The 138,274-nt window shown below is 48.0% G+C and overlaps 6 protein-coding genes, 3 long non-coding RNA genes and 2 pseudogenes across 57 annotated transcripts in view; 8 read left to right on the top strand and 3 right to left on the bottom strand.

Moving 5' to 3' along the window:
• Positions 1 to 29,690: 29,690 nt before the first annotated feature.
• On the bottom strand, positions 29,691 to 34,615 carry LOC149916699 (uncharacterized). Of its 2 annotated transcripts, XR_016469019.1 has the most exons (3): positions 33,676 to 34,442; positions 31,271 to 32,148; positions 29,691 to 30,902 (listed from the first exon to the last, which is right to left on the bottom strand). It is a non-coding gene; the product is annotated as an uncharacterized LOC149916699 (long non-coding RNA). The 2 variants fall into 2 exon arrangements; XR_016469018.1 differs by having other exon boundaries at positions 31,271 to 34,615.
• A 323-nt stretch (positions 34,616 to 34,938) lies between these two features.
• LOC149916698 (coiled-coil domain-containing protein 81-like) lies at positions 34,939 to 45,375 on the top strand. Of its 14 annotated transcripts, none has more exons than XM_090145796.1 (13): positions 34,939 to 35,573; positions 36,041 to 37,804; positions 38,653 to 38,781; positions 40,531 to 40,754; positions 40,896 to 41,400; positions 41,484 to 41,949; positions 42,463 to 42,524; positions 43,079 to 43,232; positions 43,484 to 43,740; positions 44,075 to 44,145; positions 44,497 to 44,576; positions 44,699 to 44,809; positions 45,175 to 45,375. In XM_090145796.1, exons 6-13 carry the CDS (start codon positions 41,871 to 41,873, stop codon positions 45,360 to 45,362), a joined length of 1,002 nt encoding a protein of 333 aa, XP_090001922.1. In that variant the 5' UTR covers positions 34,939 to 35,573; positions 36,041 to 37,804; positions 38,653 to 38,781; positions 40,531 to 40,754; positions 40,896 to 41,400; positions 41,484 to 41,870; the 3' UTR covers positions 45,363 to 45,375. The 14 variants fall into 14 exon arrangements, with proteins under 14 accessions (XP_090001922.1, XP_090001925.1, XP_090001926.1 ...); XM_090145799.1 differs by having other exon boundaries at positions 34,942 to 35,573; positions 36,203 to 37,804; XM_090145800.1 differs by having other exon boundaries at positions 34,945 to 35,573; positions 36,407 to 37,804.
• Positions 45,376 to 45,885: 510 nt separating this feature from the next.
• LOC149916697 (uncharacterized) lies at positions 45,886 to 47,565 on the top strand. The gene is made up of 4 exons (XM_090145829.1): positions 45,886 to 46,009; positions 46,329 to 46,471; positions 46,676 to 46,801; positions 46,911 to 47,565. The coding sequence occupies exons 1-4, from the start codon at positions 45,923 to 45,925 to the stop codon at positions 47,029 to 47,031; spliced, it is 477 nt and encodes a 158-aa protein (XP_090001955.1). The 5' UTR covers positions 45,886 to 45,922; the 3' UTR covers positions 47,032 to 47,565.
• A 7,337-nt stretch (positions 47,566 to 54,902) lies between these two features.
• LOC149916696 (uncharacterized) lies at positions 54,903 to 61,358 on the top strand. 20 transcript variants are annotated; one of them, XM_090145823.1, is made up of 8 exons: positions 54,903 to 55,607; positions 56,233 to 56,316; positions 56,413 to 56,494; positions 56,610 to 56,704; positions 58,996 to 59,537; positions 60,014 to 60,214; positions 60,341 to 60,446; positions 61,090 to 61,358. In XM_090145823.1, the coding sequence occupies exons 1-4, from the start codon at positions 55,176 to 55,178 to the stop codon at positions 56,654 to 56,656; spliced, it is 645 nt and encodes a 214-aa protein (XP_090001949.1). In that variant the 5' UTR covers positions 54,903 to 55,175; the 3' UTR covers positions 56,657 to 56,704; positions 58,996 to 59,537; positions 60,014 to 60,214; positions 60,341 to 60,446; positions 61,090 to 61,358. The 20 variants fall into 20 exon arrangements, with proteins under 20 accessions (XP_090001949.1, XP_090001944.1, XP_090001946.1 ...); XM_090145818.1 differs by having other exon boundaries at positions 56,607 to 56,704; XM_090145820.1 differs by having other exon boundaries at positions 56,607 to 56,704; positions 58,282 to 59,537.
• Positions 61,359 to 61,929: 571 nt separating this feature from the next.
• On the bottom strand, positions 61,930 to 66,764 carry LOC149916695 (uncharacterized; annotated as a pseudogene).
• Positions 66,765 to 68,808: 2,044 nt separating this feature from the next.
• On the bottom strand, positions 68,809 to 73,733 carry LOC149916694 (uncharacterized). Of its 3 annotated transcripts, none has more exons than XR_016469017.1 (7): positions 73,566 to 73,733; positions 71,705 to 71,864; positions 71,193 to 71,330; positions 70,864 to 71,060; positions 70,431 to 70,554; positions 70,230 to 70,323; positions 68,809 to 69,950 (listed from the first exon to the last, which is right to left on the bottom strand). It is a non-coding gene; the product is annotated as an uncharacterized LOC149916694 (long non-coding RNA). The 3 variants fall into 3 exon arrangements; XR_016469015.1 differs by having other exon boundaries at positions 68,810 to 69,950; positions 73,353 to 73,733; XR_016469016.1 differs by having other exon boundaries at positions 68,810 to 69,950; positions 70,864 to 71,054; positions 73,353 to 73,733.
• Positions 73,734 to 75,906: 2,173 nt separating this feature from the next.
• LOC116238490 (coiled-coil domain-containing protein 138) lies at positions 75,907 to 93,071 on the top strand. 6 transcript variants are annotated; one of them, XR_016469014.1, is made up of 16 exons: positions 75,907 to 75,995; positions 77,913 to 77,980; positions 78,427 to 78,528; positions 78,762 to 79,620; positions 80,359 to 80,822; positions 81,786 to 81,958; positions 82,431 to 82,490; positions 82,716 to 82,814; positions 83,531 to 83,590; positions 83,803 to 83,901; positions 84,248 to 84,322; positions 84,402 to 84,512; positions 85,269 to 85,409; positions 86,219 to 86,335; positions 90,057 to 90,128; positions 90,875 to 93,071. XR_016469014.1 is itself a non-coding variant. In XM_090145791.1 (15 exons), the coding sequence occupies exons 6-15, from the start codon at positions 81,830 to 81,832 to the stop codon at positions 90,069 to 90,071; spliced, it is 906 nt and encodes a 301-aa protein (XP_090001917.1). In that variant the 5' UTR covers positions 75,907 to 75,995; positions 77,913 to 77,980; positions 78,427 to 78,528; positions 78,762 to 79,620; positions 80,359 to 80,822; positions 81,786 to 81,829; the 3' UTR covers positions 90,072 to 93,071. The 6 variants fall into 6 exon arrangements, 4 of the variants coding, with proteins under 4 accessions (XP_090001917.1, XP_090001915.1, XP_090001916.1 ...); XR_016469013.1 differs by having other exon boundaries at positions 90,057 to 90,136; XM_090145791.1 differs by having other exon boundaries at positions 90,057 to 93,071.
• LOC149916693 (uncharacterized) lies at positions 93,065 to 97,627 on the top strand. The gene is made up of 3 exons (XM_090145788.1): positions 93,065 to 95,350; positions 95,906 to 96,328; positions 96,562 to 97,627. Exons 1-3 carry the CDS (start codon positions 95,014 to 95,016, stop codon positions 96,921 to 96,923), a joined length of 1,122 nt encoding a protein of 373 aa, XP_090001914.1. The 5' UTR covers positions 93,065 to 95,013; the 3' UTR covers positions 96,924 to 97,627.
• A 2,126-nt stretch (positions 97,628 to 99,753) lies between these two features.
• On the top strand, positions 99,754 to 111,833 carry LOC149916692 (ranBP2-like and GRIP domain-containing protein 3; annotated as a pseudogene).
• A 35-nt stretch (positions 111,834 to 111,868) lies between these two features.
• LOC149916691 (uncharacterized) lies at positions 111,869 to 119,437 on the top strand. Of its 2 annotated transcripts, none has more exons than XM_090145785.1 (6): positions 111,869 to 112,527; positions 112,701 to 112,798; positions 113,315 to 114,551; positions 115,889 to 116,062; positions 117,831 to 118,008; positions 118,435 to 119,437. In XM_090145785.1, exons 1-5 carry the CDS (start codon positions 112,404 to 112,406, stop codon positions 117,986 to 117,988), a joined length of 1,791 nt encoding a protein of 596 aa, XP_090001911.1. In that variant the 5' UTR covers positions 111,869 to 112,403; the 3' UTR covers positions 117,989 to 118,008; positions 118,435 to 119,437. The 2 variants fall into 2 exon arrangements, with proteins under 2 accessions (XP_090001911.1, XP_090001913.1); XM_090145787.1 differs by having other exon boundaries at positions 111,874 to 111,961.
• A 17,943-nt stretch (positions 119,438 to 137,380) lies between these two features.
• LOC149916690 (uncharacterized) overlaps positions 137,381 to 138,274 on the top strand; it is a 7,050-nt gene continuing 6,156 nt past the window's right edge. For 5 of the 8 annotated variants that reach the window (XR_016469009.1, XR_016469010.1, XR_016469005.1 and 2 more), the window contains exon 1: positions 138,026 to 138,274. This exon is cut by the window's right edge and continues 472 nt beyond it. This is a non-coding gene — a long non-coding RNA (uncharacterized LOC149916690). The other 3 variants (XR_016469011.1, XR_016469012.1, XR_016469008.1) reach the window with 2 other exon arrangements.

The raw sequence follows: 138,274 nt of genomic DNA, 5'->3' as shown, positions 1-138,274 counted from the left end.
GGTATCTTGTCACAGAACAACCCTTTTGGACATCTTTATAAATGTTTTAGTAACTGAGCAATGGATCAGTGATGCAAAATACTTTCTTATCTAGCAGCAGCTCTTATCTGAATTTACTGTATCTATTGTGGAGAAAGCACGAGGTTCCAGTGCTACAGTGTTTGTGTTGTGAGCACTACAAAACTTTTTAAAACCACTGTTCATTTGCTCAGTATCAAAGAAAACATTTTAACCAAACTTAAGTGCTAACTAGTCACTCGGAGGTCTTCACTACCTAAAATTTTCCTTCATAACAGAATCTTTACAGTGTATGAGATAGAAATAATAAAATAATTTTCTTATTCTTTCCCTTAGGCATTTCCTGGAAACACAAACTCTGATAGTGTGGTCCGACATGATTTGCAACACCCAGTCATTGCTCACTATGTACGTATAGTTCCTTTAGATTGGAATGGAGAAGGCCAAATTGGGTTAAGAATTGAGGTCTACGGCTGCTCCTACTGTAAGTTTTTCCATTATATTCCTTAAAAAAAAAAAAAAAAATCTAAATAGAAACTGTCTTTGAATTTCAGATTAAATCTGAATCTCAAGTGCTTTTTGCTAAAATGCATGAAGATATTCCAGGATTACTAATTGTAATAACTGGAGCTTAATTTAATATTTACTGTATCCTTTATTCTGAGTTTCTAGTTAGCTCTTCTATAGGAAATACAGCATTAGAATTAGTAAGAGTGCTTTGAAATCACTACTTTTGATCTTCAAAATTGTTTTTGCAGAAGACTTGAATAGACCAGTTGAGGAAAAGATAGCATTCAGATACATTTCATGCTGGGTCTTGAGAGGGAAACAAGACATAATTCATTGCCTGATGACAAAGATAAAAATAAAACAAGTAAAAATTCAATTGAAGAAGCTCATCTTGTCTAAATATGACATGTTTTTCAGAGATTTTTCCTTTAATATTTGAGTATAACTTTAGAATCTCTTCTAAAAAAAAAAAAAACGAGATGAGCAATGGTGCAAGTGGTTAAGAGCACAACAGATCAAGTTTTAAGAAAAGCAAGTGTAGTTTCTAAATACCATTCCTTGAATTTGATCCTGTGGGTGCTTATGTGAAGTCCACATGCCTGCAAACTGTAAATGTCTGATGTCCTATTTCTATGCAAATTTAGTACAGTATTCTTGTAGGTGTTTTAGGGGAAATAAATACTTGAGATTTATCTTAAAAAAAAAAAAAAATGTTAGAACAAGTTAAGAAGCACCTATCTTGAAGACTCTTCCATTGACATCAAGTGATTTAAGGCCTATTGAAACACTTTGTCATGGTAACTAGCAATTATGTTAACTAACTAGCAAAAATATCTTGTGATTTCTGTTGCTTTGACTTGGCTATGTGCTTTCATTAAACACTATTGAGAATCACATTCTGGTATTATTTTTCCTATTTCCATGCAAAGAATTAAAGCCTCATTTTAAAATTTAGATTAAACTTAGATAATTTTTTAACAGCTGAAATAACTTAGCTGAAAAATCAAATCAAACTTGCTGCGGTGTTGGTAGGGCTGTGCTGGGGGAATTCATGGGTGTTGGATACGTTTGTAAGAAAACACATTGTATTTGTTATCTGAGGAACTGTAGGTTATCCTACAACAAGTTGGTTCTTGTTCAAAAAGGTAGTGATCATCTGAAGTATTAGGTAGCACTGTGTACAAGGCTCTTAATGAACCAAATTTGCCATCACTCTACTAAAATATTTTATATGCTGTTTTAAGTGTAGCCAACACTATAACATGGTTGATTTCACATCATGATTACATTTTTTTACATTTAAGTATATCTACTTTGAATACAAATACAAGTATATGGAGACAGAAACCAACTTTTTTTTTTTTTTTTTTTAATCCAACACTTTTTTAAACAACAACAAAAAAAAGAAAATATTTTTAAGTTGTAGGGTTTTTTTTGTTTGTTTGTTTGTTTGTTTTTAGCCAAAAATATTTACAAGCAAAAGGTTTTAGGTTTTTGTTTTGTTTCCTTTTTTTTTTTTTAATTAAATTGATATCTAATGCACTGTAAGCACGTTACAAGATGAATTTGGAGTCTGAAACTAAATGTGAGGAAAAGCATAGTTGGCTAACGAAATGAAAAGTTGTCTGCTTGAAAGACTGCATATTTCTGGAGAAAAATAAAACACATCTATCAAGGAAATAATGAATCAACTAAAAAAATACTGATAAAATTTGTCTTCACAGACAACTGAAGTAAGAAACCTAACCTTTTGTTTTCCTCGAAGAGAAGCATTGAACTGCTAGTATTATAAGTTATTTCAGTATTTTGTTAATGACATTAATAATAATGTTTTACATTTATATGTCTATAGGAACTTTATTTTTCTTTCTCCTCCCAAACAAACAAAACAAACAAAACAAACAAAACGAAGAAACAAAAAAAACCTCTCCTAAAATACTGTGTAGATTTTAGAAGCAGGAATCAGGCTGTCCTTGAGTCAGTATGCTGAAACCAGTAGACAGCAGCAGCGCAGTAGAGAAGAAAAGTTCACTGTCTTATGACTTCTTGGAAAAACAGAATAATGTTTGAGAGTTCCAAACTTGTTTTCAAATGCATTATTTGGAGCAACTTATGTAAAGTTACATTGTTCCATAGATATGGAATTCAGCAGGAGCAAAGCTTTTAGCCCTATAATTAGTATTGTATATTGAAGCATTGTCATTAACCAGTGAGATTTGCAGATTAATCCTGCTGTCAGTGAAGAAACTGACTGTATAGATAAGTAGCAATTTTTTAAGCCTGATTAAAACATGGGCATCTAATCCAATTTGTGAAAATTTTTGAAACATTACCTAAAGCAAAAGGTTGCTTAATACCTTACAATCATATATTTTTCTTCAAGTTTGTAGGTTTATATTGAATGCAGTCTTTTATTTAGAGAATATTTGAGAACATATTTCAGATGTAGAACTTGCACATTTTCTCATAGTAAAGGTTTAATTGGAAAGTCATAAACTTAGTGCTTAAGAAAAATATTTCATTGCACAATACAGCAATCTGGTTATTAGTCTCAGAGTATTAAGAACTCTCATTAAACCACATATTGAAATACGTGGTCATTAATTGCCATATTGATTTGTTCTTATTTTTCTTGAGTATGCTGATAAAATACACATTATTTTTTGTGTGTCAGAAATGGAAACCACATTCTTCCTTACACAGCAATGTGAATTAAAAAAAAGGTTCAACTTTAAAAGAGAATTAGAGATGACATCTATTCCCTAGAGAAGTTTGTAAAATTACAAAATATTTCCTTTCAAGGTGCTCTTATTCATTTAATTATTTGCTTGCCTTCTTGCTTTGAGATTTTTCTATGTTTGAAACTGCAGATGAGATCTGTGACGTTACTTTCTAATAGATCTCTTGGAAGTCACAAAAATAAATTAATTAATTAATTAATTAATTAAAGTCTCCCTCTACAGTAAGATTGAAAATGAGCAAGCCATAGGAAAAATTTATCAAAAAGCAAGTCATAGGAAAGAAAGTAATGTTACAGAAGGCAAAGTATCCACTGAATTCATTAATGCAAAGCTGATGGAATATTTATATTCAAGCTCTTTTTGAGACAGAGAGTAAAGAGACATGATAGATAGATGTCTCTCGTCATGTTCCCATTTATGAATTTTTTAGACAATCAGCAAATTCATGGCATCTGGAGGCTATGACAACTACAATATATATTGTATTTTATCACTGATTTTTGAAGTTCATAATAAGCTCCTGCAGAATCATTGCCATACGAATAGTTCCTTCAATCACAATACTGCAGCAGATTAATGCATACAAAACAAACAAACAAACAAACAAACAAACAAACAACAAAAAAAAAAACCAGTAGCATTCCTATTGAACAGTCTTTGACAGCACTTTTTAAGATAATCTTATGAGGACTTCTGGGTGCTGAAATCTTATGGCATGAGTGGAATGGAGTCACTGATACCTTTGCTCATGGACTAGTTCTATCTTGCTATGTCAAATGTTACTGTTAGAGTATTCTGATGTATGACTGATTTCTTTTTAAGGAAGGAGAGAAAAGAAGAAAAATAAACAAGTCAGACCTTATCATTTTATGAAGAAATGAACATTTTTTTATGGAGATTATTTACTCCTTAGATAGTACAGTGAACAAAATCTTGGTCATGTGAATATTTACAAGAGAAAAAAAAATTAGACTTGGAGATGCTGTTAAGGCTTAAGCCATAAGTATTTGAAAGGAATATTTACAATAACTGTTTTGAAAATATTGAAGTGCTAAAAATTAGAGCTTGAACAGATTTTGACAAGTTAATCCTATTTGCCTGTAGTGACTTTAAGTGAAACCATTGTTCCTCTTCACTATTAATTCCACATTCATCAGCTGTATTCATCATTAGAAAAATTTCTGTGATACTTGTAATTTCCTTTGCCATTGTCATGCTATTGCTACCAACTATTCATATCTCCATCACTCTCTCCTATGGTTGCCATATGTACTTCACAGAAACTCCATTCTCTCCAAAACTATATATTACATCAAAATATCACAGGGAATATTTAAAGTAGATAAGAAAGCCACTATTTAACTTGTGTGGAACCTAACCAATTTTCTTTTGTCCAGTGCCACTAGATAGATATACTGGACATTTTGTTTCATCAGCCTATGCTCACAAACAAACAAACCTTCACGATCAAAAAACTGATGAAGTGTCTTGATGGCCACTGGAACTCCCTATGCTGAATGAACTATATGTCCATCTGTATGTAAACATATGAATACATATTTATTCTTTTACACTTTTTTTTTCCACCTAAATTGTGAAGATACTTATGTGGTCTCATAATCCATGTAAATGGTTCTTTGCCAACCTCTCATAATATTTTATTACTCATAATAATAATGTTCACTAAACTGTCTTAATGAAAAGATGGACTTCTATGACCATAGAAGTGATGGAACTGCATAAAAATATTAAATGATAGATAGGAAGAAACATTTTGAAGCATATGTTTTGTCTAATCATGTTCTCATATTTGTAGCAACTGTATTAAATCATTGTAATTAAAATTGTTTTTCATTTTGGAGAAAAAAAGAATCACAGATTTGAGAAAATTATCAGCAGTCACTGTAAACTTAGTAGCTTTGTTTGTGACAGTGAATAGAACACTTAAGAGTTATCCGAAGCATCCAACCCTCTTTTTCTCTGTTTCTCTTTAGATATTATTATTCTGGATATTTCTACAATTTCTATGTAATTGATCTTCAGCCAGCATAGTCACAGTTCAACATCTGCAAGCATAGCTTGGTATTTACTTTTTCTGATATTACAGGTGCATGTCTCAGTACTTGTATTAAAACAATGGAGAGTGAGGGAAATGAACTGTGAAAACATTTGAAGATCTCTTTGAAAACATGCTCTGTTTGAAAGCTTAATTCTTTTCTAATGTACTCTCTAGCATGTTTTTTTTTTTTCTTTTTTTTTTTCTTATTTGTTTTTACATAGAGGGGACTTCTTATCTTGAAGATCATAAAAATTGGTGATTTTCCTCATTTGCTCCATGGTACTCCTCAAACAGTAGAGTTTTGCAGATTTAGGATCAAAAATAACTTTTTTTTTTTTTTTTTTTATAAGTATTTAAAGTGTGGGTTGTTTACCTACTCCCCAGGAAGAAATAGTTGTGATTGTTTCTTTGCAAGTGTTTGTTATTCTGGTATGAAAGTAAGTGAGAACAGACTTCAGCTAATTTCTTATCTCTAGTGGTTAACAGTAATAGGTATGGGTCTATTTTGGTTCTGGCTGTGTCCAGCACAGGGCACCCCAGACACACACAGCAGCCCAGCAGGCCCTGTCATCAACTCGGCACCTAAGAATGGTACAATTTTTAAATGAAATATTAAAATTTAACATATATTTTTCATTCTTTTAACATATATTTAGTCTGATACCAAAAAATGTTTTATTTTTGTATCAACTTCTTGAAACCACAGCAAATTGAGCAGTCCATTATTTTTAAATGTCTAGCTGTAGTGAAGTTACTGGTGGATATTCTCAGGCACCACAGGTTTGTGATCTGCAACAGCAATGTGTATCCCATACAAGTACCTTTGTTATGCATCAGTGGATGCATAATCAAAGTCAGATTTAAAAAAAATCTATTTTACATGCATACATATCCCACCAAAATGTTCAGTTGCATACTCAAACATTTTTCAATTACACTTGAACACTTTTTTAAATCATTCAGCATTTCCTTTAGAAGAGTATGTATTGCTAGTTCATTTTTAAAAGATTTTTTAAGGTTTTTTGATGGAATACTGTATAATCAATGAATGTACAGATGTTATAACAGAATCACTGAATGGCCAGGGTTGGAAGGGACCTCAAGGATTGTGGATCGCCAACCTCCCTGCACATGCAGGGCCACCAACCTCCCCATTTAATGCTAGACCAGGCTACCCAGGGCCCCATCCAATCTGGCCTTGAACACATTCAGAGATGGGGCATCCACAACCCCTCTAGGCAGCTGTTCCAACACCTCACCACTCTCTCTGTAAAGAACTTCCCCCTGACATCCAACTTAAATCTTCCCTCCCTCAACTTCAAACCATTTCCCCTCGTCCTGCCATTATCTACCCTTTCAAAGAGTTGACTCCCCTCCTCTTTGTAGACTCTCTTTAGGTACCGGAATGCTGCTAAGAGGTCACCCTGCAGCCTTCTTTTCTCCAGGCTGAACAAGCCCAACTCCCTCAGCCTGTCCTCACAGGGGACGTGTTCCATCCCTCTGATCATCTTTGTGGCCCTCCTTCAGAAAAATTGATTTAGAAATACTAAATTTTTTTTTATGGGACACTTGGACTTTGTTTATCTTTTAGAAAGTCACAATAAATTAAATAAGATTTAAATACATTCCCTTAAATATTTTCTTTGCTCTGAAAGTAATGCTTCCCATTTATCAAATTGTATCATCATAATCTTATATAATATAGTTTCCATTTAAATAGAATAAGTTCTAAGCTACAGAAGATTATTTTTCAATGTAGTCACCATGACTATCTATGCATTTTTGGTGGTGATTGAAGAAGGGCTTGTATGCTGCGTGTATTGTTTAAAAAAAAAAAAAAAAAAAGCCTGGAGCAGCAGATTTGATCCACTATTACTGTCACCACTGCTGAAACACACCACCTAACACACTATGCTAACACTGACTGTTAAATCTCTGTGAATGTTCATCAAGTATTGAAGAATGTCAATGGATGCTGTTTTTTCCACATGGAGGAATTCAGTTATATCTTTGTTTCATGTGCACTTCTGTGTCAGATATAATTTTCACAGACTGCCACTATGCTGCCATCATGGCAACAAAATCTAGTGGGATATTGGTGGGAACGTTCAATCTCTACTGTTATACTACTGATGTCTACCTCTGATATCATGGGCCAACAAAATAAAATAGAAGGCATTGCTTTCAGAGCAGCCTTTGCATGAGAAATCTATAAATCTTTCCTTTTCACATAAGTGCTTATGTAACTTCTAGATTAGAACCTCAAACTTTTAGAAGAATGTATGTAATTAGCAAGTTCTGAAAATAAATATTTTTTTTTACATTATTAATTGTTTTCAGCATTTATTTTTCCGAACAGAACTTCATATTTCTGTATTGGTTGCTGGAAAAAGAATTATTGCTTAATTCCTTGCATGGTAACATCTCTATTTTTCTTTTTCAGAAACTTGAAGTAGTGGATTTTTAATTCTTTCAATATAAACATGTTCTTACTTCCTTTCTTCCTTCGTTTTCTCTCTCCTTGTTTTCTTTATTTCTCATGGTACATAGTTGCCCTTTTGGTTCTAAGTATATTGAACAACTTGAGAGAATAACTTTATAAAACTATAGCTATAAGAAAGTTCTTTGTTACCTAAAAGATCGCATCCCTGGATGTGTTTAAAAACCATTTGGATGTGCTGCTCAGATACATGATTTAGCAGAGGCTTGTTAGGGTAGTAAGGTTAGGTCGTTGGACTCAATGATCTTGAATGTCTTTTCCAACCTGAGTGATTCTATGATTCTATTTGTTTAGCCACAGCTGGCATTTATGTAGCATGCTTTTATTTACGGATGCTCTTGCTTAGTGATGCATGTATAAGTGTGTCTGTCCCCCCATCACTTTACCCCTGTGTACATTCTCTTCAGGTAGAGAGAAAAGCGGTGATTCTGTTTCCTATGAAGACTAAATTGCAAACAATCATACAGACTGTTACTGAACTAAAGAAAACTGAGTTAGTTGTGTTGTTTTTGGTGACATCAGTGTTGCCATGGTACCAGAGGATCTCAACGCACCCCTTTTGCTTGGGTACTTCTTATATTTTTTTCTATGCCTTGTATAGATGCAGAAAATTGTACCATTGAACTGTCCACTGGACTAATGGGGTAAGTGGGACAGCTGTCCCTTCACCGCTGCTTCATAGCTTCTCTTCTTTGACTCGTTTTCTGAGGAAAGCCTCTGAACGGAATACAACTTGCAAGCATTGGTTGTTGGTTCTGTAGGTTAGATTCAGTGAAGCTTACTTATATCTGGTTAATCTGGGGAGGATTGAGATCCTCTGTATCTCTGTCACCTGTTCCACGTTTGAGCACCCTCACAGTGAGAGCCTTTTCATTCTACTAAGTGTCACCCTGGGTAGGGACACATTTCACTAGATGAGGTAAAAGGAGCAGTCCTTGAGAGCAGCCCTGCAGAGAAGAACCTGGGCGTCCTGATGGATGATAAACTTAACATGAGCCAGCAGTGCTCTTGCAGCTCAGAAAGCAAATGGTATACAGGGCTCCATCAGAAAAGGGGTGGTCAGCAGGGACAGGGAGGTGATTGTCCCTCTCCACTCTGCTCTTGTGGGGACCCATCTGGAGTACTGTGTCCAGATCTGGAGCCTCCAGTACAAGAAAGACAGAACTGATGGAGAGGGTCCAGAGGACGACCACAGAGATGATCATGGGACTGGAGCACCTTCCCTACCAAGATAGTCTGAGGGAGCTGGGCTTCTTCAGTCTGGAGAAAAGAAGGCTGCAGGGTGACCTCACTGCAGCCTTTCAGTACCTAAAGGGAGCCTACAAACTGGAGGGGAGTCATTTCTTTGAAAGAGTAGACAACAGCAGGACAAGGGAAAATGGGTTTAAGTTGAGAGAGGGAAGATTTAGGTTGGATGTCAGGGGGAAGTTCTTTACAGAGAGAGTGGTGAGGTGCTGGAACAGCTGCCAAGAGAGGTTGTGGATGCCCCATCCCTGGAGGTGTTCAAGGCCAGATTGGATGGGGCCCTGGGCAGCCTGGTCTAGCATTAAATGTGGAGGTTGGTGGCTGTGCACATGGCAGGGGGGTTGGAGATTCATGATCCTTGAGGTCTCTTCCAACCCTGGCCACCTGTGATTCTGCAATTTTTCTGGGAGGCAATTAAAGTTAACGTAAATACAGTTTTGCAGCTTACTGCTGTGCTTTCTGGAAACTTTTGCCTGTGTAGCTGTGCTCATCAGAGGTCATATTTCACTGCAGTCTGGCTGACATAAATAAGCCAGAAAGGTAGGTAGTATATATCTCAAGTGAAGCAGCAAATGACAAATTCACCAAGAAGTTTAAAAAATCGCTGCACTGCCCAATAACTCAGTGTATTCTTCTATGTTTTAAATACATGAGAAGACAATGCATTCCTGGAGCATGCCTGAAAATCAGTAAAGATGTGCAAGTTGACAACACATTCTAGCAAATCACACTGCCATGGCTTAATACAGTATTTTCCTACAAATGATCTTTACTGCTTTTTTGCTGAAGGTTATTGATCCTTCTGAGAATTTTCACCAGCTTCAGTGGGTCCAGTGCTTCATAGTATAGCTTAAAAAAAAACAAACAGGACCTTCTCCCTGCCTATCTTCAAGCTCTGTTTCCTTGTAGGAAGGTTACTGAACCTCATGTGGCCTGTAGCTTCCCATACAGTAATCTTTTTTTGCTGCAGATTTTTAAGAGTGATCCTTATTCCCCTAGCATTAAAAACAGCATCTTTCTTTCACACAGCCACTTGATTGTGTTCTTAAAATGAGATAATGACAATTTCCACTCTTGAAGATATTCAAAGCTCTGGATACTTGAAGCTCTGGATGTACTTATGGGCAACCTGCTCTAGCTGATTCTGCTTGAGCTGGGGGATGGACGAGATGACCTCTAGAAGTCCTTCCAATCTCAACAATTTTGCAAGTTTCTGAAGATGAAATTATAGCTGAGGCAAATACAGTTCTCCCAGTCCCCTACCAATCCTTTCCAACAAGTTTCTAATAATAATATATTGTTGATCTTCATTTTGATTTTACTTTCATGTTATCTCACACAAAGTGGGGGGACATAGGACAGGAAGTAAAAAAGAACAACATAAAAGGAATGATGAATATTTTCACAAAATTAAATTATGTGGCCTGCCATATCTGAAGAAAAAGAAGGATATAAGTTCTTTTGAAAATTGCGGTTTAACTTGTCACGTAGCTAAACATCACACAGCCATTCACTCTCTCCAGACTCCCCCTTTCCATCCCAGATGGAATGAGGGAGAGAATTGGGGAAAAAAAAAAACAAACAAAAAACCAGGAATTGCAGGTTGAGATAAAAACTATACACTAAGAAAGAATAGGAAAATGGGAAGAAATGCAACTATAAATATATAAATGCATACATTATACAGCCACAGTGCAATTACTCTCTACCTACTGACCAATCCACAGCAATAAATACAACTCCCTGCTGACCTGTGGCCTGCCAGCAATGCAAGTTCTTACCCCATACCAACCAATGCCCAGCAACCCTCAAGGGGTGTCTGTCCCATGTCCTGGCCTTCATCAATACTAGAGCACTTCTCCACCAGTCCAAGTCAATCTACATCCCCATCCCCCTTCAAACTTAGTTTACAGGTCTTTGGATGAGCCCTGCTAATTCCTGTTCCAGAACCCTTTTGCTACTGTGAAATAAACCTTTTCCATGTATTACTGTCAGGTCTGGTGTCTTATAAAACCAGCCATGATCAAAGAACTCAAAGCCCTGCCTATAGCATCAGTCTTGTAGCCAGGCATTTATGGACTGGATCCTTCTATTCCATCCCATGTCATCACCTGAAAACGAAGGGAGGGAAGAGAAAATAACTTGTGCCCCAGACCCTTTCACCAACTGTCCCAAGGCCTTGAAGACTTTCTTCATTCCCCTCAGACTATGGGATGCAGTTTCCTCCCCATCTGTGGAAGATCAGCAGAGGGTAGTAGTCATGACCTTCTGCATGTCATATTTTATAGAATAACCCTTGGCCTAATTCTGGCCACCTGTCCTGGCTCCACCCTCCCCTTGCAGTCATGCGTATAGTGGTGACTTCTTTTTCCCACTAAGTGGCCTGTCCTGGCTTGGCCATGGACATGCTCCCATGACTAAGCAAAAGCCAAGACATCTTTATTTCAGCTGAAACCAGAACAAGTGTTAAAAAGGACACAAAAGCATACCAAAAAAAAAAAAAAAAAAAAAAATTACCTAAATTTAAATTTAGAAAAAGTTTGGCTTTCTTGAGTTCCAAGGTGATATAGTCTCCTTGTTGTCCTTCTCCATGGAAAATTACACCTTCACTTTCAGAGGTCTTAAATTTCAGAGAGATGACATCTTTCAATGTTTTCATTTTCTTGTTCCTGAATCTGTATGGTAGCACTACGTGGCCATCAAAATTGATAACATCAGCCCCTAATGAAGAAAAAAAAAAACAAAAAACATAACATTGTTTATGAGCGATTATATATTCCAGTAGCTATTGGAAAAAAAAGATACGTTGTATGTAGATTGTATCTGAACAGAATAAAAACTTGTGCAAGTGCAGTATGCATTGCAAATATATTTTCTATTGACCAAGGATTATTCCTATAAAAAGTAGGAACGAGGAAGGGCATAAGTTTAATTCATAGGATGTAAAAAAGCAGCATCAGGAAAACAAATACTGCCACAGTACTGATTTTATTCTGACTTTTCTTAAATGTATTTGCTTTCCTATGCATTTTCTTAACTAGTTGACAACTTCTGAGTTATCATTAATTACTCATATTATGCCTCCTAAAATCAAATATATGCATCTGTGAAGACTGTTAGCACTAAGACATGAAACTAAAAAAATTGTGTAGGAGTTTTAAAATATTTTTCCTTGCCTTGTTCAGTTGTATATATAGAAATGTTTGAAAAATTTAGCTTCAACTGGTCTTGAGAAGAAAAAATTCTATCATTTGGACCAAGCTTTTATCTAGGTTTGGTTTTATTCAAAATCAGGGAGGGAAACTGAGGGATGCAATGATTATCTTTTAAAGTTAATCCAATATTCATGTAAAAGTTGCATAATATACTACAAAATTTGATATATTCTTATTTTCATTTTTTTAAGAATGAGACAGAATTTTTCACAACTTTTTTTGGATGCACGGTCCAGAAGTAATAGCTACAGAATTTCATTTCAATGAACAGGCATACTTCTAGTGAGTTTTGAATCTTCTCTTTTAAAAACAGTTCAGTAAAAGACTGCAAACATATAGATCTTTAAAATTTTATAGATTTGTTTAATAAAACCCTTTAAAAGCCACTTAACCTGTGACCAGTAACTAGTGCTCTAGCTATTATTTCTATGAGTATTTCCTCCTCTCTATTCACAACTAATAATTTAAATTCTTTAAAAATAATTCTTTCAAATGTTGATCTTTTTAAAGAAAAGAGTCTTCCCCACTTATATTCTACGGAAGCATCCACTGTTATTGGCACAACATATTAGTATAATTCATTTCATGTTCTGAATTAAATAAAAAATAAAATTTATCATAAATTCTTCAATTACATCTTCCTTATTTTTGCCTGCTTCTATTGTGTGCCTATTTTCTTGTGTGACTGCTTGTAACTTTCTAAAAATCCTAACTAGTTTTTGTTATCATGGTGGAAAGTAACTTAAATCTTTCAGACCTTCTCAAAAACACACAAACAAAAACATTCCATTGTGCAGTTAGTGCAGCAGAATCTTAAAAAATTCCATTATAGCATTTTGTACATGATTAATATTACATATAAATGATTAATAAATTATATATATTTCAGTTCAAATTTAGGTAGTCAACATTATCCGCTATTATGTTAAAAAAGTTGCCTTTGTTTTTGGCAACATATGTCAGACATGCATTTTAAAAAATGCTTACTTTGAAGTAATTCTTGAAATATTATTTTTCATCCAGATTCAGTGAAGCGCCTAAAGAAATGTCTACAACCATGCCTAAATGTCTGGGAATTTAGGGGATACCAAAATGATCTGCTGAGTCAATTTTTACGAGTTCTGAGTCCTCAACTGCTATCAAGAGACTGCTTATGTACAGCATCAATGTAGGCTTCTTTTCACATTCTATAATTTCCAGGAACATTTTTGCAGTGATAGAAAAGTTACCTGAGTGTCAGAGAAAAGCAAGCTTCATGATGTTTATTCTTTACTGAAAGTATGTACAAACAGAACCAATGTTTCATTCTATTTCATTGTCCAGTCACAAAATCCACAACACATCTTCTATTCATTAACTAAACAACAGTCAGTTGAGATCAAGGCTTGCAGTTATGTTTATTAAGTGCCTGTCCATACATCCTTTCACCATTAAGCAAAGTGAGTTTTCTGATATACGCACCAACACATTATGTTTCTGTCCTTCAGGATTTTTCCAGCTAGACCAGGCATGTCCAACCCATGGACTGTGGGCAACATGCAATCTGGCGCAGCCTGTCAAGAGGCCCAGCCTCTGCCCCTCACCACCATGGTGATTAGTCTTCTTAACCTACCTGCCTGGTCTGGCCCTAGGTGCTCACCTAGAAACAACCACACATAGATCTGCCACTAACATCATGGTGACTGAAACCAGGAGCTCAGTGTACAGGTAAGTCAGGTTATGGCAAATAATTTTATACTATTTGATACTTTAGCCAAAAGCAGTACTGCAAACAGTGAAAAACATGCAGCCATGCTTTCTGTTTTGATAAAGGAATTTGAGACTATATTTCAAGACTGATGAAAAGAATCTTTTTTTCTTTTCTTTTCTTTTCTTTTCTTTTCTTTTCTTTTCTTTTCTTTTCTTTCCTTTCCTTTTCTTTCCTTTTCTTTCCTTTTCTTTTCTTTTCTTTCCTTTCCTTTCCTTTCCTTTCCTTTCCTTTCCTTTCCTTTCCTTTCCTTTCCTTTCCTTTCCTTTCCTTTCCTTTCCTTTCCTTTCCTTTCCTTTCCTTTCCTTTTCTTTTCTTTTCTTTTCTTTCGTGTACTCATGACCCTATTTTCAGTTCCCATAAATAAATTACCTGCAAATTTTTAAATGTAATGTGTAGAGTTACAATCACATATTTAACTCAAACATTGATCCTGTCTCTTCATCAGACTTCTGTAAGACCTCTCTTAGCAGAGACAAACATTCCTTGCTTCACCACCCCATCTTATTCATGTCATTGCTCTCTGATTGTACATAAATTTGTGAACAACAGTTATCAAGGATGAAGCACAGAATGAATGAAATTTCATCAAAAGTCTCTCACTAACACCTTGAGAACTCACTAGGAATTGCAACCACTACTATAAAAACAGACTTGTGCATTGATTTCACAGAAATGAAATCAAATATCTTACTAGTTTTATGGTTCCCCACCCCCCCGCCCCCTTTTTAAAAATTAAAAATTGAAATGTTTTGTTACTTACATACATAAACTATATTATATATTTTACAAGAGATGCTCCAAAAATAATGCCTCCTGCTTTATTGTGTTGGCCCATGGTGACAGAGACAGATGTTGAAAGTGTGGTAGTAGAGGCTGAAACTTCCTGACCATATTCCATCACATTTTGTGTGTGACAGGATGGTGGTCTGACAAAATAACCTCTGACACAGAAGTGCATAAGAAGCAAAGGTGGATAATTCAATTCCTCCAGGTGGAAAATTGGCTCTCATTGACATTCACTGGTGATGACTCAACACTGATGAACACCAACAGTGGATGTGAATACGAGTTGGTAGGTGGTAGATTTCAGCAATTGTGACAGCTAGTCTCCTCCTCTGGTGCAGGTTTTTACAAGAATGGCCTGTGGTTTCTTGTTCATCCCTGGTGAAAATACACAGCTAGTGGTGGTGATTTTCTTGAAAAAATAGTATTATGAGGCTGAGAATTTGCTCTATCAAATAGTGTTATTATGCTCTTTGTATCTGTTGTAGTTTCCATGGAGATTTTACTTGCAGTAACCTACGTACATGTAGCCCACAAAAATTCCTCTTTTCTCAGAACATACCAGGCAAACCAAAAGTATGGAAACCCATGCACCAATCACTAATTCATAGGTCACTCTGAAAGTAATGCTTGCTATTTAGTTACATGCAAACTATAATAGAGGTTTATCTAGACATGAACCAGCAGTATGCCCAGGTAGCCAAGAAGGCCAATGGCATACTAGCTTGTACCAGAAATAGTGCTGCCAGCAGGAGCAGGGAAATGATCATCCCTCTGTACTAAGTTATAGAGAGGCTGCATCACAAGTACTGTGTTCAGTTTTTAGCCCCTGACTAGAAGAAAGACATTGAAAGCCTGGAGTTTGTCCAGAGAAGGGCAATTAAACTGGTGAGGGGTCTGGAGCACAAGTCTTATGAGGAGCAGCTGACGGAACTGGGATTGTTTAGTCTGCAGAAGAGGAGGCTCAGGCATGACCTTATTGCTCTCTACAACTACCTGAAAGAAAGTTGTGGCAAGGTGAGCGTCAGCCTCTTCTCCTTTGTAACTAGCAATAGGACTAGAGGGAATGGCTACAAGCTGTGACAGAGGAGTTCAGGTTGGATGTTAGGAAAAGCTTTTTTTCCAAAAGATTGGTCAAGCACTGGGATGGACTGCCCTGGGAGTGGCAAGTTAGATCAGAAAAAGGTAATACTTTCTTTCTCTACTAGAAACAGTCATAGGCTCCACAAAATTCTTCCTGTGGAAGTAAAAGAGATTAAGAAGACTGAGGGGATAGATTCTATAGTGCAAGTTTCCTCATGTCTCTCTATGACATTGTTACTCTACATTCTACTGGAGTAAAAGGCACCTACAGAGCATTTTTATTTCATGTTATTTTTGAACACAATTGATGTAATAGCAGCTTAGTATCACCAAAATAGACATGTCACATCACTGGAAGGTTTTCAGGCTCTTTCCAATTGCCTATATATATATGTACAGATATATATTAATATGTAGATATTTTCATGGATCACCTCAACCTATCATGACTTCCACAGCATTGACTTCGCATCCTATGAAGGAGGTCAAAGGAAAGAATTTAATTTTCTGCTGTTTGTAAAGTCCCCTATGTAGAACATATCACCTTTCCCCTAAGATCAGCTGGTATCTCTTTGTAACATCAGCATAAGTTACCTTGACTGTCAAGCATGTGACTCACATCTAATCAAGACTTTGACTAGATTTTTGTGGGTTTGTGGGTTCTCAATATGTAGCTCATGAAATACAAGTATCCTTTTCATACCTGGATCAGTCTTTCAGTCATGCAGTTATGTTCTTTTCATTATCAATTTACATAAATTATCACACACTTTAACAGAGTCAAGTAAAAGTATCACATATTTCTAAAACACGGCCCTGAATATTATGCTTTGAAATCATTCAATTAAAAAAGAAACAGGACTAATCTTTGATTGAGTAGCTTTCTTTTATTCCTAGCTAAGCTACCAGCATGTGCACTGGCCTATATAATAATTCAATATAATAATTCACCTAAGGATTACATAGCAATTATGTTTAAGAGTCATTATGTATAGAAAGATGGTAATGACTTATGTTCCTTCTACAATGACTCTCAGCTATTTAATATCACGATAATAACCATGACAAGAAATGGTACTTAGACAGTAAAACATATTGTTCCTATAATTGAAGTGTAAATATATAATATTTTTCATCCTTAGTCACTAAACTAACTACCATTAATAGGAAAGAGACAGTATATAAGTGTATACATATATGTTTATATATTTGTTTATATATTTACTTAGTGCACGAGAGAGACAGGAAAAGAGGAAGAGAGACAAAAATGTGGTAAGATAGGAAAAAAGTAACTGACAATATTGAAAATAACTATATGCATTTAAATAAGAAATATAAATCTAATTACTTTAAACCTGAATTCTCCACTGTTGGATTTCCTGAGATATGGATAAGCACTATTGACATGTTAAAAATACAACACTACTTTCATCTGGCTAGGAAAATGTATTAGCCCTTAATCCATACATTTCTGTGATGCCACATTTAAGCAATTTTCCTCTGAAGAACAATAAATCAGAATATCTCGAAGAAGGTGTTAAAAAATCTGGTGACAAAAGTGACCCCAATTCCAAATCTCAAAGGAAAATAAGTCACCACCCACAGTCTTATTACCTTATTAGACTTGGGTAGGCTTGTTCAGATATTTTTTGCCCTATACTTGTATCTACTTGAAGAATTTTGTAAATTTTGGTCAGTGAACAAAATCTGTAAAAGAGATTCCTTTTTGAATTCCAAAATAATTCATTTAATTAATTACAAACAATTTTGAATTAGACTCAGACTCCAGAACTTCCCTATTTCCTCTTTTTTCTGGTGACGGAAGTGTAACTATATGTCATGGTTTTAGATTTTTGTTCTCAGTATTCCACATCATAACATCATGTAGTACATGTTAAAGCATTAATGCTCCTGTTCCATGCATAGTAGATACTTCGGGGTACCTGTTTTAGAAGAGAAGAAGAACTATATCCCCCAGAGGACTGCTCACTGTTCTGTTACCATTTCTGCTCAGTGGGAAAGATAAAAACCATTCGTAGATCTCTTGACTTCCCTCTTTTGATTTTCTGGCTCATCTCTGCTCCCAGCCATATCACCTCAGCTTAATTAGAGTAAGGCTTCTATTTTTCAGACACTCTCACTTTAGTTATTAGCTTCAATTCTAATTACGTTATATTATATTGCATTATAGTATGTTATCTTGCATTCTGATATCTTATTTAGTAAATTAGTTTGTTTCTCCTCAGATCATTGCCACTGTGCTGTTTTTAGACCCATCTCCCTACCTTTTCCCCTTTTCCTTTTCCCAGGGCTTGGATTCGCAGGTTCCCCTGCCTCATTAGTCTATTACCTATGTTAGTGTCTGAAAAGTGTTAGAATAGAAGTAGAATAGTGCATAGAGGTGCTCATTCACAAAAACTCAACAGTGATTTCATAACAGCTAATTTAGCTACTTTGATAAACGTTACTGCCTTGAATTACTAAAAAATTCCTGCTAAGAGCAGGTGTCAGTGAATTTACATTGGACAGAATAGCAGTGTACTTTCCAGAGAAATGCTTGTGAATATATCTGAAATCAAGCCAACAATATTCATAGGAAATTTACCATTCACACATATCTCAAAATTGCCAATGGCTTCTACACGATCAACTCTGCACACTTCTTACAAAACATTTCACTGGGATTAAAAATATAAAGGTTCTGTACTAATGATTGCTGGCAATCTTAGGTGAAATTTTTCTCACTTTTTTCACTTACATTAACTCTATTACATCTGACATACTTTTTAGATTAAAACATTTTTAGAGTGAGGATCTTCACTTTCAGCATTCTTTTCTTAACATATTATGTGAGCCTTATGCTGCTGTATGGGCACTAACGCATATACTAATTCTGTATGACTAAAAAGCATTAACCATGAATCTATCCTTTAAAAGCATCTATCTTTCAAAAACGTAAAATGTATCAAAGAGCCTCTCGCTGGGCTACCATATTCCACACATGTACAGTATTTTGTTGTTGTTATTAATCACGGGCACCAAAATATCATTATGAAAATTTAAGCACATAAACAATATATTATCAACATACTGCTCTGATGACCAAGAAGGCCAATGAGTTCATTGAAAAGAGCATGGCCAGAAGGTCCAGGGAGGTGATCTTCCCCCTCTGCTCTGCTCTGGTCAGGCCTCACCTGGAGTACTCTATCCAGGTCTGGGCTTCCCAGTACAAAAAATGCAGGGATCTCCTGGAGATAGTCCAGCAGAGGACCACAAGTGACCTGGAGAGTCTCCCCTGTGAGGAAAGGCTAGGTAACCTGAATCTTTTCAGCCTTGAGAAAAGAAGACTGAGAGGGGATCTTATTAATGTCTATAAATATCTTAAGTGTGGGAGTCAAAGGGACATGGCCAACCTCTTTTCAGCAGTCCATGGGGACAGAACAAGGGGAAATGGCCATAAAGTTGAGCATAGGAAGTTCCAAACCAATAAGCGAAAGAACTTCTTCACAATGAGGGTTACAGAGTACTGGAACATGTTGCCCAGAGCTTTTCTTCAGAGGAGGGGAGTTACATTCAGCTAGATTGAGTCAAGGTTAGATATCATGGGGAAGACAGAGACCCCCATGCTTTCTGGGAACGCATCCTCATGGGGACAGTCTTTTTCTCCCAGCTGGAAGATGTCCATGCTGCAGCATGTGTCTGGTGCCACTTGTGCTCCTGTCACTGAGCACCTGTGAGAAAAGCCAGGCTTCATGATCTTCCGCAATCCCAGTAAGCATCTGTAGGTAACACTCACTTTTTTTAATACTGATTGTAGGCAGTTCCCTCAGCCTTTGCTGCGACTGCTGGGTGCCCTGGACTCTCACCAGCCCTGGCTGAGCTCTTGCTCCATGTGGCAATGTCTTTTTCATACCAGGGACACCAGGTAGGGACTTAAGAATCCACATGCAGATTCTCAAGGTCCAAAAGGGGGGAAAAAATAGAGAGAGAAATATGTGTTGTTTTTGTTGTTTTTGTGAGTTCGTTTTCTTAAGTATTACTCATTTTTTATTTATTGAATCAATTGTTCAATATGCCTCATCTTGAAAAGATGACCTTCATGCTGAACTTCAGGCTGCTTCATGTCAGAACCAAAGTCATCTTCTCCACATGAGTAGCCACTTCTGTAACTTGTTTGACACATTCTCAGGGCCCCAGTCAGCTCAGGTCCTTCTGCTGGATTCCTTCTGTTGTCCTGGCACAGCAGCTCAGAGAATGCTGGTCTCTGCCTTCCCCTATTCCTGAGGACTTGGGGAAGAAGAAATGACAGATTTTGGCAAGGGAAAAGGATGGAGATGCGAAGGATGGTCTCACAGGAGCTTTTGTTGTCAAAAGAATTACCAGGAATGGCCATGTGAGCCTGCAAGGTGGTACTGGAGTTGGGACTCCGCCAGCTAGTGGTAAACTTATGGGATGGATAGTTTGGTGCCAAGACAGAGGTGGCCATCTGGGGAGAGGTGGACAGGACCCTGCCTGGCCACCAGAGCACACAGCTAGTTTGAGCTGAAGGGGAAATACTTTGTCCAGTAAAGATCCCAGTAAATCCTGGGAAAGCATCCTTCAGGAATAATATTGGAATATTTTTTGGAATTTGGAATACTTCTTTCTTTCCAGACTTTTTCTGATAATTTGAAAATTTTACAGCAATCTATATAAGTCGATAATTATTAAACTTGCTTTTAGCTTTTACATTATACAGTTTTTAATTTTTTACTTGTAAATTTACTTTCCCTCTTAAAAGCTCAAAACATATCCTGATTGTGTTTTATCAAAAAACAAATAAGTGAATAAAATATATAAACAGGCAATTTCTCTAAAATTAGAAATCTGTTACTCAATTTTCAGGCACATAAGAAGCTGGCTTTCCCTCAAGATTTAGCTTTTTGACCTCAAACATTAGTGAAAGATGCAGTCAGGATTAGCAGGTTCTAAACTGTATTGACTCTCAGGGAAAAAAAAAGCACTGAAGTTTCTGTTCAGATTCTATCTGAAGAGACTGCTGATCAGTTCTTTATTAGAAAAATTTCCATTTTTAGTGAACTTTTGTCATAGGAAATACAGACAAAAATAATAGCTATTTAATAATATATTACAAACTACCAAAATAAAAACATCAGAAGAAAGCTAGAAATTACTTCATCAAAAGTTACTATAGGAAGTAGATTAATTATCTGTTAATATATATTCTGCTGGTCCTATCGTCTGATTTCTTGACTGAACAAGCCTACACATGCAATGTGATGCTGAAAATGCTTATCACTATTTATAGACAAGATTATTCCTACCTTAATGGAGAAAAAAAAAAAAAAAAGCATGATAACATCTAGATAGGAAAATTCTTTTTATTAAAGGCCAAGAGGAAAGGAAAGCAAGAAGAACTCTTAAGAAGAAAGTGAAAAAGAAAGAAATCAAAAGGGAGAAAAGCTTGAAAAGGGAACGAGGGGGGGAAGAATGAAGTAAAGAATGCTGAAAGTAGGGACTGTTCAAACCTCACTGAAATTGGCTGTAGTGAAGGGGCAACAGGATCCCTTCTCTGATAATGGGGGAATAGAATTTATTTATTTTTTCCTAGAAGTTCATATTGTGTTGCACTGGTGATTAAAGGTGAGCATTGCTTACATATAATCATGGACTGGCCTGGGTTGGAAAGGACCATAATGATCATCTAGTTTCAACCCTGATGTCACGGGTAGGTTTGCCAACCGGCAGACCAGGTTGCCCAGAGCCACATTCAGCCTGGCCTTGAATGCCTCCAGGGATGGGGCATCCACAACCTCCTTGGGCAACCTGTTCAAGTGTGTTACCGCCATCTGAGTGAAAAGCTTCCTCCTAACCTCTAACCTAAATCTCCTCTGTTTCAGTTTAAGACCATTCCCCTTTGTTCTATCACTATACACCCATGTAAACAGTCTTTCCCCTCCTGTTTATAAGCTCCCTTCAAGTATTTGGAGGCCACAATGAGGTCTTTCTGGAGCTTTCTCTTCTCCAAGTTAAACAAGCCCAATTCCTTCAGCCTTTCTTTCTTTATACAAGAGGTGCTCTGGTCCTCTGATCTTAGCAGCCCTATCAGGACCTGTTCCAAGAGCTCTGTGTCTTTCTTGTGCTGAGGGCCCCAGGTGTGGATGCAGTACTCCAGATGGGGCCTCACAAGAGCTGAGTAGACGGGAACAATCACCTCCCTCTCCCTGCTAGACACTCCTCTTTTAATGCAGCCCAGAACATAGTTGCCCTCTGGGCTGCAAATGTACACTGATGGTTCATGTCTAGCTTCTCATCTGCCAGTACCCCAAGTCCTTCTCTGCAGGCTGCTCTCAAGGTGGTCTTCCTCCTGCCCTTATAAATACCTGGAGTTGTCCCAGCCTAAGTGCAACCTCATTAGATTCTCAGGGGCTGACTTCTCCAGCCTGTTCTGGTCCCTCTGGATGGTTTCCCTTCCCTCCAATGTATCAACTGCACTGCTCAGCTTCGTGTCACCTGCTAACTTGCTGAGGATGCATTTGATGCCATTGGCCAGACCATTGACAAAGATGTTGAAGAGCCCTGTTCCCAAGACTGACCCTTGTGGGACACCACTTGTGACCAGCCTTCACCCTGACACAGAACCACAGATCATGTCCAGCCAACCAGTTCTTAATCCATTGAAAAATACATCTTGTAAAATATATAATATAGTTTATGTATGTAAGTAACAAAACATTTCAATTTTTAATTTTTAAAAAGGAGGGGGGGGGGGAACCATAAAACTAGTAAGATATTTGATTTCATTTCTGTGAAATCAATGCACAAGTCTGTTTTTATAGTAGTGGTTGCAATTCCTAGTGAGTTCTCAAGGTGTTAGTGAGAGACTTTTGATGAAATTTCATTCATTCTGTGCTTCATCCTTGATAACTGTTGTTCACAAATTTATGTACAATCAGAGAGCAATGACATGAATAAGATGGGGTGGTGAAGCAAGGAATGTTTGTCTCTGCTAAGAGAGGTCTTACAGAAGTCTGATGAAGAGACAGGATCAATGTTTGAGTTAAATATGTGATTGTAACTCTACACATTACATTTAAAAATTTGCAGGTAATTTATTTATGGGAACTGAAAATAGGGTCATGAGTAAAGAAAAGGAGAGGAGAGGAGAGGAGAGGAGAGGAGAGGAGAGGAGAGGAGAGGAGAGGAGAGGAGAGGAGAGGAGAGGAGAGGAGAGGAGAGGAGAGGAGAGGAGAGGAGAGGAGAGGAGAGGAGAGGAGAGGAGAGAAAAGAAAAGAAAAGAAAAGAAAAGAAAAGAAAAGAAAAGAAAAGAAAAGAAAAGAAAAGAAAAGAAAAGAAAAGAAAAGAAAAGAAAAGAAAAGAAAAGAAAAGAAAAGAAAAGAAAAGAAAAGAAAAGAAAAGAAAAGAAAAGAAAAGAAAAGAAGATTCTTTTCATCAGTCTTGAAATATAGTCTCAAATTCCTTTATCAAAACAGAAAGCATGGCTGCATGTTTTTCACTGTTTGCAGTACTGCTTTTGGCTAAAGTATCAAATAGTATAAAATTATTTGCCATAACCTGACTTACCTGTACACTGAGCTCCTGGTTTCAGTCACCATGATGTTAGTGGCAGATCTATGTGTGGTTGTTTCTAGGTGAGCACCTAGGGCCAGACCAGGCAGGTAGGTTAAGAAGACTAATCACCATGGTGGTGAGGGGCAGAGGCTGGGCCTCTTGACAGGCTGCGCCAGATTGCATGTTGCCCACAGTCCATGGGTTGGACATGCCTGGTCTAGCTGGAAAAATCCTGAAGGACAGAAACATAATGTGTTGGTGCGTATATCAGAAAACTCACTTTGCTTAATGGTGAAAGGATGTATGGACAGGCACTTAATAAACATAACTGCAAGCCTTGATCTCAACTGACTGTTGTTTAGTTAATGAATAGAAGATGTGTTGTGGATTTTGTGACTGGACAATGAAATAGAATGAAACATTGGTTCTGTTTGTACATACTTTCAGTAAAGAATAAACATCATGAAGCTTGCTTTTCTCTGACACTCAGGTAACTTTTCTATCACTGCAAAAATGTTCCTGGAAATTATAGAATGTGAAAAGAAGCCTACATTGATGCTGTACATAAGCAGTCTCTTGATAGCAGTTGAGGACTCAGAACTCGTAAAAATTGACTCAGCAGATCATTTTGGTATCCCCTAAATTCCCAGACATTTAGGCATGGTTGTAGACATTTCTTTAGGCGCTTCACTGAATCTGGATGAAAAATAATATTTCAAGAATTACTTCAAAGTAAGCATTTTTTAAAATGCATGTCTGACATATGTTGCCAAAAACAAAGGCAACTTTTTTAACATAATAGCGGATAATGTTGACTACCTAAATTTGAACTGAAATATATATAATTTATTAATCATTTATATGTAATATTAATCATGTACAAAATGCTATAATGGAATTTTTTAAGATTCTGCTGCACTAACTGCACAATGGAATGTTTTTGTTTGTGTGTTTTTGAGAAGGTCTGAAAGATTTAAGTTACTTTCCACCATGATAACAAAAACTAGTTAGGATTTTTAGAAAGTTACAAGCAGTCACACAAGAAAATAGGCACACAATAGAAGCAGGCAAAAATAAGGAAGATGTAATTGAAGAATTTATGATAAATTTTATTTTTTATTTAATTCAGAACATGAAATGAATTATACTAATATGTTGTGCCAATAACAGTGGATGCTTCCGTAGAATATAAGTGGGGAAGACTCTTTTCTTTAAAAAGATCAACATTTGAAAGAATTATTTTTAAAGAATTTAAATTATTAGTTGTGAATAGAGAGGAGGAAATACTCATAGAAATAATAGCTAGAGCACTAGTTACTGGTCACAGGTTAAGTGGCTTTTAAAGGGTTTTATTAAACAAATCTATAAAATTTTAAAGATCTATATGTTTGCAGTCTTTTACTGAACTGTTTTTAAAAGAGAAGATTCAAAACTCACTAGAAGTATGCCTGTTCATTGAAATGAAATTCTGTAGCTATTACTTCTGGACCGTGCATCCAAAAAAAGTTGTGAAAAATTCTGTCTCATTCTTAAAAAAATGAAAATAAGAATATATCAAATTTTGTAGTATATTATGCAACTTTTACATGAATATTGGATTAACTTTAAAAGATAATCATTGCATCCCTCAGTTTCCCTCCCTGATTTTGAATAAAACCAAACCTAGATAAAAGCTTGGTCCAAATGATAGAATTTTTTCTTCTCAAGACCAGTTGAAGCTAAATTTTTCAAACATTTCTATATATACAACTGAACAAGGCAAGGAAAAATATTTTAAAACTCCTACACAATTTTTTTAGTTTCATGTCTTAGTGCTAACAGTCTTCACAGATGCATATATTTGATTTTAGGAGGCATAATATGAGTAATTAATGATAACTCAGAAGTTGTCAACTAGTTAAGAAAATGCATAGGAAAGCAAATACATTTAAGAAAAGTCAGAATAAAATCAGTACTGTGGCAGTATTTGTTTTCCTGATGCTGCTTTTTTACATCCTATGAATTAAACTTATGCCCTTCCTCGTTCCTACTTTTTATAGGAATAATCCTTGGTCAATAGAAAATATATTTGCAATGCATACTGCACTTGCACAAGTTTTTATTCTGTTCAGATACAATCTACATACAACGTATCTTTTTTTTCCAATAGCTACTGGAATATATAATCGCTCATAAACAATGTTATGTTTTTTGTTTTTTTTTTTCTTCATTAGGGGCTGATGTTATCAATTTTGATGGCCACGTAGTGCTACCATACAGATTCAGGAACAAGAAAATGAAAACATTGAAAGATGTCATCTCTCTGAAATTTAAGACCTCTGAAAGTGAAGGTGTAATTTTCCATGGAGAAGGACAACAAGGAGACTATATCACCTTGGAACTCAAGAAAGCCAAACTTTTTCTAAATTTAAATTTAGGTAATTTTTTTTTTTTTTTTTTTTTGGTATGCTTTTGTGTCCTTTTTAACACTTGTTCTGGTTTCAGCTGAAATAAAGATGTCTTGGCTTTTGCTTAGTCATGGGAGCATGTCCATGGCCAAGCCAGGACAGGCCACTTAGTGGGAAAAAGAAGTCACCACTATACGCATGACTGCAAGGGGAGGGTGGAGCCAGGACAGGTGGCCAGAATTAGGCCAAGGGTTATTCTATAAAATATGACATGCAGAAGGTCATGACTACTACCCTCTGCTGATCTTCCACAGATGGGGAGGAAACTGCATCCCATAGTCTGAGGGGAATGAAGAAAGTCTTCAAGGCCTTGGGACAGTTGGTGAAAGGGTCTGGGGCACAAGTTATTTTCTCTTCCCTCCCTTCGTTTTCAGGTGATGACATGGGATGGAATAGAAGGATCCAGTCCATAAATGCCTGGCTACAAGACTGATGCTATAGGCAGGGCTTTGAGTTCTTTGATCATGGCTGGTTTTATAAGACACCAGACCTGACAGTAATACATGGAAAAGGTTTATTTCACAGTAGCAAAAGGGTTCTGGAACAGGAATTAGCAGGGCTCATCCAAAGACCTGTAAACTAAGTTTGAAGGGGGATGGGGATGTAGATTGACTTGGACTGGTGGAGAAGTGCTCTAGTATTGATGAAGGCCAGGACATGGGACAGACACCCCTTGAGGGTTGCTGGGCATTGGTTGGTATGGGGTAAGAACTTGCATTGCTGGCAGGCCACAGGTCAGCAGGGAGTTGTATTTATTGCTGTGGATTGGTCAGTAGGTAGAGAGTAATTGCACTGTGGCTGTATAATGTATGCATTTATATATTTATAGTTGCATTTCTTCCCATTTTCCTATTCTTTCTTAGTGTATAGTTTTTATCTCAACCTGCAATTCCTGGTTTTTTGTTTGTTTTTTTTTTTCCCCAATTCTCTCCCTCATTCCATCTGGGATGGAAAGGGGGAGTCTGGAGAGAGTGAATGGCTGTGTGATGTTTAGCTACGTGACAAGTTAAACCGCAATTCTCAAAAGAACTTATATCCTTCTTTTTCTTCAGATATGGCAGGCCACATAATTTAATTTTGTGAAAATATTCATCATTCCTTTTATGTTGTTCTTTTTTACTTCCTGTCCTATGTCCCCCCACTTTGTGTGAGATAACATGAAAGTAAAATCAAAATGAAGATCAACAATATATTATTATTAGAAACTTGTTGGAAAGGATTGGTAGGGGACTGGGAGAACTGTATTTGCCTCAGCTATAATTTCATCTTCAGAAACTTGCAAAATTGTTGAGATTGGAAGGACTTCTAGAGGTCATCTCGTCCATCCCCCAGCTCAAGCAGAATCAGCTAGAGCAGGTTGCCCATAAGTACATCCAGAGCTTCAAGTATCCAGAGCTTTGAATATCTTCAAGAGTGGAAATTGTCATTATCTCATTTTAAGAACACAATCAAGTGGCTGTGTGAAAGAAAGATGCTGTTTTTAATGCTAGGGGAATAAGGATCACTCTTAAAAATCTGCAGCAAAAAAAGATTACTGTATGGGAAGCTACAGGCCACATGAGGTTCAGTAACCTTCCTACAAGGAAACAGAGCTTGAAGATAGGCAGGGAGAAGGTCCTGTTTGTTTTTTTTTAAGCTATACTATGAAGCACTGGACCCACTGAAGCTGGTGAAAATTCTCAGAAGGATCAATAACCTTCAGCAAAAAAGCAGTAAAGATCATTTGTAGGAAAATACTGTATTAAGCCATGGGAGTGTGATTTGCTAGAATGTGTTGTCAACTTGCACATCTTTACTGATTTTCAGGCATGCTCCAGGAATGCATTGTCTTCTCATGTATTTAAAACATAGAAGAATACACTGAGTTATTGGGCAGTGCAGCGATTTTTTAAACTTCTTGGTGAATTTGTCATTTGCTGCTTCACTTGAGATATATACTACCTACCTTTCTGGCTTATTTATGTCAGCCAGACTGCAGTGAAATATGACCTCTGATGAGCACAGCTACACAGGCAAAAGTTTCCAGAAAGCACAGCAGTAAGCTGCAAAACTGTATTTACGTTAACTTTAATTGCCTCCCAGAAAAATTGCAGAATCACAGGTGGCCAGGGTTGGAAGAGACCTCAAGGATCATGAATCTCCAACCCCCCTGCCATGTGCACAGCCACCAACCTCCACATTTAATGCTAGACCAGGCTGCTCAGGGCCCCATCCAATCTGGCCTTGAACACCTCCAGGGATGGGGCATCCACAACCTCTCTTGGCAGCTGTTCCAGCACCTCACCACTCTCTCTGTAAAGAACTTCCCCCTGACATCCAACCTAAATCTTCCCTCTCTCAACTTAAACCCATTTTCCCTTGTCCTGCTGTTGTCTACTCTTTCAAAGAAATGACTCCCCTCCAGTTTGTAGGCTCCCTTTAGGTACTGAAAGGCTGCAGTGAGGTCACCCTGCAGCCTTCTTTTCTCCAGACTGAAGAAGCCCAGCTCCCTCAGACTATCTTGGTAGGGAAGGTGCGCTTTTCTTCAGGCTGTCCCGGCAGCTGCAGGTGCCTTTAGCGCACACCAGCTCCGGCACTGGGCTGTGTAATAGACGCTGAAAAGCCGACAGCCTGCGGGCTGACTGGAGCACACGTTGTGAACGCGGCCGAGCAGCACGTCAGTAAAGCGCAGCCCGGGCTGCCCGGTGCAAAGGGCGCACGCTGCTGAGAACGCCCCCTGGAAGTGAGCGCAGGGTGCGTGCTGAGCTGGATGGGGAGCAGCGCCCCCTGGTGGGGGACGAGGGAAATGCAGCCGCCGAGGTCCAGCCCAGTCCCCAAGTGTGGGGAAAGCGCATTTCTGGAACGTAGGTCTCACCCTATATGACTACATGACCCACATGACTATGAGCTACTTTATGGCTCCTTTTGTATACCAGAGGCTTCCTCCCGCTTTGAGAATGGATTTGGCCTAGGTGAGGCTAAGACGTGTATTACAGTGTTAGGTGAGGGAGCTGTAGAGCTAGGGACAAAATAACGTGGCATGACGCACGTGAAATGATTTGCCTTAGGGCATTTCATCATTGATGACAGTCCAAAAAGCCCACCAAACAATCTCTCTTCCTCAAAATTAAGACACTTGCACTTATGCCTTTGCAGGACAGATCTTTCCAGGTACAATCCCTTCCTGGTTTTGTGCAATTATCATCAGTCTCTGTTTTCAAAAGACAGGTGCCTGTGACAGATAGGTGAATATCTCCAGGAACCAAACTGAAACAATAGAAGCTAGGCACTTAATAAAAAGTAATCCCTCACAAAGCCCACCTAAATTGTTCAGTATCTAAATATTTTACAAATCTGGGTCATGGATCCCTAAGTTCATTTGGGGAGATGCCTATGTGGTCACCCTCACAGCGGTATGTGTCCCTTTTTAAAGCCGGTGGGGCAGGAAGCCTCCTCTGCATCTCCCAGCAACTCTGGCCTTTGGTTATTACTAAAAGGTTTCTCCTTAGCTCCTGTTTGATCTTCCATCATCACAAAACAGCTGCTGTAAGGTCTTCTGCCCATTTGGCCTCTGACTAATCACATCTATCCTGATGTCTGATAGAGAGACCTCTTTGCGGTCTAATGGGAGCAGTGAGGGATTCAACAAAGGACCTTCCTTCCACTTTTAGAAAGAACTTTCATCAAAACGTAACTAAGCTAAGAAAACAGCTAGAGAACTGCTTACCATCTCCTTCAATCATGACTGCAGTGGAAACAAAACAGCTGAAGAGGAAGGAGAAACAAAGTTTTCAAGCAATGATTTTATTGACGGTAATTTCTCAAATGTATCTCAATAGCTTTCCTGTTTTATTTAAACTGAAATAAAAGGAGAATGATGGCAAGTCTGATTTGGGTTTCCAATTGAATCTTGTGTCATCTAATTACAAATGGCTTCATGATATTAAAAATGAAAATATTTCTCTACATCTGCTCCACCCTCTACAAATATGGTTTTGTTTTGCTGCTTCCCTAATCCTGAACATCTGAGCATTGGAAATCCAGCAATGAAGAGTCACATACGCATTTTTAGTAAACATCCAGCTGAACATCTGTACATCCACTCAACACACAACTCTTGCCTGGTGTATGTTCTTGCTCTATCCTGACTGCAATACTATTGCTAATCATGTCATGGCATTTATTGTCTGCAGGGATGCCAGCATATTTCAATCACCTGCCCTTCATCGCTGACAAATTTAGGATCCACCTGCAAATTTGCAGAACTCCCAAATGTAATCCTCCTTTATTTATCCAAGCAGAGATGTGTACACAACACCTTGCACCTGGCTTCCAAAGAATAAAGGTCTATCCATTATGGTGCTGGACTGCACAGTCAAGGGAGTCTGGAGGGAAACGGTACAACTACATATACCTCTTCTTTAAATGCTAGGTGCTGTCCTCTGACAAATTTAGTCTTTGTTAGTCTTCAGCAACCGGATGAAAGAGCTGCTTGATGCAGCTGATCTTAACACACGGTCATCTTAGAACTGCAGCTGTAAGGAAGACCACGCCATTCAAAAGCTTTGTGTTAAACCACTACTCCTGAGTGGCAAGTCGTCTTTATGTTCTTGGGGAAAACTGGGTGTCATTAGCTGCTCTCATTTAAACATCTGTAAAAGCTTGAAACAGCTCAACATAAGCAACACTAAGCTTGAAGAGCAACTAGATTCTGATTAGCCCAGCTATCCTGAAAATAAGAATTACAACTATTGTTTTGTACTTTTAGATCACTAAAATAACATTCCTTTTACTGTCTTTAACATTTCAACCCAAAAGTTACAAAAAAAATGCACTGAAGTGCATTGAAGTGCAGTGAAGTCCCCCCTGGTGGGGGACGAGGGAGATGCAGCCGCCGAGGCATTCTTGGTGCAACGAGGGACCGGGGCTTGTTCAGCTTGGAGAAGAGAAGGCTCCGGGAGACCTCCCAGGACTTGAAGGAAACGTATAAACTGTATAAACTGGAGGGGGAACAGATGTTTACGAGGGTGGATAATGACAGGATAATGGGGAATGGTTTTAAATTGAGACAGGGGAGATTTAGTTTAGATATCAGGGGGAAGTTTTGCATTCAGACGGTGGTGAGGCATTTTAAAAGGTAGCCCATAGAGGACGTGGATGCCCCATCCTTTGGGGCATTCGAGGCCAGGCTGGACGTGGCTCAGGGCAGCCTGGTCTGGTGGACGGTGTCCCTGCACATGGCAGGGGGTTCAAACTAGATGGTCATTGTGGTCCTTTTCAACCCAGGCTATTCTATGATTCTGTGATAACCTTTAGATCTTTGATGTAACGCATGACCTTAGAGAAGCTCATGGATTTCCAAACTAACCTTGCATCTCTTACAGAAGATCTGTGTCAGCAAGGTGTCTTGACGTCAAGCTAAGAAGGAAGCTGTGTGCCCAGTGTCATTCAGGCCCAAACTGTGGTTTCTCCCTGGGAAGGGACACAGAGGGGAGCTGTTGAACAGGCACTGTGTCAGAACCTCTGCTTTCCCCCCCATCCCCCACTCTCTGCCCCTAGACTTCCTTTACTATAGAAGCTCCCCACAACTCCCCAGTTTTTCCCTTCCATCCTTCCCTCCATCACCAGAACCCCTTTCCACCCCACAGCAGTCCCACTCACTCACACCTTCCCCCCCTAGATTCCACACAACCCCCCTTTCCAGCCCAAAAAAGTCCCACTGACCCCTTTCTCACCCCACCCACACCCTCCTTTATCCCCTCTTATCCCCACTTGGAATCATGCAGAAGGATCTGCATGAGACATCCTAGAGAGGTTTGGGGGCTCCAGGGGGCTCTTCTGGACTCAACCAGAAGAGTCTGGAGATATCCCAGAGGGACCTGGTGTAGGGATCCTGCTTTGGCAGGGGGGTTGGACTCGATGATCTCTGGAGGTCCCTTCCAACCCCTACGATTCTGTGATTCTGTGATTCTGTGACCTTGGGATGTCCAGGGAGTCCCCGGGTTGGTCCTGTGGCACCATGGAAGGATCTGGAAGTTCCCACTATGGGCCCAAGAGCTCTGAGGAGTCCCTGGGCTGATCTGGAAATGGCCCAGCAGGGTCTGGTAGGGTCCAGGGAGTTCTCATGTGGGTCTGAGTGGTCCTGGAGTCATCCAGAAGGGTCTGGGGATGTCCCAGAGGAGTCCTGGGGTGTCCAGTGGGTGCTCATGCGAATCTGGGGGGTCTGGCCATCCGTCTCATCATCTGCTGTAACATGACCACAGCACTTTCATCAGTGGTTTGGACTCACAGCGACAAGACGCACTTTGTCAACTGTGTCACCAAGGAATCATAAGAATTGGAATCGTTGGAACTGGTTAATATGGACTGCTGTTTGTACTCTACAGAACCCATCCTTGTTCAGTGTATTAATTTTAGTTTAGCTACTTTTAGGATTGTTTTTGAACCGTGCTTCTTTTTCTCTTAATAGCGAAGGGGGAGATGTGGGATAAAGAAAGTCATTATCTTGCTAATGAGTAAAGAAACTTAGCAGTAACTTGAGCCAGACGTAAACACACACGAGGCTCCTGCTTCCTACATGTAAGTTGCTGTTGCACGGGTATAAAAGGTTGTAAGCATCTTCAGTAAAGGTCCTTCATCGTTCCTTCTGCACCAGAAAGGGAGTCTGAGCCTCTCCGCACCAGCAAGGGAGCTCGGAGCCCTCTTGCCAACAAAGAGGAGAGGAGAGAAGGAGAGGAGAGAAAAGATTGAGCAGAACAAAGGAAAAAGGGAAGAGAGGAGCTTGTAAGGGGGAGAAGAGTGATGAACGAGAGGGGAGAAGAAAGAGGGCAGAACAGAAGAGAGGATACAGGTAAGAAGAGCAGATCTAAAAAGATCCTTTTTCGGAGCAGGACACCATCACTCTGATCAGAGTGCTGTCATCTGTTCCCAGGCCCTAGAAAGGAAAGCAGCCCCGTGCAGCTAACACAGAACGTGCTGGAGAATCACTGACAGACACAAAGGTCTCAGTGCCCAGTCTTGTGCAGGAGCATTTACCTGCTCTTAATTACAGCAATTTTGCATTAATGGAGCGATCCATTAGCAGCTAGTGTGGAGAAGAGGAGGCCCAGGGCAGACCTTATTGCTCTCTATAACTACCTGAAGTGAGGTTGTCGTGAGCTGGGTGTTGGCCTCTCCTCTCATGTAACTGGTGACAGAACTAGAGGGAATGGCTTCAAGCTGCACCAGGGGAGATTTACGCTGGACGTTAGGAAATACTACTTCTCTCAAAGAGTGGTCAGGCAGTGGAATGGGCTGCCCACGGAGGTGGTGGAGTCACCGACCCTGGAGGTGTTCAAGGAACGTTTGGATTTCGTGTTGAGGGATATGGTTTAGTGAGAACTATTGGTAATAGGTGGACGGTTGGACTGGATGATCTTACAGGTCTTCTCTAACCTTGGTGTTTCTGCGATCTTCTGTGATCTTCCCAGTCCCCAGTCCTGCCCTGTGCTGGTGCTCTGCAACAAACAGCAGTCCAACACACTGTGTCCCTGCAGAATCACAGAATCGCTCACGTTGGAAAAGACCTTCAAGAGCATCGAGTCCAACCATGACCTGAGCAAAGTACCCCAACTCTAACAACCCTCCTCTAAATCATGTCCCGGAGCACCACATCCAAACAGTTTTTAAACATGTTTGGGGATGGTGACTCAACCACCTCCCCAGGGAGCCCATTCCAGTGCTCAACAACCCTTACTGTTTAGAAGTTTGTCCTGATATCCAACCTAAACTTACCACATGCCTGTGCGTTCTGTGCAACCCCACAGATGTGACAATGGGGACTGGCTTCTCAAAGGAAACGGTGTCAGGAGGAAGCAGCTGATCCTGCCACTCACGCTGCTATTCTGGGAGTCCCTCCCCAGGACTCCCACAGCTTCCTCTTCCCAGCCCCGCTCAGCTCCTCGCGGGCTGCAGACGCTGCTGAGGCTCTCGCACTCCACGGCCGTCATCTTCTTCTCGTGCTGCCGGACCGCTCTCTGCAGGGCTGCGCTGAGTTCCTGCCGCTGCAGCCAGAACCGCAGCTCCCGTGCTGACGGATGGAGGAGCTTCGTGCCGGCACCCACAGCACGTGGTCCCCGGGCTGCCGGTGGCACGGCAGGATGCTCCCCTCCCTGTCTCCCATCGCCCCTCAGCTACGCCATCCGCCTATAATCTGCCTAAGGATTCCAAAGACCCTGCAGAGGGCTCCGGTCAGGCCGATCGACGGCTGATGCCAACGGCACGAGGTTCGACACCACCACACGCCGGGTCCCGCACTTTGGTCACAACGACCCCAGGCATCGCTGCGGGCTTGGGGCAGAGCGGCCGGAAGGCCGCGTGGAGGAAAAGGATCCGGAGCTGCGGGCCGACGCTCGGCTGAACGCGAGCCAGCAGCGCCCTGCGCAGGCGGCCGAGAAGCCGGCCGAGCATCAGCAGCAGCAGCAGCAGCTGATCGCCCCGCGCTCAGCCCCGCCCCGCACAGCGCCGGCCTCGGGCCGGCACCGCGACCGCCGCCTGCAGCGGGACGCCAAGGTGGCCCGGAGCCGCTCGTCTCCAGCGGGTTCCCCACGCCACCGCCGGGCCGCGCCGCCCGCCCGGACGCCCCGCTCCCCCACCTGCCGGCGGCCGCCAGCCCGCGCTCGCCGCTCTCCAGCAAGGCCCGCACGGAGCGGGGCGGGGCGGGCCCGGCCTCGCTGAGGTCCCCCACGTCCCCGCCCTCCTCCCGCAGCCGCAGCCGAGGCCCCGGAAGCGGAGCGGGCGCACGACGGCAGGCATCGCGAATGCAGCCGGGCTGGGGCCATGGGAACGCGCGCGGTGATGTCGCAATGACGGCGCGCCCGCGGACAGAAAGGACCCCGCGCAGAGCGCCCGCCCCGTTCGGCGCACCGACCAATGGCAGAGCGGAGGAGGCGGGGCCGAGCGCGGGCTCTCCGCCAATGGCGGCTGCGGACGCGGGGCCGCCGCCATGGTGATGCCGATGGCGCCGGCGGGATGGAGGAGCCGCGGGGCTCCGTGCGGGGAAAGCGGCGCTCCGCCGCTCCGCTGCCCCGCCGCCGCCCTCGGGGACGCCGCGCGGTCGGGGGAAGGCGGCGCGGGGGCACCGCCGCCGGCCCCGTCCGTCCCCCGTCAGAATCCGGCTGTCCTCGGAGGGGGAACCGAGCCGTCCTCCGTCGTTGCGGCGAGGCGCTGCCGGGCTGCGAGAAGCGGCGGCTGACCGCGAGAGGCGGGACCCGCCCGGTGTCCGGGAGCGGCTCCTGGCTGAGCCGGGCAGCCCCGGAAGAGAGGGAGCGATCGCGCGGATCGAGGCGCGTTCGAGCCCGGCACGGAGTCCGGCCCAGCGGAGTCCGCTTCTCGCTCGGCTCCAGTCATCGGCAGCGCTGTGCTGAGCTGCTGCCCCGCAGCTGCAGTCTCCAAGCGCCGTTTTCCATCTGATGCCGTGGAGACGGCGCGCCCTCCCTCATTGCAGCGCGTAAAGCCGCCCCCCCGGCGACAGCGCATGCGTGATGGCGTCCCCGTGGCGACAGCGCCTCAGCGCGTGCGCCGCGCCGTCCCCGCTGGGTGACGTCACCAGCCCCGCGACCCGAGGAGGAGGCGGCCGTGCGGAAGTGGGGCGGCGCACCCCGGGGCTCCGAGCGCCGCCTCAGCTTCTACAGGTGGGTGTTCGGGGGGGGCACCGGGGCGGGGCCGGGGTTAAGGGGGCTGGGGGCCACGTGCCGCTCTGCGTTGGCCCCGCGGGGTCTCTGTGGCGCTCGGGGCTTCCGCTCGGCGGGGGCAGCTGCCCTGTGTCTCCCCGCCTCCCCCGCCCCGTGTATTTCACTGCCCTCCTCCCCTCCCCCCGCCACTGGTCGCCCACAGCCTCCCCCGTCGCTCTGTGTGACCCCCGGGGTTGCGCCTCCCCTCCCCTTTTTCCCCCTTCCAGTTCCCCCATTCTGATCACTGTAGTCCTCTTCATCATCATCAAATCATCAAATCACCAAGGTTGGAAAAGACCTTCAAGATCATCCAGTCCAACCATCCACCTACCACCAATATTTCCCCACTAAACCATGTCCCTCAGTACGACATCTAAATGTTTTCTGAACACCTCCTGGGAAGGTGACTCCACCATCTCTTTGGGCAGCCCATTTCAGCATCTAACCACACCTTTGAAGAAGAAATTTTTCCTAATGTCCAATCTGAATCTTCCTGGCACAACTTGAGGCCATAAACACACAACCTGCTGTTAATACTTTTCCTAATGCCCTGACAATACTGAATGAGAAACACATCAACCTCCTGCTAGATATCTCCGAATCAAGTCAGTAGAACAACAGAGAAAGTAGGAGATGCTAACATCTGAGAAAAAATACTGAGAAGGGGAAGTAAAACAAGAAGAAGGCAATGAAGTGGCAGGTGGGTTGTCCCTCCATACCTCTGCTGGTCCTTCACTAAAATTCTTTTCTGAGGGCAGGGCTTTCTTCTCACTGCAATTTCTTGCTTCCTGCAGCCCTTCCCTAAGGCAACAGACACATTCCTGCCAGCTGCATTAATAACTTCCACCTTGTGACACTGAAAACAGTGGGGAACTGTTTAAAAGCATCCTGTCTTGTACAGATACATACAGAAGCAGCAATTACAGTAACAAGAGGAATAATAACGACAAGAAAAAGCACAAGGTGGAAAAAGCCTGTGAAGAAAGTGTGGGCGAAAGCATTTTTTCAGGTTCCTTGCACGAAATATTCCCAAGCAACAGACACTGTGAAGTGGGAGAAATCCAGAACTTCTACAGCATTTTGTCTGAATGCCCTCACAAAGAGAAAGGAGCGGGCTTCAAGACAGGTATCAGGATTTGGCCAATAATAAAACATACCGTTAGTTTTAAATGTGTTCCTTAACCCATTGTGTTACTTTGGCTCTCTCTGAAGGGTTGAAAACTAAGTGCTTTTTTCTCTGCTTGTAATCCATTTCCTGTGGGTTGTTACCACCTATCTGTCTGGCAGGAACTACCCAGTTACCCCGTTGATCAAACCTTACCTTTGGATGTCATCCAAAATTACTTAACAGAAAAGAATCCAACTGGCATATCTACTATGAGGAGAATGAGCAACATTTCCTTGAAGAATTTACTCAAAGTAGGCGTGCGTATTATGTGCCAAGAAAAGAAGGAAATTTGATGCTAGCATCAGTTGATGAACATTAGCATATATTCTTTATATGGTACATGCTGAAGGCAATGCTGGAAAAAAAAATATGAAGAAAAATCATTGTTTTAAGGTCTTCCTGCCTCAATTTAGGGAAAGAAAATGGCAAGTTCTTCAATGGAAAGGCTTTTTTGTTGTTTTGTTTGTTTGTTTGTTTTCCATGAAGAATGGAAGTACTTCAAGAGATGGGGGTTTTGTTGTCAATGTCTAAACAAAACATTTGCATTGAATTCAAAATCTGTATGTTTCAGCGTGTCCAACACAGCCAAAATATTTTGCTTAGAGAAGGCAGGCATGTGTTACTATTTTCAATGCGTTTCATGTTTAAAAAAAAAAAAAAAAAAGTCAATAATGAAGCATTCACTCTGTTGATCCAGTTCTCACTGAGTCATTAAGGGCAGGGAACAGAAGAGACAGAAGGATATGAGACATCTTTGAACGCAGCGTATACAGCGGACTACTGAGAAATTCAAACCCAAACGTCTAGACTAAGTGGAAAAACTTGAAGGAAAAGAAAATAAAAACAACACACAAAAACACAACTTGGAACGAAGTCAAAAAACCAGGATGAAATGAAACAAACTCCATCTCCCCTCATGGAGATGTTTTGATGCAGTTTGGCAGACCAGCTATATGCTCACTTCCTGCTCCCAGGCCAGCTGTGAAGATTGCTCTCTGAATTCTGGACTCACAGAATCGTTAAGGTAGGAAAAGGCCATGAATATCATCTGGTTCAACCGTAGACCTCTGGAAGGTTTCCTCCCAGACCACCACCCCCTTCCTTCAGGGGACAGGTGCCATGGTTTATTTTAGTGGGCAGCACCTCCTCAACTTAAGTTCCCTTGCCTTCAGTTCTCTTGCCCCTCTGCAAACACAGCAGCATGCCCCTAAAAATAAACAAACAAATAAATAAATAATCCTGTGGTTTTGACACCTGTCCTCAAATTCCATGTCTGCTTTGACAGAATTACATGTTTTTAGAGGAGTACTTGGCCTGTGATTTTCAGTTAGTTCTGTCAAGCAGTGCACAGACCTTGGTCTCTGTAAAATGGGGCTCTCAGATAGGGTGAGCAAAGCTCACATGAGGGGAAATCACTAAGGGCAGGCTTGTCAGCAGGTTTGAATCTATCCCCTGAACAAAAAGAAGTGAAAAAACAAATTTGGCATCTTGGAGCCCAAACTGGCAGGCCTGATCTGAAATGACATTGCAGTTTTCATTAGCTAGTAGGAGCTGATTTCTTTCCTCCTTATCCAACACGACCTTGAAACATACCTTAAGCTTAAGTAGGTTGTTGTAGTCTTCAGGGGCCTATACTGGCTTTCCACTAATGGAAACTAAGTTTTGAACTCCAGGGGATGAAATGAGGTGAACAAAATTGTCTATCTATCTAGTCACAGCTGTAAGATTTAAGGCATATGAAATAAAAAATGGGGCAAAAGGGACACCAAGAACGAGTTTGAACTTTAAGGTAGTAGAATATGTATAGGGCTGGAGCTGAAGAAGTAGCTTAAATAAGAGTCTTGTTTCTTGTTTTTGGCTTTTGTGGTTCAGCAGGGTGCAAGGATGACAAATATTTAATAGCAGACCACTTCTGCCACAAAGCATGGCCATGGCTACAGAGGCTGGATGATGTCAGAGGATACAGAACAGCAGTCGTGTGATTATCCAGTGCATCACGTGGTAAGTAGGGGAGCTAATATGACTCTGACACCAATTCTTAGTCTACAGGCTTTTGTAGGATGGTATTCCTTAGCAGTATCTTTCACCTGGGGGTAAAGGGAAGGAGACCAAACATCCTCGGACAACCACATGCAATTTCTCACCATCATCAAAAAAGTAACCTGCTGTCAGTCATCTGGCTTGCTCCCTTCTGAGGTTACAACCCTACAACAAAAGCAATTCAACAACAGACCACTCATAAACTCCCGGTCAACAAAAATAGTTCTTTTTTCTATTGCTGGAAGAGCTGCAGCAGTTTCAGTCTCCCGATGAGCTATACCACTGCAGCACTTCTTTGGGCTTGAGTTAGTGGTGCACCACTTTAACTTAGTAGGCTTAATAAAATACAGAAGGTACTTCACCTTTTTACTGAGAGGGAGGGCAGGAGAGGCAAAAATTGCTACTTTTTGCAAACTACCCTCAGTTTGCAGTATCCCAATGCTCTGTATGAAAGCCTAAAACCACAAAGAAAATGACTATATCTTTAAATATTAGCAATGCAATTTCCTTTCTTCTATTCTTGTGAATTCCAACTGCTTTCCTGATGTTTGCACTTACCAAGTAGACAACCCAGTGGTTACTTTCTGTGATCAAACCTGGCAGCTGTGAACTCAAAAGGGCAGGCTGGAACGAAAGCAACACAGCAATGCTGGAGAAAAGAACAGCGTGGCTTCACGTGGTGATGGAGCTTTGTTTCCTATCTCCTCTGAAATTCTGCTCTTTCACATACCCTGCTGTTGTACAGCAAGAGGAAAAAAACAATCAGTGAAAGGGTTGAGTTTGTAGGAGACATGAGCTCCACTTGAAGAGCCATGAGACGTTGGCTGGTATGCTGGTTCAAGGGTATGCTGGTAACTCGTAAACTGAGAAGCCTCCAAGTAAACACTCAGTGTGTCAATAAAAGGCTTGGTGGAGGGCAGAGAAATGTGCTGCTCCTTAAGGCGTGGTGCCCCCATGAACGGATGCACACGGTGTCCATCTCTGCTCTGCATTTAACGCAGGGCCCATGTCCCAGCCCACGTCCCAGCCACGGATCGCGTCCCGACCCATGCCTCGAAGGACTACATCGCAGTGCTCGCCCTATACGCGGGACCAGCTGCTGAGCCCAGATCCCCCAGCGGGGGCAAGGGGCTGCTCAGTAGGGCTGCCCTTTATGCTCTCACCCCCTCGGGCCCCTCCTGCGAGTCTAGGGGGCGCCGAGCTCGAAGGTCGCTCGATGAGGGCCGGGGGTCGCCGGTCCGGTCCGGTCCGGGGCAACGGAGAGGCGGCGTGAAGGGCCGTCCGCACACCCCGGGAGCTCCCCGACAGCCCGAGCGGCCGCAAACAGGGTTAAGGCCGAGGCGATTTGCGCGTAATCCCCGGCACGGCCCGGGGAAAGGGGCGCGGTGCCGGGTAGGGGCGGTGAAGGGGGAGGGCAGCTCGGCTAGACCCCCGGGAGCCGGGGGAGGGAGCGGAGCCGGTGGGGAGGGAGGACGGGGCCCGGAGGGGGCCGGGGGGAGAAAAGGGAGGAGCGGCAGGGGGTGGAGGGAAGGAAGAGCGGCGTGGGGAAGCGCTACGCGCCCGAGCGGCGGAGGGAGGGAGGGAGAGGAGGAGGCGGCGGTGGAACGCGCTCGGCTCCGTGGGCCGAAGGTGCCCACCCCTCCCCTCTGTGCCTCCCCCGTTTTGACCCCCAGGGTCCACCTGTCTGCCCCCCCCCCCCCCCGGTCCCAGCACCGGATGCCAGCACCGGGACAACCGCCTGTCCCGAAGTCCACACTGTCACTGTAACCATGGAATCTGGGGCCGTACCAACCCGTCTACCTCGAGAGCCCCATCAGCGTCCTACAGCTCCTGGAGCCTGGTGTCGCTGTCACCCTGGCTGTCCATGACTGTCCCAAGCTGTCCCCCCTGCCATGGTGGCACAACTGCAGCGCGGTGCCATCCTCATTGAAGAGGTGATGAGGAGGGGTACAGGGAGGGGGGCTGGGGACAGTTGGGGGACACGTGGGGTGTGACATGGGGTTGGTGGTGTCACCATCGTTGGGTGTCACCTTCACTGGATGCCATTGGGTGTCATCGAGTGTCACTGTCTTCAGGTAACACCGTGACACAGGGTGACCTCGATGTGGAACAGCCGTGATGCAGTGTCCCCATCCCTGGCTGTCACTGTTGTTACCGTCATCCGGTGTCGCCATCACTCGTGTGTCACCATCCCTTGGATGACATTATTCCCTGTGCTGTGATCACCACACAGAGGTAGGCACTGGTGGCCCCGCGTTGTCACCGTGCTGTCTCTGAGCCTCTTGCTGTCCTTTGTCACCCCTCCAGGCCTGCCTACAGCCGGACTCAGTGACACTGGAGCCCTCTGGTGCCCATCATTGTCTGCCACGAGGACGGGGACACACACGGTGGTGAACTCTGTGCCACCACCAGAGGAGACCACATGTGACATCAGCGTGGCACAGCCGTGATGCAGTGTCATCATCGTTGTGCGTCGCCAGCAGCTCACCAGCTTCAGCCTGTATGACACGTGGCAAGTTCTCGTGCCATTTGCCGAGTAAACCACGGTGACTGTCAATAATGATATTTCAACCTCGTGAGGTGTGTGTGTGCCTGTGAACGCACAGGTTTTTGTTTATTAAGCAGACGTGAAACAACTTCTCTTACTAAGCCATTAAAGTTAGGCTTGCGTTCTTTCATAACAGAATTCAGTAAGTTAACTGGAACTCCTCCTGGAAGAGGAGATCTCCTCTCCATGCCAGTGACCCAACAGAGCTCCAGGTGACCCGGGCTGATGTCACAGTGCGATGCGCTGCATCACAAGGAGATCTTCCACAGGGCAGCATCAGTGCCAGCACTTCCCTGCAAGGCCTGGGCGCTGCTGCAGCACTGCTCAGGGGCTCTGTCCTTCTGCGGTCAGGAGTTGGCTCAGGGGCAGCAAGGCTGCACTGGGTGACCTTTGTTGACACGTGGAGGAGCAGGGGCACTTTGCGGAGAATTGTTGGTTGGTTGAGGAGCCTTGTTTGTGGAGGGCATCCTTAGTTCTGAGCTGAGGGCTGTCAGCCAGCGACATGGAAGGCTGCTGGACTGTGAGCCTCAGCTCGGAGCTGGTCTACACGTTCCCAACGCTGCTGGAACTCTCTACCAAAGGTAAGGCTTTCCGGACTCCCTTCCCAAGGCATCGCACGGGGCTGTTAGCTGTCCAAAGCCTCAGCTCCTGCTCTCTGTGCTTGGCTGGGCATGGCTGGGGGCTGCTGCAAGAGCCCTGCCCAAGGGTCCAGCTCTTCTGGGGACCACGTGGCAGCCAGGTCCCAATAGTAGAGCTGCCCAGAGCCCCCAGGTTCCTTTAGGCATGCTCAGTCCCCTGTGATAGGGCAGTCCAAGACCAGGTTTCCCTGGGAGAACACACCTACAGGTGTTTCCGTAGGTTCCTGCTCTGGGAGGAAAGGCATCCTGTGTCCCACAGGTTTCCTATGTCCCCGTTTCCCCTCGGGGCCCTGAATAAGGCTGAAATCAGAGCAAAGCCCAGCTCCGCTAGCCATGGCGGTGCTTTTCTGGGGTGTGTGCGTGTGCCTGTATCGATCACTGTCTGTGTGAGGAGCTTGCCAAGCAGTTGTGAAGAGGCTGTCCTGGAGCATGACATGTCTTTTCTTTCCTTTGCAGAGATTGTGGCGGTCTGGGATGCCGTGTCTGATTACATCCTGGAACAGATGAAGCTGGACAAGGTGGGCTGGTATGCTGGTGGCCCTTGCCCTGGAGAGAGGTTCAGTCCCGCCAAGAGTGTGGGCCTCACAGAGCAGTCCCTCCCTGAGCACCACACTGAGCAGCACTCTGAGCCCAAGCCGGGTGCCCAGAGCAGCCTGTTGGCCAACTGGGAGGGAAACCCAAGGCCAGAGCTGCCCTGAGCAAACGTTCGGCACACGCAGGGGCTTTGCTCTGCCCTGTGATCAGAACGGGGAGAGCCAAGGGAGAAATGGGTGGGGGATTTTTTCTGGCCCTATGCCAAGGATGTCCTTGGGAATAAGTCCCAGGCTTAAGCCCTGTGCTGTAAATGCCCGGGCTCTTCTCTAGCCAAAGGATGTTGGGAAATACTATGCGAAGGTGACTGTCTTGCAGGGATCACAGATTTTTCCAAAGCTTTCCAGAGAGCCCCATCTCACCCTGCTGTCCATCAGGAGTGGGGAGGGCGGAGAGCAGTGACCCCATGCTCTTGATGTTTGTGGCTTTTGCCGCCCCTAAAGTACACACTCGTCAGCCTTTCTGTCTTTTCCCCGTGCAGGGAGTCCTGGTTCCGGGGCTCGGGGTCTTTGCTGGGGTCCGAGAGCAATTCCACAGCAAAGAAGAGGCAGTTTCGGTGCTAAGGCCTGTCTTCCAGCTGGACATCGGGGTGCTGTGGCTGCAGGACCTCCAGTCACCCAATGACATCATCCCTGGTGAGAAGGCAGCAGCCACCTTCCCCTTCCTGTCCCACGTCTGGCTGGGTGTGTTATCCCTGCTCTCTGGAAATGGCCGGGAGCAGCAGAGAATTGTCTGCAAAGCTCGGGGTACAGCGTGAGTTCATCCCGAAGGAACCACAGCTCAAGAGCTGTTTCTCCGAAAGACCTTTTCTATGGGATTTGGTCACGATCATGTTGCATGGGAATGTGGCTTGCTGTGGCAGTGAGGCTGTGCCTTCTCCTTGCAGACGATGTCAAGATTGAGTCGCTCAACTACCGGCAGCTCTCGCGAGCCTCCGGCGTCCCGCTGAACGTGGTGCTGCGCTGCGTGCGAGAGAGCGTGCTCTTATACTGTCACCTCCTGAGGAACAGGGAGCCCGTCTCATTTGTCTTTAAGAACATCGGCGTTATGACGTGCCAAGACGACTTCCTCCTCATGAGGTTCTTCTGCAGCTGCATTGCAACGCTGGAAAGCAATGCCACCGTCCTTTCTCTGTTCCGCACTGTAAGTTGAGGAGGTTTTGAGGGTGCGCCATCAGATCACTGCTGGCCAGCCTGGATGTGGCAGGCCAGTCCAATGCTTGTCCCCACGGCTTTCTCCACTAGCAAAGAGATTTCCTGGATCTCTGCCCCTGCAGAAAGCCTGGCAGTGCTCTTGCACAGCCTCTCTATTTGGCCATCCTGCTCCTTCAGAGCAGAACAAAGCTCTGATGTTCACGGAAGAGGCTTTGGTGGAGAGCAGCTTTCTCTTGGCATGGGAGCCAGGCTTGCTTCCTGTCAAGAAGAGCCATGAAAAAATGGCCTTGGCAAGCCTCCAGCAGGTCTGTGTCCCTTTGCAGAGATTTTGGACAGAAGATTCTGCTGACTTCGGGCCAGAGACCACCGCCCATGGGATCCGGGTGTTCCCGAGGTGAGCGCATTTCCTCTGCAGCACTTAGCTGGCCAGGAGACAGGCTTATTTCCCACCTCCTCCTCTGAGACGTGCCCTGCTGGGTCTGCGTGCTCGGCATCCAGTTGGGTAGAAATCCTGGAAAGTCTGGCTCCTGGGAATCATGGTTGTGTTACTGGTGCCCAAGCTGTCCCGATTCTCATCAGAGAGAATGGACTGCATGTGCAGAGGAATTTGGGCTACGTGTGCTGGTTTGGCATGGCCAGGAAGGAAAAGGATGCCACGCTTTGCATAGCACATAGATAAATACCGCCAACAGCTGCATGGGTAGGAGGTCATCCTTCTTCAAGGGTTGTCACTCTTTGTTTCCAGGTTTCAGCTCACTGTGGAAAAGAGCAGAGCAGAGGTTGCCGCGGAAAAGAAAGCTGCAGTAGAGCGGAAGATGAGTAGAGGTGAGGGAACGGGTCCCAGCTGTAGGGAGGTGGGCCCTGTCCCGTGCCGGGTGGCTGGATCCAGGTTCACGTGCTGTGTCCGTTGGGCTGCTCTGAAGAACTTCTTTCTGTCTTGGTTCCAGGGGGCTCTGCCGGCAGGCTGCTGCAGAGGCGGAAGACACTTCCCCCTCCATGCTGCTGCAGCGCAAGCCAAGCTCAAGGCAGAAAGATGTGGCGAAGGAGCCTTCTGCCAGGTGAGAGCCTTGGGTGAAAAGAAGAAGGAGATGCGTGTGCTCGTGTAGGAGTAGCCTCCCCTTTGGAGCTGCCAGCTCTCAGCACCCAGAAAGGCTCCTGACACACGTGTCCCAGTGGGAGCCGTTCTCTCCAGGGATGGCAAGCACGCGGCACAATTGCTCAAGGCAGACACACCAGCTTCATGTTCCACCCTGGCCCCCGATCCCTGGGGGAGCTGAATGCTGATCCCCATTGATGGCAGAAGCTCTTCTCCCTTCAGGGGTCTCTCCGCACTGCACCGGAGCCCATCTTTACAGCTGTGGGAGCACGGGGGGAGACTGAGGTGCCCTGGGCTCCTGCAGACTCCTCTTGTGTCTGTTTGCAGCACGCTCCCGCCATGTGCAGGCAGCTCCCGCAGGACGAAGAAAGCGGGACAGAAGGAAGCATCTACTCCTGCCCAGACCAGCACTGCACTCCCTGCCACAGAGGAGTCTAAGAGGGTGCTGCAGGTACCGGCCCTGCCTTGCTACGGGGACTGTGCTGCTTGAGACTGCACAAATGACAGAATGGTAGAATCATAGAGAAGTTTGGGTTGGAAGGGGCCACTCAGACCACCTAGTTCCAATCCCCTGCTGTAGGCAGGGACACCTGTCTCTAGACCAGGTTGCTCTAAGCCTGACCCAGCCTGGCCTTGAGTGCTTCCACAGGGAGGGAAGCAAAAGCCTCTGTGTGTGCAGTGACCTGGAGCACAGCCCTTGGGGTGCCATCATTTCACATTTCTACCCGCTCCTTCAGCTCCTCTTCAGTAGATGGAGGGTGCTGCACACCTTCCCTATCTTTTCTCGCCTCCTGGCCTGCCACCTGCCACAGCACTCTGATTTTGAGCAGGGGCCATGAGAGTGGAATACGACCTCTGAGCCACGTTTGCTACAAGTTGCGGATCCCGTCCTGCCTTTAGGGCCCCTGGTCTTTCAGGGACAAAACAGTGCTGACCGGCTGCCAGAGGCGAGGAGCAGGAGCGTGGAGCTGAAGGAAAGTCCCAGGGGCTGAGGCTGATCCTGTATGCTGCTGTGTCTCTGCAGGAGCTCCGGGAAGTGTCTGCATTGTGGAAAGAAGTAGACCGCACGTGGCCCATGCACCAGCAGCAAGTAGAGCAAGCACGGGCAGAAAGGGCGGTGTGGGAAGGCTGGAGCATAGGGGCGGACCAGCGTCCACCCCAGGTACTGTCAGGGATCGAGCCTGCTGGCAACAGCCGCCATCCTCTGAGCCAGGCTGCGAGCTCAGCAGGACTGAGGGGGTGGGGAGTGGGACAGGCGCCGTGCAGCATGGCAGGGGCTGGCCTGCTCCTCCCTGGGAGGAGAGCTTGGCACCTCGCAGGGAGAGCCCTGCAGGGAGAAGGGAAGGGCGGCGGGCAGCCGTGGGCTGGCAGGGCCAAGTCTCCTGCTTGCCGGGGCCTGCTGCAGGGCCCTTGACAGAGGGCTTCTGAGAAACAGCCCCGTGCTCCCAGCCACTTTGCTGACAGCGTCTCCTCTTTGGCAGCTGATGGCCAGGCAGAGCATGCGTGCTCCGCATCCTCCAGCCCAGCCCAGGGGACAGCAAGTGGAGAGGAGGTGGAGGAAGGATGTGGATCCTCTGCCGGGAAGTAAAATGGGAACAGCGACCAAGCTGGCACTGCATGCTGAGTAAGTGTGTGCGGGCTCTGCTGGCTGCCTGAGGCACTCGGGCAGCTGTGACCCTGCAGCTCGGGGACAGGCACGGCCCGGCCAAAAACTCTGGCGGGGTGCAAGGGTGGGGACACGCGGCAGCACGGGGATGCTGGGCTGGGTGAGGGGAGAGGCAGGGGGGCTCAGCAGAGCCCAAGGGATGACTTTCTCCTCCTGCTGCAGCCTCCTTTCCCCACGAGTGGCTCGGGTGCTCCAAAGGTTGGAGCCGCACCTCCATCAGCAAGAGGCTTTTGCCAGCACAGCGGAAAGAAACCGGCAGAAGCTGGAGCTGAAGCGGCAGCTCCCCTGGTGAGCTCCACAGGCAGCAGATCCTGAGAGCCGGGCTGGAGCCCAGCCTGCACTACTTGCCTGCGCTCAGCCCGTAACGCTCCGTGCGCTGTTCTTTTCACCTCCATAGTGCTCGATGCTCGCGTCGCTCCAGAGGGGAAGGTGCAGCCAACGGTGGTGACCGCGGTGGAGCTCTCGGCAAGGGGGCTGGGAAGCTGTCCAGATTTCCACCTGTGAATGGAAGATCGTAGAATCAAAGACTCATTGAATGGCCTAGGTTGAAAAGGGCATTGAAGGTCGTCTAGTTTCAACCCACCTGCTATGTGCGGGGTCGCCGGCCACCAGACCGGGCTGCCCAGAGCCATATCCAGCCTGGCCTAGAATGCCTCCAGGGATGGGGCATCCCCCACCTCTCGGCAAGCTGTTCTAGCACGTCACCACCCTCCGCGGGAAGAACTGCTAACATCTAACCAAATTCTGCCCCCCCTTCCACAGTTTAAAACCATTCCCCCTTGTCCTGTCACTATCCAGCCTCGTCAACGGCCATTCCCCCTCCACTTTATATCCTCCCTTCAAGAATTGGCCACAATGAGGTCTCCCCGGAGCCTTCTCCTCACCAAACTAAGCAAGCCCAGTTCCCTCCACCTTTCTCAATAGGAGAGGTGCTCCAGCCCTCTGATCATCTTAGTGGCCCTCCTCTGGATTCGATCCAAAGCTCTGCGTCTTTCTTGTACTGGGGCCCCAGCCCTGGACGCAGTACTCCCAATAAAAATAAATTGGCCTTATTTCCAGTCGGTCTGCTGGTGTCGTGTCTGTTGCCATCAACTAATGTGATGGAGCCGTGCTTTGAGAGAGGAGTTTGGGTGGCAACAAGAGCTGCTCCCAAGGCCCGGTAGGCCCATGCTCTCCAAGAGCGGATTCCCAGGACGGCAGCCATCTCTGCTGGCCGTGCACACTTCCTGTGCAGAAGAATTGATGTGTCCCCTCGTATCCCCATAGCTCCCTCCCAGCAACAGAAATTCCGTGGGAGAACCGCAGGGGAGCTCTGTGGGGACGAGGAGCAGGCAGGGGCATAGGGAACATGAGGGCTTCTGAAAGGCCTCTCCTTTCCCCAGAGGGCTTGTGAGCACTCCTGCCTGCAGCTGGGAACTGTATTGCCAGGAGCTCTGCAAAGGTGGATTTGCTTGTAACTGTAGGCAGGGAGTTTCAAACCAACACTGCCGTCCACAAGGGGAACATTTACATTCTCTCTCTGACAGCACTGAGACAAAGATTTGAGCTGGCAGTCTGAAGGCCACATTAAGCTTGACTGGAACAGCTGTACAGTGAGAAACCATTTGCCTTTTCACGGGGAACACAGCTGGAAGGGAAATCCAGAACAGGGGAAAGGAAGGCAGATGGTTGCCAGGCAGAGCTCTGAGCACAAGGAGATCTTGGAGTGGATGCTCCTGGAAGAGATGCTCAGACACATGCGAGATGAGGACGCGATCCAAGACAGCCAGCACAGCTTCACCAAGGGCAGATCGTGCCTGAGCCATCTGGTGGCCTTCTACATTGGGAGTGCCGGCACTGGTGGTCCAAGGAGGGGCAACTGATGTCATGCACCTGGGCTTGTGTGATGCCTTTGACATGGTCCCGCCCCATATCCTTATCTCTAATTGGAGAGAGATGGATTTGAGGAGCAGCCTCTCGAGTGGATAGAGAATTGGCTGGATGGTGGAAGCCAGAGGGTTGTTGTCAGTGGCTCCACATCCCGGCGGAGGCCGGTCACCAGCGCTGTCCCCCAGGGGTCCATCTGGGGGCACACTAACACTACTCGATAGCCTAATGGGGTGTGACTGATCAGCCCCGCCCCGCTGCCGGTACTGCTGGCTCTGCCCTCGCCCCGTTGCCGGCTCGTTAACGGGAGCCCCCGCACTTACCGCTCACCGACAGCGATCGCAACCCTCCTTGCGGTGTAGTCCCGCGTACGGGCGGCTTACGGTTTCTCCTCGCTGAAACAGCCCGCCTGATCCTCACAGCCCGACTCCTCCTCTCCGTCTGTGGTGGGCAGCGACGCGAGGCTGCCCTCCCAGAGGCTTCTTCTCGGCGGGGGCGCGGATGCAGAGCCGTTGCCCTGGCGACGTCCCCGCCGCGTCAGCCGCTCTCGCCAGAGCTGCCCGGCCGCTCTGTTGTCTCGGGGATCCTGGGTGAGGGGACCGAGCGAAAACCCCCGTACCTCGCGGTCGGTCGCTGCGGTTCTGGCTGGAACAGCTCCGAAGCAGCGAACCTCGGCGATCGAGGCTTCTTGCGAGGCACAGTCATCGAGGCAGAAGGGAGAAGCGTTCATTTGTGTCCCCGTGCGAAGTTCCGGAGGAGAAACGAGGCTGTTCTCCCCCCTGAAGCCGAAACGGAAAGTTTCGGAACTATCGCTCATGGGTTCCTTTTGCTAAACTCACACGTTGGTTCTTAAACCGATGTGCTAATCCCTGCTGCCGAACAGAGCACCCCACATCAATCCCTCCTCTTCCTTTGAGGATTATGGTGTTTGTATGGTTGGAAATATCCAGATAATTGCATAGAGAGACGCTTGGAAGGAGGATCGAGGGGAGTATCTTGATGCCTGCCTGTTGCATCCCATCCTTGGAGCTCTGCCCTCCCCCGAGTCGCTCTCCCACCTCCCCAGGAGATCCCTGAGGGCTCTCCGTCCCCCCACTCTCCCGGTCTTCTTCACCCCCCACTGCCCTTCGAGCCCCACTCAGGCTTCAGGCCCCGTGCCCCCCGTCCCCCACCCAGGGTATTTCACTGCCTTCCCCCCACCTCCACCACGGGTCGCCTACAACCCCTGGAGTCCCTCAGTCTGACCCCTGGGGTTCCACTCTCTCCCCTGTCCCCACCTCCAATTCCCCCATTCTCATCGATGGAGTCCTCGTCCACCCCTCCCCAGTTGTTCCTCCACCAGTGTCTGCCCCTGTTCCCCATTCTGACCCCCAGGGTCCCATGCCTGGCCCCCTCCCATCCCGTTCCTTCCTCAGTCCCCCACTCTGATCCCTTGTGTCCCCTTTCCCGCCCCCCCCGTACGTCTTCCCATTTTGTCCCGCAGATTCATCCCCCCCCAGTCCCCTCTACCTGACCTCCAGAATTCCCTGTCCCCCCAAATACCCCCACTCTAATTCCCCTATTCTGAACCATAGTCTCCTACCATCCCCCAGTCCCCTCAGTTTGCCCCCCTCCTTCCTGACCCCATTTTCTGATCCATAGAGTCCCCTGTACCCCCCATGCCCTCCTTCCTGACCTCTAGAGTCCATTCCCCCATTTTGACCCCCAATATTCCCTAACAGGACCCCCCTTATGTCCCATAGTAGCCCCCCACAACCACCAGCTCTCCCCTCCCTCCTTCCCCCAGGCCCCCTTTCCACTCATGGAAGCTTCATTCTCCTCCCCCCAGTCATCCCCCCACAACCCCCACTCTCTGCCCTAGACCCCCTTTACAGAATCACAGAATCACAGAATCACAGAATGGCCAGGGTTGGAAGGGACTTCAAGGATCACAAATCTCCAACCCCCCTGCCACATGCAGGGCCACCAATCTCCCTGTTTAATGCTAGGCCAGGCTGCCCAGGGCCCCATCCAATCTGGCCTTGAACACCTCCAGGGATGGACAGGGCATCCACAACCTCTCTGGGCAGCTGTTCCAGCACCTCACCACTCTCTCTGTAAAGAATTTCCCCAACGTCCAACCTAAATCTCCCCTCCCTCAACTTCAAACTATTTCCCCTCGTCCTGCAGTCATCAACCCTTTCAAAGAGTTGATTCCCCTCCTGTTTTAGGCTCCTTTTAGGTACTGAAATGCTGCAATGAGGTCACTCCTCAGCCTTCTTTTCTCCAGGTTGAACAAGCCCAACTCCCTCAGCCTGTTTTCATAGGGGAGGTGCTCCAGTCCCCTGATCATCTTCGTGGCCCTCCTCTGGACCCTCTCCAACAGCTCCCTGTCTTTCTTGTACTGGGGGCTCCACACTTGGACGCAGTATTCCAGATGGGGCCTCACAAGAGGGGAACAACCAAGAACAATCACCTCCCTGTCCCTGCTGGCCACCCCTCTTCTGATGGAGCCCAGGATACCATTTGCCTTCCGAGCCACAAGGGCACACTGCTGGCTCATGTTAATTCATCCATCAAGACCCCCAGGTCCTTCTCCACAGGGCTGCTCTCAAGGACCGCTCCTTCCAGTCTGTAGGGATGCCTGGGATTCCTCCGGCCCAAGTGCAAAACTCTGCACTTTGCTGTGTTGAACCTCATCAGGTTCACTCAGGCCCACCTTTCTAGCCTCTCGAGGTCCCTCTGAATGGCATCCCTTCCTTCAACCGTGTCAACCACACCACTCAGCTTGGTGTCGTCAGCAAACTTGCTGAGGGTGCACTCGATTCCGTCATCGATGTCATTGATAAAGATGTTAAAGAGCACCGATCCCAAGACAGACCCCTGGGGGAAGCCACTCATTACCAGCCTCACCTGGACATGGAGGCATTGATGACCACCTTCTGTCTGTGGCCTTTCAACCAGTTTCTTATCCATCGAGTGGTCCACCCATCAAATCCACATCCCTCCAGTTTGGAGATAAGGACGTGGCAGGGGACCATGTCAAAGGCCTTGCTCAAGTCCAGGTAAATGACATTGGTCACCTTTCCCTTGTCCACCGATGCCGTCACTCCATCATAAAAGGCCACCAGACTGGCCAAGCATGACCTTCCTCTGGTGAAGCCGTGCTGGCTGTCACGGATCACACGCCCTTTCCTCATGTGATCAAGCATGTCATCCAGGATGATCTGTTCCATGATCTTCCCAGGCACAGAGGTGAGAATTCACTGGCCTGTAGTTCCCAGGGTCCTCCTATTTTTTTTTTTTAATATATATATTTTTTTAATTATTTCTTTTACACTCTATAGAAGCTCCCCACAACTCCCCAGTTTTTCCCTTCCATCCCTCCCTCCATCACCAGAACCCCTTTCCACCCCACAGCAGTCCCACTCACTCACACCTTCCCCCCCTAGATTCCACACAACCCCCCTTTCCAGCCCAAAAAAGTCCCACTGACCCCTTTCTCACCCCACCCACACCCTCCTTTATCCCCTCTTATCCCCACTTGGAATCATGCAGAAGGATCTGCATGAGACATCCTAGAGAGGTTTGGGGGCTCCAGGGGGCACTTCTGGACTCAACCAGAAGAGTCTGGAGATATCCCAGAGGGACCTTGGGATGTCCAGGGAGTCCCCAGGTTGGTCCTGTGGCACCATGGAAGGATCTGGAAGTTCCCACTATGGGCCCAAGAGCTCTGAGGAGTCCCTGGGCCGATCTGGAAATGGCCCAGTAGGGTTTGGTAGGGTCCAGGGAGTTCTCATGTGGGTCTGAGTGGTCCTGGAGTCATCCAGAAGGGTCTGGGGATGTCCCAGAGGAGTCCTGGGGTGTCCAGTGGGTGCTCATGCGAATCTGGGGGGTCTGGCCATCCGTCTCATCATCTGCTGTAACATGACCACAGCACTTTCATCAGTGGTTTGGACTCACAGCGACAAGACGCACTTTGTCAACTGTGTCACCAAGGAATCATAAGAATTGGAATCGTTGGAACTGGTTAATATGGACTGCTGTTTGTACTCTACAGAACCCATCCTTGTTCAGTGTATTAATTTTAGTTTAGCTACTTTTAGGATTGTTTTTGAACCGTGCTTCTTTTTCTCTTAATAGCGAAGGGGGAGATGTGGGATAAAGAAAGTCATTATCTTGCTAATGAGTAAAGAAGCTTAGCAGTAACTTGTGCCAGACGTAAACACACACGAGGCTCCTGCTTCCTACATGTAAGTTGCTGTTGCACGGGTATAAAAGGTTGTAAGCATCTTCAGTAAAGGTCCTTCATCGTTCCTTCTGCACCAGCAAGGGAGTCTGAGCCTCTCCGCACCAGCAAGGGAGCTCGGAGCCCTCTTGCCAACAAAGAGGAGAGGAGAGGAGAGGAGAGGAGAGGAGAGGAGAGGAGAGGAGAGGAGAGGAGAGGAGAGGAGAGGAGAGGAGAGGAGAGGAGAGGAGAGGAGAGGAGAGGAGAGGAGAGGAGAGGAGAGGAGAGGAGAGGAGAGGAGAGGAGAGGAGAAAAGATTGAGCAGAACAAAGGAAAAAGGGAAGAGAGGAGCTTGTAAGGGGGAGAAGAGTGATGAACAAGAGGGGAGAAGAAAGAGGGCAGAACAGAAGAGAGGATACAGGTAAGAAGAGCAGATCTAAAAAGATCCTTTTTCGGAGCAGGACACCATCACTCTGATCAGAGTGCTGTCATCTGTTCCCAGGCCCTAGAAAGGAAAGCAGCCACGTGCACAGAACGTGCTGGAGAATCACTGACAGACACAAAGGTCTCAGTGCCCAGTCTTGTGCAGGAGCATTTACCTGCTCTTAATTACAGCAATTTTGCATTAATGGAGCGATCCATTAGCAGCTAGTGTGGAGAAGAGGAGGCCCAGGGCAGACCTTATTGCTCTCTATAACTACCTGAAGTGAGGTTGTCGTGAGCTGGGTGTTGGCCTCTCCTCTCATGTAACTGGTGACAGAACTAGAGGGAATGGCTTCAAGCTGCACCAGGGGAGATTTACGCTGGACGTTAGGAAATACTACTTCTCTCAAAGAGTGGTCAGGCAGTGGAATGGGCTGCCCACGGAGGTGGTGGAGTCACCGACCCTGGAGGTGTTCAAGGAACGTTTGGATTTCGTGTTGAGGGATATGGTTTAGTGAGAACTATTGGTAATAGGTGGACGGTTGGACTGGATGATCTTACAGGTCTTCTCTAACCTTGGTGTTTCTGCGATCTTCTGTGATCTTCCCAGTCCCCAGTCCTGCCCTGTGCTGGTGCTCTGCAACAAACAGCAGTCCAACACACTGTGTCCCTGCAGAATCACAGAATCGCTCACGTTGGAAAAGACCTTCAAGAGCATCGAGTCCAACCATGACCTGAGCAAAGTACCCCAACTCTAACAACCCTCCTCTAAATCATGTCCTGGAGCACCACATCCAAACAGTTTTTAAACATGTTTGGGGATGGTGACTCAACCACCACCCCAGGGAGCCCATTCCAGTGCTCAACAACCCTTACTGTATAGAAGTTTGTCCTGATATCCAACCTAAACTTACCCCATGCCTGTGCGTTCTGTGCAACCCCACAGATGTGACAATGCGGACTGGCTTCTGCACTGGCTTCTCAAAGGAAACGGTGTCAGGAGGAAGCAGCTGATCCTGCCACTCACGCTGCTATTCTGGGAGTCCCTCCCCAGGACTCCCACAGCTTCCTCTCCCCAGCCCAGCTCAGCTCCTCGCGGGCTGCAGACGCTGCTGAGGCTCTCGCACTCCACGGCCGTCATCTTCTTCTCGTGCTGCCGGACCGCTCTCTGCAGGGCTGCGCTGAGTTCCTGCCGCTGCAGCCAGAACCGCAGCTCCCGTGCTGACGGATGGAGGAGCTTCGTGCCGGCACCCACAGCACGTGGTCCCCGGGCTGCCGGTGGCACGGCAGGATGCTCCCCTCCCTGCCTCCCATCGCCCCTCGGCTCTGGCATCCTCCTATAATCTGCCTAAGGATTCCAAAGACCCTGCAGAGGGCTCCGGTCAGGCCGATCGACGGCTGATGCCAACGGCACGAGGTTCGACACCACCACACGCCGGGTCCCGCACGTTGGTCACAACGACCCCAGGCATCGCTGCGGGCTTGGGGCAGAGCGGCCGGAAGGCCGCGTGGAGGAAAAGGATCCGGAGCTGCGGGCCGACGCTCGGCTGAACGCGAGCCAGCAGCGCCCTGCGCAGGCGGCCGAGAAGCCGGCCGAACAGCAGCAGCAGCAGCAGCAGCTGATCGCCCCGCGCTCAGCCCCGCCCCGCACAGCGCCGGCCTCGGGCCGGCACCGCTTGCCCCGGGCGGGAGTGCGGCCGTCGGCGCCCAGCGAGGAGCCCGAGAAGGCGATCCGCGTGGGGCTGAACTACCCGAACTGCCGCGACCGCCGCCTGCAGCGGGACGCCAAGGTGCCCCGGAGCCGCCCGTATCCAGCGGGTTCCCCACGCCATCGCCGGGCCCCGCCGCCCGCCCGGACGCCCCGCTCCCCCCCCTGCGCCCGGGCAGCCGCCAGCCCGCGCTTGCCGCTCTCCAGCAAGGCCCGCACGGAGCGGGGCAGGGCGTGGCGGCGCGGGCGCGGGCTCGCTGCGGTCCCCCACGTCCCCGCCCTCCTCCTCCCGCAGCCGCAGCCGGGCCCGGCCGCCCCGGAGCCCTGGAAGCGGAGCGGCGCCGCGGGCAGCTGAGCCGGGGCCGGGCGGGACGCGCGCGAGGATGACGCAATGACGGCGCGACGGCGGACGGAAAGGACCCCGCGCGGAGCGCCCGCCCCATCCGGCGGACCGACCAATGGGAGAGCGAAGGAGGCGGGGCCGAGCGCTGGCTCTCCGCCAATGGCGGCCGCGGGGCTCCGTGCGGGGAACGTGGCGGTGCCTCCGCGCCGCCTTCCCCCGACCGCCCGCTCCGCCGCCCCGGGTCCCCGCCGCCGCCTGCCCCGTGCCTCCGGACGCCGGGCGGTCGGGGGAAGGCGGCGCGGGGGCACCGCCACCGGCCCCATCCGTCCCCCGTCGGAACCGAGCCGTCCGCCGTCGTTGCGCCGCCGGGCTGCGAGAAGCGGCGGCTGACCGCGAGCGGCGGGACCCGCCGGCGTCCGGGAGCGGCTCCTGGCTGAGCCGGGCAGCCCCGAAAGAGAGGGAGAGATCGCGCGGATCGAGGCGCGTTCGAGCCCGGCACGGAGTCAGCGAGAGCCTTCGGCTGCTGCCCCGCAGCTGCAGTCCCCAGGTGCCGTTTTCCATCTGCCCGTCTGTCTGTCCCCGCGCGCAGCTCCCGGAGCTGCGTGAAGCCGACGTGGAGCCGCTTCGAGTTGGCCCCGAGGAGGGAAGCCGCGAGGGGGGATGATTGTCAGGGTGGGAGCTGGTTGGGAACGCGGTCATTCCTCTGTTTAGTGCTCTGTGTGTTCAACGATTAAATGTTTAGCGTTCGTTTTTCAGCGCTTCTGTGTGCAGTCGTATCTGCAGCTCCAAAGACCCCCCCCCCATCCCTGTGCCCACCGCTGGGTGAGGACAGGGCAGCTCAAATGGCCGTGTCGTAGGACTGCACCCACCAGCGCCTTTCCTTCCCCCGCATCCCCTCCCCTCCTCAGCACCGCGTGGGAAATGGCTGGGGTGGGATTCTGGCAGAGCTGGGGCGGCTCAGCCTGCAGAAGAGGAGGCTCGGGGGATCCCGGGCACGGCCATCAGTCCCCGCAGGGAGGTGCGGAGAGGACGGAGCCAGGCTGCGCCCGGCGGTGCCCAGCAGCAGTGCTGGAGGCTCACGCTGCAGCACAGCAGGTTTTCCTGCGTGCCAGCGCTGAGCCCCCAGCTCTGGTCAGCGCCGTTGTACGTTTTTGCCAATGATCACGATGCAGGAGATGAGCGCATCCTCGCGAAATGCACCGGGCACCGAAAATGCACCCCATCCTAAGGCACGAGGTGCTGCTGGCACTCCTGAGGTTTGTAAGGGGCAGCGGGGGCTGTGGTCGGGGTGTCTCGAAGGGACTTTGAGGTGCTGTGGGTTCAGAATTGTATTTTTTCCTCGTTTCACACAGACGGTGGCAGTTCGGCTCAGTACCTCAAGGTGGCAGCAGGACCCCCAACAACAACGGAAACGTCGGCTCCCCAAAGCCCCGTGTATGGCTGTGAGAATGATGGAGGGCATAAGAAACGTAGAACATGCACGGGGCTTATGATGTACCGTGACACGGGGATGACATACTCATGTGTCCTTTCCATATCCTTTCAGCAGTTGGGTTAAAGCCTCCTGAGATCATACGAATGGTAAATCCCGCTTGACAAACGTGATGTCATTCTCTGACAAGGAGACCCGCTTAGTGGATGAAGGTGAGGCTGTTGATTTGGTCTACCTGGACTTCAGTAAATCCTTTGACACTGTCCCCCACAACATCCTCGTGGAGAAGCTGGGTGCCCATGGTTTGGATGGGCGTACGCTCTGCTGGGTGAAACACTGTCTGGATGGCCGGGCCCAAAGAGTTGTGGTCAATGGAGCTGAACTCAGCTGGCGGCCAGTCATGAGTGGTGTCCCCCATGGCTCAGTGCTGGGACCACTTGTATTTAACGTCTTTATCAATAATCTTGATGAGGGGATTGAGTTCATCCTCAGTAAGTTTGCAGATGACACCAAGCTGGGAGGGAGTGTTGATCTGCCGGAGGGGAGAAAGGCACTGCAGAGGGACCTAGACAGATTGGTCAGTGGGCTGAGGCAAACTATGAGTTTCAATAGGGCTGAGTGTCGGGTCCTGGGGGCTGGTCTCTTCTCACCAGTGACAGGACGAGGGGAATGGCCTCAAGTTGTGCCAGGTTGGGTATCAGGAAAAACGTCTATACAGAGAGGGGGTGGTTAAGCACTGCAACTTAGAGAGAGGGAAGTGGTGCGAGACCACAGCAAGGGCCTTGCACAAGTCCAGGGAGATGACATCAGTTGCCCTCCTGTTGTCCATCAGTGCCGACACTGCATCACAGAAGGCACCAGGTGGATCAGGCACAATCTGCCCTTGGTGCAGCCATGCTGGCTGTCCCGGATCACTTCTTCATCTCTCAGCTGCCTTAACACATCATCTGGGAAGATCTGCTCCATGATCTCAAGTACCTACAAGGTCGCTATGACTTGTGCACTGCGCAGGTGTAGCGTGGAAACTTCTTGCTCTGAAGAGAAGCCAGTGTAAATGTATTCTGGGAGAATTAAGCAGAATGTGGCACAGCCAGCAGAGTTAAGAAATAGCTCTTTTGTTCACTATTGCACGAGCAATCTGGAAAGCCTCAGCTGGCGGCAGCAGTGGTTGTCCAGGTGTGGGATGTGGTCCCCGCACCCTACGCCAGGGGGACGGCTGCCATCTGCTGGAGGATGGGAGCAGGGATGGTCACAGTGCCCAGCGGGGCTTGGGGCGACTCGATCTCTTCTGCGTGGCCAGGGGGATGTAGGCTGGGCTGGGGGGCCACAGGGGCTGCGCTGGGGACAGCGGAGCTGGGGTGCTCTCTGGTCTGAGGGGGAGGATGTGCTGGGGCTCCACAGCACCTAGGCTGGATGTCTTAACACATGTGGAGGCCGCTGGGGCCGAGCCCACCTGTTCTCTGCTTTGTCTGGGGCCGGCTCGCTGTCCAGATGCCATGAACCCTTGCGGGCAGCACATTGGGCTTCGGCAGATTCCATGAGGTGCCTGCAGAGAGAGGAACTGCTGAGGGCACGGGAGAGCCTCCCACTCTCCTTCCTCCCAGCACCACACAGAGTGGTGTTGGAATAAAGAGTGTGGTGGGATGGAGGTGGTGGAGCAGCTCACTGGTGTTTCTGCCTCTGCTGCTGGATACAAATGCAGTACAGAATCCTTACAAGGAGCACAGCAACAAACAAAGCAAACAAAGCAGAGTGCCTTTGGAGGAGAACATGGAGACATCTTCCACAGGGACGCTGTGTGCTTCTGCATGTTCTTCATGAGCTGCGTGTTCTTCAGCACCCGCAACCTGAAGGAACAATGGTGGTCACTGCTGCGCCTCGTGCCTGACTGGCAATCTCATCAGAGCTCTGACACTGCCATGAAATGTTGTGTTTCATTTCCGTGGCCTCCTGGAACAACGCTTCCCTGGGATGCAGGGACTGTGGGAGGAAGATTGCTGCTGCTTCTCGCCGTCTGCTGAGTGTGGTTCAGGCGGCTTTGTTCCCAAAGGACAAAGTTCCTAAGTCCTTGGGAAGCCGGTGGGAGGGGAGCAACCTCTAACCGCCAGCCACAGAGCTCTGTGCATGGCCTTTACCTTGAAGTGGAGAACCAGCCACTTGAACGTCCTCTGTGTCCTCATGGGAGAAGAGCAGCATGCAGCTGCTGTCCTCCTGACACACTCAGGCTCATCCACAGGCTCTCAGTTGATCTCTTTAGAAAGAAGGAAGCAGAGTGGGACTGTAAATATCTGCTCTCATCAGGAAGATGTTATCTTCAGGGGGCACTACTTCTCAGAAGACATCAGTGTTTTCCACATGTGTAGAATGTTGGTTTCCAAGCCCTCTGGTAAACAGACAGAAATATACCCACCAGGAGCTGCATTCTCCATCGTGACTGTCTGTAGAATGTGAGAAAACCTCTGAAAATATCTTTGTCTTACCAACTTCCCTCTCTGTCCCACAGGACCTGAACAGGATGAGCCAGCTACTGAACATAGCACTCTGTTTGGTGAAGTCCACCCAGACAGACTACCCACCCCTGGGATACCAGCGGGAGTCCGGCACAGGAAGCAGCTCTGCTCTGGACGCACTTCTGCAAGCAAAGAACCATGAGAGCTTTCCATCATACACCACAGTCTGTGTCACTGCGTGACGGCACAGTGCCATCTGAGGAACAGATGGTACCAGGGATGGTGCAGGGACAGGGCACGCACGTGCAGCTCTGTGCTCTCACTCCTGCAGGTGTGCCTGGCTGACATTAGGGCTGTGAGGTGAAAGCTCGCAAAGGAAGTAAAAAGCCATGACATACCCATGCCATCTGCTAGAGCTTCCGTCCGGGGAGCCGGCTGGGATTCTGCATCCCATTCATCTCCACTCGCATCTGTAAACAAACAGGACAGAGCAGCTCGTGTCAGACACGTCCATATCCATCTCCAGATGGGAACAACGAGGGATCGCTCCACGGCACCCTCCTCTCCCTTCCACACAGCAGCGTCTCAACCATAGGTGCTGGTCCTGCAGTGGCACTGTGCTGATACACAGCAATCTGTGTGTGGAACTGTCTGGGGACGGGAAGGGGAAGAGAACTGAAAGGAGACGGAGAGGGGAGGAAAAGAGAACGGTAGGGGGAGCCTGAAAGGTTCTGTCCTGGCAGTGATTTACCTCTGCGTTCCACCTCAGGAACAAAAGCTGTGTCTGACCAGAACACTGGCTTAAAAGAACCGGTGTAGTCATCTAGAATCACAAACAGATAAGAGAAGCTCCCGTTAAATGCTGTGATCTCTTTTTCCATCAGAGACCAGAGTTGGGTCAGGTAATGAGGTGGGAGAAAGATGGAGGTTGTCAGTTCCACAGCTACAGAGTGGGCAGGAAGACGCAGGGGCAGGTTGCAAAATACTCACCAGGCCATGTGCAGCACCATCATGGACTGCACGGACCAACATTTGGCCACTCAGGCCTTACTTACTTACTTACCATTGCAGATCAGTGGTGGGCACAAAGGAAGGTGACAGTAAAGCACAAGAGGAAACCATGCAGCCAGAAGTTTGCTCTCCTGAAGTTGAGAGTCCTGCTCCACTTTTTGCCAGGCCTGCATTCTTCAAGATCACAAACTCCACCAAGGCATGTCAGCACAGCCCAGGCTGCCTCCAGTCTTAGCCTCTCTAACACTCTCCTCTGCATTGGTGAGCACCAGGTCTGGTAAGGCTTCACCTCGGGTTGGTCCATCTATTTCCTGGACCAGGAGGTTATCCTTGACAGACTCCAGGAATCTCCTGGATTGCCTGCCACCCGCTGTGCCGCTCTCCCAGCAGGTATCTGGGTGGCTGAAATCCCCCATCAGGACAAGAGCCTGTAAGCACAACACCTCCTGCAGCTGAAGCAAGAAAGTCTCGTCAACAGCCTCCTCCTGATCAGGTGGGCTGTAGCAGACCCCAACCACCCAGTGCCCTTTACCGGACCGATCCTTGATTTGACCCACAAGCTCTCGACCTGATCGTGGCTGTTCCTCAGACACAGCTCTTGGCATTCAGTCTGCTTCCTAGCGCAGAGGGCAATTCCCCTCACCATAGCTAACACTGCGTGGGATGTTTTGACACTGGATCTGATGTCAGCCAGCCTCTTGGGCTGGGGTTTGTGGCTTCGGGACTGGGGTTGTGGCTGGTCCGAGCCTTTCCAGCTGTGGCTTTAGGCCTCGGGGACAATGCCAGCCTCTCTGCCTTTCAAGCTGTGGCTTTAAGCCCTAGGCTGGTGCTGGCCTCTCGGGCTGTGGCTTTAGGCCCTGGGCTGGTGTAAGCCTCTTAGGCTGTGACTTTAGGCCCTAGAGCTTGAGCCAGCCTATAGCAACGTGCATTTTAAAATGGCTCATGGAAGTAAATGAAAGCAAGAGAATACGGGGCTGTGCTGGGTATTTCTAGAATTGGAATAGAGACAGGAAAGCGTGCTCAGCCTTGTGTGGTTGGTTGTACCCATCAGTACCAACCACAGCTGAAATCGTCTTTACATCTTTGTTAGGCACTCTTCTGTCTGCCACTTTAAGTCTCTGTTTTTTGGAATGCAGGGATCGTCGTTGCCAGCTGAACAGCACCACCTGCGACGACCCATCAGACTGAAGATCCGCACCTGACACCGGCACGTGGCTGGATCTAGGAGTGCTTTGCTGTCTGTCCCTCTTTCCCCATTTTCTGCCTTTTCTCTTTGCCATCTCTTATTTGACTCTTTGTTTACCTCTACCGCTTATTCATTGCAATTAGCCCATTGGCCAGTGTTACCTCCAATTGGTTGTTGCTGGCTGTTAAGAAAGCTCTCAATAAATGGATGTGTATTATTCCTCTGAGTTTGGATGACTCCATTGCAGTAGTGACCCTTTGCTGACCAGGGGAGGCGCGACTCAGGAGGTGGACAGAGATTCACCCCCTCAAGACACACTGAGTGGGACGAGACGTAGCTAGGAGGAGAAATGGGATGAGCAGTGTCCCTCTGCGCACAGATGTCTGCTGCTGCGTCTGCACAGATCTCTTGTGCTCAGTGGAGTTTGTCCATGAAGGCTGCAGCAAAGAAAAAGTGTCTCTGCTAGGGAGTCCTGGAGAGGCATAGAGATGCAAAACAGGAGAAATGAAAACTAAAAGCAGAAGCCCAAGGCCAAATGCTGCCAAGCAGCATAACCCCAAGAACAAAAGGCTGCACCCCTTTAGCAAAAGCCTGAACCCAAGGCCCGAAGATTTAACTCCTTTAACAGAAAATTGCACCCCAACACCAAATGGTGCACCCCTTTCACAAAATCCTAACCGCAGGACTGGTGGCTTTAGACCCCTGCCAACAATTTATGGGGAGAGCAGCTTCAGAGAAGGGAAGACTGCAGTGCACAAGGGATGTGAAGTGCCAAGGGTGAAAAAAAAGCTCTTAGGTTCTCTGCTCTCTGACCTGGAAGTCTCGGATGGGGAGCGGAATAACCCCCCCACAATTCAGGAGGAAACAGAGTCCTACTGTTCCACCTGGACTGCCACAAGTCCGTGGGGCCAGATGAGATTCATCCAAGAGTGCTGGGAGAGCTGGTGGAGGTGAAAAGCCAAGCTGCTTTCCATCATCTGTCAGCCTTCCTGGTCAACTGGAGATGCACTTTGGCCACAACAACCCCAGGCACCGCCATGGGTGTGGGGCAGAGCAGCTGGAAGTCAGTGTAGAGGAAACGGACCTGGGGTTATTGGTTGACACTCTGCTGAACACGAGCCAGCAGTGTGCCCAGGTGGACAAGAAGACCAACGGCATCCTGGCCTGTATCAGAAACGGTGCTGCCAGCAGTGCAGGGAAGTGATTGTCCCTCTGCACTCAGCTCTGGTGAGGCTGCAGCTCGAGTGCTGTGCTCAGTTCTGGGCCCCTCACTGCAAGAAGGGTCTCAGGGAGACTTCACTGCCCTCCGTAACTCCTGAGGGAGGCTGTGGTGAGCTGGGGGTTGGTCTCTTCTCTCCTGTAACAGTGATAGGATGAGAGGGAATGGCCTCAAGTTGCACCATGGGAGATTCAGGCTGGATGTTAGGAAATATTACTGCTCCAACAGAGTGGTTGGGCACTGCAATGGGCTGCTCTGGCAGTGGTGGAGTCACCGACCCTGGAGGTGTTCAAGGAACATTGAGACGTTGTGTTGAGGGACATGGATTAGTGAGAGCTATTGGTGATTTCGACCTCAGTGACTGCGTGATTCTGTGATTCTGGATGGGGGATTGAGAGGGGACGTTGGGGGGGGATGAGGATCAGAATGGCGGAATAGGAGGGGTGGGACGGGGGAAGGGAAGGAGGAAAGGGACCCTGGGGGTCAGAATGGGGATGAGGGGGGAACTGAGGGGGGCAGTGAGGTGGGGGGTGGAGGAGGACTGCAGGGATCAGAATGGGGAACTGTAGGGAGGAGGGGGCTCCAATAGTCAGATGGGAGGGGGACCACAGAGGAGGGTGTGACCCTGGGGTCACAAAGAGGGACTGGGGAGGTTGTGTCTGAACCACTGGGGGGGGACACAGCACCTCCTGCCACCAAGCAGAGGTTCTGAGCGACACAGAAGCCCCACGGGGCCAAAGCAGAGCTGCATGCGGCCCCCGGCTCCCTTAAGCCCAGTCCCCTCCTCGGTGCCCCCCCCAAACACCCACCTGTAGAAGCTGAGGCGGCGCATACTCCCCATCTGGAGTACTGCCTCCAGGTCTAGGGCCCTCAGTACAAGGAAGGCAGAGAGCTGTTGGAGAGGGTCCAGAGGAGACCCTCAAAGATCATCAGAGGGCTGGAGCACCTCCCCTACAAAGACAGGCTGAGGGAGCTGGGTTTGTTCAGTTTGGAGAAAAGAAGGCTGCGGGATGAATTCATTGCAGCCTTTCAGGACCTAAAGGGAGCCTAGAAACAGGAGGGGAGACAGCTCTTTGAAAGGGTAGATAACAGCAGCACAAGGGGAAATGGTTTGAAGTTGAGGCAGGGAAGATTGAGGTTGGATGTCAGGGGGAAGTTGTTTGCTGTGAGAGTGGTGAGGTGCTGGAACAGCTGCCCAGAGAGGCTGTGGATGCCCTGTCCATCCCTGCAGCTGTTCAAGGCCAGGCTGGATGGGGCCCTGGGCAGCCTGAGCTGGTATTAAATGTGGAGGTGGAGGCCCTGCCTGTGGTGGGAAGGTGACAGAGATGATCCTTGAGATCCATTTCAACCTGGGTCATTCTGTGTGATTCTGTGATTCTGTCCTGGTTCTATCAGTGCTCCATGCCATCCTGCAGGCTGTTGTGCAGAGCGCAGTGCTGTGGAGCTGTGCTTCCAAGCTCTGTGCTCTCCAGCACTCTCATGTGAGTTCCGCCTCTCCCAGGAATCTCCTGTTCCCAGGAACCTCCACTGCTCCCTTGCTCTGTGTGCGCATATGTGTGCAGAACCACACACCGACGTGCAAAGACTTCCCCGTGCATTCACACACCTGCAAGCACATCCTTACACAGCCCTGTGTGCACGCTCCATCCATGTGCGTGCAAATGTGAGCAGAACCACACAGCCACGTGCAAAGACCTTGATGCACACACCCACGTTCATGTACACACATGTGCAAACCCACCCCATTGCACACCCACATGCATGAAGACACGAGCGCAGCTCCAGCCTTGCACACAGACACGTGCTGTGCACACTCTGATGTTCAACACCATCTCTGCACACCCCGTATGCACACATACCTGCACTCACAGCTCTATGACCAAATGCCGATTGCATGGCACAGCCAACATGCAGACGGTGGGAAATGTCAGAAGGAAAGATGTCCTGTTATGCTAATTCAATCTCCTCTCTTTAATGAGGGCACTGGGGCACAGCTGTAGCCTCATCTTGAGATGTGGGTTGCTACAGGATTCCTCGTTTGGACGCAGCGGGGTTAACCAGGAGCCACAGTCTGAGGGACACTCCTCATGTGCTCTGGAGATGGAAGTTATGCCAGGAGCAAAGAAAAGACTTTCACAGACAGCACAGGGGAGGAGTTCCTGGGCCAGGCAGTGACATGCAGAGCAGTGTCCACTGCCCTGGGATCTGCGTGTGTCCCGTTCCGCAGCAATGCAGAAGGGCTCAGGGTGCTGCACTGTGGCACAGCTCACTGAGGACACTGGGTTCAGCAGCACCAGGTGGGCTATTGGGGTCCTGGACTTGTGACGGAGGTCCTGCCAGGGACTGTGGGGGTCTGCGAGATCCAAGGGATGACCCAAGGGGGTTAGGGAGGTCAGAAGGAGGAAATAGGGGGGATCTAGGGGAGCCCAGAGCAGGGATAAGGGGTGCTGCTGGGGACTATGGGGCTCTGTGAGGTCCCAGGCTGGCTGTGGGGGAGGTGCACCAGGTCTGAGGAGCTCCTGGAGGAGTTATGGGGCTCTGTGGCGGGGTGTGGGGGATATACGCCCATGGGATGGATATGACAACAGAGCCTGCAGGAGCACAGTGCTGTCCAGGAGAAGGCAGGATGTGCGCTGCAGGTGGGACACTGGGATAGGGGGACACAGAAGGAAGGTGGGGATGTGAGGAGTGGTTTGAGGTAAAAAGGGGGTTGTGGGGCAGTGTTGGAGTGGATTTACTTCTTCCTGAGAGGGGACTGGGGGTCCCTGTGGCCCAAAGGTGGGGCCATGAGCCATTACCCCACACGAGCCATAACCCAAAATGACTACATAACCCTGTACGTGCGTGACCCCATGGCTGCACCTGACCCACAGCCCTGTGTGAACCATAGCCCCACACCACCCTGTGACTCCCTGACCCTGCCTGCCCCCATCACGCTGCGACCCGCTGCCATGTGGCCCCAGAACTCTGGGATCCCTGCCCCCACCTCACCCCCACCATCTAACTCCATGTGACCCGTAACTCCATGACACCCCATCTAACCCTACCATCCCATCTAGCCCCATCACTGTGAGCCGAAACCCCATCTGACCCAACGTCACCCCACAACTCTGTGACCCTGCAGGACCCCCACGTGACCCACTACCCCGTGTCCTCACCCCATGTGGCCATAGAACCAGCTGTGTGTGGGGAAAAGGCATCTCCACCTCGGGGTGGCGCTGCCCCAGAGCTGCCCCAAAGAAGACATGGGCTGGGCTGCAGCCCTACATCTCGGTTTGGAGAGCTGGGAACTGGCCGAAGGGGCCAGAAGAAGGACGTGAATGCTTCTGTAGGGAAATGCCTGTTGCAAGGTTTGGTGGGCAGGAAGCTTCTGTTTCTCTAAGTGGACGGGAACAGAACAAACCGATCCCACTGCGACTGGGGAAGGGACTGGAGCCAGGCTGATGGCAAGGAGGGATGCTTGAACCAGGAATGGAGCTGGGATGGACTGAAGCAGATCAACTCCTGAATGGGGACATGGGAGAAGAAGTCCAAGTCAGCTGCAGAATGAACACAGAATTCCTTACAAAAAGGCGTCCCAGATTGGGTCAGTTGGAGCAGTAGGGACAGTGGTAAAGAAATTTGGAACAGTTGCTGCAACGACCCCGAGAAATGGACAAAGAACTCTGACAGCAGCGCAGCACGGGGAGGAAGGATTGCATGGTGGTGCAGAAGAAGGATGGAGAACATCAGCGGTGGAATTCCCCTTTTCCGTAGCGGTCACCCGCTGCTACGGGACTCTGCAAGAAGAAGCTGCAGCCTGCCGTGGTCAGCATGGCTGTGTGTGGCAGCTGTGTGCTGCTGGAAATCATCTGACCTCTTACGGTTTCAAGAGTGGCAGAGAAAGTATTCTAATGTCTGCAGGGATAGCACAAGGTAGGATCAGAGTGACAGAGTGCTGTTGCTCAGCAGACAGATGCTGAGCAGAGCACAGCAGGGCCAGGACATTCTGACCAGGGTCAGGTGAAGACTGCACACGAGATAAGGCACAGGTGCAGGACGGAGCCTGAGACACAGCAAATGCAACAGCTGTAAGAAATCCTGCCTGCCTGTCTGCATAGAAAAGCACACAATAACCCAAAAGGAACAGGTTGGCCGTAGACCTCATCTGGAAAAACAGCAGAGCAGATGCGTGGCGTAGACTGTGAACCTGCAGTCCCCAGCCAAGAGGGAACAGGCAAGCAGGGACTGCCACGGGAGGAGAGCTGCAGGAGCAGAAGGAACTCACGCAGCAGCTGCGCCTTTTGTCCCTCACCACGAGGAGGGAGAGTGCAGTAATGCCATAGCAATAACGGACGAGCTTTGCTGCTGCACCGAGAGCTGTGCCTGACGGAATGGCAGTGATGAGAGCGTTTCTCGCACACCCTGCAGGCACCGGGGGGATCTGCTGGGATGTGGGGAAGCCCTGCAAAGTTGTGGGATGGCTAAAGAACACCTATGGGAGGACCCCAAAGGGGCACTTTGGGGCAGCTATGGGGCAGAGCCACACCAAGGAGCTGCCTTTACCCAACACACAGCTGGTGGTGGAACTGCTGCTGGCCACGGGCTGTGGGCAGCGATGGGGCTGTTCTGGGGTGCTCTAGGATGGCTCTGGGGCAGCTACGGGGCAGCTATGGGACACACCCACAGCTCAGTGGGGCTGACGTAGCCCCACACGGAGCTGGCGGTGAATCTGCTCCAATCATGAAACCTCTCCCAGAGCCCCCCACTGCCCTTTTGAACCCCATCTTGCCCAGCAAGACGTGGGCAAGGTGAGGGTCAGGGGACGTTACAGGCAGCTGATCCACAGCGGCCCCAGAGCCACCCTATAGTACCCCCTGAACAACCCAAGAACAGACCCATCACTGTCCACAGCCTCATCTGCGGTTATGGTGCTCACAGGGTTATAGGTCATGTGGAGCCTTGGGGTCACGCCAAGTGATAAGGGGTTATGGGGGGTTATGGATCAGGGCTCCACCTTTGGGCCACAGGGAACCCCAACCCCCTCTCAGGAAGAAATCAAGAAATGCACTCCAACACCGCCCCTCATCCCCCATTCTCACCCCAAACCCCTCCCCACGTGCCCCCAGTCCCCCTACGTCCCCATGCCACCCCACGTCCCCACAGCCACAAGTCCCACCTTTACCTCACGCGTTACCTTCTCCTGCGCAGCATTCCGCTCCTGCAGCCTGTGGCCCATATCCCCACACCCCTCATGTCCTCCCATGTTCCTGTGCCTCCATATCCCCAATGCCCCCCACATCACTTTCACCCACATCTGTGCCCTATCACAGAATCACAGAATGACCTGGGTTGGAGGGGACCTCAAGGATCATGTAGTTCCAACCCCCCTGCCTAGCAGGGCCACCAAACATACACCTTTACTAGATCAGGTTGCCCAGAGCCTCGTCCAACCTGGTCTTGAACACCTCCAAGGACGGGGCATCCACAACATCCCTGGGCAGCCTGTTCCAGGACCTAACCACCCTCCTAGTAAAAAACTTCCCCCTAACATCCAACCTAAATCTTCCCTCTTTTAACTTAAAACCATTTCCCCGTGTCCTGCTATTATCAGCCCTTATGAAGAGTTTACTCCCCTCCTGGGAGTAAGTTCCCTTCAGATATTGAAAGGCTGCAATGAGGTCGCCCCGCAACCTTCTCTTCTCCAGGCTGAACAAACCCAACTCCCTCAGCCTGTCCTCATAGGGGAGGTGCTCCAGCCCCCTGATCATCTTCGTGGCCCTCCTCTGGACCCTTTCCAAAATCTCCATGTCTTTTTTGTACTGAGGGCTCCACACCTGAAGACAGTACTCCAGATGGGGCCTCACAAGAGCAGAGTAGAGAGGGACAATCACCTCCCTATCCCTGCTGACCACCCCTCTCCTGATGGAGCCCAGGATCCCATTTGCTTTCCGGGCTGCCAGAGCGCACTGCTGGCTCATGTTAAGTTTCTCATCTATCAGGACCCCTAGGTCTTTCTCTGCCGAGAAATTGTCTTTTTCATGTCCCTAAGTCTTGCACCCCCATACCTCTATGTGGGGACCAAGGAGGTAAATCCCTCCCCACTGTAAGGGTTGAGCAAGTCCGAGAGTGCCTCCTTAGACTGAATGAGTATAAGTCTATGGGGCCAGATGGCGTGCATCCCAGGGTCCTGAAGGAGCTGGCTGAGGTGGTTGCTGAGCCGCTCTCCATCATATTTGAGAAGTCGTGGCTGTCAGGTGAGGTCCCGGACGATTGGAGGAAGGGTCACGTCACTCCCATTTACAAGAAGGGGAGCAGGGAGGACCCGGGTAACTACAGGCCGGTGAGTCTCACCTCCGTGCCTGGGAAGATTATGGAACAGATCCTCCTGGACAATATGCTTGATCACATAAAGAACGAGCACGTGATCCTAGATAGCCAGCATGGCTTCACCAGGGGAAGGTCATGCTTAACTAATCTTGTGGCCTTCTATGATGGAGTGACGGCATTGGTGGACGAAGGGAAGGCAACTGATGTCATTTACCTGGACCTGAGCAAGGCCTTTGACATGGTCCCCCATCACATCCTCATCTCCAAACTGGAGGGAAGTGGATTTGACGGGTGGACAACTAGATGGATAAGCAATTGGTTTGCTGTGCCCTACACCTGCTTCAGCTCCGCAGCAGTCACCCCAGCCCCAGCACCATACGGTTGTATGGGACCTGAAAGGAAAAGGGGGTGAGGAGCGACCCCAGGTGGGCTACTGGGGTCCTGGACTTGTGATGGAGGTCCTGCCAAAGACTGTGGGGGTCTGCGAGATCCAAGGGATGACCCAAGGGGGTTAGGGAGGTCAGAAGGAGGAAATAGGGGGGATCTAGGGGAGCCCAGAGCAGGGATAAGGGGTGCTGCTGGGGACTATGGGGCTCTGTGAGGTCCCAGGCTGGCTGTGGGGGAGGTGCACCAGGTCTGAGGAGCTCCTGGAGGAGTTATGGGGCTCTGTGGCGGGGTGTGGGGGACATACGCCCATGGGATGGATATGACAACAGAGCCTGCAGGTGCAGGGGGAGAGGAGGGGCCTGGTATTGGTGTCAGGGGTGCTGTCAGGGAGTGTGGTTTTCTGTGAGTTCGGTAAAGAGCCCTGGAGGTGTTGAGGTCTGAGGGAGGAAATAAGGGGGTTCAGTGGTAGTTCAGTGGGCGATATGGGGTGCTGCTGGGGACTATGGAGGTTTGTGAGGTTTTTGGCCAGCAATGAGGGAGGAGTACCAGGTCTGAGGAGGTCAGTAAGGGGCTCTGGGCTCTCTGGGGGGTTGTGGGGTGCCTACGGGGTCTTGCTGGGGAAATACTGAGGGAGCTATTGGGGCTCTGAGGAAATTGCGGGTGGTCTGTTATGGGAAGGTAAAGGATTTGCTTGGGGGAAGCAAGGAGCAGCCTGGGGGATGGAAGGGACACCTACGAGAATGCAAGAGGAATCCGGGCTGAGGCAAGGGGACAGGTAGGGGAAGAACAGGGGAACGTCCCAGTAACTGAGTTCTTCTGTTAAATCCACGTCTTCTGCTTCCTGACGTAGCTGCAAAGCTGCCAGAGGAGCTGCAGTCCTGCTGCCCATCTCCTGCCTGTGTCAGAAAAAGCTGCATGTTAGTGGGGTGCAACTGCCATTAAAATGCTGACTCCATAATTGCAGTCACAAAACCATCACCTTCACTATCTGTTACAGGCAGACAACCATGGCTTTGTACAGGAACCACTTATACAGACCAAGGGAACACCTTCACTGCCTTAGGACGTGAGTTACAGAGGAAGAGCCCCAAAGCCATCCTAAGGCTATCAAGCCACTGACTTTGGAAGCTAAACACACCCTCTACTTCAAGAATTAGCTAGACAAATCAGTGCACCTTGCTGCTGGAGAGGGCTGTGCTGCATCTTCTGCTGCCATCCTTGAGCTGTCATCGCGCTGCCCATCCACAGTGCACTTTGAGGGGCAGCAACCTTGCAAGAAAGAACAGAGAGCAGAGAGTTCTGCCTTGCATTTCCTGCTGGAACACAGAGATGAGCCATACTGCCCTCGCTCTCTGAACGCACACCTCTTCTCTTACCAGCTTTCCATTCCTGCACAACACTGTTCAAACCCTTCCTCTATCTCTCCCTTCAAAACACAATGCGCAGCCTCTCCCCAGCGACGAGCTCCAGGCTGTTTAATGCCTGTGCCATCATCGGGACCTGCAGAACAAACCTTGGGGTTAAAAGGTTTGATTAGACAAGCACTCTGTCTGGCAGAATTCACCATCTTAAACACTTCAAAGAAGCGACTTCTTGAAAGCCCTGAATCTGTGTGACACATCAGGAGATGCTGAACTAAATCCGCAGCCTTCTCAAAAATGGAAGGGCTCTTCAGAACCAGCTGGAGGGGGAACACAGAGGTCTGACATCTTTGAACAAAACCAGGGCCACAGACACTGAGACATACAAACACAGGGAAATCCTGCATGCACGCAGATCAAATGGCATTACAGATCAACACTGCTTTACCTCGTCCGCACCAACAGGCTCTGCAGTGCCCCAAACGTCTGTCAGTGGCAGTCTGTGAGGAACGGCCCTGCAGAACACGCAGAGTCACGCGGGGTCTCCTCCTCCTGCTCCTCCAGACACCGCATTCCTTCCTCTGGCACACGGAGCTCAGCTGCTGCTGCTGCAGGCAGTGCTTCCTGTGTCTGCCCAGCCTAAAGCTATCAGACAGCGTTAGCGGATGCCTGGTGCTCACATACAAGCACAAGTGCTGGTGGAAAATCACCGCAAAGCACAGATGGAGTGGCTGGTACCCTGCAGTGAGCAAAGGCTGAGATGCACAATGTCCTCACCTGCTTGCTTCTTGGAAGTGGAGGATCAACAGCAGCTCCTCTTGTGATTAAGTCCTCCAAAAACCTTCTTCTTTCTTCCTGATCAGGAGACTGGATAGTGAAACCTTCTCCAAAGTCATTATTAAACAATTTCCGTACCTGAAGCCCAAGGAGAAAACATGTTTCAGATTTAAGGCCACAAAACAATCCTACTCTATTACAATACAACTCCAATTCTGATTTAAGTTTCATGACTGGCATTTCAGCCACCCTGTTATGGATAGGTTAAAGCCAAGGGGAAGGGGGGCAGGGGAGCCTTCTAGCCCAACATCCCCTTATAGCCCACCCTATCACCTTATGGCCCCACACAGCCCAAGATCAGCTCTATAGCCCCTCCATAGCCTCTCACAGTCCCCTATATCCCCACCACAGCTCCCTCTGTCCCATATCCCCCTATACCCCCAACATAGCTCACATACAAGCAGAAGTGCTGATGGAAAATCACCGCAAAGCACAGACTGAATGGCTGGTACCTTGCAGTGAGCAAAGGCTGAGATGCACCTCACTGCTTGCTTGTTGGAAGTGGACGTTCAGCAGCAACTCTACTCATAATTAAGTCCTCCAAAAACCTTCTTGATCAGGAGACTGGATAGCGAAACCTTCTTCAAAGTCATTATTAAACAATATCTGTACCTGAAGCCCAAGGAGAAAACACGTTTCAGATTTAAGACCACAAAACAATCCTACTCTATTCCAATACAACTCCAATTCTGATTTAAGTTTCATGACTGGCATTTCAGCCACCCTGTTATGGATAGGTTAAAGCCAAGGGGAAGGGAGGGAGCGGGGGGGCAGGGGAGCCTTCTAGCCCAACATCCCCTTATAGCCCACCCTATAGCCCTCCATCACCCTAGGGTCCCACACAGTCACTTCTGGAACCACGTCTTCCATTCACCCCCTATAGGCCCACATCTCCCTATATTCCCCCATTGCCCCTCTCAGCCCCTCTACGTCCCCCCCACAACCCCTTATTGTATAACAACCCTCGCTATAGACCCTCCCCAGCCCACTATTATCCTACAGACCCTCCCACAGCCCACCACAACCCCCTATAGTTCCATTAACCCTTTAAAGGGAGGGGGGAGCCTTCTAGCCCCACAACCCTTATAGCCCACCCTATAGCCCCCTATCACCCTATGGCCCCACACAGCCCCTTATAGAACCATATCCCCCATGCACCCCCTAGAGCGACATATCACCCTATAGTCCTCCTAAAGCCCATCCACTGCCCCTTATAGTCCCATATCCCACTAGAACTCTCCTACAGCCTTCCCACTACCCCTTATAGGCTCCCCACAGAACTGTATAACTTCCCCAATAGCTCCATATAGCCCCCCAACATCGGAACTATATCCCCCCTCCAGAGTCCCCCAGTCTTCTATATCCCCCCATATCCCCTTATAATCCATCTATAGTCCCCCCATTTTCCTATAGCCCCATATCTCCCTATAGCCACAATAAAGCCCCCTATACTCCCATATCCCCCTATAACACTTTTATAGCCCATCCAGAGCCCCTTATGATCTCCCCGCAGAACTGTGTAGCTCCCCAAATAGCCCTCTACAGTCCCATGTCCCCCCAGCTCCCTATAGCCTCATAGCACCCTATATCCCCCTAGAGCCCCAAAACCCTCCCTAAAGCCCCCCAGTGCCTTATAGCCCCATATCCCCTTATATCCCCCGCATAGTCCCCTCTTCTCCCGTATATCCCCTATACCTCTTCTATAGTCCCCACAGCTTTCTATAGCCCCAAATTTCCCCTGTAGCCACAATAAAGCACCCTATAGCCCCACATACCCCTATATCCACCCCCGAAGGCCCCCCAGAGCCCTATAGCCCCATACCCTCCTATAACCCACGCAGCCCTATATCCCTCTCCAGCCCCCCTAAAGCCCCCTAGAGCACCCAATAGCCCCCCCAACCCCATATTCCCCAACATTCCCCTCACAGCTACCTACACCCCACATCCCCCGATATCTCCCCACATCCCCCTACACCCCACATTACCCTATACCCCCCTCCCATACCCCATATTACCCCACAGCCCCTCTGCAGCCCCCACAGCCCCTAAACTCCCACATCCCCCCGTATCTCCCCCACCACCCCCGTACCCACAGCCCACCTCAGCCCCGGGGGGCACCGGGAGCAGCGCTGGAGGGCTCGGAGGCATTAGGGTGGTGCTGCCGGATGCGGGCAGCAGCGCTGATGCGGTTGGGGCCCCGAGTCCTTCAGCCGTCCCAAATCCCCGCATCCCACGGCAGAGGGAAGGGCGGGGCGGCTGGGGCCGCGCGCGGTTCCTCTCCTCTCCCCGGCCCGGAGCCGTTCTCCCGCACACCTCCGGCGCCGCTTTCCTCAGCACCGCTCCCGTCGTGCCGCGGTTCCGTCTCGGTGCTGCCCAGAGAGCTCCGGCGCGCTGCGGATGCGGATGCGGATGCGGCTGCGGGGCCGTCGGTGTCTGAGAGGAAAGGCGGTCGGCTCCGAGCCGGAAGCAACGGCCGCTCCCGCGCTCTGTGCCTCAGCCAATCGGAGCCGGCGGCGCTGCCGCCGACCAATCAGACAGAGATCAGAGGCGGGCCGGAACTGCCACTGACCAATGAGAGGCCGGGCGCGGGGCGGATCGGCTGTTGGTGGGGGCTCGGGGTGCTCTCTATTGCCATCGGGGGTGGGATTGGGATCGGAATTGGGATTGGGGACGAGGGATTGCGACTGGGATGAGGGATTGAGATGGACAGGTGGGTGATGGGCTTGGGAGGAGGGACTGGGAATGAGATTTGGAATTGGGATGTGGGATATAGGATGTGGGATTGGCACGTGGGGTAGGATGTTGAATGTGGGATTGGAATGTGAGATTTGGGATTGGGATGTGGGGATATGGATATGGGATGGATATGGGATGGGATATTGGGAAATGGGATATGGATGGGATGGGCTCTGGATATGGGATGGACTTGGAATGGATATGGGATCACAGAACCGTAGAATTGCTCAGGTTGGAAAGAGCTTCAAGATCATCAAATCCAACCACAGCCCAACCGTGAAATCTGTTCAGCCGTGCTTTGGTCTCTGTGACGTCTATAAAGGTTGAGGTAAAATGCCCAAAGTAAAAGGAGGGCTACAATCAGTGATTTCCGGGAACTCTGTAGAACTGAAGAACTTCTGAAACAAACTGACATTTCTGTTCAGCAGAGGGAAATTAGTCATTTCAAGATAAAACCTGCTGTCCAGAAAGTCTGCAGATGTATGGTGGAACATCCTCTCTAGGCACTAAGAGCAAGGTTTTTTTTCCCTTTCCCTTTCCCTTTCCCTTTCCCTTTCCCTTTCCCTTTCCCTTTCCCTTTCCCTTTCCCTTTCCCTTTCCCTTTCCCTTTCCTTTTCCCCTTCCCTTTCCCTTTCCTTTTCCCTTTCCCTTTTCTTTCTCATGTTGTGCAGACTTTCTCATTGAGTGTCTGAAATGTAAGGGAGATACTCCAATGTAGTTCACCTTACCTTTTTTGTAAATAGTCAATATGGAAAATCCCAAACTGCTGTTCTGAATGGCACCACCCCAAAATACATGATATGGGTTTTTTGTTTGTTTGTTTCTTTGTTGTTTGTTTGTTTGTGGAGATATTTCGTGTTGATGACTTTTATTGGTGGATAGGAGCCTTAGAGAACTCCAGGGTAAGGACTCGAGAACTTTGATCTCATTTGCAAATTCCCTTGCATCCCTCTGGGCATGCTTTTAAGATGTTGGTCTTCCTCCAGAGAGATTTTTATTATTTTTTCCCCTCACTCCCCTTCACTCTGTTCCCTCCCTGTCCCTCTTCCCTCCCCTTCCCCGTTTCCTTAACTTCCCTTGCCCGACCTTACCTTCACTTGCGTTTTATTTTTTACCTTTTTTTTGACTACTGACTGGGTCAACAGGAAGGACGTAGACACCAAGGAAAGCATAAGCTTATTTTATTGCCTATTTCAAAGCAATACGAAAAGAAAGCAGTGCCCTGTAGTGAAAAGATAAGCTTAGCAGGAAAGGAAATAAGCAGTGCAGTGGGTCTAATCGTTACCGCGTCATAATATAACGACATGTAGCGCAGTGATAGTGATTAAGAAAGATGCATCACCAGTTGCCCTGCTCCTTTATCATCATCCAGATTCACAGTTGCTGGGGAGCCCCGGTTGCAGGAAGGATCTGGAGAACCCGTCCCAGCAGTTGGGAACTCATACGGCGATGTGTCCACCCCGGAGGTGAGGTCTGCAGAGCCACTGCAAGCACGTCCAGCCTTGATGCCCTTGAATAATCTGGGGTAGGCAGCAGTCAGGTGGAACGTCCGGTTTCCTCTTTCTCGTTCTGGTTTTCACCCTGAAAACCCTGTCCGGGGTTCAAGGAGGAGCAGAAAGAGCTGTGCCATCTGTTTTGGTGTAGCACGGGCCTCTTTGGCAAGACTGAGCGCCCAGACCCCCGGCAACAGGCTTAGTCGGGTGACAGACATTGCAGCCGAGTTCCCTTGTGAGCAAGGCTCCCCACCTGACTGTGAGGTCACGCGGCGCAGTGCTCAGAACCCACGGAGCACTCGGCAGAGGTGTTTGGCCGAGTGCTGAGCAGGAACGTGCACGACGCGCGACTGCTGGCTTCCCGCCGCTTCCTCTTTCCCGTGGCGAGGCCAGCGCTCTACCGACGACAAGTGCTGGCCGGAGGGCCGGGTTCGGTGCCATGGCACGGCGCACGAAGCCCGAGGTGGAGCGGTACGTTGCCTTTGTGCGGTCCGCCGCCTCTTCTCCGAGAGAGGTGAGTGCTGTGGGCCTGGCCGGGACCGCCAGTGGAGCTCCTGCAGCCTCCCCCGGGTCACGATGGGGGCTGCTCCCTGCCCATCCCGCCCCCTCGCTCCTCCCGCGGGTGCCGGGCCTGAGGGGTGGCTGTGGCCTGGCCCGGTGCGTGGGAGGCCGGATGGCAGGGGGAGTGGAAGCTGAGGGAAGCGGCTGTGTGGGAGGGCACGGAGCTGACTTGCTGGGAAGATGGTTTGCCAGGGCTGTGCGCTCTTGAAACCGGTGAGCCCTCGGCAGATTTACGAGGAGCCCAGCACTGTGAGTCCGTACGGATCCCTCCGGTTTTGTGGAACTGAAGAGCCCAAATAGGGGACAGGTGTTCCTAACTTCTGGTTTTCTTTCACATGCTGCGTGGTTGATATTCCTGTCTGTGTGGCAGCGCTGTGGAAGGTCAGGAAAAAGAGAGGGAGAGCTGGGCCAGTAGAGTTTTGCTGCTGTCCCTGGCAGCCAGATGATTCCCTGCGATCTGGAAACGGTGCACAGATCGTAGAGAGCCAACCAGTGCAGTTAGTGGGAGCTATTTAATCCCCAAAGGTGCTGCCCTGCTGCTGTGAGTGGGTTTTATTGCAGAGGCAGCAGATTCGGCAGTGTGTTGCAGAGCGTGAATGCACGCGGGCTGCCGTTCTGCAGCAGGGTCTTAGTGCGAGGCAGCGTGCATCTTCATGTTGAGCTTTTCCAACAGCAACAAAGTTCTCCTGTGGCTTTGTTGAGCTGACTTGGGTGCTGTTTAGACTATGCAGTGTGGAGCGTACCGCTGCCAAATTCAGAGATGCTCTTTAACCGTTCTGAGATTCCTGTTGGGCTCAACAAAAACCATCGCCTCTCTTCTTGTTGTGCTCGAGGTCAAGTTCTGCGGTTTGGTTTCATCCTTGCAGTGATGCTTACAACTCATGTCTAGCACAGTCAGTGGTGGAAATAGTTACTGGTTATCTTGTGTTGATTTTGGAAGGGAGGGCCTTTCAAGGCTGCCAACATGTCTGATGAAGTTTCTTTTTAACCCTGTTTACAAGGAGATGTCAAGCATGGTCACGCATCAAGCATGATATGCTCTGGCGTATGTCAGAGTGTCCTTGTTTTACTTCAGAATACAGACTGAAGCTCAGGAGACTTGCGTGAATAACTTCCCCCCCCCCTCCCTATTTGGGGGTGGGAAGAGGGTTGGAGATGAAATTCAGGCGTATCTAGACTACAGAGACTTGTTTCACGTTACTTAGTTTACGTCTGACGTGAAGTTTTTGCTTGTGACTTACTAGTTCTCTAGCTCCTTCATGCAGGTAGAATCTGCTTTTTGGATGCAGTAGTCTATTTCTGATGTTTTCAGCCCCTTCACAACACACACTGCGTGAGTGAAAGGTGAAACGTAAGTCTCCAAAGGTATCTATGGAGGGGTAGAAGGAGGAAACAAAAGTGAAAGTACAAAAAGCAAAGCAGATGGCAGAGCCGGCAGGAGGGGAAGATGGCAGAAGCATGAGCAGGAGGAGCTGGGGTAACATCTTCACTCAGTTTGTAGGATTTGTTTTCTCCTGCAACACTGTTACGTTGCAACAGCAGCAATAACAAAAAGCTCAACTGTAGCGGACCCATTCTCCTAATTTCTTTGGTCAGAAGTGTTTGTGAAATGTACCAAGTATAAAGATCGGTCGCTTGCTTTGCTAGTCGCCTCAGTTTTCCTTCGGTAGCCTCTGCCCGTGATTGGAAACAAGATTCCTTTCTTAATCCCGTCTCTTTCAGAAACAGAGGCTTGAATACAAGAAGTAATGGTAATTAACTGTTAGCAGTGTTATGCGTTGCTAAGAAGAGTGCTCTCCCTGTTCGGTTACTTTAAAAGTAGTGTACGTCTGAAATGTGCCTGTCATGTTTGTTTTCTTTTTCCATTCAGAAATCATTGAAAGGATTCATCTGTGCTAAGCTGTATTTTGAAATAAAAGAATATGAACTTGCTAAAAGGTAATACGTGTTGATGTACGTGGTTGATCTGTTCTCGAAAGTGTAATAGAAAAGCTAGTTGAAGTAGAGAAATCAAGATCACGATCATGCCATTTCTGGATGGAAAGGATTGGGTGCCACCGAAATCCTTCTAAAAGAGCAACTGCATTAGTTATGTGGCACCAAAGAATTCATGGAGTTGAAGTGGCTTTTATTTCATCATATGATGCATCTCGTTCTGTGAGCTGCTGCTTTTTTAATGAACGTCAGTACTTGCTGGCAAATAAGTAGCTCTGGTACGTGTAAAAATAATGTTTCTCACATTAGGGTCTAGGTCAAGTATCTAGAAAGAAATGTAGCCCTGCTCTCCATTTGACAGATTAAATTCCCTTTAGCTTTAGCTACACGGTGTGGGGGGACTTGTATTATTGAGAGTATTGATCTTTCTGGGTTTTCTTGCTCTGTAGATATATATCTACTTATCTCAGTGTCCAAGAGAGAGATCCCAGAGCACACAGGTTTCTTGGACAAATCAGGACGAGACAGAAAAAGCTGTTGGGTGTTACAAGGTAAGTGCTCCAGTGACCCCCAGTCACGTCCAGCTTTCTTCCTTTGTAAATGGACTTTTAAAATGCATCTGTGCTGTGCATTCCTTAAGCTCAGAGAGAAAATGTGTTGTTTGTGGACAAATTAAATTGTATGATGTACATTTTTTATTGCCACATCTGTCTATGACGTACTTAAGAAAGGATTCTTTTTTTGGTAGAATTGGCATCAGTTTTTAATTTTTTTTTTTTTCCAGTTGATTTTTTCTTTTGTGTCCTGACTTGATCCTTGTGGTAGCTGCTGTGATAGTCTTACTGTTGCCCTTTGGACTAAGGGTCTGTGCCTGCAGTGGAATTGCCTCGCAGGGATGATGGTAATCTAGTTGCAACTGGAAGACTCGACCGAGGGTGTTTTTCAGTGGCACTGTTTGTTTGTTGCTGGTGGTGGTTTTGTTTCAGAGGTAGAGAGGTGCAGGGCAAATAAAGTGCTGATTAGGCAAGTGCATACATGTGAACGTCTCGATCAAAATTCCTTTGTTCAGGCTTTGGGCAGGGGGAGGGTGTGCTGGAAAGTCCTGTTGCCAACAGAGTGAAGCGCTCTTGCCCTTGATGATGTACTTCTTCTTTTTTTCCATAAGTCACCATATTGAGTTAGACGAGAAGTCATAGTCCAGCTGCCTACATACAGCAGTAAGCAGATGTAGAGGAAGAGGATCTGGTTTTGGCATTCTTCCTCAGTCTCTTCTGAATTCCAGCAGTTATCTGAGTGCTATAATCTAGCGGTGGCCTTTTCAGAGTGAATTCAGAAAGTATTTACTGAGAGTTGTAGTTGGAATATTTGGGTCCGTTGAATGGCCATCATTTTCTTTCCTATTTTCTTTTCCCATTTTCGTTCTATCCGGATTGCAAGATCAAGGTCCCAGTAACCTTTTTTGTCTTGCTTGTGCATGGGGAAAACTAGCGTTCTCTGGAGCTGAACCCAATATACAGAAAGATCTGGTGCTGAAGATTGCGGAGCTATTCTGCAATAAAGACATCAGTGATGGAAGAGCAAAATACTGGGTGGAGAAAGCTGCCAGGCTGCTCCCTGGGAATGCTGCTGCTCTCAGATTGAAGGTAAATTCCAGCTTCTCATCTCTGCTCTGTGCCTTGAAGAAACTTTCCGTATCTGACTGGGTGCTTCTGGCATGTCATCTAGTCATCTCTCAGCGTATTTCCTTGGCTAAATTAGTTTAGCATCAGGAATCTTAAATCTATTACATGTTAATTTCTTTGCTGTCTGATGTTTTGGTTTAGCTTGCATGAAAATTGCAGCTCTGGGCTTTCCCACGCGTTTGAAGATTGACGCGTTCAAAAATGTGGGGAAACTGTGTCAGCAATAGTATCCAAGAAGTTGAGTTTAGATAGGCAGTACTTGATGTGTCTATTGCGACTAAGCTGCTTTTTGTTTTTTTGAGTTTAAAAATGCAGAATGTAGGAAGTGCTGTCATTCTCAACGACTGTGTAAATGCTTTCAGTTATGCAGTGTCACTTTGGCACTTAGTTTTATGTAGCACAGCTGCAGGGACACGGAGGTTCTTAGAGGCTTCTGTTGGTTTTCTGTTGTCCTATTTGGAGCAGCTATTCTGTAACAAGGTGTGCTGTCTCTGTCTCAAACAGCCTGACAGTCTTAACTTAGCATCTACAAGAGGCACACTGAAGTTTTTTCCCCTGTTATCTCGTTTCTAAGATGTTGGAGTAATTCCAGCAAGTCTGTAGTCTGTGTAGTGGAGGTGAGCAAACTGTCAGGTAATGTGGATGTTGAAAAGACTGATGCAGGAAAAAAATTAATTATGTTGCCTTCATGTTTAATAGGAGAAGTTACAAGAATATAAAGTTGAAGATGGCTGGAATGAGCTCTTTTATGTGACTCAAGCTGAACTCTGTGCAAGACCTGATGACGTCTAACTTAACATCAGACTTGTTGCACTGTACCGCTCATGCAATAAATTGCAAGATGCTGTGCTCCGTGTTCAGGAGGCAGAGAAGAAAATACCTCTGGAGACAAGCTTGGAATGGTGCTCCTGTGTGGTAAAGACACTTGAGGTTTAAAAGCAAGAGCGTAGGGATCATTCCTTAGGTTTTCTTCAAATACCTATGGAATACCTTTATGTTCTCTTAATTGAAACACTGTCTTTAACAGAATGAAATTCAGGAAATTAAATGTAATAACTCCAGTGTGAGTGTGTCATCTCATCGATGGCCTGCTAAAAGCCGTGGAACAGATGGTTCTGATGGTTCTCAGCGAGCACAAAATCTTCAGGAAGCTCCCTTAACAGGTAAGTTGTTATTCCAGAGAAAGCAACTGCAAAGAACTGTGTTTTGTGCCAAAGCCCAAATCCAGCTCCATGGGAAACACGTGGCCCCCCATTAACTGAATGTGCTGCAAGTTTCAAAGCCAGCCGTAATACTGCACAAGAGAATTTTGGATCTGGCTTTGCTACAATGGAAGGTCAGTGGGACTGGAATGGTGAGAAACGAACCCACTGCCTCCTAGCGTGTTGCCTGCCAGAATCCAAGCAAAGCTAATACAAAAGCATCTCTTCAACAATTTTCCTTTAAACTTGAACAAGTAGATGCTCCAAAGACCACTCAGAATTACTTGAAAACTGCTTTTTCTATAGCTGTTCTGTATGCCTAGTCCAAAATAAAGCAAGTGATGAAAACTCTTGTTCCAGTAAGAATCCTAACTTGCAAAGTCAACCTAAAGTCAGCCTACTATCCGTCGTTCAGGTGGATTATTATATACCCTGTAAATATATTAATATATATGATATTTATATTATATATGTGTCTGTTACATTTCAAAGACTGAGCAGTATTCCGGTTGTCTCAGGAGCATGGAACTAAAAGATGACTTCTTGAACAGTGAAAGTTTCAGTAGCAGCTACCCTGGTAATAGGTTGAGATTAGTTAGTAAAAAGCACAGATTTCCCATGAGTAATTTGAAACAAGTCCTCTTTAGTTGCTGTTTATTACTGTCTTCTGGAATTTCAAACGCTTGAAGTTATTCAGTAGTCCAAGTTGATTTTTGTGTTGCTTTTTTTTGCGGGGAAACCAAGCCTTACAGATTTGCAGTTCCCATGCCACTCTTAAATAATGGTGCTATTTGAAAAGTTCTAGCCTTACTTTAAGATGTTCTGGATATCATTAGGAAAATTTACAATGTAGGTGCCAAAAATTGTCTCCATATTAAGCTACCTCATCATCTGTTTTCCACAAATTTTTGTTCTTTGCGGTAGGTGTCACAGGCGGGACTGAATTGGAAAGTGAAAGTGCTACTGCTATGGAACCTCAACCAACTCCTGGTGAGAAAAATACAGGACAACTTCTGCAGGATCTTTCTGCATCTCCCCGGGGCACTGGCAGCAGTGCTGAAGGCACTCAGACAGAAGTTAAAATTCAAAACATGAAAGTAAGAATGAAGTCTTTACAAAAGTTTTTGTCACTAAATGCAGAGAATTATTCTCAAACCTCTACTACATGACTATTTTCACTTTGTAACAAATAAAACATGCAGGGGGAAACACCATCTGACTCCTTTCACTGTGCCTCAGGTCTTTTCTAACACTGGAAGTGAGGCACAGATCTTAGGTTTCTCAGGGAGAGTAAGGAGTTACAGCTGTATCCAAACCTGGAAACAGCTTTGGCTAGTAAAATTCCTCCTACTGTGTAGGTAAGGATTAATAGATTTCAGGGAGAGATTTTAAAGAGAAACGGTTTATTTTATGGAATGATACTACTTCAAGGGAATAGCAGTCACTTTGGTCACCCATAGTGTAACACCATAAATGAAAGCAAAACCCCATCTGCAGGACAAAATTGGGATTAAGTGAAAATCAAACAGCTTTGGGAGCCATTTCAACTTTTTCCCTTGATTTTTCCAGCTCCTGGAAAGAGAAGCAGCTCTAAGGGAGCGAGAAGCCTGCCTGGATAAACTAAAAGAGGTGTGGTAGTTTAAGGATGCTTATTGCCTTACGTGCCATTTCACTTGGTGTTTGCTATCTGAAGCCATGATGAGCTTGACAGCCTTAATGCTTCTCTCTTTAAAGTACTTGAAACGTGGAAATGGAAATTCATTGGAAGTTATTTGAATACTGAAATGCCACTTAGCTTGTAGTTGTTTCTAGAATACTCCGGTTAATCATGTTTGAAATGTGATATTTCCACAGCAGAAGGATGCAGAAGTGCAAGCGCTAGAAACGTCACTGAGGGAGATCTCCAAATGTCGGGACGATCTCAGAGAAGCAAATGAATCCTTGAGAAAACAGGCAAGAGGAATTATTTCCTACCATCAGTAACTGTATCAGTCTGAGTAAACAGTGTTAATTGTCTGAATAGGATGTTTGCAAAATTGATGGTTTTCCAAGACAGGAATTGCATGAATGCATGAAATTACTTTCTGACCCTTTTTTGGGTGCATCTGCTCCCATGGTTACTCAGTAGCTTCAGTTGTTTTCAGGACTGCTGATGAAAGCAGTACTGTCTCTGTTCTTAATGTCAAGCTGAGGCAGCAGTTCACATTAACACAGAGTTAAAACTTTCCACTCACTCGACTGCTGAAGCTGACCTAAATGCTGACAGGGAAATGGATCTTTACCAGGGATTCTTCGCACTAACTGAAGAAACCAAATAGCAATCTAGAGTTCAGGGCATCAGACTCTGTTTCTCCTGGCAGGTATTTGCATTAACCAGTAGTTCTGGAAGTAAATGCTGACTTTTAAAGGTCTTTTGTTTCTACATGAACAGCCAGTTGGAGTTGCTTCCTGTGTTTCAGGATGCCAGGCAGTGCTGCCACAAGTCAAAGTCATTTGTGTTAGTGTGAGAGGGAGCTGAGCATAGATGGCCATTAGCACATTTCCAACTAGTCAGCTGTTGTGTAAAGTCATAAATAAAAACGAAACCCCATATGCAGGCAAAGTCAGGATGAAGTGAAAATGGAATAGGTTTTGGAGCTACTTCATCTTTTTTCCCTTGATTTTTCCAGCTCCAAGAACGAGAAGATGTTCTAAGGGAGCGAGAGGCCTGCCTGGATAAACTAAAAGAGGTGCGGTAATTTAAGGATGCTTATTGCCTTACGTGCCATTTCGCTTGGTGTTTGCTATCTGAAGCCACTATGTGTTTGCCAGCTTTTATGCTTCTCTCTTTAAAGTACTTGAGATGTGGAAATGGAAGTTTGTTGGATTGTTTTAATACTAAAATTGTAGTTGTTTCTAGAATACTCTGGTTAATCATGTTTGAAATGTGATATTTCCACAGCAGAAGGATGCAGGAGTGAAAACACTAGAAACGTCACTGAGGGAGATCTCCAAATGTCGGGACGACCTCAAAGAAGCAAATGAATCCTTGAGAAAACAGGCAAGAGGAATTATTTCCTACCATCAGTAACTTTCCAAGTTTGAGTTAGCGCCGCTACTTGTCTGAACAGGATGTTTTCAAAATTGATGATTTGGTTTGTCCGAGACAGGAATGGTGTGATTGCATAAAATTATTCTCACCCTCTCTGTTTCTGAATTCTTTAGGCATTTTTTTGAGTGTGTTCTTTTATGTTTCTTCTTTATGAAAAGAAGAGAAAGAATAGAACTGTTGTTTATTAAATCACTTTGCTGCTCAGGAGCTCTGTCAAAGGATTTCAGAGTGTTGTTTACAAAAAAAAAAAGTGTTTTCCATTCACTGATGTTTGAGTCTTTTTCAATTCTTTCAGTTAAATGATGAGATTGTTCAGAAGTACTTGAATGAACAAATAAGGACAGGAGAAGCTCATTTCAGCTGTCTGGAAGTAAGGTTTTTTCTTATCTGTGCATGCTTCCTTCGTAGGTAAGAAGTAAAATAGAATTCATGGTTCTTTTTTGTTGTAGTGGAAACATCAGTTTATAATGGCAGAGATGTATAAGGATACCCGTGAAGTGGCACAACAGACGACACCTTTTGTGCAGGAAGAAGTGAGGGCAGCATCAAAAGGGGATAAGGTAAGAACTGGGAAGGTGAAAAATTCACTCAAAAGCCTTTTGGCATTGGAACATGCTCTGTATACCTGTTGAAATACGAAAACGTAGCTGCTACTTTTTTACATTCTAATAGGTATTAGGTTACAGAAAGAATAGAGTCTATTTGGGGGAAGCAGGCAGTAAATGGAAAGAGTAAAGCTTGCTGCTAAAATTGTCTTCTGAATTTTATGTTGTGTATGTATCTACTTTTTATTTGTTTGCTGTGTTTTCCTCTCACCTTCTCTCTCATCTGTCAAAATTAGATTCTGCTCATCCTCCTCCTTTGTGGTCATCCAAGCTGCGGTCTAGTTTGCTTACAAGAGAAGATCTCTACTAACTAAACAAGTTCACATGAGAACTCCCTGCTGGCCCTTGACACAAAGACAAGTCCGTGCAGGTGATGGCGTGGTCACCTGTACCAAGTGGGAGCTGTCTGCAGACTCCTTTTTAACAAGGAGCTGCCCGTATTTCTCCCGCAGCCAGCGGGGACTTCTCAAGCCCTAGATACAAGGCCCAACAGAGCAGGCACGGCCTGTTCCAGATTACTGCTTCCTCAGAGATAATGTCTTCCACGGGCTGCCGGTAACTTCTGTCCTGAGCTTTGTCTCCTTTTCCGTTAAATGATGCATAATTTGTCAGAACTAACGTGCTCTGGCAGGCATGTCCGTCTGCTACTGTTTGGTTTAGAAGGTCGTCAAGTTGAAAGCTGAAATAGCTGATGATGTGAATGTGTTACAGCTACCACCGAACTCTGAAGTTTATGGGCTCCTGACTGTTCTTATGGATTGGATCTCAGATGAGCACCTTAGCAAACTCCAGAGACAAGAAAGAAAGGACGGTCAGAAACCTCAGTCTAGCGAAAGAACCTACATCCAGGAGGTAAAGGGACTTGAGTTTGCTCTGGTTCATGTGTTTTCAGAGTCACGTATATATCGACTGATTTTATTGTGAGAGTAGAAAAGGTCAGCCTGTTTTGTATAGACCTCGGATAGAGTAACAAAAGCAGAACGACAGTTACTAAGTCAGTATGAATCCTAGCAGTCAGATGGAATGGCTGAGTTGTCACTTATAAAACAGAGCCATCATTTTGAGGGAAAAGAGTTGTGTTCAGTCTCAACTTGCCTTTTATTACCAGTGGCTGGCTTTTGCCAGCTGGTGATTTATCTTGTATTTTGTGTGTAACACTGTACAGAATTCATGTTTTCCTACAGAGATGCTCGCACCTAGTTCAAAATATTTTAATGTCTACATTGGATGTCAGAGTTTCAGTTAATGACTGATAACAGATGATGCTATGCTCTACTGAAAGCCCTTCCTTCCATCTCTCTGGGGATAACAAGGCTTGGAAATCAATGTGGTATTCTGGAGTTCTGCTTTTACTGCTTTCCTTTGTTCTGTGAAGGGTTTGTAGCACTGGTATTGGCCTTGATAGTTGAGCTCACACGCCATATCTCTGCTTTGCATGCAAACCTGTGTAATTTAAAATCTGTCTAAGGAGGGAATTCTTTACCTCTACAGGCCGTGACCAGTGAGTGCTTGCACGTGCAATCTGACAAACTCCGGGAGTAATTTGAGGTTTTGGTTTGGTTTGCTGGGGTTTGGTTTTTGGAGGCTTGCTGTCACTTGTAGCCTGCTCACACGCTAAGCTGACATTCTGCATGTAAGTTTGCCTTTGTGTGTTTTTACAGCTGCTGCCTATGGCTGCGGAGCAGCTGCAGTGGATGCCGTTTGTGAATCCTAAACTACACATGCCCCTGATTAGGCTGATATACTGGTGTGTAAGACAGCTAGAGAATGATATTAAGGTAAATTCTCTGCAGTTATTCGGGTATTTTTAATACACATAGAAAGTGGATATTTTCAGGGTGTATGTATGACAGAAACCTGGCTGTCTTTGCTAAACATCAATTTGTAACAGAGAAATGGAAAAGTTGGGCAAAAAAACCCACTTCTCATAAACTGAACTTTCTGAGATCATTTTATTGATTTTTGCACTGTGTATCAAAACATATTTTTACATACATATTTTACATACATACAGGCGATTGCTGTTGCAATAGTGTCCAAGCATCTCAGGAAATACATTTTTATAAATGTGCTTAGCAGACTTGGGCGTTAGGAAAGGAAATACATTTTTGTTTACTTTCTGTGCGAGATTGACTGAAATTGATGACAAAATGCGGCAAAGCAGCATGGGGACTTTGGCTTTGTTCTCTGCTGAATGTCCCTCTGAACTCCCTGTTGTTTCTCTTGACAAGGAGAAGCTGTTTTAAATGATCACACTGGAAAGTTTGATTCTGAAATAATATTTCTGCACAGATTACGATGACAATTTGAATTACTGTGCCTTACCCGAACGGAGTTCTTAACGTTCACGTTTAGATCTGTGAATGCTTTTGCAGCTCATGACTTCAGGAACCTGCACAGGACAGCACAGGTAGCACTGATTGAACCGGGGTTTCCTCTGCAACCAGAGGCAGCTCAAATAACATCAGCATATCATGGGCCCTCTCTCCTCGGTCTCTTTGTGCAGTTGGTGTTGATAAGGCCCTGTGCTAATGGCGTTCTGTTGCTTTTGTAACGCAAGCAGGTTCTGTTGTGATACACGATCGAACCATTTGCTATTTCACACGTAATCCCTAGGGGAACAGAGTAGATGGGAGCTTCATGTGTTTTCATATTTACACTCAACGTGCACACTGTTTGATACAGGACACAACAGTGGCAGAAATGATGTCGGGACTTGCTGAAGATATTTGAAGATATATGTGAGCCCCCACGTCCTTTTGGCAGCTGGGCCGGCAGGGAGCTGTGCTGGTGTTTAGCTGTGAGGTTTGCAGGAAGAGGCTGTAGGAGTGGGAAAGGCTGCAGTCACCTGGCCAGGTGCATCCAGTGCAGCTGGAGCTGGTCCATGGGGCTGGTCACGACCGACTCAGCGTTGGAACGTGATCATGATGCCAGTGCCACCCCAGTTGTCGGAATGGAGCAAGGAGAAACCCGTCTGGGTGATGATACGGGAGAGCTGTGGTTGGTGGCCAAGAGGAGCTCGCTCCCTCCTGCATGGGTTTGTGACCCAGCGAACTTGAGGTGCAATCAATTTGTTCAAATCAAAAATTGGGCGCAAGTGCAGTCAGTTTGCAACTGAACATGAAGTGAACATGTATTCAGAGAAACCATTCACAGCATAATTCCACACCCAGATCACACATGCGAAAGTGATAGGTATACAGGAGACTGGAGAATTAAATGGGAAAAGGGGGGAAAAGCTTACTTTGGTGAACTGGTAACTTAACTTGGTTGCATTTTGGAATATGCATCCTTGGGGTTTGCACTTTTCCATTGCCAGCCCTAGGAATGCAGTACAGGATGGAACCAGCTGAGAGCGATCTGTGCTGCAAAGCCTCCCTTTGGGCTCCAGCAGGAAGTCAGGTCTCTCTGGGCTCTGCAAGTACTGTCTGTACATTATGCCATTGCCTAGAAGTTCCATACCATAGGTGAAATGAGCAACAGCCAAGCAAGCATACTTGCTCCAGTTCTAGAATAAGCTACAGTGTATGGTGGTTGCCAGAGTAAGAACAAAGGAGTTGCTTAATGCACAAAGAGTAGCTTTTCAGAGTGACATCTCCACATGCATTTGCAAGAAAACAGGGCCTTCAGGGATGCGACGAGGAAGGCTAAAGCCCGCCTGGAACTGAACCTGGCAAAGGTGATAAAGGATAATAAGAAAGGCTTTTTTTAAGTACGTTAACAGTAAAAGGAAGACTAGGGAGAATGTGGCTCCCCTGATTAGTGATGGGGGTGTTCTGGTAACGGGGGATGCTGAGAAGGCGGAGGTACTGAATGCCTTCTTTGCTTCTGTCTTCAGTGAAAAAGCTCCCCCTCGGGAATCCGAGACCCTGGAGGTTAGTGAAAGGGTCTGGGTAATGGAAGACTTCCCTTTAGTCAGGGAAGAGGTGGTCCGAGAGCGCCTGGGCAACACCAATGTTCACAAATCCATGGGACCCGATGGGATGCATCCACGGGTGCTGAGGGAGCTGGCAGAGGTGATTGCTGAACCGCTCTCTGTCATCTTTGAGAGGAGAACGGGGGAGGTGCCTGAGGACGGGAGGATAGCCAACGTCACTCCGGTCTTCAAAAAGGGCAAGAAGGAAGATCCAGGCAATTATAGGCCAGTCAGCCTCACCTCTGTCCCTGGAAAGGTGATGGAGCAGCTTGTGCTGGATGCCATTCCAGACAACTGGAAGAAAAGGAGGTTATCAGGAGTAGTCAGCATGGGTTCACCAGGGCAAGGTCGTGCTTGACCAACCTGGTAGCCTTCTATGATGTTGTCTCTGGCTGGGTGGATGGGGGAGAGCAGTGGATGTGGTCTACCTTGATTTCAGCAAGGCATTTGATACTGTCTCCCATGACATCCTTATAACAAAGCTGAGGAAGTGTGGATAGATGAGTGGACAGTGAGGTGGGTTGAGAACTGGCTGACTGGCAGAGCGCAGAGGGTTGTCGTTGGCGATGCAGAGTCTGGTTGGAGACCTGTAACCAGCGGTGTTCCCCAGGGGTCGGTGCTGGGTCCGGTCCTGTTCAACATCTTCTCAATGACCTTGATGAGGGGGTAGTGGCCACCCTCAGCAAGTTTGCTGATGATACGGAGTTGGGAGGATTGGCTGACACGCCTGAAGGCTGTGCTGCCATTCAGCGAGAACTGGACAGGCTGGAGAGCTAGGCAGAAAGAAACCGGATGAGGTTTAACAAAAGCAAGTGTAGAGTCTTGCATCTAGGGAGGAATAATTGCATGCACCGGTACAGGATGGGGGATGAGCTGCTGGAGAGGAGCTCTGCGGAGAGGGACCTGGGTGTCCTGGTGGACGACAGGTTGGCCATGAGCCAGCAGTGTGCCCTTGTGGCCAAAAAGGCCAATGGCATTCTGGGGTGCATTAAAAAGAGCGTGGCCAGCAGGTCGAGGGAGGTGATCCTCCCCCTCTACTCTGCCCTGGTAAGGCCTCATCTGGAGTACTGTGTCCAGTTCTGGGCTCCCCAGTACAAAAAAGACAGGGATCTCTTGGAAAGAGTCCAGCGGAGGGCCACAAAGATGGTGAAGGGCCTGGAGCGTCTCTCCTATGAGGAAAGGCTGAGTGAGCTGGGCCTGTTTAGCCTTGAGAAGAGAAGACTGAGAGAGGACCTGATCCAGGTCTATAAATATCTAAGGTGTGGGGGGCAGAGTGGCGAGGCCAGACTCTTTTCAGCAGTGTGCGGAGACAGGACAAGGGGAAATGGCCAGAAGCTGGAGCATAGGAAGTTCCGCACCAATGTGCGCAAGAACTTCTTTAGGTGAGGTGACGGAGCACTGGAACAGGCTGCCCAGGGAGGTTGTGGAGTCTCCTCCTCTGGAGATATTCAAGACCCGCCTGGACGCCTACTTGTGCAACCTGGTGTAGGGAACCTGCTTTGGCAGGGGGGTTGGACTCGATGATCTCTAGAGGTCCCTTCCAACCCCTATGATTCTGTGATTCTGTGATTCTGTATTTGCAGGGGTCTGATAACTAATGGGAAAGTGTATCACAGCCCAATGGAGGCAGCAGTGTATACGTATCCTTCCAGGAGGTGTGTATGTAAGTATGGAAAAGTGACCCCTCAAAAGGAGGGTTTGAAACTGGGGAACTGAAACTCTTCAAGAGCTGATGCAAATGAGGCAGTCCTCTTCAGGCTTCTCTGCTGGAGACTTCATGTGAGATCCCTTGTCCCAGGGTCCCAAAGAACTAACAACAAGCGAAGGCACTGAAATCACTACAGCGGGTGAGGGCAAACAAGTCAGAGGGCCATCTGAATATCAGCGCTTCTGAGCTGTTTTCAGAGCACTGGTTTTTAGTTCAACGTTACGTGCTGCAATTCCCACCCCACTTTAAGCCCCCATCGATCTCTCCTGACTCAGCTTTCTCTACCCCTGTGGTCCTACCTGTGGTGTCAGTAAGGCTTCTCCAGCAGAAATATAGAATGACATGAGAATGTATTGCTTTACTACTGTGTGGAAGGAAAATTGATTGCTCTTCCACTGCTAATTAGCTATGGCTATGTGGAAAGCGGCCCTTTCCTGCAGTAGTGAAATAGAGATGCAGTTGAGTTTGATAGAGAGGGGGAGAGACTTATGAGCAAAAACATAGACATAAAACACAGGCAAAAGTGCAGAAATTACAGCTGTTAATGGCCATGTACAAAATGATTGAAGAACCTGTTGCTTACCCAGCCCATTGAGTCTTGCAGTAATTGTTCTCTAATTGACATCAATGACAAAATCATCACTGTTTTCCCAGGGACTGGACATGAGCACAAACACTTTCTATTTGCCACAGGTTTGAATTGAATCTTAAACATCTCTCAAAAAGGAGAAGATTGGAATCCTGGGGATCCCTGGGGATCCTGTTTACACCAGAACAATCAGAATTGCGCAGAGCAATGCTGATTTCCATCTTCTACCCTATGCAGAGAGCTTACTAGCTTGTGTTTCTTCTATGCTTTGGTGGTCTCCAGACTGGGAGATGTTTCTATGAACAACGTCTTTATGCAGTGATGGGGTGGCCGAGGGCTCTCAGTCAATTTGATCCAGTCCAAGTTAATCTGCCTGTAAGGAAAAGCTTATGTCAAGCAAGCAATCTGCGGATTAACTCTGCATTGCCTGCACAATTAACATGCACAGCTGATGGTTCATTCATAAGATTTCAGAGGCTTGAGTGCTTTGTTTTAAAAAATCTGTCGTGGCCACAGCTTTCTTTCAGTGCTGCTTTGTTCAGATTTTGTGTTTTTGTCACTGGTGGGATTTGCGGCCGCAACAACGCAGTGGCAAGGTGCTGGCAAGCATTCCCAGCACAGTGTGAAAACAAACTCCCTGTGGATTGTTGAAGTCCTGCAGCATTTGTCTTCTGGCCCTTTTTTCTCTCTCGGTGAGCTGACTTGACTTTTTAAGGAGAATAGATTTCACCAAGGCAAATTGATATTTTGTCCTGCAATCTAAAGCTGATTTATGATGGGTCACTTTATTTCCATACAACTTCCGTACAACAAGCAAGTCAAAATGTCAATTCATATTGCCATTCCTTCAAACCTGAACTACTGGGGACCCTTTGAGCCGCTGTTAAAGCCACAGAGCAAAAGCCATCCGGGTGCAATCCCCAGCTGCCCGCTGCAAGAGCAGGAGGACGGGCTCCCAGCACATCCATACTGTGTGCTTCTGGGGGTGCTCCTCTATGGAGAGACTTCTTTGTTCTGTCCAAAGCTTCTTAATCAAAAGACCTCTGCTAAGTGTCAGCAATGGATGCAGTATTTCCTCCTCTTAGAGATTTGATGTAGGGCCAGAAGCTGCCACTGAGCTGCTCTTAATTTCTGAGCTGTTGAGAGTAAGCCATGTGTGCCGTGGCCCCTCCTGGCAGGACGTGACTCCAAGCTGAGGACCTCACAGCTGGACTCCATCAGCACTTCCTCACTGAGCTACCCCAAGCGCCACGTAAGAGGCAGCTGTCTCTTCTGGCCTGCATTGCATTATACATTGCATTGTATTCAAAAAATAAAGAAAGGAAAAAGCAGTGCAAGAAGAGAGCATTCACCTCTCACGTGGCTGGATTCCAGCGGAAAAAAAGGGAAAATTCAGGAGCAGCTTTCCCTGGCTGCCTGCAGACAAGAAGTCCTGCTGGCCTGCTCCTGGGCTGCCAGCAGAAGCTCTGCCATGGACTTGGCAGCACTGTGCCCAAATGCTGCCCGCTTTGTGCTGCACTTCCCGCTGGGCTGGGAACACAGGCTGGAGGAGCTCTGCATGGCAAAGCAGCTGAGTGTGAGCCGCCTGCTGAGCACCTCGAGGCTGCCTTTGGTCCTCGATGGAGGTTGCCTTAGCATAAGCCTTAGCATAAGGCAATCTGGCTTTCACTGCCTCTGGCTCTGATGCCTCTGAGTTTGCCACCTTTATGAGGATGAGCGACGACAATGCCAACGCTGAACTTCAGGACTTTTTCAATGCTATGTAAAATGAAGACTTAGTAGAACAGCTTAGCAACAGCCCAAAAGGATGGAGGTGGTCAAGTAAGCATTTCCTTCCTGCACATAAATTCAGCTTTGCTCTAAGCAAATTCCTTGGTCGCCTTGAAGCAGCCCAATATCTCATCCTGGACACCTTGATGACCAAACTTGAAATAATGGTGATTTTGGCAGCTGCTTTTTGACACTGAGGATTCATCTGGAGATACGCTGAGCCAATGCACCTATTGAGGTCCAGAGGTGCACTCTTTGTCCTCTAGCACAACGGGAAACTCTCCTCTATGACACTGCTACAGACGAATGATTGGGCAAGTGGTGCTATCCACCACGTTGTGCCATAGGGGTGATGTGCACCAATAATGCTGTGTTGTTAATTTTCTCCACAGTGCCGTAAGTAGAGCTTGCCTCGTCTGTAGAAATGAGGCAGGTGAACTGGAGTGTCTATTATTTGTAGACACATTCTGTGCTGTATAAATGAATTTTTCATAGGAAAACTTTGTACAAAAAAAAAAAAAAAAAAAAAAGGCATTGGAGACTGCTTCATAAATAATAGTAACTGGGAACTTCAAATATAATTTGGGGAATGGGTGAATATCCTTTCAGTCCTTTCCCCTTAAAGCTATCCAGACGGAACCCTGCATGCACTGAAAACAATGGTGCTTTGACCCTGGGGAGAAATCTCAGCTGTTATGGACAGCAGCAGGATTGTAAAACACTGAACCACAGCTTGTGTTGACTTCAGTTGTCTTGCAAAATTCAGCTGCCTTTGATCAAATACGATGTGCTGGTATGTTGATGTGTTTGGGATGCATCTCTTGAAAAGTGACATATTGAGACTAGACTGAAGTACAGTCCAACTTGTGAGGGAGAAGGAACACTTCTGTGTCAAGCAGGTGACCTCTGTATTGTCTTTGCTGCACTCTATTCAATGCCAGTTGGGAAGAGGCTCGGGGAAGACATGAAATATGGCAGGAAGTGCTTGAGCAGCAAGGAGCCCGCAGGCATGAGAGGAGCACAGAGACCCACCATCAAGATAACAAACACGGAAGGGTTGAGGAGGGAGAGAAGGATAAGTGAGAGGTCTGGCTGAGCAGACATTGTGTGTGGATGCTGCATTAGACTCTGGTGCAAAGAAACACCTACACACCTGCCTTTCTGTACTAAGACAAGGAAAAATATTGCTGCATCTTATATGGAGGTGAGGAGCAGGGAGACCCAGGAGAGAGCTGTGGGATGTGGGTGAGGCCCTTGGAAAGGCAGGGTGCCCGAGGGGTCAGTAAATGCAGGGGCACTAAAGGTGCCTAAATTGGAGAGGACCTCACAGCCCCACGCCGGGTCTTCTTAAGGTGAGAGCACTTCAATGTTTTTGTTATGAGTGAGACACAAACCGCACTGAAAATCAAGCATGGCCTAAAAGGCTTTCCTGAGCTGAGCCCTTAGTTCCAGAAAATACGGTTATGAATTTATTCGGTTATGAATTTATACGGTTATTGTATTTTCTACCTATTATTTTTGAAATTTCACGTGTATAGCCTAATTTTTAAAACAGCCTAAGAGGCTGGACTCATTCAGGTTCCCATAACACACTTCATGTTCTAGGGGAATTTTTCTTCCCCCCCCCCAAGCAATAACTGCTTATTTAATACTGCGGCCTTTAATACAGTTATTTAATAACTGCTTAAAATTAGGCTATACACGTGAAATTTCAAAAATAATAGGTAGAAAATACAATACTGTCTAAAGGCAGCATCCTGCATGAGTGCTCACCGACAAAGCACTGGGGCAGGAGCGAGGGAAAGCCGTGCTTTGTCCCTCAACAGCTGCCTGACACAGAGGCAATTAGCTGGGCACTAATTGGGTTAGTGCTCAAGCGTGTTCTGTGGGCATGAAGGAGCGAGGTGCCCGCCTGCCCCCAGAGCTGAGAACAGCGTGGGCAGCAGTGAGCTCTGCCCTCCCACCACACCTTTGTGCACGTGCTGAAGTTTCCCCATCCCGTTCTTTGCCTACCACCCTGCTGCTTTTCTGGGGAATAGAGAAGCTGGCTGCTCTCAGAGAAATACGGGGCTGGACAGGCACATGTATTGAAATGTATTGCCCAATTAGTGCTTCTGTTTTTATTAATTCGTCTTGGAAATCGTTTATAATTCATAATCGTTTCTAATTCATCTTCTCAGGGGAAATAAGACTTCGGGAAAAAATTGAATCCCACAAACAATTAGTAAAAGCGACAGCTGTGCCATAAGGGGGATGTATTTAGGGAGAGAGGCGGGGGGAGAGAGATGTTCCAGGCAGGAACGTGCGAGTCTGGGGGACGGCAAGGTCCTAAAAGCGCAGGAGCGGTGCTCGACACGCACCCACCAGCCGCCGGCTGTCACCGTTGCTCAGTGTCACATCGCACCGCGAGCGCTGGGGGGCCGGGAGGGCAGCGGTGCCGGGCGGATCCCCGCAGCGCTCCGCTCCCAGCGAGATGCGCTGCGCGGGCCCTCCCGCCGCGCCGGGCTCTCAGCGCGCCGCAGCCCCGCGGCGCTCCGCCGCTTTCCGCTCTGACTTCGGGGCCTCGCACCGCGTGAGGCGACGTCGGTGCCTTTGCGCCGCCCTCACCCCCAGGAGGCGCCCCTCCAGCACTCGGAGGCGTCCGTGCGGGGAAAGTTTGCTCTCGGCACGCAGCCACGCGCGCCCCACACACCCGCCCCCGACGAGCCGCTTCCTGCCAGCACGGCGGACGCACGCGCGGTCCCACGCGGACTTTCCGAAGCCGGCGCGGCCCCTTCTGCTGTGCTTTTTCCCTCCCCCTCTCAGCAGAGGTAGGACGGGGGGTTGGGCCCACCTCCCGCCGCTCCTCCGGCCGACGCCGCTGGAGCTCGGCGCTCCGCTCCGCTCCCTGCGGCCGCCCCATTGGGCCGCGCGGCGGCAGCGCGATGCGGCGGGTGGGTGCGCGGCTGGGCGGGCCGGGAAGTTGGAGCGGGAGCCCCGGTGGCGCGAGGGGAGGGCGGCTCCGGAGCTGCGGGGAGCCGCGAGGAAGTTGCGGGGTGCCGCGGTGCGGAGATTTGGCGGCGTTCGGGAGAGCGACGGCGCGCCGTGCCCGTCGCCGGGCGCCTCTCGGGGCTTTACGTAACGGCGGCGGAGCCGGGAGCGGCGGAGCGGCTCAGCCCGTCCCGCGCTGCGCGCCGCGCTTCTTCCCGTCCCCGGCAGCGGCAGACGAAGAGCCGCTCCGCTCCGCCGTCCCCCCGGGTTCCCTTCCCCACTGCGCCGAGCGGGGCAGCCCCGGCGGGAGGGGTGCTGCGCGCCCCTGCCCCGGTCGCCCCTTTCCCCATCGCTCCCTGCGTTCTCCCCTTTCTCCCGCTTCTCTCCTTTCCCAGGGCTTTCGCATCCCGCAGCCGATCCGCTCTTCGCGTATGTTGGCAGTGTGCCGTTTTGTTTCTCCCCTCTCCTCGTAGCGAGGATCCCGCTCCGCACGACGTGTGCGGGGTTGACTTTGTGCCCCCGCTCGTCTTCGGTCGGTGCCGGGGATGGCAGCGCTCCCCCCCGCCGCGCCCCGCTTGCACTTCTCCGGCCCGTCCGCCGCGATGTCTGCCCACTGTGTAATATTAGGCTGAGCTCTGGGAGCCTCCGCGAAGGCACGGAAAGCGCGGAGCTGCAGCCCCGGTCCTCGCTGCCGCCGCGCTGCTCTCTCCCTGCGAGGGGCCGTGTCCGACGCTGGGCTCCGGCTGTCCCTGGGTGTCCCGGGAGAGCGGCCCCGGCACCGACGCTCCCGTCCTGGTCCCAGCCTCCGGAGGTGCCCGGTGAGTGCTGTGATTCGTTTTCTTTTTATAAAGGGATGGGTGGATGCATGTATGGATGCTGGCGCTGGGAGCTCCGCTGGTCCTCAACGCGAAACAGTAATAAGGATGTGAAATAATACCTATGATTTAGCAGCTGGCCCAGGGCAAAAGCCCTTGCCCTGTCCCCCAGCGGGATCAAAGCTCTCCTGTGGCTTTGGAGGGATATTGGAATTGCTCTTTTTGGAGTTAAACAGATTGGACTCGCTGCGGTTTGCTTCAGTCGCACGAAGGAAGCACACCCACCGGGCAGGGAGCAGGGAGCAGGGAGCAGGGAGCAGGTGGCGGCCCAGCTTCGAGACACCGTGGCCGTGCCGTGGCAGCAGCTGTAGGTGGCAGCAGCTCTCGGAGCCGTGGTTACTCGGCTCACTGCAGGGGTGCGGGGCTGCAGCTCCTCGGAGCTGGGCGGTGTCTCTGGGCACCGGGCACATGCCGAGCTCCTGAAGCCTCGGAGCAGCTGCGGGGTTTGAAGACTTGTCCTGCTGCAGGAACAGGGTACAGAGCTGGGGTAGCTGTGTGTTTGTGGGTGTGTAGGAATGGAATGTTGTTTCTGCATTAGATGTGAAAAAGGGGGAATTGATCTGAAGAAGTAGAGCACAATGTATTTGTATTTTGCAACTTGTCCTTAGAAATAGCTGATGTAAAAAAGTAGAAATACCGTATTGTTAGTAACATGCTTTGGAAATATAATTGCTGAATTGTGTGATTAATTTTTGCTTGCAAAACTGCAATAGTTTTTAAATGTTCCAAATAGTATAGATATAGTATTATGGACTAGAAAGCATATTGTAGGGCTGTTCTGTTTGGATAAGAGACCCTCAGCAAAAGAAAAACAAACTTAACAAACATCAAAGCAGGCAGGGCCTCCACACAAGACTGGCTTGCCTTGCTCTATGGGTAGGTTGGGATGCAACAGGCAGGCATCAAGATACTCCCCCCTGTCCTCCTTCCAAGCTTATCTCTATGCAAGGACGAGCAGATGTGCAGAAACAGTGACCAAGTGTTGAGTGAGCAAGTGTGAGAAGTTAACTAATTAGCGATATATGCTTAGCTAGCAGCAATTTATGTTTATCCAGTATCCATATGTTTAGTTGAGCATTAGGAAAATTGTGAACCTGAAGTACTCAGCCAATGAGGAACCAGGGGAGAAAGAGATAAGCATTGAATAATAGGGCATAAAGGATGTAACGCTGTTTTTCTGGGCACTCTCCTGCTTGCAAGAAGCCCGCCATTGCAATTGCAAATAAAATCTGCTTTATCAGAGATACTGTCCTGATAAATTATTCGTATATTTCCAACAAGGGCAAGGAGAGGGATAGCCTTGGGGTGGTTGGTGGCAGAAGGATGTGCGAAGGGCCAAGTTAATTGAAAAGCTGGCTCAATAGGGTTGTCCTGACCTGGAGACATGCAGAGGTGAGCAGTGTTTAGTCCTGGAGTCTCTTCTATTGGGTGCTGGAGCACACAGAGGTAGAGGTCAGCATGCAAGGCATTCTGAGGGCTGGGGACTGAGGGGCAAGATCCACAGTGTGTCTGAAGATGCATTTTGGTGTCACAGACGGTGGTGACTGCACAGCTCTGGGGTTAGGAGAGGAAGAGCGGTTGCAATCCAGGGTTTTGGGAGGCTGCACCATCAGGGCAGTGTCAGTTCTCAGCTCGGGTGACCCCAGGGAGCTGAGAGCATTGATGTAGGTGACAGCTGCTGAGCTGCAGCCTGACGTCACTCTGTGAGCTTTACACGGGTAGCCCTGAACACGGCCGTGTGCACTGAGGTCTTTGCATGCGGCCGCGTGGTACTGCTCACATTTACACGCACACAGGGATGCGTGCGAGTGCACGGGCCTCGAGGAGCTGCGCTCACCGGGCGGCACCGCGGTACCAGGCGGGCCCCGGCTCCAACCCGGCATCGCGGCCCGCACACCCCACCCCTCCGGCTCTCCTATTGGCCAGCCGTGCCCCATCCGGCCCTCTCATTGGCTCTCACCGCCGTCTGTTATGTGCACGGTCACGTTACGATAAAGTCTGTGCTGGTACTGAGGAGTGGAACGGCTTGTGTCTGCCGGTAACTGCCAGCAGCGCTGCGGCGATTCGGGCAGTGATGCACAGCAGCTGTCGCGCTGACACGTGCTGCACTGACCCGCGTCTGCAGGGCGGCACGAGTGCCGTCCGTACGGATGGAAGAACCGGGTCCGTGTTCTTCTGTTGTGCTCGGATCGGTTCGTGGAGTTGAAGCAATTCGAACATCTCCTTATTGCTCCTGAACAAGATTTTGCATAAAATAACTGATGCTTGTGTAGGAATGGAATGTTGTTTCTGCATGTGACATTACAAAGAGCAACTGGTTTGAAGAAGTAGAACATCATGCATTTGTATTCTGTAACTTATCCTTAGAAATAGTGATCTAAGAAGTAAAATTCTGTATATGTTAGCGGTATGTTTTAAAACATTATTACTGAATTATGTGATTAATTCTTTCTTGCAAAACTGAATAGTTGTTAAATGGTCCAAACAATGCGAGTATAGCATGTTAGGGATTAGAAAACATACTGTAGAGTTGTTCTGTTAGATAAGAAACTGCCAGCAAGAGAAAAACAGATGTAGCAAACATCAGAGAAGCCAGGGCCTCTACACAAGGCCGGACTGTCTCACTCCGTGAGGAGTTGGGACGTGACAGGCAGGCGCCAAGATAGCACAGAAACATAAGCTCTTAGTTGTTTAATTACCCCTAGCATTTGTGCCCTTTACACTGGTCACTGTTCTGGTCATCCCTCTGTCCTCGCACAGAGATAAGCTGGGAAGGAGGACAGAGGGGAGTGTCTTGGAGCCCGCCTGCGGCACCCTGAGGTTCCCACAGAGTGGGACAGCTCTGCTTCGTGCAAAGGCCCTGGCTCCTTGAAAGCGTGTTCAATGTGTTTCACTTCTGCTGGCCTAACGAACCACCTCACAGCGGGTTTCCCGGTTCAGAACACTACACCCACATCGCTTAGGACATCTAGAGCCTACCGCAGCTTTGTGAGAAAGGATTTCTCACGTAACTTGGTAACTGCGTTTCTAAAACACGTTACTAATGTGCGCACGGAACTTCTACTTTTCACATCAGCTGTTTCTAAGGATGCGCCACAGCGCGCTTCTTCAGATCAACCGCCCTTTCCAATACCCGACGCAGAAACGACGCTTCCGCTCTCCGCGGCGCGTCGCTACGGGTGAGGAGAGCGGCTCGGTACGCCTCACCGCGCCGAGCTCCGTAAGACGCGCGAGGGCAGGCCGGCCGAGGACGGGACCGGCGGCGCCCGGCAGCCCGCGCCGAGCGGCCCGACGTCCCGCGGCTCAAAGCGCCGCCGCGCGAAGCGCGAACCGGCCGCTCGGCGCCGCGCATGCGCCGCCCCGCCCCGCGCTGTGACGTCGCGCGTCGCCGCGGTCGGCAGGGAGGGCGTTCCGCCGCGTGCGGCGGGGAGCTCCCTTAGCGGCGCGCGAGCGCCGGCCTTCCGCCGCTCCCTCTCGCTCGCTCCCTCTCCCGGCCATGGCACGGCGCACGAGGCCCGAGGTGGAGCGGTACGTCGCCTCCGTGCAGGCCGCCGCCTCCTCTCCCAGAGCGGTGAGTGCTGCGGCCCGGCCGGCGCCGCCGGCGGCGCTCCCTCGGCCTTCCCCGGGCCGCGGTGGGGGCCGCTCCCCGCCCGCCCCGTCCCTCCGCCCCTCCCGCGGGTGCCGGGCCCGAGGGCGGGCTCCTCCGGCGGGGAGTCGAAGCCGAGGGAGGCTGCCGGCGGGCGGGCGCGGAGTCGCCTCCTCGGAAACGCGGTTCGCCGCAGCTGCGCGCCTCGGAAAGCCGCTGAGCCCTCGGCGGCTTCGGAAGGAGCCCGGCGGCGGGGCGGAGTTCGGCTCCCTCCCGTTCCGTGGGCACGGTCCCCGGGCTTCCGGCCTTCCCTCTCTCGAGGAGCCGGAATAGGGAACGCGTGCCGTTCGGCTTTGGGCTCGTTTGGCCGCTGTGCGGCTGCTGTTGCCGTGGGTGCGACGGCGTTGTGAAACGCCGGCAGGAAGAGAGGGAGAGGCGGGGGGAAATAGCTCTGCTGCCTGCGTTGGTGGCTGGGCAGCCGGGTGATCCCCTGCTCTCTGGAACGACTGGCTGTGGAGCGCGGTCGGTGATGGAAGTAGCTGCTGGTCTTCCTGTTGCGTTGGTTTTGGAGAGGAGGGTTGTGCGAGGCTGCCGGCGTTTCTTTTGAAGTTCCTTTCCAGCCCCGTTTACGAGGAGGCGGGGCAGGCGAGAGAGGAAGGTGACAGAAGCATGGACAGGAGGAGCTTGATTTGTGGCATTTGTTTTCTTCTGCAACGTAGATAGGTTGCAAGAGAAACAGCTTGTATGTAGCTGACCCCATTCTCCTCGCTTTAGTCGGAAGTGTGCTTGTGAAAAGTAACAAGTGTGAGGACTTGCTTTGCTACTAACCTCAGTTTCGCTTTGGTAGCCTTTGCCAGTTACTGGGAAGAAATGTTATTTTCTTACTCCTGTGTCTTTCAAAAACAAGGCCCAGAGTACAAGGAGTGAACTGGAGCTGATAACTGTGAAGACACTTTTGGAAGTATTATGCACCCCTGGAAAGAAGGGTCTCCCTACTCAATTACTTCAAAAATACTGTATATTTAAAATGTACCTTTTGGTTTTTTTTCTTCAGAGATCGTTAAAAGGATTCTTTTTTGCTAAGCTGTACTTTGAGATAAAAGAATATGAACTTGCTAAGAGGTAATAAACGTTACGTATGTTGTTCTGTTCTTTAAAGTGTGATGGGAAAGCTAAATGAAGTAGAGTGGAGAAATGAAGACCGTTGTCATGCTGTTTTAAGGTAGCAGCAAATGGGAAATGTGGTGCCATTTAAATCTTCCTAAAACGGCAACTTAAAGCATGGGTAGTTGCATGGTGCTGTAAAAACCCATCCGGTAGAAATGTCTTTTATGCCATCGTGTTTGACCCTACCTGTAGGGAGGTGTGCTGCCTCCCTGGGGCAAGGGTCAGGGACATTGCTAGGAAACTTCCTGGTCTGATTGGCCCTTCTGATTATTACCCGTTATTGATAGTTCAGGCTGGCAGCGATGAAGTCGCTGAGAGAAGCCTGAGGTCTATCAAGGAAGACTTCAGGGGACTGGGGTGGGTAGTTGAAGGAACAGGTGGTTTTTTCTTCCCTACCTTCAGTGGCAGGGAAGGATACCGACAGCATCCAAAAAACCCGCCTCATAAATAAATGGCTAAGAAGTTGGTGCAAGCACAGGAACTTCGGTTTTTTTGACCACGGGGCAATTTACTCTGCGCCTGGCATGATGGCTGCAGATGGAAGTAGCCTGTCTCCAAGGGGTAAGAGGATCCTAGCCCAGGAACTGGCAGGGCTCATTGAAAGGTGTTTAAACTAGGTATGAAGGGGGAAGGGGACAGAATGAGGGCCACTGGGGTTGAGCGGGTAGTTCGTGGCTCAAAACGGAGTTCGATGGGTGAAAAGGGTGGAGTTCAAAGGGATGGAGAGAGGCAGGGGGGTGCTGCTTCCCTAAAGTGTCTATACACTAATGCACGCAGCATGGGAAGTAAACAGGAAGAGTTGGAGATCTGTGTGCGGTCACAAGGCCATGATCTCATTGCCATCACGGAGATGTGGTGGGACAGCTCGCATGACTGGAATGTTGTCATGGAGGGCTATGTGCTTTTTAGGAAAGATCGGCTGGCGAGGCGGGGGTGGTGGAGTTGCTCTTTATGTGAGAGAGCAGCTAGAATGTATTGAACTCCACCTGGGGGAGGGTGAAGTAGCAGTAGAGAGCTTGTGGGTGAGAATCAAGGGGCAGGCTGGTATGGGTGACACCGTTGTGGGTGTGTACTACAGGCCCCCTGATCAGGAGGAGGAGGTTGACGAGGCCTTCCACAAGCAACTGAAAGTAGCGTCGCAATCCCAGGCGCTAGTGCTTATGGGGGACTTCAATTATCCGGATATTTGCTGGAAAAGCAACATGGCCAGGCACGCGCGGTCCAGACGGTTCCTGCAATGTGTCGAAGACAACTTTCTGATGCAGATGGTGGAGGAACCGACGAGGGGAGGGGTGTTACTGGACCTTATTCTCACAAATAAGGACGGGTTTGTTAAGGAAGTAAAAGTTGGGGGTAGCTTGGGTTGTAGTGACCACGAGATGGTGGAGTTCAAGATCTTGAGTGGAAGGAGCAAAGCAAAAAGTAGGATTGCTACCCTGGACTTTAGGAGAGCCAACTTTGATCTCTTCCGGGACCTACTTGGAACTATCCCGTGGGCTAGGGTGTTAGAAGGTAAGGGGGCCTGTGAGAGCTGGTTGGCATTTAAACAGCTCTTCTTCCAAGCCCAGGATCGGTGCGTCCCTGTGAGCAAGAAATCAGGAAAGGGTGGCAGGAGACCTGTGTGGATGAGCAAGGAGCTCATGCGCAAACTCAAAGGGAAAAAGAAGGTCCATGAAATGTGGAAAAAGGGTCTGACCACTCGGGAAGAATATAGAAATGTTGTCAGGGCCTGCAGGGATGCGACGAGGAAGGCTAAAGCCCACCTGGAATTGAATCTAGCAAAGGTGGTAAAGGATAATAAAAAAGGCTTTTTTAAGTATGTTAACAGTAAAAGGAAGTCTAGGGAGAATGTAGGTCCCCTACTAAGTGAGGGGGGTGTTCTGGTAACGGGGGATGCTGAGAAGGCGGAGATACTGAACGCCTTCTTTGCTTCTGTCTTCAGTGAAAAAGCTCCCCCTCGGGAATCCCAGGCCCTGGTGGTTAGTGAGAAGGTCTGGGTAATGGAAGACTTCCCTTTAGTCAGGGAAGAGGCGGTCCGAGAGCGCCTAGGCAACACCAATGTTCATAAATCCATGGGACCCGATGGGGTACATCCACGGGTGCTGAGGGAGCTGGCAGAGGTGATTGCTGAACCACTCTCTATCATCTTTGAGAGGTCTTGGAGAATGGGGGAGGTGCCTGAAGACTGGAGGATAGCCAATGTCACTCCGGTCTTCAAAAAGGGCAAGAAGGAAGATCCAGGCAATTACAGGCCAGTCAGCCTCACCTCTGTCCCTGGAAAGGTGATGGAACAGATTGTGCTGGATGCCATCTCCAGACAACTGGAAGAAAAGGAGGTTATTAGGAGTAGTCAGCACGGGTTCACCAGGGGGAGGTCGTGCTTGACCAACCTGGTAGCCTTCTATGATGTTGTCACTGGCTGGGTGGATGGGGGGAGAGCAGTGGATGTAGTCTACCTTGATTTCAGCAAGGCATTTGACGCTGTCTCCCACGACATCCTTATAACGAAGCTGAGGAAGTGTGGATAGATGAGTGGACAGTGAGGTGGGTTGAGAACTGGCTGACTGGCAGAGCACAGAGGGTTGTCGTTGGCGGTGCAGAGTCTGGTTGGAGACCTGTAACCAGCGGTGTTCCCCAGGGGTCGGTGCTGGGTCCGGTCCTGTTCAACATCTTCATCAATGACCTTGATGAGGGGATAGTGGACACCCTCAGCAAGTTTGCTGATGATACGAAGTTGGGAGGATTGGCTGACATGCCCGAAGGCTGTGCTGCCATTCAGCGAGACCTGGACAGGCTGGAGAGCTGGGCAGTAAGAAACCAGATGAGGTTTAACAAAAGCAAGTGTAGAGTCTTGCACCTAGGGAGGAATAATTGCATGCACCGGTACAGGATGGGGGATGAGCTGCTGGAGAGGAGCTCTGCAGAGAGGGACCTGGGTGTCCTGGTGGACGACAGGTTGGCCATGAGCCAGCAGTGTGCACTTGTGGCCAAAAAGGCCAATGGCATTCTGGGGTGCATTAAAAAGAGCATGGCCAGCAGGTCGAGGGAGGTGATCCTCCCCCTCTACTCTGCCCTGGTAAGGCCTCATCTGGAGTACTGTGTCCAGTTCTGGGCTCCCCAGTACAAAAAAGACAGGGATCTCTTGGAAAGAGTCCAGCGGAGAGCCACAAAGATGGTGAAGGGCCTGGAGCATCTCCCCTATGAAGAAAGGCTGAGTGATCTGGGTCTGTTTAGCCTTGAGAAGAGAAGACTGAGAGGGGACCTGATCCAGGTCTATAAATATCTGAGGTGTGGGGGGCAAAGTGGCGAGGCCAGACTGTTTTCAGCAGTGTGCGGAGACAGGACAAGGGGAAATGGCCAGAAGCTGGAGCATAGGAAGTTCCGCACCAATGTGCGCAAGAACTTCTTTAGGTGAGGTGACGGAGCACTGGAACAGGCTGCCCAGGGAGGTTGTGGAGTCTCCTCTGGAGATATTCAAGACCCGCCTGGACGCCTACCTGTGCGACCTGGTGTAGGGATCCTGCTTTGGCAGGGGGGTTGGACTCGATGATCTCTGGAGGTCCCTTCCAACCCCTATGATTCTGTGATTCTGTGTTACGTTCTTCTTACAGTTCCTGTGAGCTACTGCTTTATTTAATGAAGGCCAGTGCTTGCAGGCAAATATGCAACATCTGTACGTGTAGCAATAATGTTGTGCCTCACTTGAAGATCTAGATCAAGCCCCTTGAACTAAATACAGCTAACTGTCCTGTATGACAGATTAAAGTTCCACGTTAGCTGCAAGGTGTGGGGGGACTTGTAATACTGAGGAATACTGATCCTTCTGGTTTTTCTTTCTTTCTTTATTTACTCTGTAGATATACATCTATTTATCTCAGTGTCTGAGAGAGAGATCCCAAAGCGCACAGGTTTCTGGGACAGATCTACGAGGCTCAGGATAACACGGAAAAAGCTTTTGGGTGTTACAAGGTAAGCACCTCACTCACCTCCCTGATGTCCTGCTTTATTCCTTTGTAAATGGACTTGATCTTTGTGCTTCCTGCTCTGATAGTCTTCTTCCCGCTGCCCTTTGGACTAAGAATATCTGAGCCCTGTAGAATTCTGCAGTAGGGATTATGGTGACAGCAGTAATCCACCTGCTACTGAAAGACTGGACTGAGAGTGTTTTTCAGTTGCATTGTTTGTTTTCTTGTTAGCGGTGGGCTTTTTGTTTGTTTGTTTCCTCAGAGGTAGAGGGAATGGGGCAAATACAGTTCCGATTAGGTAAGCATATAAATGTGAACTTCACAGTCTGTGTTTCATTATTCGGGCACCGGGGAGGGAGAGGATACACACAAAAGTCTTGTTGCCAGCACAGTGACTGAGTGCCATCAGTCTTTGTGACTTAATTCTGTTTTCCGGAAGCCTCCGTATTAGGTTAGGCTAGAGATACCCCTGGTCTGGCTGTCTGAGTAGAGCAGCAGCGGGTGGTAGAGGAGCTGGTTTTGACATTGTTTCTCTTACGGTGTTCTGAATTCCAGCAGTTGTCTGGGTGTTACAAACCAATGGTGGCCTTTCAAAAGGGAGGCTTTTCTTAAAGCAGTGAGAAAGTATTTATTGATAGTTCTAATTTGACTTGCTGGGTCTGTTTAATGGGGGACATGTTTGACATGTTTTCTTTCTTGTTCTACGTGGACTGCAAGATCAAGTTACTAGTAACCTTTTTTCTTATGTGTATGCATGGGGAAAACCAGCGTTCTGTGGAGCTGAATCCAATGCAGAAAGATCTTGTACTGAAGATTGCAGAGTTACTATGCAGTAACGACATCGCTGATGGAAGAGCAGAGTACTGGGTTGAGAAAGCTGCCAGGCTCTTCCCTGGGAATCCTGCTGCTTACAGATTGAAGGTAAATTCCAGCTTCTGATCTCTGTTCTGTGCCTAGAAGAAACTTCAGTTGCGTCAAGCGATGGGAAAACCATGGTAGTAATATTATCCAAGAGGTCAAGATTAGATAGGTTAAGTATTGTCTCTATTATATGACTACACTGCTTTCTAGTTTTTTTTAATTTGAGTTGAAAACTGTCAAGTGTAGGAGATGCTGTTATTCCCTAATACTGTGTAAATGCTTTCAGTCATACAATCTCACTTTTGTACAGGTGTTAGTTTTCTGGAGCACAACTGCAATGAAATTGAAGTCTTGAGAGGCTTGTGCTTTGGGATTTTTTGTGTGGTTATGTTATTTTATTTTATTTTTTTAGACAAGCTGTTCTGTATTGACGTGTGGCATCTTTGAACCAGATGGTTTGACAGTCTTAACTTAGCATCTAACTTAGCATCTACAAGATGCAAACTCTAAAGCTTTGGGTTTTGGTTTTGTTTTTTTTTTTTCCCTCACTTCTAAAATGTTTGTCAAACTCTCTGTAGCACCTACCAGCTTTCCAGAGCAGTTTGAGTAATGTAGTCTGTAATGGCAATGAGAAAACAGTCAGGTAACGTAGTTGCTGAAGAGGCTCTCGTAGAGAATGAAATTTCAACGTGTTGCCTTCGTATGTGATAGGAGCAGTTACTGGAGCGTAAAGGCGAAGATGGCTGGAATCAGCTCTTTGATATGACTCAAACCGAGCTCTATGCGAGACCAGACGATCCCTACCTTAACATCAGACTGGTTGCTCTCTACCGTTCAAATAATAGATTAAGAGATGCTGTGCTTCATTGTCAGGAGGCGGAGAGGAAAATACCTGTAGACTCCAGCTTGGAGTGGTGTTTGTGCGTCGTAAAGACATTTGAGGTATTTAATCATGTTTTGATCCTGTCATAATCTCCCATGTCCTTGAAACCGGTGTTATTCTCTTAGTATCGTTACAATGGCAGCTAATTCTCAAGTGGCTTAACTCCTTTAAATGTAATGTCTGCGGAAACAATGATTTATTTAGGATTTTCTTAAGCCTTAAAGAGTTGTTTAGTTTCTAGCTGAGGTACTAAGTTAGATACAGCAGCTCCATCAGGGAGGGAATTGCTGAGGCAAATAGTTCCTGGAATTTTGCTGCTGAAGAATACGTTAACATCTCACCTGGGAAACTGGATTATGTAGCAAGATGTTCTGGAGAAACTCTTGCCTTCATAGAAGGATGGCGGTTCCTCATTCTGTGATGAACTTTATTCTTTAGGAATATCTTGAATCAGTACGAGACTTGGAGGCTGATTAAAAAAAAAAAAAAAAAATTGGAGAGCTGTCAAGAAGGATCATCTGCTGGCCTATTCTAGCTTGGTTAAAATGACGCTTGCTTCTAGAGATGTTCGAGAAAGCAGAGGGGCCCTTGAAAGGTACTCTTTTAACTGTTTTGCTTATTTAAAAAAAGAAGAAAAAAAAAGGAAAAAATTGAATATTTTTCTGGGTCACCGAACTTCTAGCAGGCATCATTTTCAGTGAGTAGCTGTTTTATGGATGGAAGAGGAGTTCCTCTGTACTAACTGCAAAGAGCAAATGTTGCTAGGCTTGATCCGCAAGCTGTGTCTGAGCTAAAGGCCTCAGAGAAGACTCAGTGATAGGGGTCTAGTATAAATCCTGGGAGACCAGGACTTGGTTGAAAATGAATCTTTTCTATGTTCCAGTTTTGATCGTGTGCTTCACTCTGTGAAGCTGTGTGCGAATGGACCTGATGAGCTGTCTCGTACCTTCCTTGAAATGAAAGGACACTTCTACATGCACGCTGGCACTTTCCTGCTGAAAACGGCCCAGAACAACGAGGCACAATGGAGAGATGCATGTGAACTCGCAGCATTGTGTTGTCTGAAAAGTTTCCACGTAAGTCACTCTTCAGTTTGTGCCTGTAATTGTTGCAGTTCTTGAATGCTCTCACTTGTACGCGCACTGAACGCCTGCATTCCAAAAACTAACTACTGTTTTTAAGGCTGTCTCCTGGCCAAATCTTACCCTTCCATACTTGTTTAAAAGATTTCAAGTACTGTGAAGAAAATCTCATCTGTTTCACTTGTCAGAAGTAAAATGACTCTTAAGGGCTAATGAGTGTGTTTCCTGTAGACTATTCCCTTCTCTGTAGTGCAGCTAAAATAACTAATATTAAGGTTAGTGGTATGGGGGGGAGGGGAATGACCTGAGTAGCTCTCACATACTAATTGTGTAAGCAGCAGAGCTTGATCAAGCTTAATTCTTTGCTTTATGGAATAAAATCAGCTTTCCCTTTTGCACAAGTGCTTGCGTTCAAAACATCGCTTTCTCTTGTGCGCTCTTACAGCTATTTGCAATTGTTCAGTTACTCACCTTGTGTCCTTTTCAGGAAAGAAACAAGCTTGTTTCCTAACTTTTAAGACTAAATGAGGGTGAGTTGTTTTTTGTTGAGAAGAAGCTGTAGCAATTCTTTTCTTTCTTTGCCAGATTCCTAAACCAAAGTCAAAACTAATAAGAGGAGATCGTGCTGGGCAAGATGCGCTGGAAATGTTGGCCTGTGACCGAAAAAGCCAGTCTGGTAATAAAAACTAAGAATTATAAATGTTCCGTAGTTCCATTTTATGAGCAGTTAATGTCAGAGCTAATGGCTTGTTAAAGAGCACACTTGGCGTCTTGGAACATGCTATCAAACGTTCTGTATTTTGGCTACGTATGAAATACAAAAGAGCGGTTTGATCCTGACACGTAATGGGCTTTTTCTTTTTATTTCCAGGACATTAAGATAGAATTTAACTTTCAGTGTCTCCTAGTCTGCTGGTTTCTGCCTACTAATATACTATTTGTAAGCATTGCTAGTCCCAAGTATAAAAGAAAATATTGCTCCTTTCCTGTCACTTTTGTTCCCTTCTTTGTTCCAACAGGTTTGGTTTGGTGCATTTTTTTAAAAATTTTTTTGGTGAAGCCGAGGTAGTTGTTTTCAGTCTTCACTATCCTGTGGGCTCTAGATGAAAACAAAGAAAACACCAGGCATCAGGCTGAATTGTTCCTGAATAGATGAGACTGACAGCTACTTATTTTGAAGACAATTGCAGTGTCATTATAATAAAAATACACAGTAATTCTGGAGAACTGGATTTGAAAATGCCTTGGGACTGCTGTCAGCCCATATGCTAAAAGGGTGACTTAATTATAGGGAGAGTGTAAGTTAGAAAATTGTATTTGTAAATTTGATTTGTAAATATCATAAGGGGAAATCTAGATTCCCAGCCTAAAGCAGCAGGAACAGCCCACTGCATCAAATATTGTAGTCCTTGTTTAAGTTGAGTGTTCTTATGTGACATTACGTTTTTCTAGGTCATATGTTGCTGAACTTAAGCCACGGCAAGGAAGACTTCTTGAAAGAGATTGTGGAAGCTTGCAAACAGAAGTGGTTTATTTACATTGTTTGAAAGCCTGTTTGGGAGTGGAGCTTCTAAAGAGAGGTCTTTTCTCAGCACAGATGATATGGGAGATGTCAGTCCCCAAGCACCAGAGCAGGGAGAACTGAGTAAATACAATATTGGTAAGAGATGCTACTTAAACTCAACGTAAGCATGACTCTGTATTAGAGGTTCTTCTACAAGTGCTTCATCTGCAACAAAAGACAAGTATCTGTAATAGCTGCTTGTGGTTGCCCTAATCAGAGGGTGCTTTGCAAGAAGTTTCACTTTCAGCTGTAGCTGAGGGGCAGTATCATCATGCCAGGTTCTGAAGAATTTCTCACATACTTCCTGCTTCCACACTGTTGTCTTCTGGTCTGCTCTGACTCATTTCCAATTGAAGCTGGAAAGTGCTTGTATGCTGGTGAGTGCTGATAGGAAGGCCCACATTATTTATGTGTAATCTATGAACACAGGTGACAGGCATAAAAATGAAATAATTCCAGGATGAATTGTGAACTAATGATATCTTCCCATTTTTTAGGCTTAACTTGATGATGAAGTCTGGCTTTGAATTTGAGTGTAACAGGAGTAGAATGATACCTTTCCTAACGAGGACGCTTCTTGCAACCCTTGTTTTTGCATAGGTGCTGTTTGGATGCACAGTGGTAGTCTCCAGCACCTTGCATGGCTTGGCTTGCAGTGGAATTCCATGTCAGTGTTATTCCCGCTGCGCAGATCATTACAACAACTCTTTCACTTGCCCCAAGAGACATCGAGACTGGAAACAGATGCTCCTGAGTCCATTTGCCTGTTGGACCTTGAAGTAAGCAAGCTTCCTAAGTTCTTAAATGCATTTAAATGCCTGTTTTTTGCTACCTAATACCTTCTGTTTGTTTATTTTCACCAAAACAGGTTTTTTTACTCGGGATGGTGTTCACTAGCAACTTAGAACTGCAAGAGAAGTTTAATACTCAGCGTGGCACACATCAACCTCTGTTCTTACCATTGCTGCTGTGCAAACAGTTCTGTACTGAGAAGCAAAGATCCTGGTGGGATGCTGTTTGTGCTCTTATGCAGAAAAAAACAAAGTAAGGCTTCTTCAGTTTGGAAATATTGGAACCAACCTTCTAGATGGCTTCTGAATTGATTCCCATAGGTTGCGTAAAACTAGTTCCTTTTGTTTGACGTCCTTTAAATGTTAAATGTTTTTTGCTGTAGGGGTGTGAGATGCTGAAGAACTTTATAAAAATGGGCTTTACATTTCTGACAGTGCATTTGTAAAGAAGAGCTAGCTTAGGACTGAAGCTGCTTGTTATGTTCATCAAACAAATGACGTGTGAACAGATGAAAAAGAGGGAATACTAATTGAGGAATATTTCTTTTGATATTCAGACCAGACTCGGCAACCAAACTGAAGCTTCTTGTACAGCACGGATTAAGTACTGTGCGAGCCCTGGAGAAACACGGCCTTCAGCCTGCCTTAATTATACATTGGGCAAGAAGTCTGCAAAAAACAGTACGTTAAGATTATCTGTAAATAAGTATCATCTGTTTTTCTCTAATTTTGCAAACTTAATAGACTAAATAAAATCAGATGAGAATGTAGTATTGAGAACTGCTGCTACTAATTTTGATGGGATGTCATGCAAGGCAGTTGCTCTAGTCAAATACTCTTACCTCACTACTCTCAACTGCATCAGAGAAGAATAAGTATGAATAACACTCTATTTAAATATTCTGCGATAGTTTGAATTTCTCTTTCTTCAACAGGGCGTTAGCCTTAACTCCCACGACCAGAAAGAATATATTGGAAGAAGCGTCTACTACTGGAAGAAAATTTTGCTTAGCTTGAGAACTATCAAAAAGCACAGAAGTATTCCCGAACCTGCGTATCCTCTCTTCAGACATTTCCATAGTGTGGACATCCAGGTACTGATGGATTATTCAAAGATGAGAGTAAGAGGGGTTGTATGTCACAGGCTTACATATGAATTGTTAGCTGGTTGGTTTGTTTTTTGTTTCAGTTGGCTTTGTGTGTTGATGGGTTGTGGTTGGTTTTATTTTTTTTGTTTTTTTGTTTTTGTCATTGTACTGCTACTACTGAGATTTGGTAGTATCTTTCTGTTGAACTTCTGAGTTTTAAAACTCTGATTGGAAGATACTGAACTGCCTTAGTACCTCCTCCTATTTGATTACTGTATGGGAACTGCTGAGTCAAGGCCTGAACCTCTGATTAATCACCTGAGGTGAGCAATGAGTCAGCCCTGGGAGCACAGGTGAAAGCAATTCACCTGTGCTGCAGGAAGGGGTGGAGCCTGGCTCCACCTCTCCTAGACCCATTTAAGAGCTGACTACAAGTGGGGAAGGATCTCTCTCTCTCTCTCTCTTCAGAAGATCCACTCCACTGGAGTTTCCTGAGTGAGCCCACGATATGGGTCAGCAAGTGGAAGCTTTAACGGTAAACAACTTGAGTCACTATATTCGATGCAGAACAGTTGATCTTTTTGTTCTGGTAAGTACTTTGTGACCCAAGCATTGAACTTCACTTACCAGGCTACCTCTTAACTCAGTGAAGAGAACTGCTATAAACACCTGCTTAAACTGAGTTCAAGAGTAAAACTTTGTTGCCTACAAACTCTGATTTGGTACTCAGATATGGGAAGTAATCCTGAGGATTGTGCGTGCAGAAAGTTGTGCTTTCTTCAGCTTAGCTACTTTGTTCTGGGTTTATTTCTAGCTTCAGGGAACAGTCTCAGTTTCGTAAAGCATAGGAAGATCATAGATTATTGCAGCACTTAACTCATCTTTTTTTTGTGTGTGTCTCAGACCTTGAACATGCTTTAAAATAGCAGAGGAGCGTAGGGATCATTCCTTAGGTTTCCTCCAAATACCGATGTAATACGTTTACATGCTCTTAATTGAAACACTGTCTTTAATAGAATGAAATATGGGAAATGAAACGTAATAGTTCCAGTGTAAATGTATCATCTCACTGCTGGCCTGCTGGAAGCTATGAAACAGGTACAGTGTCAGATGGTTATCGGAGAGCACAAAATCTTCATGAAGCTCCTTTAAGGGGTAAGTTGATGCTGAATTTTTAATTGAACACTTAGCTAAACGGAGTAAGACTTCTTAAAATGTTTCTGCAGTGTTCTGAGATGAATGAGTAAAACTGGTCCCTTGGGAAAGTTCACTCAAGTCAGTAATCACAAAAACTGGATATAAACTCTTTTCTTGGTGTTCCTTTTCAGTTGCTACCTCTGGCCCATCTGTTCACTGTAGCCAGTCACCTGCTTGTAACTCACAGTCTCTTCAAAGAACTGCTGCAACCAGTGTAGCACCAACAAAGGTGAGGACATACGAATCTGCTCAAGCCATTTCTACTGATGTGTTGAAAACAACTGGTTTTGATTCTGTGTGTAGCAGGATATAACTGCGGTTCCCGAGAGAGCGTTTACTAAACTTGAGGTCTGCTGGAGACAGGCAGAAAGTTCCGTAATCAGCTAAGCTTTGGGATATTGGGTTTGGGAGAAACAGCCAGCAAAGCATGTTTTTAACCTGCTAACATATGTCCTCTGCTCGTTGTCTGCAATGTTCTTTTCCCCAAAATAGTATGGGGGCTTGATTTTTTTTTTTTTTTTTTAAATACTAAAGAAAAATGAGTCTATTCAGCTTACGCTTCTCCCCAGTCTGTGTTTTCAGATACCACTCAAGTTTTGAACGTATGATTTTAGTTTAAACTGATTAGAGTTGAAATGTAATTTTACGGTACGCCTTGCTATTAAGAGTGCGTGTTGCATGGGCTTTAGCACCCTAATCCCTTTTCCTCCTTTTCCACAAGGAAGTAACGGTGCTTTTTCTTTAGGCACCTGTCTGTGGCATGGATGGACTTGCACCTCAGCAGCGTAGATACACTCATCAACAAGCAATCCGCACGCCACCTCTGCGAAACACTTGCGCTGCTGTGTTTCCTCAAGACACGTATGGCGCACCTTTGCATTTTGATGCTCCATCTGCTGGAATCATTTTGCCTCGTGGTGGTGGTGATCGCTACAACTACAGCCTTCCACAGGCAAGCACAAATCCACCACTGCCTGAACCAGGCTATTTCACAAAACGTGTGGTTTTAAAACCTCTAGAATCCAGTGTTAGTGTCGCACAGGACAAATTGGGATCTGCCTTTGCTAAAAAGGAAGGCCAGTGGAACTGTGACATCTGTTTAGTAAGAAATGAACCCACTGCCCCAAAATGTGTTACTTGCCAGAATACAAGCAAAACTAATTCAGAAGTATCTCTACAAGAATTTTCCTTGAAACTTGAAGGGAAAACACCAGCATGTACCTCTCAGAATCTTGCAGATGGTGAAGCAAAGCCTGCAGAGGAAGGATGTAATTTTTCAATGTGGATGCCTCTCGGTGGATTTAAATTTGGTATACAGGAGTCCAGTAAAAATACCGCTAAGAAAGATGATCCATCCAAAGAGTGTACAACTGACTTGACAAACATGGATGAAAAAGACAAAAACGAACTGCCTTCAAGTAGTGGAGTTACACTCCAGTCTGAAGAAACAGCAGACAGGGACAAGAGTGAGCACACCCGTGAGAAAGGCACGTTGGTAACATCTCATGTTTCTCGTACGAATGCAGCCAAAGCATCTCCTTGTGGTAACAACGCTGTAGCTGTGCTGGAGGAAGCTACCAGGGTGAGAAGCGACCTCGGCCATGGTAGTGATGCTTCTGATGCCACCGTAGAAGCTTTAGAGGTATCAAGCACCTCTGAAACGCCAGCAAAAACGGAGGTTTCTGCTCCGAAGTTTGTATTTAGATCTGAATCTGTCAGGAGCGTTTTCAGTAACAAAGAGACATTCCCGTTTGGGAATACTTCAGCCCCCGGCTCCCTCTTTGGATTCAGCTTGAATCGTCCAAGAAAGAGCGATGAAGGAACTTCAGCATCTCGGAAAGCAGAGCAGGAAAAAGCGGGAGTAGCTGAACCACCCAAAAGCTGTAGTGCTGCTCAGAAACCTTGGGAGAGCGAGGCATCCCAGCTGGCTCCTTCGGCACAGGGTGGGCCCTCCAACTTCTCGTTTAAAATCCTGGAGAAAGGTGAGTGTTAATTGAACCAGTAATTTATTCAAGTGTGCAGCTCATTAGTCAGTCACTTGTTAATGCTGGTCATTGTGTATTACTTCTTCTGTCTTAATAGTATGTCATTTCTTTCAGTTCTAATGCACGTCTGTGAATCTTCAAATCCTAGACGTTCAACTTGAGTAAATATGAAGTTGTAGTTCTTTGCACGTAAGAACAGAAGCGTGCCTTATGCAGGACTCAGTGCAACTCTGTAGTGAGAAAGGGAGTTGCAGGTAGGATTTTGGAATCTGTCCGGGGCGTCAGAGTTGATCTTAGTGTTGCTTTTTTTTGTAGGGAAGGAGTTTGGTACTGCTAGAACCAGGAGATGCTAATATTGTTTAAACAACGAGGCGTTGTTTAAAATGTCAGGGTGAAGTGCTGACAGTGCATTTTTTGTGTTAAGCTGGCAGTTATTGTGTTCAAGGCCTCGCTCTGACTGGTAACCTACGAGAACAGCAGTTGTGCTTAAGCTTCAACTCAAATTATCCCTTCAACTAGGAGGCATCCTTCTTGTCTGCTTCCATTCCTTTCCAGTAACTTCACATCTGTCGCTTGAGCCTTTGTTTGTCGTGGTTTTTCTTCTTGTACTTCCCAGAAGTGTTGTGAAATAAGCTCTATTCAGTCTCTGGTTAATACCATCTGGAGTTCCAAATGCTCAAAGTTCATCGGTAGCACACGCTGCTGCTGACTGCTTTCTGTTTCTTACTTTCTTTTTCAGTCCTTGGTTTTGCTTTTCCTCTGTAGATGATACCCATATGGCTCTTCTCTGTAGCTGTATTTTGTTTGGCGTATGGCCATCAATAATTCTTGTAACAATATGAAAATGCTGACCTGTTCTTGGTCTGAGACTTGAATTTCAAAAGGAAAGTGTATAGTGCTACTAGAACCAACAGACAACATTTACAATATGTTTACAATATTTAAATTGAGAAAAACTGTCATCTTCCATTTGGCCAGTCACTCTTTCTGAGGCTGTGAGTGTCTGTGTACTAACAAAAGGTGGCACGTATTGAGCTTCCAGAAATATAAGTAAATGTCAAAGGAAGCTAGTTTTTGTAGTGGCAGTTGCAAGATTGAAGTCTTCATTATTGCATGGAGGTTCTTTGATAGCAGCAGAAAACCCAAGTGTGATGGATTTACAGTTCCTTGGTTATCCTGAATGAGTGTCTTTTTACATAATGATGTTATTTCAAAAGCTCTACATTTAAGATGTTCTGAATATCGTTAGGTTACTTTATAACGTATGTGCCAAAAATGATCACAGTATTTAGCTGTCTTATCAGCTGTTTTCCACTAACTTTTGTGCTTTGCAGCAGGCCCCCTAGTCAAACGTGAATGTGTTACTGCTTGGGAAACTAAATCTTCTGAGCAGAAGGCTAACGGAGAAACTCCACAGGTCCCTTCTACGTCTGTCTGTGGCTTTAGTAGCAGTGCGGAGGATGCCAGTCCAGAAGGCTCTCAGAAAGAAGTAAAAACTCAAAGAAAAAGTACGAGTCAAGTCTTTACGAAAGTTTAGGCAATAAATTTGCAGTATTATCCTTAGACTATTTTCACTTAGTGAGAAATAAAGCGTCCGGCAGATTAGAAACTACTTGGCTTGTTTGACTGTGTCTCAAGTCTGTTCTGGCACTGGAACTATGGTACTACTAAGAACTTAAGTTTCTCCGGGAGAGAAAGGAAACAGCTTTGCCTCCTAAAGTAGAAACAGCTTTGGCTAGTAGAATTCCTCCTAGCAGGTATGTAAGAGTTAAGTGATTTCAGAGCAGTTTCCAAGGGAAATGGGGCTTGTTTTGGAATCGTACTGCTTCAAAGGTACTTCAGTCTCTTGTTGAGTCAAAGCTGTGTGTGTTTTAAGAGTGATGAAGAATGTCTGAAACCTTCCAACAACAATTCTTGTTTGTTTTTTTGTTTTTCCCCAGTTGTTCACTTCCCTTAATCCCTGTTAGTTAGCTGTTCTGAAACATTAGTAGCACTATAGGAAAGTTGGAGACTGAGAACTTACTATCATGTTTTTACTGTACTGCTGTTGTAAATAAATGAAGAAATTTATCAATTTCTGGAAGGGAGGGAGGGGAGAGGGGAAATGTGGCTTTTTTGGAGGGAGTCATTATTCTTAGTGTCCAGACTTAATGTAGTTTGAAGTTTGTATCTTAGGCTCTTACGGCTTATTTGCTTACTGTTTTATTAATCGTACTGACTCAGTCTCTACAAGTAAGGAAGAATTACATACTCCATCAACCAGTGAAGCAACAGCAACAGTATTTGTGCAGTCAGCTGCCAGCAGCGGAGAAGCAGAATCCACAGAAACTGCTCGCGTGTCAGAGAGTTTACCAGGAGGTGGTGATACAGCTTTTTAGGAAGTAGAACAACTTGCTTGAAGAAGCCTGATGTAGCTTTGTAAGGCTTAACTCAGTTGTTCATGTCTGGATTTCGTGTTTAACCTTAGTATGCCTAATAAGAGGAGAAGCTTGCAATGACTGTAGTCTTCTAGTTTGGCTTCCTGTAAAGAATAGAACTTAATTGCAGGTTAGTATAATGACTAAGCAAGACTGATGGAGCACAAAAAAACAGTATGTAGTGTCCTTTAATTGGAACAGTTAATCTGATGAAGTCTGCAAAATGTTGTCTTCCTCTTTCTGCAATATCTTGTCTGCCTTTCCTCATCCGTTAATCATATTACGACGTCTGTTGTTTTCTTTCTTGCCTTGCCTGCTCTCTTTCTCCTTCAGAAATGCTTGTCTGTCACATGTTTCTCCAGTTCTTTCAAGCTTTTCTTTAACTGTGGAAGATGTGTTAATTGAAGGATGTTAAAAGGCAGTAATGTGCACATATAAAGTGAGGAGGATACGCAGCTGTGAGGCCTCCATTTATTATTTTCAGTTGATTCTTATTCTGATCAAATGCCAGTATTAAGTTACTTAGCAGCCTTCATAAGGGGAACACCTGGAATGCTAACAGTGCTGGGTTATCACTCAGCACATCATTCAGCAGACCTGAAATTTCACTGGGAAATATGCCGGCACACTTGATAGCTTAAAAATGAATTTCAAAGGCTGAAATCTGTTGGGCTCTCTCCTTTTGAGAAGGCAGGGCTGTTTGGTCACTTCAGTGCATGATGAGTATAGAGCTGTGGGTACAAAGCCACTGAAGAAAGGAAAACATCGAATAATTTTGGATTATGATGTCAGAATTGTAACAGTGTTGTTGGTGACAACAACTTCTGGGGAAATCACGCGTTACTGTGCTGTGTTTTAGGTGGAGGTAGTCTGGAGAAGAAGATGAAGGAATTCCCTTCAAAGAGAGGGCGAAATTTTACAGTTGGGCCAGAGATGCTGCTCAGTGGAAGGAACGCGGTGTTGGAGAGCTCAGGGTCCTCTTCCATACACAGAAGAAGTGTTACAGGATCCTTATGAGAAGGGACCAAGTTCTTGAGGTGTGTGCAAAGCATGTCATCGCTAAAGAAATGAACTTAGTGCCCTCTGAAACATCAAACAGTGTTTTAATTTGGACAGCTACAGGTGATGCTGGTTAGTCGGTTGAGTGGTTTTTACAGTTCTTTTCAGTATCTTCTGTAGTTTGTTTGGCTTTGTTTTACCCTGGAGATTATACAGAACAAAAGCTGCTGATCTCTGGCTGCAGTGACTAGAGCTAAGGAAATCTCGGATTTGTTTTCAGATGGTGAAGTGAAAGTAGAGCAATTTGGGGTCAGAGCTAAAGTTCAAGAACTGGCCAATTCTTTTGAGAGGAGATTTGAAGAATGCCAGCAAAGCTTGTCAGAGCTGCAGAAGGGCCACCTCTCTCTGGCAGCGGAGCTGTCAAAGGACACCAACCCTGTTGTTGTGTGTTTTGTTTCTGCCAGTGACGAACCTTTAGGACACACAACCACGGAGCTGCTTTCAAATATTGTCCCTCGAACAGCTGAAAATTTCAGGGCCCTGTGCACAGGGGAGAAAGGCTTGTGGGTTCAAGAATACCACATTTCACAGAATAGTTAGTGACTTCGATGTCAGGTAAGCTTAATGTGAAGGCTTTTCATTGAGAGAAAAAACCCTTCTGGGCTGCAGCACTCCATGAATCCTGCCTGAAAGTGGGCTTTTCCAGTTCTTGAATGTGGTGAGAGTAGCCGAAATCAGCAGGGCTGCAGTCAGCAGCGATGCCTCAAGCTTTCCCGACACTTCTAGAGACCATCGCATTTTATTCTTGGAAAGCTATGACTTCAGGGGAATGCCACAGACTTGCATGTTAGACTTCGTTTTCTTCATACCTGTTATCTGCCTGATCACTTCTCTTTGGCAGCTGTTTGATCTGTAGGCTCTTCAGAGCCGGGTGTCAGCCTTTGGCAGCAGCAGGAGGCGGAGCTCCCGACGTATTGCAGGCAGCGTTTGCGCTGCTCAGGGCCTTGGCTGCAGCGTGCGTGCAGAGAACAGCGTGAGTGTTTGGCATGGCTGTGCAGCAGAGAATATGAAATGGTAGTTTTCTCACTTCCTCAGTGCCTCCCAGCACAGGACTCTGTGGTAGATCAGAAATTGGTGTGCGTGTTGGATTTGCTGTTTAGCAAGTGCATTCTCCTGCTGTATCTCTGTGTGTCTTTGTATTCTACTGTACTTTGACTGCAGGAGTTTTCTCGCAGGAGGGTCAGGGCCATCCAAACTCAGTTCTGTTGTGCTTTGAGTATGGAGCTCTTTCAAGCCTTGATTCTAGGCCTAGTGGAGTAGAAGCCAACACTGTGTGAATAACAGTTGAAAAGTGTCCTTTTCTAGAAGAGGAGCAAGGCAAAAATGGTGATGTAATTCTAGCGATTCAGTTGCAGGCTTCTTTTAACTTTGTGTAGCATGGCATTTTACATCCTGTTACTGTGTTTCCTACAGGTGAGTTCGTTATTGGTTGCGTTACTAAAGCTGTGAACAACCACTGGAAGTGCTTCTGCTGTGATATCTGCCAACAAGTATTGGCAGGAGTTGGATTCGTCAAGAATGACGGCAGGTGGGTCTTCACCCTTCCTTCTATCACTGGTAATGATGAAAATGGAATGACAGTTGGGAGGGATGGTTATGGTTCCTAAGGCTTTCCTGCTGAGATGGAGTAACCAAAGTGTCTTTTATGAGAAAAAGGTCTAAGAATGCATCACAAAACTGAGAGTGGATATCTTAAAATGTGTGCATAAAATATTAACTACTTGTCTACTTCGACACCGGATTTCCTGTCAAGTGTGTGTTGTACCTGGTGATGTTTCAGGATGAGTAGGATACACTGTGGTAGACACTTAAAAACAAATCAGATGCAGAAGTTTTGTCATTTTTAAATAGGTTTTTATTTTCCCAACATGGGTTCCCCAATTTGAGTCCAGTTTATCACCTTTTTCACTAATAAATGCGCTCATTTCAGTGGGATCCTTCACGGTTTGTTTTTTTTTTTAAGTAAACTGTGTAGCCATTGATTTCATGCTTTTAATGCAATACACGTGGTTATGTAGAGAGTTAGGGCCCGTTTTGCCATCCAGCTTCCAATCTAAATTTCTGAAGAGGCTGAGGGTAAACATGGGAGTGGGGCGGGATGAAAGTCTGCAATTTGCAGCACAGGGTGGTACCATAGGAAATAGGAAATCTGAGTGCAAACTTGCTTATAGCAGCAAAATGATTGACATTATTTTTCTAATACAAAGGGCAGAAAATTGGTTGTCTTCAGCTGCTTCAGTCATTATCTTGCCTATGTTCTTTGCTTTTAGTTGAGTTGCACAAAGTGTGTTTTTCTTTTCAGATTTCCTTCATCTCGTTTCATCAGCTTCTGCAGCTGCAGAATACATAGCTGCATGTTTTTACATCCCCCAGTGATGCATGGATGAGGGGGCATTGTAGGATATAACACACGTCACTAGTTGTTTGCTTTTTAGTACAAAGGAAGCTATCATTTCATTATCATGGCAGAGGCTGATTTGAAGAACAACCTGTAGTGTTGTGTCAGCGGTATTGTCAGCTTATATTTTTCTTTCTCTGATGTTTGATATCACGGGGAAAATGCAGAGGAGTGCATTTTTCTTTCCTTCAATTACATTTAAGTAAATCTAAAAGAAACCTGTGCTAAGAGAGCCAGAATGTAAGCCAGGCATGACTACAGCTTTCTAACCTGTTTGAGACAAGCTCCGTAGCTATTTTCATAGAGATTTGATGCATCCTACTTAGCAGGCTTTTCTCAGAATCAATCAAGCTTGTTTAAAAAAATAATCATATTGAACTGTCGTATTTGATGCTGCTAAAGACATTATTATAGTATAAATCCTGTTACTGAAACAAGTGCTAAAAATTAAATGATCTCTACGGAAGCTCTGAAGTTGAAATTGTTCTATTCATGCTCTCAATTAATGAATTTTTGAACAGGAAGGAATTCACTGCTGATGCTCACGAACCGAAAGGAGAATAATTACATGGTTTACCTGCCGTGACAAAATGGGCGTCCCCATCTGTGGAGCACACAGAAGACCAGTTGAAGGACGTGTGGTGAATGCTATGGGCAAACAGTGGCACGTGGAGGTAAGCATCAGCTGACACGTTGTCTTTCACAAGTGTAAAGGTTAACGTACTTACCTGGAATATCGCTGATCAGCTTCCATGAAAGGGTTAGAAAAGTGTGCAGCAGTGATCAGCAAATGCATCTCCTAATCCCATTTTCAACCTTGATGTGCCTGATCTTCCACTGAGAAAAGACCTCTGCCTGCGGAGCTAAAATCAGGAGATGTCCCAGGAAGCATTGCGAGGTCCTTGCAGAAGAAAATGTCACCAAGTGAGAAGCAGGATATATGGAAAGGCAGTAAAGTTCTGTGACAAACGTAGTGCTAGTGGGCATTATAATGTTTCTATGGCTTCCAGTTACTTGCCACGTAAGTATCTCTAAAGCAGTTTAGGTGACAGTTCATATTTCAAGTCTCTGTACAAGATTTACTTCTTTATCTTCCATTTAAGTTATAAAGATAAGCAGTCTAGTCCTTTTGTTGTGAAAATATCCTGTAGCATGTACTTTCTTCACAAGATGCAGTGGTGCTGAAAATGTAGTCTTTGTCATTAATAACGTATCAGAATCACTTCAGTGCATTTTTTTTGTAACTTTTGGGTTGAAATGTTAAAGACAGTAAAAGGAATGTTATTTTAGTGATCTAAAAGTACAAAACAATAGTTGTAATTCTTATTTTCAGGATAGCTGGGCTAATCAGAATCTAGTTGCTCTTCAAGCTTAGTGTTGCTTATGTTGAGCTGTTTCAAGCTTTTACAGATGTTTAAATGAGAGCAGCTAATGACACCCAGTTTTCCCCAAGAACATAAAGACGACTTGCCACTCAGGAGTAGTGGTTTAACACACAGCTTTTGAATGGCGTGGTCTTCCTTACAGCTGCAGTTCTAAGATGACTGTGTGTTAAGATCAGCTGCATCAAGCAGCTCTTTCATCCGGTTGCTGAAGACTAACAAAGACTAAATTTGTCAGAGGACAGCACCTAGCATTTAAAGAAGAGGTATATGTAGTTGTACCGTTTCCCTCCAGACTCCCTTGACTGTGCAGTCCAGCACCATAATGGATAGACCTTTATTCTTTGGAAGCCAGGTGCAAGGTGTTGTGTACACATCTCTGCTTGGATAAATAAAGGAGGATTACATTTGGGAGTTCTGCAAATTTGCAGGTGGATCCTAAATTTGTCAGCGATGAAGGGCAGGTGATTGAAGTATGCTGGCATCCCTGCAGACAATAAATGCCATGACATGATTAGCAACAGTATTGCAGTCAGGATAGAGCAAGAACATACACCAGGCAAGAGTTGTGTGTTGAGTGGATGTACAGATGTTCAGCTGGATGTTTACTAAAAATGCATATGTGACTCTTCATTGCTGGATTTCCAATGCTCAGATGTTCAGGATTAGGGAAGCAGCAAAACAAAGCCATATTTGTAGAGGGTGGAGCAGATGTAGAGAAATATTTTCATTTTTAATATCATGAAGCCATTTGTAATTAGATGACGCAAGATTCAATTGGAAACCCAAATCAGACTTGCCATCCTTCTCCTTTTATTTCAGTTTAAATAAAACAGGAAAGCTATTGAGATACATTTGAGAAATTACCGTCAATAAAATCATTGCTTGAAAACTTTGTTGTTTCTACTTCCTCTTCAGCTGTTTTGTTTCCACTGCAGTCGTGATTGAAGGAGATGGTAAGCAGTTCTCTAGCTGTTTTCTTAGCTTAGTTACGTTTTGATGAAAGTTCTTTCTAAAAGTGGAAGGAAGGTCCTTTGTTGAATCCCTCACTGCTCCCATTAGACCGCAAAGAGGTCTCTCTATCAGACATCAGGATAGGTGTGATTAGTCAGAGGCCAAATGGGCAGAAGACCTTACAGCAGCTGTTTTGTGATGATGGAAGATGAAACAGGAGCTAAAGAGAAACCTTTTAGTAATAACCAAAGGCCAGAGATGCTGGGAGATGCAGAGGAGGCTTCCTGCCCCACCGGCTTTAAAAAGGGACACATACCGCTGTGAGGGTGACCACATAGGCATCTCCCCAAATGAACTTAGGGATCCATGACCCAGATTTGTAAAATATTTAGATACTGAACAATTTAGGTGGGCTTTGTGAGGGATTACTTTTTATTAAGTGCCTAGCTTCTATTGTTTCAGTTTGGTACCTGGAGATATTCACCTATCTGTCACAGGCACCTGTCTTTTGAAAATAGAGGCTGATGATAATTGCACAAAACCAGGAAGGGATTGTACCTGGAAAGATCTGTCCTGCAAAGGCATAAGTGCAAGTGTCTTAATTTTGAGGAGGAGAGATTGTTTGGTGGGCTTTTGGGACTGTCATCAATGATGAAATGCCCTAAGGCAAATCATTTCACGTGCGTCATGCCACGTTATTTTGTCCCTAGCTCTACAGCTCCCTCACCTAACACTGTAATACACGTCTTAGCCTCACCTAGGCCAAATCCATTCTCAAAGCGGGAGGAAGCCTCTGGTATACAAAAGGAGCCATAAAGTAGCTCATAGTCATGTGGGTCATGTAGTCATATAGGGTGAGACCTACGTTCCAGAAATGCGCTTTCCCCACACTTGGGGACTGGGCTGGACCTCGGCGGCTGCATTTCCCTCGTCCCCCACCAGGGGGCGCTGCTCCCCATCCAGCTCAGCACGCACCCTGCGCTCACTTCCAGGGGGCGTTCTCAGCAGCGTGCGCCCTTTGCACCGGGCAGCCCGGGCTGCGCTTTACTGACGTGCTGCTCGGCCGCGTTCACAACGTGTGCTCCAGTCAGCCCGCAGGCTGTCGGCTTTTCAGCGTCTATTACACAGCCCAGTGCCGGAGCTGGTGTGCGCTAAAGGCACCTGCAGCTGCCGGGACAGCCTGAAGAAAAGCCTCGGGAGGGGTTTGCACGACCCCAGGTGAGCCGTCAGCCCGGCGCTAAGCGCACAGAAGGGAACGCTGGAAGGGCCGCTAGAGGCAGATGTTGCCTGCTGGGTCCCCGAAGGGAAACTGCGGGCTGCCGGGGAGAGAGAGGGGAGTGGAAATTCCCCCGCTGGAGGCTTCCCATTCAGACACTCCAAAGGAGGAGTTGAAAGCTGCCATCAATCCATGCGTGCAGAGCTGTGGAGCGGGATCATCTCGTGTCTGCCGTGGCCCAGAGGGAGAAACGCACTCCCGGCTGGGCTGTGTTACAGAGAGCCAACCGGGCAGCAGAGCACGCTGAGCTCCTCTGCTCACTTCCTCACTGTCCCAGCTGCAACCCCTTCCTGTGCCTCTCGGAGCCCAAGCCGGGCTGCAACACGCCTGGCAACCGCTGCTCCCCTCGTTGCAGCCCGTCTGGCCCAGCAAACCTGCCGTGCTGGGCAGGAGCTGGGGCCGGGACCGGGCTCCCGCCTGGGCTACAGCAGCGCCGGTTCCGCCCCGCCCGGTGCCGCTCCCCGCTGCCCTCCCGCCGCTGCTGGCAGGGGGCAGGAAGCGTGCGCTCCTCTGCACGAGGCACGAAGGGCTCCTACCTTGGGTGCGGAGCAGGCTGCTCCCACCTCTGGCGCAGGCAACCGGGCTCCTGGGAGTCGCTCCTGGGAGAGCAGGGGATGCCGAGTGCCCGCAGCCCGGAGCTGGCCGCAGGACGGCCTTGCTGCACCTCCTGCCGCCGCGGTGCTGCCCGGATGGCTTCCAGCCAGGCTCTGGCCGCTTCGGCACAGCCTCAGGTGCCGGGCAGCAATTCCCACAGCGAGCACGCCCCGAGCCGGCTGCCAGGCCTTGGCAGTTTCACAGCTCGTTCTCGTGGCACATCTGCACCCGTGGGAGAGAGGGGAGGATGGGGGCTGTGTTTTGTCACGCTAATGAAGCGTCGCTCTCTGCTCCGTCCCTTTGCTTCCTTTGCTGGGGCCATTCGCACATCCTTGCGGTCGCACATCCCCACGTTGCTGTCCTGGCGCTCCTTTAACTCCTCTCACCCGTGAGCAGGTCCCAGAAGAGGCAATCTCCCGCTGCCCTGCTCTCGAGGGCAGCATCTCCCTGCAGCTGGCTCACTTCCTCACTGAGCGCTGCCCATGGCACTCATGGCACGTTTCTCCTCACTGAGCGAGTGACTTCTATTGCTAACAACTTCCTATCCTGCTTTCTCAATTCGGTCTTCTCTGCAAGGCATGAGCATGGTTAAGCTCTCTGTGTACGAGGGCCAGCTCTGCTGTTCACTTATGTAGATCTGACTTTAAGGTCACCCAGGAGGAACCGCCCTCGGGGTAACCGGGGGTTTGTGTCTGGAGAAGACTGCTTCCTTTTCTATTGCATTTTCTGTGGGGCAAAAGTGGCTCCAAGTTTCACTTGGCAATGTTTAAACTCTACGCATCTTTCTGCAGGGGATGTTCCTCTGAACTTTGCCGTGATCACAGCCGCATCTCTTTCCTTTGTGCTGGTAACCCAGCTGCACACATGAGCAAAATTATTTCCTCTGCTCACATCAAAATTTTCTAGGAAGCAATGGTTTTGTAACAAAAGGGCCAGTATCCCTATGGCAGAGGAGGTCAACACATCCTCTTCTGACTCTGCTCTTGAGAAGAAAAAAAAAAAAAGAAAAAGAAAAAGAAAAAGAAAAAGAAAAAGAAAACAAACAAGGAAGCTAACAAAGAAGCCCACCCTAGTCTAGTCTGGGACATGGTTCACCAGATTCTTCCAAGTGTTCTCACTTCTGTCTCACTCAAGGCTAAACAGAACTTCCATATGTGTGGAAGAACACAGATCATGGCCTGAACAGGACGACTTGTGGAAAATCAAACTCCATAACCACAAAGTGGTTATAAAGCAGGTATATTTTGAGTTACAGCACTGCACACACACGCTGGGTACTGAGGGAGTAGCCTCTCCTAACATGCACACCGTAAAAGGACAGTTTAAGGATATTTATGGAGACAAGTTACACATATGCAAGAATAGGAGAGGATATTACGATTGATTCTAAGAAAGGAGGTGTAGATTATTCTGATATTACCCTTAGTATAGGAGGAGATATTCACTGGTTCCAAGAAGTTATAATATTCTCCACCCCAACTGCTGAGTTACTGTGGCTTGCAGCTCTTATTCCTTGCTGTAGTGGCACAGCAAGGAACCAGTAAGTGAGCACGAGTGCCTGGAGCGGTGCGAGAGATGCGTTCCTCGGCTCACCTCCCCCTTCTCCAGGCTGCTGCTAGGAGGGGTGAGTCAACCCCCCTCTGACGTCCCCCCCGAAGCGTCTGCGTCACTTTTTCTGCTCTACACCTCCTTACCTAGTACATAATTCCGAAACAATTCTAAAGAAATAGTCCCACATCAATTCCCCCCTTTTCTACAATCTAGCAATTGTCACGTCGCTAGATGACACCATTCTCACCTCAGGATTTATGAAGAACGCCCCGCTTTCCATCTTTTAGTGTATCTTATGCTGTTTCCATTAAACATACTCAAGAAACAATGTAACAACACATACGAATATTCCAAGAAAGAGTAAGACTACACAAGCCTTGAAGAGTTGCTTTAGCCAGGCAAAGCCCGGTAACCAACTGGTTAATCTGCTCCACAGTTCTGTAAATCCAAATGAGGTGTTATCCAAAATAACTTGGTGGATCACCTGAATTTATTCCCATAGTTTAGTGTGCACATCTGTTTCTTTTCTTTGAGTTTCGTCAGTTTTGATTGATTATAGCGTACACCCCTCCTTCTTTGGCCGTCAGGAGATCAAGAGCCATTCCTTTCTGCAATACTACTTGACTAAGAGAGGATACCTCTGTCTGCAGTCCAAGAATAGCATCCATAGTTGAGTTCTTGATTTCCCTAATGTAGCTGCTATACTGATAATTGCCTTTTCTGATTCACTTACTCCTAGTCTAGGAATAAACCATCCAATAAAACTACGGAACCCAGAGGGCCTGTCTATATGGGGGTTATTACCTGCTTCACCCTTTTCCAAGAGGTTCTCAGTATCCCTGGAGGAGGCGCTGTTCCATTGAAGCACTAAGTATCCTCCTCATAATGTCCTTTCTAGTTCTCAGGAAGGGTCTCACATTGAGGCCTGTCTATAGTTGTATACTGAATTTAGGTCCTTTTTCCTATTGTCGTGATTTTATTTGCACACCTAGGCCTACTTCCTGCTCCACCCATAGTGTCCAATTGGTGGAGGGAATCCCACACTGAGGGATTTCCATTCCTCCATCTCTTGGTAAGGCTGTACATATCCAACAATCAGTGAGCTTTAGGCTAACCGCTAGTGATATTTGAATAGGTGATTTCACGCCAGGCTAAAGCAAGTGCAATCTATAAACACATTCTAAACTTATTGTCTCTTAATCCTTAGCTCCAATGGTCCAGTCTTCTTAATATTCCACTGGGGTTGAGATGTCTTCTTAACTCACGTGTAGCTCCACAAGCTTGCTCTTTCACCTTGATCGCTGTATATGATATGATATGATGATATGATATGATATGATATGATATGATATGATGATATGATATGATATGATATGATATGATATGTTCTGGAACCCCAGATCTTGGAATTATCTCTTGTAACAGTACTTTAGTTACTCCCTGCACCCTGTTGGTCCTGCAAGGGAAAAGCCTCTGGCCAACCTGAAGAGGTGTCTGTTAATACCAGCATATACCTATACCCCCCTTTTCTTGGGAGTTCAGGGAAATCAATTCACCATTGTTGCCCAGGATAAATTCCCTTCCCTGTTTCTCCCAGGGCACCCTGGGGCCTGTTCTAGGATTACTCTGTAAACAGATCTCACATTGCTGTGTTACCTGCTTAGTGGTGGTGTATAAATTCCAAGCCACAACCCGTTGGCTCAAGTATTTATACAGGGTCTCGGTTCCCCAGTGAGTTTTCCTGTGCTCAGCCATGATTATGGCCCATAATAGGGAGGTGGGAACTATTATCTTGTTTTGAAGCCTGCACCTCTGTGTCCTCTGTTTCTGAATGCTCTCCAAGCCCCCTCAATTAGTTTATCCAGGTCCTGTATTTTGCTTCCTTTACTCTGTGTATCGCCGGGAGAAAAGACATTCTTGCGCTGATTAGCAAAAGACCTTGGGAGATGTAAACAAGTTCAGCAGAATGAAGGGAGAAAGCCGAAAGATTGTAACTATCTGTGCCAGACCGAGCCTCTCGACGTGATCACGAGGCGTCCAGGAGTGAGCAGATGCTATCAAGGTCAAGCTGACCAGTGGCAAACCTGAGGTGGCTGACAGAGGTGAGTGGCCTGTGTGCCACAGGATGGCACAAGAGGGACGAGCCCAGCTCTAGTGCCACCTCCTTCAGGGCAGGATGGAAGATCCAGCACTGCCGCATGCAGCAGGAGGGTCACAATTCATAAGACACTTGACCAAGAGCATATTGTTCAAGTCCACTGTACACAATAAAAGTTTTTGTTCTGCACGAACAACAGAGTCTGTGTCTAATTGCCACAGGTAAACCTTAATCTGCTTTGCCCTCCTCAACCTGAATGAGGACCTCTGGATAGGATTTAAAAAGGGCATAGAGAGTTTTTACCAGTATTCCATAGTTGTATATCCATATGCAACACCACCTTGTCATCCCTAGGAAAGTCCGGAGCGCCTTTGCTGCTTGAGGTTCCACAGTCTGGCAAATCGCTTCCTTCCTTGTTGTTCTCTAGGGTTTGGAATCCAGCAGCAATTTCGTAACCCAAGGTTACTTGTGGCCACGCCATCTGGGCTTTCTGTGGAGAAACTCAATAGCCATCAAGTCCGAGAAAGTTTAGTAGACTAATTGTCCTTGCTATGCATACCTCCTTTGTTGTGGTAGCTATCAGAAGGTCATCCATGTGCTGTGACAGGATTCCTTGTCCTGGGGCCGTACCCATTGCTCCAGTCTTTGGCAAGTTGGTTCCTGAAAAGAGTGGGACTTTGTTTGTTTGTTTGTTTGTTTTAACCTCTGGAAAAGTGCTGTGCATGTAAGTTGTGTTGCTCTTCCTGAATCAGTTTTCTCCCACTCAAAGGTAAACATGAGCTGATTCTCTGGACTCAATGGTGGACAAAAAATGGCATCTTCTAGGTCCAGAACGGCAAACCATGCCAATTCACCTGATAATTTTGGAAGCAGCGTGTTTGGGTATGCTACCAATGGGTATAAATCCTACACTATCCTATTGATGGCCCTTAAATCTTGTGCTCACACTCCAGTAACAACCCGAATTTCTGAAAACTGTCAATTATTGGCTGGATTCCTTTCCCATCTCCGAATCTGAGGGGGTACAGTTTAATCCGAACCGGCCGAGCTCCCTGCTTTATTCCGATTGCTAGTGGTGCTGCATTCTTAGCTCTTCCTGGGGTCTCTACTACCCACACCCCAGGATAGACTTGATCACTTCCTTTGTCTGGGATCCTGGTCCCAGCAGGGGTAGCGATTAATGATAAACTAAGCACCTCCATTAACTGTTCTTCTTGTACCTTACATTCCAATTTTCCTTTCAACTTGATTTCAAGATTCCAGTTGTTCTAATAAATCTCACCCTAGTAAAGGCTTTGGTGAATTTGGCACCTACAAACATTTGTGTATCCCTACCTGTTTACCTACACTAAGTTAAGGGTTAAGAAAGTAAACTTCCTCACTTTTGCCAGTGTCTTCCCTTACGGTTACAAATTCACCACTCACTGGAGTATTTAACACCCAATTAGATGCTCCAGTTACTACAAATTCCACACTTTGCTGCAATTCCTTCCTCAGCTTAATCTTCTCTACCCTTGACTGTTACTGCATCTGTTACCAAATCCAGCGCCTCTTTTTGCACTAACTGCTTTCCCGTTCAATGGGGGCAGAACCTCCTGGGCCCTTCCAGCTCTCCCCTGTCAGCTCTTCCTGAGGAGATCTCTGGTCCTAGAGCCCTGCTCTCAGCTCCTCCCTTCCTAAGGCTTCCCGTGCTAACACTGGGATATCAAGTTTCCCAGGTCTCTGCAGATGAAGGCTATTCGCTCCCAGCATCTCATCTCCTGCCTTCGCAAAAACAATATTAACTGCTAAATGGTCATCGCCTTCCAACCACCATTGATTACAATTTTTAATTAAAGTTTTCTTGCTCACGGGGCCCCCAGGCTCTCCAGCAATATCTCAGGTGGAATTTGCCTGGGAACTTCCTTTCCCTGTGTTCCTCCATACTAAATTTCATTGATTCTTTATTGTTCCCCAAAGTCCACACCTTATAGCTAGTAAGTTACTGTGACCAAATACATACTCCTCTTTAAACCCCAGTCCACAACGCCAACCAAAATGCCAGTTTCCTCTATTCCACTGTAATTCCTGGACAGTACTACAGGTCAAGGCTCTGATAACAAATACAGGGTTAAACAAATATCCAACTAAACTCGATTCCCACGTTCACACCACTCACACCTTGGATCCAAAGGTTAGCATTCACACTAGATAGCAGCCGCTTATAAAGTCTCGTTGCTGGGTAATGGAGTCTGCCTACTTCCCCAGGGCACAGGAACACCAAATTCCCTGGGCACGAGCTATAACCAATGTCTCCCAGCAACAAGAGCACTTGTATTGTAAATGGAATTCCACAAGCAATAATTTTATAACAGAAACACTTAACAATCACAAAGATAACGACAATGAAAAACCAGTTTGGACATTTACTCGTTACATGATCCTACCAGGCCCCTTCCTGGCAGCTAACTGCAAATGCCCCCCAGCGCATTTTTGTTGCGATGATTTCTCCAAAGTATTACAAAGCTTACATTCCCGAGCGCATTATAGCCTCAATCTCAGGGTGCCTTGCAAGATTTCACCTCAGAGATACCTCCCCAAGTGGGACCCTGCTCTCAAGGGTTGTGCTCCCACACCGATCTGCATCACACAGCCTATAGCTGTGGATCCACCCTCTGGGGGAGCACCCTCGCTCCTTCACCCAAATGGAGGACATCTCCTTAAGACATACGGGTCCCTGTACCTGTAATGTACCTGGTGCATACCAGGGCTTTCTCTGCCCCACAGTGGATGATGTGTGGGCCTCGAGAGTTATAGCATAGCCAGCCCTCGTACAACAGAGAGCTTAACCATGCTCATGCCTTGCAGAGAAGACCGAATTGAGAAAGCAGGATAGGAAGTTGTTAGCAATAGAAGTCACTCGCTCAGTGAAGAGAAACGTGCCAGCAGGCAACATCTGCCTCTAGCGGCCCTTCCAGCGTTCCCTTCTGTGCGCTTAGCGCCGGGCTGACGGCTCACCTGGGGTCGTGCAAACCCCTCCCGAGGCTTTTCTTCAGGCTGTCCCGGCAGCTGCAGGTGCCTTTAGCGCACACCAGCTCCGGCACTGGGCTGTGTAATAGACGCTGAAAAGCCGACAGCCTGCGGGCTGACTGGAGCACACGTTGTGAACGCGGCCGAGCAGCACGTCAGTAAAGCGCAGCCCGGGCTGCCCGGTGCAAAGGGCGCACGCTGCTGAGAACGCCCCCTGGAAGTGAGCGCAGGGTGCGTGCTGAGCTGGATGGGGAGCAGCGCCCCCTGGTGGGGGACGAGGGAAATGCAGCCGCCGAGGTCCAGCCCAGTCCCCAAGTGTGGGGAAAGCGCATTTCTGGAACGTAGGTCTCACCCTATATGACTACATGACCCACATGACTATGAGCTACTTTATGGCTCCTTTTGTATACCAGAGGCTTCCTCCCGCTTTGAGAATGGATTTGGCCTAGGTGAGGCTAAGACGTGTATTACAGTGTTAGGTGAGGGAGCTGTAGAGCTAGGGACAAAATAACGTGGCATGACGCACGTGAAATGATTTGCCTTAGGGCATTTCATCATTGATGACAGTCCCAAAAGCCCACCAAACAATCTCTCCTCCTCAAAATTAAGACACTTGCACTTCTGCCTTTGCAGGACAGATCTTTCCAGGTACAATCCCTTCCTGGTTTTGTGCAATTATCATCAGCCTCTGTTTTCAAAAGACAGGTGCCTGTGACAGATAGGTGAATATCTCCAGGAACCAAACTGAAACAATAGAAGCTAGGCACTTAATAAAAAATAATCCCTCACAAAGCCCACCTAAATTGTTCAGTATCTAAATATTTTACAAATCTGGGTCATGGATCCCTAAGTTCATTTGGGGAGATGCCTATGTGGTCACCCTCACAGCGGTATGTGTCCCTTTTTAAAGCTGGTGGGGCAGGAAGCCTCCTCTGCATCTCCCAGCATCTCTGGCCTTTGGTTATTACTAAAAGGTTTCTCTTTAGCTCCTGTTTCATCTTCCATCATCACAAAACAGCTGCTGTAAGGTCTTCTGCCCATTTGGCCTCTGACTAATCACATCTATCCTGATGTCTGATAGAGAGAATGCCTCTTTGCGGTCTAATGGGAGCAGTGAGGGATTCAACAAAGGACCTTCCTTCCACTTTTAGAAAGAACTTTCATCAAAACGTAACTAAGCTAAGAAAACAGCTAGAGAACTGCTTACCATCTCCTTCAATCATGACTGCAGTGGAAACAAAACAGCTGAAGAGGAAGGAGAAACAAAGTTTTCAAGCAATGATTTTATTGACGGTAATTTCTCAAATGTATCTCAATAGCTTTCCTGTTTTATTTAAAATGAAATAAAAGGAGAATGATGGCAAGTCTGATTTGGGTTTCCAATTGAATCTTGTGTCATCTAATTACAAATGTCTTCATGATATTAAAAATGAAAATATTTCTTTACATCTGCTCCACCCTCTACAAATATGGCTTTGTTTTGCTGCTTCCCTAATCCTGAACATCTGAGCATTGGAAATCCAGCAATGAAGAGTCACATATGCATTTTTAGTAAACATCCAGCTGAACATCTGTACATCCACTCAACACACAACTCTTGCCTGGTGTATGTTCTTGCTCTATCCTGACTGCAATACTGTTGCTAATCATGTCATGGCATTTATTGTCTGCAGGGATGCCAGCATACTTCAATCACCTGCCCTTCATCGCTGACAAATTTAGGATCCACCTGCAAATTTGCAGAACTCCCAAATGTAATCCTCCTTTATTTATCCAAGCAGAGATGTGTACACAACACCTTGCACCTGGCTTCCAAAGAATAAAGGTCTATCCATTATGGTGCTGGACTGCACAGTCAAGGGAGTCTGGAGGGAAACGGTACAACTACATATACCTCTTCTTTAAATGCTAGGTGCTGTCCTCTGACAAATTTAGTCTTTGTTAGTCTTCAGCAACCGGATGAAAGAGCTGCTTGATGCAGCTTATCTTAACACACAGTCATCTTAGAATTGCAGCTGTAAGGAAGACCACGCCATTCAAAAGCTTTGTGTTAAACCACTACTCCTGAGTGGCAAGTCGTCTTTATGTTCTTTGGGAAAACTGGGTGTCATTAGCTGCTCCCATTTAAACATCTGTAAAAGCTTGAAACAGCTCAACATAAGCAACACTAAGCTTGAAGAGCAACTAGATTCTGATTAGCCCAGCTATCCTGAAAATAAGAATTACAACTATTGTTTTGTACTTTTAGATCACTAAAATAACATTCCTTTTACTGTCTTTAACATTTCAACCCAAAAGTTACAAAAAAAATGCACTGAAGTGCATTGAAGTGCAGTGAAGTCCCCCCTGGTGGGGGACGAGGGAAATGCAGCCGCCGAGGCATTCTTGGTGCAACGAGGGACCGGGGCTTGTTCAGCTTGGAGAAGAGAAGGCTCCGGGAGACCTCCCAGGCCTTGAAGGAAACGTATAAACTGTATAAACTGGAGGGGGAACAGATGTTTACAAGGGTGGATAATGACAGGATAATGGGGAATGGTTTTAAATTGAGACAGGGGAGATTTAGTTTAGATATCAGGGGGAAGTTTTGCATTCAGACGGTGGTGAGGCATTTTAAAAGGTAGCCCATAGAGGACGTGGATGCCCCATCCTTTGGGGCATTCGAGGCCAGGCTGGACGTGGCTCAGGGCAGCCTGGTCTGGTGGACAGTGTCCCTGCACATGGCAGGGGGTTGAAACTAGATGGTCATTGTGGTCCTTTTCAACCCTCCTTTATCCCCTCTTATCCCCCCTTGGAATCATGCAGAAGGATCTGCATGAGACATCCTAGAGAGGTTTGGGGGCTCTAGGGGGCTCTTCTGGACTCAACCAGAAGAGTCTGGAGATATCCCAGAGGGACCTTGGGATGTCCAGGGAGTCCCCGGGTTGGTCCTGTGGCACCATGGAAGGATCTGGAAGTTCCCACTATGGGCCCAAGAGCTCTGAGGAGTCCCTGGGCTGATCTGGAAATGGCCCAGCAGGGTCTGGTAGGGTCCAGGGAGTTCTCATGTGGGTCTGAGTAGTCCTGGAGTCATCCAGAAGGGTCTGGGGATGTCCCAGAGGAGTCCTGGGGTGTCCAGTGGGTGCTCATGCGAATCTGGGGGGTCTGGCCATCCGTCTCATCATCTGCTGTAACATGACCACAGCACTTTCATCAGTGGTTTGGACTCACAGCGACAAGACGCACTTTGTCAACTGTGTCACCAAGGAATCATAAGAATTGGAATCGTTGGAACTGGTTAATATGGACTGCTGTTTATACTTCTAAAGAACCCATCCTTGTTCAGTGTATTAATTTTAGTTTAGCTACTTTTAGGATTGTTTTTGAACCGTGCTTCTTTTTCTCTTAATAGCGAAGGGGGAGATGTGGGATAAAGAAAGTCATTATCTTGCTAATGAGTAAAGAAACTTAGCAGTAACTTGAGCCAGATGTAAACACACACGAGGCTCCTGCTTCCTACATGTAAGTTGCTGTTGCACGGGTATAAAAGGTTGTAAGCATCTTCAGTAAAGGTCCTTCATCCTTCCTTCTGCACCAGCAAGGGAGTCTGAGCCTCTCCGCACCAGCAAGGGAGCTCGGAGCCCTCTTGCCAACAAAGAGGAGAGGAGAGGAGAGGAGAGGAGAGGAGAGGAGAGGAGAGGAGAGGAGAGGAGAGGAGAGGAGAGGAGAGGAGAGGAGAGGAGAGGAGAGGAGAGGAGAGGAGAGGAGAGGAGAGGAGAGGAGAGGAGGAGAGAAAAGATTGAGCAGAACAAAGGAAAAAGGGAAGAGAGAAGCTTGTAAGGGGGAGAAGAGTGATGAACAAGAGGGGAGAAGAAAGAGGGCAGAACAGAAGAGAGGATACAGGTAAGAAGAGCAGATCTAAAAAGATCCTTTTTCGGAGCAGGACACCATCACTCTGATCAGAGTGCTGTTGGCTGTTCCCAGGCCCTAGAAAGCAAAGCAGCCACGTGCACAGAACGTGCTGGAGAATCACTGACAGACACAAAGGTCTCAGTGCCCAGTCTTGTGCAGGAGCATTTACCTGCTCTTAATTACAGCAATTTTGCATTAATGGAGCGATCCATTAGCAGCTAGTGTGGAGGAGGCCCAGGGCAGACCTTATTGCTCTCTATAACTACCTGAAGTGAGGTTGTCGTGAGCTGGGTGTTGGCCTCTCCTCTCATGTAACTGGTGACAGAACTAGAGGGAATGGCTTCAAGCTGCACCAGGGGAGATTTACGCTGGACGTTAGGAAATACTACTTCTCTCAAAGAGTGGTCAGGCAGTGGAATGGGCTGCCCACGGAGGTGGTGGAGTCACCGACCCTGGAGGTGTTCAAGGAACGTTTGGATTTCGTGTTGAGGGATATGGTTTAGTGAGAACTATTGGTAATAGGTGGACGGTTGGACTGGATGATCTTACAGGTCTTCTCTAACCTTGGTGTTTCTGTGATCTTCTGTGATCTTCCCAGTCCCCAGTCCTGCCCTGTGCTGGTGCTCTGCAACAAACAGCAGTCCAACACACTGTGTCCCTGCAGAATCACAGAATCGCTCACGTTGGAAAAGACCTTCAAGAGCATCGAGTCCAACCATGACCTGAGCAAAGTACCCCAACTCTAACAACCCTCCTCTAAATCATGTCCTGGAGCACCACATCCAAACAGTTTTTAAACATGTTTGGGGATGGTGACTCAACCACCACCCCAGGGAGCCCATTCCAGTGCTCAACAACCCTTACTGTATAGAAGTTTGTCCTGATATCCAACCTAAACTTACCCCATGCCTGTGCGTTCTGTGCAACCCCACAGATGTGACAATGCGGACTGGCTTCTGCACTGGCTTCTCAAAGGAAACGGTGTCAGGAGGAAGCAGCTGATCCTGCCACTCACGCTGCTATTCTGGGAGTCCCTCCCCAGGACTCCCACAGCTTCCCCTTCCCAGCCCCGCTCAGCTCCTCGCGGGCTGCAGACGCTGCTGAGGCTCTCGCACTCCACGGCCGTCATCTTCTTCTCGTGCTGCCGGACCGCTCTCTGCAGGGCTGCGCTGAGTTCCTGCCGCTGCAGCCAGAACCGCAGCTCCCGTGCTGACGGATGGAGGAGCTTCGTGCCGGCACCCACAGCACGTGGTCCCCGGGCTGCCGGTGGCACGGCAGGATGCTCCCCTCCCTGTCTCCCATCGCCCCTCAGCTACGCCATCCGCCTATAATCTGCCTAAGGATTCCAAAGACCCTGCAGAGGGCTCCGGTCAGGCCGATCGACGGCTGATGCCAACGGCACGAGGTTCAACACCACCACGCGCCGGGTCCCGCACTTTGGTCACAACGACCCCAGGCATCGCTGCGGGCTTGGGGCAGAGCGGCCGGAAGGCCGCGTGGAGGAAAAGGATCCGGAGCTGCGGGCCGACGCTCGGCTGAACGCGAGCCAGCAGCGCCCTGCGCAGGCGGCCGAGAAGCCGGCCGAGCATCAGCAGCAGCAGCAGCCGCTGATCGCCCCGCGCTCAGCCCCGCCCCGCACAGCGCCGGCCTCGGGCCGGCACCGCGACCGCCGCCTGCAGCGGGACGCCAAGGTGCCCCGGAGCCGCTCGTCTCCAGCGGGTTCCCCACGCCACCGCCGGGCCGCGCCGCCCGCCCGGACGCCCCGCTCCCCCACCTGCCGGCGGCCGCCAGCCCGCGCTCGCCGCTCTCCAGCAAGGCCCGCACGGAGCGGGGCGGGGCGGAGCGGGGCGGGGCGGGCCCGGCCTCGCTGAGGTCCCCCACGTCCCCGCCCTCCTCCCGCAGCCGCAGCCGAGGCCCCGGAAGCGGAGCGGGCGCACGACGGCAGGCATCGCGAGGGCAGCCGGGCTGGGGCCACGGGGACGCGCGCGGTGATGTCGCAATGACGGCGCGCCCGCGGACGGAAAGGACCCCGCGCGGAGCGCCCGCCCCGTTCGGCGCACCGACCAATGGCAGAGCGGAGGAGGCGGGGCCGAGCGCGGGCTCTCCGCCAATGGCGGCTGCGGACGCGGGGCCGCCGCCATGGTGATGCCGATGGCGCCGGCGGGATGGAGGAGCCGCGGGGCTCCGTGCGGGGAAAGCGGAGCTCCGCCGCTCCGCTGCCCCGCCGCCGCCCTCGGGGACGCCGCGCGGTCGGGGGAAGGCGGCGCGGGGGCACCGCCGCCGGCCCCGTCCGTCCCCCGTCAGAATCCGGCTGTCCTCGGAGGGGGAACCGAGCCGTCCTCCGTCGTTGCGGCGAGGCGCTGCCGGGCTGCGAGAAGCGGCGGCTGACCGCGAGAGGCGGGACCCGCCCGGTGTCCGGGAGCGGCTCCTGGCTGAGCCGGGCAGCCCCGGAAGAGAGGGAGCGATCGCGCGGATCGAGGCGCGTTCGAGCCCGGCACGGAGTCCGGCCCAGCGGAGTCCGCTTCTCGCTCGGCTCCAGTCATCGGCAGCGCTGTGCTGAGCTGCTGCCCCGCAGCTGCAGTCTCCAAGCGCCGTTTTCCATCTGATGCCGTGGAGACGGCGCGCCCTCCCTCATTGCAGCGCGTAAAGCCGCCCCCCCGGCGACAGCGCATGCGTGATGGCGTCCCCGTGGCGACAGCGCCTCAGCGCGTGCGCCGCGCCGTCCCCGCTGGGTGACGTCACCAGCCCCGCGACCCGAGGAGGAGGCGGCCGTGCGGAAGTGGGGCGGCGCACCCCGGGGCTCCGAGCGCCGCCTCAGCTTCTACAGGTGGGTGTTCGGGGGGGGCACCGGGGCGGGGCCGGGGTTAAGGGGGCTGGGGGCCACGTGCCGCTCTGCGTTGGCCCCGCGGGGTCTCTGTGGCGCTCGGGGCTTCCGCTCGGCGGGGGCAGCTGCCCTGTGTCTCCCCGCCTCCCCCGCCCCGTGTATTTCACTGCCCTCCTCCCCTCCCCCCGCCACTGGTCGCCCACAGCCTCCCCCGTCGCTCTGTGTGACCCCCGGGGTTGCGCCTCCCCTCCCCTTTTTCCCCCTTCCAGT

Source organism: Phasianus colchicus, chromosome 9 (genome assembly GCF_987193195.1).
Source record: "Phasianus colchicus chromosome 9, bPhaCol1.hap1.1, whole genome shotgun sequence".
Taxonomy (NCBI): domain Eukaryota; kingdom Metazoa; phylum Chordata; class Aves; order Galliformes; family Phasianidae; genus Phasianus; species Phasianus colchicus.
Note: the sequence above shows the minus strand (reverse complement) of the source record. Positions and strands in the feature narration are given on the sequence as shown.

Coding starts and splice junctions, on each gene's coding strand:
- LOC149916698 (XM_090145793.1), top strand. CDS start 42,273: ATGTCCCCGTTTCCCCTCGGGGCCCTGAATAAGGCTGAAATCAGAGCA. Junction 43,741..44,074: donor TCCTTTCTCTGTTCCGCACT/GTAAGTTGAGGA, acceptor GTCCCTTTGCAG/AGATTTTGGACAGAAGATTC. Junction 44,146..44,496: donor GGGATCCGGGTGTTCCCGAG/GTGAGCGCATTT, acceptor CTTTGTTTCCAG/GTTTCAGCTCACTGTGGAAA.
- LOC149916697 (XM_090145829.1), top strand. CDS start 45,923: ATGCACCAGCAGCAAGTAGAGCAAGCACGGGCAGAAAGGGCGGTGTGG. Junction 46,010..46,328: donor CGGACCAGCGTCCACCCCAG/GTACTGTCAGGG, acceptor CCTCTTTGGCAG/CTGATGGCCAGGCAGAGCAT. Junction 46,802..46,910: donor CTGAAGCGGCAGCTCCCCTG/GTGAGCTCCACA, acceptor TCACCTCCATAG/TGCTCGATGCTCGCGTCGCT.
- LOC149916696 (XM_090145816.1), top strand. CDS start 55,176: ATGGGAGAGCGAAGGAGGCGGGGCCGAGCGCTGGCTCTCCGCCAATGG. Junction 55,608..56,232: donor CCCGCAGCTGCAGTCCCCAG/GTGCCGTTTTCC, acceptor ATCACGATGCAG/GAGATGAGCGCATCCTCGCG. Junction 56,317..56,412: donor GTGCTGCTGGCACTCCTGAG/GTTTGTAAGGGG, acceptor CGTTTCACACAG/ACGGTGGCAGTTCGGCTCAG.
- LOC116238490 (XM_090145789.1), top strand. CDS start 81,830: ATGGAACCTCAACCAACTCCTGGTGAGAAAAATACAGGACAACTTCTG. Junction 82,491..82,715: donor GCCTGGATAAACTAAAAGAG/GTGTGGTAGTTT, acceptor ATATTTCCACAG/CAGAAGGATGCAGAAGTGCA. Junction 86,336..87,242: donor AGCTAGAGAATGATATTAAG/GTAAATTCTCTG, acceptor TGTTTGATACAG/GACACAACAGTGGCAGAAAT.
- LOC149916693 (XM_090145788.1), top strand. CDS start 95,014: ATGCGCTGCGCGGGCCCTCCCGCCGCGCCGGGCTCTCAGCGCGCCGCA. Junction 95,351..95,905: donor CCCTCCCCCTCTCAGCAGAG/GTAGGACGGGGG, acceptor CTCCTTTCCCAG/GGCTTTCGCATCCCGCAGCC. Junction 96,329..96,561: donor CCAGCCTCCGGAGGTGCCCG/GTGAGTGCTGTG, acceptor GGAGTTAAACAG/ATTGGACTCGCTGCGGTTTG.
- LOC149916691 (XM_090145785.1), top strand. CDS start 112,404: ATGAAACGTAATAGTTCCAGTGTAAATGTATCATCTCACTGCTGGCCT. Junction 112,528..112,700: donor TCATGAAGCTCCTTTAAGGG/GTAAGTTGATGC, acceptor GTTCCTTTTCAG/TTGCTACCTCTGGCCCATCT. Junction 116,063..117,830: donor AGTAAAAACTCAAAGAAAAA/GTACGAGTCAAG, acceptor GCTGTGTTTTAG/GTGGAGGTAGTCTGGAGAAG.